General features: G+C 43.6%; 2 protein-coding genes across 3 annotated transcripts in view; both read right to left on the reverse strand.

Annotated features, from left to right (window-relative positions):
* TTI2 (TELO2 interacting protein 2) overlaps positions 1–1,561 on the reverse strand; it is a 17,475-nt gene extending 15,914 nt beyond the window's left edge. The window contains exon 1 of the mRNA XM_073622252.1: positions 811–1,561. Within this exon, the coding sequence (XP_073478353.1) occupies positions 811–1,511 (701 nt within the window). The 5' untranslated portion in view covers positions 1,512–1,561. The remainder of the gene's footprint in view (positions 1–810) is intronic.
* Positions 1,562–29,467: 27,906 nt separating this feature from the next.
* LOC141133109 (chromaffin granule amine transporter-like) lies at positions 29,468–117,717 on the reverse strand. Of its 2 annotated transcripts, XM_073622254.1 has the most exons (16): positions 117,653–117,717; positions 117,396–117,530; positions 106,130–106,262; positions 105,604–105,940; positions 105,446–105,504; positions 91,456–91,539; positions 85,917–86,009; positions 85,728–85,817; positions 79,504–79,547; positions 79,359–79,419; positions 77,307–77,402; positions 45,901–45,979; positions 45,759–45,810; positions 44,517–44,700; positions 30,129–30,262; positions 29,468–30,052 (listed from the first exon to the last, which is right to left on the reverse strand). In XM_073622254.1, the coding sequence occupies exons 2-16, from the start codon at positions 117,477–117,479 to the stop codon at positions 29,912–29,914; spliced, it is 1,671 nt and encodes a 556-aa protein (XP_073478355.1). In that variant the 5' UTR covers positions 117,480–117,530; positions 117,653–117,717; the 3' UTR covers positions 29,468–29,911. The 2 variants fall into 2 exon arrangements, with proteins under 2 accessions (XP_073478355.1, XP_073478354.1); XM_073622253.1 differs by lacking the exon at positions 117,653–117,717 and having other exon boundaries at positions 117,396–117,644.
* Positions 117,718–144,179: the final 26,462 nt, after the last annotated feature.

Here is a 144,179-nt window from a genome sequence, read left to right on the forward strand (position 1 = left end):
GCCGCTGCAACTAAAGGGGGTAATGATTCGGGGAGGGGGGGGGTTAGAAGGGGTCTTATCGTCCCCAACCGCTCGTTTGGATGATCTGTAAAGTAGTCTAATTTTTCATTATTGCAGTGTTCTGTCTATAGTACTTTGTCCCATCTGCCCATGTACTATAGAAGCCTATCTACATGGTTGGACAACAAGGTGCCCCCTCCATATCCCAAGGCTGTCCGACAACACAGCTAGCAAGGAGACACCTGTCTCTGTCTCCAAGCACTTTCCAGGACAAGCGCCGGCAAGAAGAATGAAGACAGGAGGAGGTCATGTCAGCCTCCCTTCCTCTGCATTCCTCCTACTAGTGCTTGTCTCAAAAAAGTGCTTGGAGACAGAGACAAGTGCTCTCCATCAGCCTAGGTTCACATCGATGCGATTTAGCATGCGATTGGACATGTCAAATCACACGGGGCACCTTGTCCAACCATGGAGCTAGCCTTCCATAGTACGTAGGAATACGGGACAAAGTACTACATACAGAACACTGCAAAAAAATAAAAATGGAGTAGGAAGAAATGAGACTCATTTAAATGTATCTAAAAGGCAAGATTTTTTTTTCAATGCAGTTGTCTCCTTGGCACTATGTTTTCGGTCAGCCATAGGGAAAGGTAAGCAAGCCTTGCAGCCCGTGTAGGAAGACGAAGCCAAGTCTATGGGGGACAGAACACTAATAAAAGAAGAAATGAGACTTCTTAAAGGTAAGGCCATTGGTCAGCAATATTAGGACCAGGCTTATGTTTAACAATGTCCATTACACAACGAAGGTCTCACTTTCGCAGACGTGGTCCAAGAAGCCCCAACGCCTCCCTGAAGATAACATAGTCTGGCTCCTGACGATTGGGTCCCTTCAGAAGGTCGTCTACAGACTCGCACTCGGACATCCTTAGTAGTGTCTGCAGCAACTGCTCTGCCAGACTCCGGGAACGTGAATCCGTCCATGGTTTCTTCTGAAGGTGCGCCCCACATAGCAGGAGGAGGGGAGCGGTGACACAGGTCAGGACACGACTCACGTCTACAGATCCAACCTCCGAGGAATCCAATGTACTCCCAGAGGAACTACAGGCTGTTTCTTTATTGGGTTTAGAAGCCACAGTCACTGGTGATTCGGGAACATTTCCTTTCCCACTCAGAAGCTGCACCTCCTTGTTCAGTAACAGGTCTCCAGGCATCTCCAATGGCGCTGACCCCGCCCCTGCGGTACTAGACGTAGTACGCTTGTCACGTGACGTGGCTTTCAAAGCATTCAGCACGCTGATAATCGCTTTTACGGCGGCACTTGCTCTGTCTGGTGTCTTCTGCTGACTGACCGGGTCCTCTCCGGGTGCTGTCCACACCACCACCGCCTGGAAGAGCTCCGCATAGCCGGCCGGGGTCCGGGGGATAAGGATAGAGCGCTCGAGGCAGGAGGACAGCTCGGACAGAGCCTGAGACACGACATGCCCCGGAGCCGGAGCCGGAGCCGCCTCCTCCATGGTGGAGGTAGAACGCAGCACACCCGGAAGAACAGAGGCACGTGGGCGGCCATTTTAACTGCTGGCAAGGGAGCTGCGGACGCCATTTTTGTGAATGGCAATCGGTGACCCGATCGTTGTGTTTTAGGCAAAAACATGTACAATAAATGAAGCAGTTTTAATCTGGAAACTATATTTTCAATATTGATGTAACAGCCCCTCGTGCATCAGAACTACTATTCATCTTACAACATTACATTGTAAGATGAATAGTAGTTCTGAAATGACTGCCAGTTACATGAGAAGAAAAGTGAATTATCATAGCAGGCTTCTGTCATTGGAACAACATGCCCCGCCCCTTTTCTGTTCTCCCTCTTCATGGTCGGATGTATATAAAATGCATTATTTATCTACAGCGGGTGTTATACTACCTTAAAGTGATTCTAAAGGTTGGAAAAAATAAACATGTTACACTTACCTGCTCTGGATAATGGTTTTGCACAGAGCTGCCCTGATCTCTTCTTTTTGGGTCCCTGACTGGCGGTCCTGGCTCCTCCCCCTTACCGATTGCCCCCAATAACAAGCTGGGGGGGGGGGCACTTGAGCAGGCTTACTCCCGAGCTGCACTCCTGTGAATGGACATTGTCCATACACACAGAGCATGGCTCAGCCTTGCCCCCCCCACTCTCTCTCTCTCAGCAGGAGTCAATGGCTCCCACTGCTGTGTGAACCAATGAGGAGGGAGAGACCCAGGAGAACTGCTGCTCTCATGCACATCGCTGGATCGATATGGGACTCAGGTAAGTACTTGGGTTGAGGGAGCTACACCCAGAAGGTTTTTTTACCTTAATGCATAGAATGCACATTTTGCCTTTAGAACTGCTTCAAAGCAGAACTCCCATGTCTCTCCACCCCCTGAGGGCGCCACCATTGCGGCCCATGCGCAGATGCACCCAAGGACTCTGCCCAGCCTACAGGTCTTGGCAAAGCCTGTCTGTGCATGCGCAGGGGATTTCCCGCATAAGTGCAAAGACAAGGTTTCAGACTACCCCGGTAGCAGTCTTTGCGCGTGCACAGGAAACCCAGGCCTAGGTGCGCATTACAGAAGTGCTGCCTTGCAGCTTAACCACTTCAATACCACATCATAGCCGAAAGACAGCTACAGCGCAGCTCTCTTGTTCTGAGAGGACGTCCTTCCAGAACACGCCTCCTGCGCGCCCTCTGTCCTTCAGATACAGCTGATCACAGATCGAGGTAAAGGACCAATCACAGCTGCCCTTTACCATGTGATCAGCTGTGTCCAATCACAGCTGATCACATGTAAACAACCTTATCGGTTATCGGAATTCCTTTCCTCACACGCTGTCACAGCATGAGGAAAGGAGAGCCAGTAACTGGCAAGTTTGACAGGGCACTTTTACACTGATAATCAGGGCACTGATCTCCTACCAACACTCCTGGCTACTCCCTCCCGCTGAGTGTGGGGGCACTTGTACATGTTCACTCCTGAGCCAGCTCTGTGTGTCTATTAACAAACACAGTACAGCTTGGCCTCTTCCCCACTGGCTATAAATGACAGCAGCAGGAGCCAGTGTCTATGGGCCTATGAGGAGGGAGAGAGCCAGTAGAGCCACTGCTCTCTTGCACATCGCTGGATCAAGATCGGGCTCAGGTAAGTAGATGGGGGGTTGCATCCAGAAGGTTTTTTACCATAGAATGCATTAAGGTAGAACACTTTGTACCTTTAGAACCACTTTAAAGCAGAATTAAACTCTCCAATATTCATCTCCCCACCAGTGAAACAACATTTTCCAGATCCCTTTCCTGTGCAGACAATTTTTCCCCAACTTTTTCTGGGTTCCAGATTTTTGGCCACTTTGATTGTACAGGCCAGGATGACGTAGCTCCCACGAGTACCTACAAGGGTTCATTCATCCTGACACTGAGATGTGCAAAAATATACATTGAGCTGTATGCTAAGGGTTAATAAAGTGATATTGACCCCTTCCCACTATGGTGCCACATATGTGTGTACCAGTGTTTGTGATAAGAGCGCTGCATAGCACTCTCCCAGTACAGGGACCGAACTGTCACCAACAGCTCCAGGTTTTGTACTAACGATTAGAAGTCAGGAGGACTGGCTACTGATCACATGATTGCTGTAATAGCCTGTGTTCAGTCACTGTATAGCACTGCCCTTGTGTTGTTTCTCCTCGTGAATGGAGAAAAAGATATGAAAATATGATACACTATATCTTTTTCTCCTTGCAAGAAGAGAAGATTGTAAACCAAAAAAAAAGTGTGCAGGGGGAAAAAAGCAAGATCAGGGTTCTATTTAGGTCAGGGTTAGGATCAATGGTCAGTATGTTTAGGGTAGGATTGAAAAAAAAGCAAAGTGTTCTCTATTGTTTCTTGGCCCTAGTACAGGTACAAACAACAAATAACATACACACATGTGGTATCGCTGTGATCTTCAGGAGCAGGATAATTATTTGGGGCTCTTTGGCAGCAGGTTATGGTAATACTGTAGCAAGAAAAATACAACTATATTTCAACATATGATTTTTTTACATTTTTTTGGCCAATTTTTCTTTGGTAATAAAAAACAAAATGGGATATATCCATTACTATTCACTGCCAAATGACTAAAAAGCAGGTTATATTCACCTGAATACACTAAGTAGTTGTGATGATGCGTACAGTTTTACTAACAAATGTCAAAGTTGCAAGTTATTCATTTTTTTTTTTGCTGGCTCCCACTGCCTTTTTGCAGGTGCAGTGGGGACACCCTATGGCTCTGCTGCCCTCAATGCCATCCTCTACAAGTCAGATATGGAGAAGGGGCACAGATCATGCTGGAGCTGTGGCAGTGATAAGAGACTGCAGGTAAGTGTTTGGGGATGGGTGCAAAGAAATGCAGAGAATGCATTACCTGCTTAATGACCCCATAACTCCTTAGCGTTCACACGGTACAGAAGACACGCCGCCTACTGGACATTAAAGCCCAGTTAAAAGGCCATTGGTTGGAGTGGCTTCTGTAACATGTGGCTACTGTGATTGGCTCTCATAGTGGTCACATGTTTGGGAGCCCATTCTGCTGGCTCCCGATCAGAAGCCATGATTGAGAGATATTTTTGATAGCTCAGTGAGTGTGTTGGGAGCATGCAGCGAGTGTGCTTTTAGTACACAACCTCAGGCCACCATAGACATGCATGTGCCTTTCTCGTCGCAACCATAGTTACCTACCATGGGGTACCATAGCTATGTGATATTTGCCTAGGCGAGGACTGAGGAAGTGGGAGCAAGTACCTGTTGAAAAAGGTACTTGCTACCCAGAAACAAAAATAGGGAGGAGGAAGGCCTGGACCACCAAAACCTCCTGGGTGTATGTAGGAGCAGGCCACAATGATCTTTATAAACCTTGCTGTAACTGGTTACAGATGAGATATACGTAATGAAGTATATATATATTTTTTTTTGATAAATGGTTAGAAGCAAGAATGTTGAATAGGAAACTTTTCAGGAAAAATCCTAATCAAACAGAAAAATCTACAATTTATCATGTCCACCTTAATCCCTTTAGCTATAATACCGGAAACGACAAATAAAGATGGTTCCTGGCGTAGGGAGAAGTACCCACCATCTCAAAAATTTACCCTTGCAGATAATCCATTCAAGTGTAACCAGATATAAATCTGTTTTCACCTTTAAGATTATTTCCATCTACTGATTTTTTTGGTATGATAGTAGTCACCACTACTACAGTGATTGCCTCCGATTTTCCAAGTCCTGTGACACAGGGGATTTCTTTCTTGGCAAAGGCACAAGAGCACACAGAACACTTTGTATTCTTCCCAATAAATTGAAAGTGTTCTCTGATTAGATTAGGTGGAGATTATGATGTCACCACCCACCTTTCCCAATCAAAAAATGCCTTGCCGTTATCGAGAAATACGCTAAGCGTTCTGTAAAGGGCGCCCATGCCAAGTAAGCAAGCTTTTGTGTTCACTATGTGGTAGGGCAGCCACTTGGCACAGGACCCCAATGATGGTTGCCCCCAAAAGGCCGGTTGTATCAGTAAGACTAGATGTCCAGAGCACACCACTCCCCTTACTTCAGATATCAAGAGCCCCCCCCCCCTCCCCCGCATCAAAAATCAGTCCTCCACCCTCTCTTACATCACAGTATACCCCCCTTGCCTTGTGCTGCTGCTAGGAGGAAACTGGGGGCGGAGCTGGGAAGCAGAAAGTGCAGGATCTAGAGGAGGACCAGAGGAAGGCTGGAGTTAGTTGCCTGAGTTTGCTGAATGCCTGGGCCTTTGGAGGAGGAGACAAGGGGGTGCTGCAGCTGCACAAAGAGGTGCAGGATCTGTAGAAGGAGTTCTGTCTTCCTCTCTGCTGCTGACTGCTGAGACGGGATATTTGGGGGAGTGCAGGGTCAGAGACGGGCCTCTCTGTGGCCATACAGAGAAGCACAGGATCTGGCAGAAGAGTTCTGTCCTCTCTGCTGCCAACTGCTAAGACAAGGTAGGGGCGTGGGGTGTGCTGCAGCTGCAGAAGAGGTGCAAGGGCCACATGAAATGCCCTGGTAGGCTGGATTCTGCTCAAGGACCTTGTGTTTGACACATGTGGATTAGGGCATCAGATAATACATTTTTCAATTACGAGGTTTCATTACATATGGAAGTTCCTCCAACATACCCAAGTGGTCCCATAGGAGTCCCACCTCAATCAGTAATGAGCTCTGTGTATAATAATGATAAGTGAGGGTTGTGAGCAGACAAACAAGTCTTGTGATGTTACTATTTGCCCCATCTATTCATCGGTGAAAGGTTTTGTCTGGTCACACAGATGTTATCAGCAGCAGAGCAGGTGATAAATAGCTGGAACAGCGACCTGCCGGCAACCAATCTGTCACACAGCTCTAAATCCAATATTTGGCCACTTATTGTACAGATTCAATAGAAAGAAAGCAAACAGCTGGGAGCATGGACTCGTTCACTGCCAGGCAGGATCTGTCACATTTACACTGATTGAAACAAATGTGGAGCACGAGGCTCAATAGACTGGACAATGTCACCTGAACTCCAGATGGGGTGGTGCTGTGTATATCTCCGGACTGGAAGGACAGATATACAAATCATTTACCAGTTAAATCAGCTTCTATATATGAATTTCATTTATGTATTTACCAATTTGCCTTGAGTTTCATTCATTATTATTGGCTTGCCAAGGCCAAAAAATGCACAGAATCCTTTTTTAGCAACACAGTGCACCACAATATGCAGTATGCCCTTTGTCATGTGTTTTACATTGCTCTCTACTATACAGTACATTGCAATGCCATTCACAATGAATGACACTACACATAGGGCAGGTTACCATTGCCATGTGTTGTAGCAATCTGTGCATTTTACCATGCATTATCTCAATGGACAAGCGTGAATAGGGCCTAAAACCTGTAAGCAGATGGATTTTTCAATGGATATTCAGAAGAATACTTTCCCATCAGAAGGCTTAAAATATCCCATTAACATGTTAGTCAAATGGCATTGCCTTTATGTAAGGAGAAGTATTTGATGACCCTTAACACATCTTGGGGTGGAAGAAAGCCACTCATTTACTCCAACCATATGTACAGATCTGCATTTCTCTTGGTGGCTGGGTAGTCTATAATTTTTCCTACCAACTAATCCAGGGATACGCAACCTAAAACATGTGTGCCAGACAGGCATGCAGTGTCATTTTCAGTGGCACCCAGAAGATTGTAATACGGTTGATGCACAGCCTCTGACTGGTTTACAAGAAGACCAGAGGACCCGCCAGTGGGCCCCTGCTCCCCTTGCATACTGCATTGCCATAGGCTGTAATTGACAGCTCTCTAGGCTGTTAATTACAAAGCTTGGCTTACTTACCTACGTTAGATACCCACCCACCACTGTCTGATCTGTGCATGTTCCAACTTGGTTCCCTGGTGTCCTCTTATAGCCATGGTTCTATCGTTCTATCTGGGCTGCTCAGTTTCAATTTTTTAGGACAAAAAAATTCTAAATAATAACTGGAGGTCAGTTCAGGGTCTGGAGCAATGCAGCAGGGAATTGTGGGGAGAAGATCTAGCTGCTGTGTTCCCCAAGAAAGCCATCAGGTATTGCCGACACCCAAGCCCACTATCATGTTTGGGCGGAATGACATTTTGCCTGTTGAAGCTATTCATTTCTGTTATCCTGGTATCTCAGATCGTTCATCTCCTGTCTGGATAAGCCTGCAGACACACAGAGAAAGAGACCGGATACGAGGAGGAAGCTGGGCATGCACCTGCCTTGTGCTTTGTGTTCTGAATAGAATGTGTAATTAAAAGATTACAATGGAATGGGACACACAACACTTTTGTTCTTTTTAATATCCTTGTGTTAGATTAAACACATGGTAAAATGTCAGTAATAAACTAACAATATTTAACGAGGGTGTGTGCATGGTAGACAGAACAAACGGGTTAAAGGTCCTCATTTTATGTTCTCCCTACAAGCTTAATTTAGCCAAAAGAAGGAACAGTCATGCTGATTCATACTAATTTTTGATGCATTTTGCAAGATTGCAGGGTAAATTTTTTAACATGGGTTCCTATGGTAACATGTTCACATCAATGCATTTTTGTGCCTCTGCGTTTTTGGAAAGGGTCGGGGACTTTTTTCCCGCAAAATTCAGCGTTTTGCTTGTAATAGAATTGAATTGACCTGCATCCAAAACGCAAGTACCGCGTTTTTACCGCAATTTGCGTTTTTTTTTTAATTTCTTTTTTTTACACTGTATATAGCTGGTTGCTAAGGAGGGGGCTGGGAAGCCGGCTGCCGCGTCCTTAACAACCGATGAGTCATCAGCTGTCAGCTGGCTTCCTGCAGAACGTAAAAAAAAAAAAAATGCCAGCTAAAAAAAAAAAAACGTGAAAAAAAACAGCGTGGGGTCCCCCGAATATCCATACCAGAACCTTATCTGAGCATGCAGCCCGGCAGGTCAGGAAAGGGATGGGACGACCGAGCGCCCCCCCCCCCCCCCCCGAACCATACCAGGCCGCATGCCCTCAACATGGGGGGATGGGTGCTTTGGGGCAGGGGGAGCTCTGCGCCCCCCCACCCCAAAGCACCTTGCCCCCATGTTGATAGGGACAAGGGCCTCTTCCTGACAACCCTTGCCCGGTGGTTGTTGTGGTTTGCGGGCGGGGGGCTTATCGTAATCTTGAAGCCCCCTTTAACAAGAGGGCCCCCAGATCCGGCCCCCCCATGTGAATGAGTATGGGGTACATTGTACCCCTACCCATTCACCTGGAAAAAAAAGCAGTGTAGTGTTAAAAAATACAGTAGACAGTTTTTGACAAGTCTTTTATTAAAAATCTTCTTCTCCGCTTCTTCCTCCATCTTTTTCCGCATCTTCATCCTCCGGACTTCTCCTTCTCCCCCTGCTTCTTCTTCCGCTCTTCTTCTGTCTTCTTTATCCGGTGTTCTTCTTCCTCTGGCGCCGACGAGCCTCCGCCGATGCTGCATCCCGCTGATCTGTCGGCGCTGATGTCCTGCATTTCTTAAATAACGATGAGGGCGTGGCAATCGGATTACGTCATCCGAAGGCCATGCCCCCTTGTGATGTCACGGACCCATCATGCCCCTGGCTGTGACATCATAAGGGGGAGGGGTCACCGGATGACATCATCAGGGACCCCTCCCCATGCCTATATGTCGTTGCGCACTGCGCACACGGCATTACAGCGGGAGAGAGCGTCGAGTCAACATCGGAAGAAGAGAAGAGGGAAGAAGATGATGAAGACCGGGCAAGAGCTAGCAAAAGAGCGGGCAAAAGAGCAGAAGAAGCCGGCAGAAGGCACCGGACAGCGGGAGAAGAACCGGAGAGCGCGGAGAAGAGAGTGGAGAAGTTGGAAGAGACTGTATTTTTTAACACTACACTACTTTTTTCCAGGTGAATGGCTATATACAGTTTAAAAAAAAAAACGCAAATCGCGGTAAAAACGTGTGTCAAAAAATGCGGCAAGCACCGCAAAAAGCACTGCAGAAATGCTCAAAAGCAACATGCATCGAGCCTTAGGCTGCATTCACACCTGAGCATCGCATTTTTGAGAGTTTTTTCAGGCGCTTGTATGGGCATTTATTGAGCGTTTTTGTACAGCGTTTTTAAAGCGTTTATGTGCTTTGGTGTGTTTTATTAGCCAATAGAGAAAATTATCATCTGTTTCATCATATGTTGCTATGCTTTTCATCCACTTTTATTTAATATTATTTGTTTATTAATTCATTTTTTTAAACTTTTCTTTGTAAGTGGTTAGGGTTTAAAGGTTATGGTTAGGGGTTTATTTATTTTATTTATTTACTTATTTATATTATTATTTATTTTGTTAGGTTAGGGGTTAGGATTAGGGGTAATATTAGGGTTAGGGATTAGAGTTAGAGGTTAATACTAGGGTTAGGGTATTTTTTTATGTATGATTATTATTTATTTATGTATTTTATTTATTATTTTTTTATTAGTTATTATTATTTATTTTTATTTAATTATTGTATTTGAGCAGAAAAATGCTCAGAGACGCACGTCAAAACGCACTAAAAACCTCAAAACCGCGTGAATCAAGTGTTTCCAGCCATTTCTATGGAACAAAATGATGCTGTTGGACAGTCCACTGCTGTAGCATGGGGGAAAGGAGGATCAGGTGAGTTAAAGTGATTCTCTTCTCCCTAAACAAATAGTTAACACCCGCAGTGTGGGCGCAGCCCCTCTTGCAAGGGATAGTTTTCAAATTTCCTGGCGCTGGGCTTTAAAGTGTATGTAAACCCTAACAATGACCTTCTCTATTTGGTAAGGCCCTATGTGCTATTAGCCCAGGTGTCACTGGCACATAATGAGGCGATTATTCAGTAGAACAGAGTTCAATTGGTGTTCGCGCTAGGTTTAGGGGTTGGACAAGCTTAGTGGTGGCATAAGGTTGAAAAGCTGAAAGTGTGGGAAAACTAAAAGTCCTTCCTAGCCGTAGGGCTGTGATCGCACTGCAAGTATTAACTGGTCATTTATGCCTAGGGGACTGGGTAAAGCAGTTTTATTTACACCATCTTCCACTCCCGCAGGCTCCTCTGCATTTCTAGACAAGCCCCTGCAGCCTTTTTTCCTCTGCACTCAGGCAGTCCTCTAACATTATCAAGGTCCTATAGCTGGGGAGCACCATTTGTCAGGGGAGAGGGAGGTTGGGTAAGTAAAAGTGTTTTTCCCATCCCTAGACAGAAACGGGCATCTAACCTTTGCAGTGTGGGTACAGTCCTAATGCACGGGAGGACTTTTAGTTTTTCCAAATTTGGGATTCAAGCAGTCTGTGGGGCTCAACAAAAGAAATCTAACAGGTTCATCCATCCACGTGTGGGGAGGTGCAGCGTGGTGCGGTTGCAGTAAACACAAAGGGGAGGATTTACTAAAACAGAGCAGACAGAATCTGGTGCAGCTGTGCATAATAAGTAGCCAGTCAGCTTCTAACTTCTAACTTAAGCTTGTTCAATTAAGCTTTGACAATAAAATCTAGAAGCTGATTGGTTGCAATGCACAGCTGCACCAGATTCTGTATGCTCCTGTTTTAGTAAACCCCCGACCCCCCCCACAGAGTCTAGTTGCAGATTACAGAACTTGTATTAGTGCAGAATCCAGTAGTTCACAGGCACCTGACCGGAAACAGTCATGGCATATAACGGCAATGTGTAGCAGAGGCGGTCTTGGATGTGCTGACAGAGTCTGTCTTAAAGTGATTGTAAAGTGTTGTAAAAAATAAAATAAGAAACATGTTATACTTACCTCGGTTTTGCACAGAGCAGCCTGGATCCTCCTCTTCTCGGGTCCCTCTTTGCTGCTCCTGGCCCCTCCCTCCTGTTGAGTGTCCCCACAGCAAACTTGCTGTGGGGGTACCCGAGCCGAGTCACAGCTCTGTGTGTCCATTCAGACACGGAGCCCAGGCCCCTCTCTCCCCTGATTGGCTAACTGACTTTGATTGACAGCCGGGGGTGCCAGTGGCACCGCTGCTGTGTCTCAACCAATCAAGAGGAGAGTCCTGGACGGCTAAGACACTTGTGGACAAATCCTGGAGAGAGATGGGGCTCAGGTAAGTATTAGGGGGGCAGGGGAGGCTGCTACACACAGAAGGCTTTTTATCTTAATGCGTAGAATGCATTGAGATAAAAAAACCTTCTGCCTTTACAACTCCTTTAAGGAGAGGAATGTGGCCTGGTCGCTCTGAGCCCAAATAGATAGGTCTGCAGCAGGAAGGCGTGCCCCTATCCTTTCCCTACTCGTCTGGAACCTCTCCCTGCCACTTATCACTGTCCCTGTCAGACCTGTGAATTGTCCCTACACTACCCACACACAAAATGCACGTCAAGCATGGGAGCCAGGGGCTTAAATAGGCTCTACCTGACTCAAGATGGCTGCTAGAGTCACAAGGGGTGGCAGCATCCAATCAGATAGCTTTCCCAGTGACCCTGGAAACCATAGAGGAACCATGTTCCTCCCTGCGGTTGAGTACCACCTGCAGTGGAGAAAGTAGACTGCACCTGTCTACACAAGCTAAACAGCATGAATGGATGAATCTTTTCTGCTCCAGGTATTAATTGGATGACGCTGTTCGGCTGACAATTTTTTACCCAGCTCCTTCATCAAAAGTCAATCGTTCGGTCGACTTTTGTCAAGCTGGGTGGTTTTGTCAGGGGCAAATTTTGGACGGTTTAGCATGACTGAAGTTTGAGCCATGTATGGCAGGCCTTAGGGTTAATTGTTTTAGCGGTTATAAACCTTGAAGCTTTCTCCACTACTCTAGGTGGAGTGCGTCACCAGAAATTAATTTAGCAAGCAAACATTTAAAATAGGCTCATAAGAGAATGGGGACTGGAGAGGAAGGAGAGAGATAACTAAAATTAAAGAGGAAGGAAGAACAAATATACTAATATCAAGGGAAAGAGAGAAGAGGAGGGGGTGGGGGGGAAGGTAAGGGAGATTGGGAAGATTGTTGTAAAAAATGTTTGAGGAATATGCTTTTATATTTTGGTAATAATAAGAGGAAAAATTGGGACTTTGAATGAAACACCTGGGAAATATATGTCTCCGTCCCTATCAATTGCATAGAGTGTGGGACTTTGAATGAGGCACATGAATGGAATACAATGGTTCACTCAAAAAATTGTTTTATTAAAAATACACATAACATGGCACATATACATAACAGATAATTGGTTTAATAGTCATCATAACCAATAGCCCAATATAGGGAAATTTAATCTGGGGGTATCAACATGTAAAAAAAAGTAATGTAAACATCCTTAGCCAATTGCTTCATATAGAAAAAAGATTAACATTGACATAGAGTAAATCACATCATATGTAGGAACATGTATGCATCATAAATAGCCTATTAGCTCGACGCGTTTCGGGGATCATACCGCCTCATCAGGAGCGAATGAATATGATCTGTAGAAAAAAAAATACTGTATATATAAGAGCCAATGTAATCTACTAGTAACCCCAATACTGGGAAATTGAACAAAAGAAAAGGAGCAAAGGGAGTCAGGAGGAAAGAAAGTATCCATCCCCTACTTACATGTTGGCGCACAATATGAACACGTGGTACTGAATAGATGGGGACCATCAATGTTTACATTACTTTTTTCCATGTTGATACCCTCATATTTTATTACCCTATATTGGGCTATTGACTATTGAACCAATTATCTGTTATGTACATGTGCTATGTCATGTGAATTTTTAATAAAACTATTTTTTGATTGATTCATTGTTTTCCATTCATGTGCCTCATTCAAAGTCCCAAACTCCCCCCCCCCTCTATGTTATATCTTGGTATATTGCAAATTCAATAAAAATATAATAATAACAAAATTTTAAAAACAGGTTCAAAAAAATACCTTTTATTTTTGTAACTGCTAAAGCTGGTCGATTGCTATAACTGGTTGGCCAGCGAGCTGAATCAAAAAAAAAAAGACTGGATTCCCCCATCCACACAAACTGAAAATGTTGCAGAGTTGTCAGCTCCTCATTGGTTGGATCCACACTAACGAGGTTGATAAAGGAATCCCTACCACTGGGACATTGTATTCTGACAGCTGAAACTCTCAGTGTCAGAGTATACTTTCCAACATTCCCATGTGACAGAATTAACTTCTGTCCAGCCGGGACAGCCACACATGGATTGAAATTCGGCTGGCGCCTGCTGAAACGGTGACATTTCCAATGATTTATGGCCATGGGTTGCAGGAAAGAAATTCGCTCAATTCCCCCATCAACACAGACAGTGTTGATGCGGAATCCTGCCTGCTGGGTCATTGACTTCTCCTGGAAAGGGTGTGGGGGAGGGCAGGGGAAGCTGTCCCCGCCGGGAGAAGACAGTGATTATCGCTATCGGATATTCGCAAGAGTATCCAGCAGGCTGGTTGTACCCAAGTTGATTGAAGGATCAACTTTGTGCATTCAGCCTGCCCAATAATGGTTCATATCTTGGCCGGTTCTGCCGGCCTTAGTTTCAAAGCTTTAAGAATCATGGTGACATTAGTCATACGTTCCCCCCCCTCTCCCAAGGCCATGCAGAATGCTGGAAAAAACAGCACAATGGCAATCAGGTGTTCTGGTCTTCCCCAGCAGGTGGTGCAGTATGTGACATAGGCAGCTGGGAGATCGAGGCCTGGTTCACACCGATGCATTTTTTAGTGCATTTTCAGTTTTGCAGAAACACACTACAGTCCATTTAACATGGTTTCCTATGGATGTAGTTCATATTCTTCGTTCTTCTAGCATTATAAAGAAGACAATTAATGCGCTGCATTCAACGATCACAGAATTTGCAGCGTGAGGAATGTGCTAGCTACAATACGAACACTAGTTTTACCAGACCGAGCACTTCCGTTTTGAACTTGCTTCTGAGCATGCGTCGTTTTTTTGTCCGTCGGACTAGCATACAGACGAGCGGATTTCTCGATAGGAACTGGGTCCGGCAGAGTTCCGGTGGAAAGATTTGAAGCATGTTCCAAATCTAAAGTCCGTCAGACTTTCGACAGAAAAAGTCCGCTGAAATTCTGATGAAGCCCACACACAGTCAGATTGTCCGCCGGATTCGGTCCGTCGGACCAGTCCAGTCAAAAAGTCCGCTCGTGTTTACACGGCATTACAGAAGCACTGCCTGAGTGTGTGTCATCGCACATTACTGCTCCAAGGAAAGGCACTCAAGGAGCTGCACTGCCGCTGTCAATGCAGGAGAAAAGACCACTCACCGCCACCATACAAAAAGAGAGAGGACCCATGATGTCACTGGACCGACCAGAAGTATGTATGCTTTTATTTTTATTTTAAAGTGCATGAGGGCTTTGGGGGAAAGTAGGAGTGATGGTGGTGTGTGCATGTGTGTGTGATTTGGGGGTGGTTGTAGGAATAATATGTTATAAACACAAGAGTCATGTGTATTCGTCCCTGAAGCGTGCTTTGTATATTTCTTCCAGATCTGTGCAGTAATCCAGTGTAAAATTTTACCTCTGTGGAGGAGCTTCCTGTAATAAAGACTGGTCACTGCTGCTCTTTCTCCTTGTGCAGGGTGACTGGTCTAGTCTCTGCCCCTTCCTGTCGTTTTCTGCAGACAGCCCGTAGTGGGTGGGGCCTGCTGGAGAGTTCCTCCCCCACTTGCCCAGAAGTCTACAGAGCTGGCATTGTAATGACAGAGCTGGCACTGTGATGGCAAGCCTTTTTTTTAGCTGGCAAATTAATATAAAGACACATAAGACACATTTCTGGAAATTTCACTAAACTAATCTGAGAATAAAAACAAAAATGTCTTTGAAAGAAAATACACTATGTCATATATTGTTTTATATTTTTTCCTGGAGCTATTATTTTTAATTGAGAGTCACATGCTCACAGACTGGTGGCTCCCAAGCTGCTGTTTGCACAAGGTGTAGGGCAGGGTAAGGTATGGTCTGTGCAAACAGCAGCTTGACAATATAGTACTAGTATAGTATAGTATAGTATATTATACTATAGTATAGTACTAGTGCAAATAAACATCAGACCATATTCATCTCCATCTTTTATGAATGTTCTCGTGACAATATTAGGATTATTGATTGTGCTAGAGAGGTGTGACTGACACAGCATGACCTGAGAAGCTTTAAGGAAGAGAAAGTTTGACAGACAGAATATGCAAGGAAAAGATGAAGTGTTGAGATAAATTAAATGCAAAGCTCAAACAAAAGTGTATTTCAGGCCTAAAAAAAAAAAAACATGCAGTACATCTTTGCAATGCATGTGCAAATGCAGTGATCATAAGTATCTAATTGAAATGGATACTGTAGCAATTAGCAATTTGTATCTGCAGTCAAATACATATTACAGCTCTGTTCATTTACTCTAATGTTCCCTGCACTAAATGTCAAGGTTATTGTTTTAGGCTCCATTCACACCAATGTGTTTTTTCATGCTTTTTTCAGAAATGCATTTCATTTTTTTAATATGGGTTCCTATGGAACATGTTCACATCAATGCCTCTGCATTTTTGAAAAGGGTTGGGGACTTTTTTTCCCGCCAAATGCAGCATTTGCATGTAATAAAATTCAATGAACCCACAATCAAAACGCAAGTACTGCGTTTTTACTGCAATTTTACTGTGATTTGCGATTTGTGTTTGTGTGGTTTTTTTTGTTTGGCTTTAGATTCACTGTATATAGCTGGCTGCTAAGGAGCAGGACAGGAAGCCGGCTGCCGCCTCCATAACAACTGATGAGTCATCAGCTGTCAGCAGGCTCTGCCCCCACCCCAAAGCACCTTGTCCCCATGTTGATGGGGTCTCCGAATGACGTCATCCAACCCATCGCAGCGTCGGAGGAGGTTCTTTTTTTAATTTTCAGCAGGTTGGTGGAGGAAGAAGTACACTGGAGAAAGAAAAAGAAGACCAGGGGATGAAGCGGGGGAAGAAGAAGACAGAGGAAGCAGCGGGGGGAAGAAGAAGATGGAGGAAGAAGCGGGGGAAGAAGATGGAAGAGGAAGGCCGGAGGAAGAAGTGGGGGAAAAGGAAGACCGAAGGAGGAAGAAGCGGGGGAAGAAGAAGACAGAGGAAGAAGCGAGGGAAGATGAAGATCGGAGAAAGAAGCGTGGGGAGGAAGAAGACATTTTTAATAAAGGACTTGTCAAAAACTGTCTATTGTCTTTTGTCACACTACACTACTTTTTTGGTAAATAGGTAGGGGTACATTGTACCCCATACTAATTCACATAGGGGGGGTCAGGATCTGGGGGCCCCCTTGTTAAAGGGGGCTTCCGGATTCGGATAAGCCCCACGCCCGCACACCCCCACAACCATCGGCCAGGGTTGTGGGGAAGATGCCCTTATCCCTATCAACATGGGGACAAGGTGCTTTGGGGTGTTGAGGGCATGCGGCCTAGTATGATTCAGCCGGGGAGTGGGCTCTCGCTCATCCCCTCCCTTTCCTGACCTGCCGGGCTGCATGCTCAGATAAAGGATTTTGGGGGGGACCCCACACCATTTTTAAAAAATGCCCTTTCTTTACAAATTATTATTGCCAGCATTTCTGCCGGCTGACAGCTGATGACTCATCGGTTGTTAAGGAAGCAGCAGCTGGCCTGCTTTTTAGCAACTGGCTATATACAGTGAATGTAAAAAAAAAAACACTGCAAAAACGCAGTAAAAACATAGTTTAAAAAACACAATAAAAAGCATTGCAGAAATGCTCAAACATGCATATATGTGGATCGTGCCTAAGTATTGCAGATTTTTGTCTTTAACACATTGGGGTTGATTTACTAAAGACAAAGAGACTGTTCAGATATAGAGTGATATTGTGGTATGGGTTAGTGACAAACTCAAAGGCGGCACCAACATCCCTGGGTAGAACATATATACAGGAAAGTTTTTTATGGGTTTAAGGGTGCCTGGTTGGAAGTACTGGGAGACCTTGTTGGTGATTATCCAAAAGAATCCCCCGAGGAAGCCCCTAGTGGTGAAACATGTCGGGATAGACACCACATCATCACCTCTCTTTTAAGGAAAAAAATCCTTTGTGACCTTTGTTTACTCTTTGTGTTAAAATTTTGATCATGTATGAATAAAATGTGTTTTTATATATAAACCCTTTGGTTCTATTGTGTTTACGACATCGTTAAAATCCCATAAAAAACGTTACTGTATAAAAGAGACTGTTCACTCTTTTTCTCTTCCATCAACCATGAGAATTTTCTCTTCCATCATCCATGTGCAAGCAAAATCCCTTTTTTTTTCTTTTATGTGTTTGGGTATCCTTTGCTGAGTGAATTTTCTCTACAATCACTAAGCTAAGGGAAAATGTATCTTTCAAAGTGAAAAAATCCCTTGCAAACCAAGCAGCCTAATTGCCTTTAGTAAATCAACCCTATTGCTTAAAGTGGAGCTTCACCCAAAGGGGAAGCTCCGCTTGTTTGCACCCTCCACTGCCACATTGGACACTTTTTAGTGGTAACATGTACCTGGATTTAACAGGCACCCGCTCCCACTTCCGGCTCTGATCGCTGTGGCAAACTGAGCTGGAAGTTTGGCCCCCCTCCTTTCCCCGCAGTCTTCTGAGACACTTAACAGGTCCCAGAAGGCCATTCACAAGGCATAGTGTGATTTGCACATGCGCAGTAGGAAACAGGCTGTGAAGCTTCACTTCCTGTTTGCCTTACTAGAGATTCCGGTGCCTGTACCCAAAGCCAATTGAAAAGTCGGCTCGGGTGAGGACATTGCATGATCCCAGGAAAGGTAAGTGTCCATATATTAAAAGTCAGCAGCTACAGTATTTGTAGCTGCTTTTATTTGTTTCTGAAGGAGCCTGGTGATTCTCTTTAAGATCCTTGTCTATATAGACATCTTCTGATGTTTAGTCAGCTATACTTTGTCATAATATGATATTGAAATGAATACTGAGTACTATGTTGTATGTTGAAGCTCTTTATTGTATACTTGTACAGACAAAATAAACTTTTTTCTAAGGTCTTTCTCTTTCTTCTAGCAATTTTTGATTGTGTCCGTACACTGCTTCTGACTCTCAGATTCTGAGAATGGAGCCACGTGCCAAGGATGATGTAACTTCTGTTTAGATGCGTAGGAACACCATCATCAGTGGCCGTCCAGTGGCTAAAGAGGATTGACAAGAGACCTGGAAGAAGCGATGAAGATAATGGCAGCGGTGGGGGATGGAGTAGCAATTGCAAGCCTGGCCCTGCCAATACTGGAGGAGAGCATACTAGTAGGTAACTGAGCATACTCACACATTATGGCAGAGCCCCCTCTCAACGCACCAAGTAGATTTTACATCCACTTTAACAAGCTTTTATCAGCATTTATTAAAAGCACTTATAGACCCTCAAAGTTCCAGACTGGGAATATTTGGTTCAGATTTTAGACAGTGATGGCAGTAGCATAAAACAAACTATTAGTGGGCATAAGGGGTTTTAGCAGCTTGAACACTGCCCAAAATAATCCTTGGCCTGCTGTAAAATGTAAATAAAGAGCTGACCCATCATTCCCCACTGCCCACTATTGATGAGCTGATCAGAATTTGTGGGAGGAGGCATGCCAGCCTCTGATTCCACCAGGAAGTGTCAAGATTTCCATGTTACAGCAGCGAAGAACTTTTGGCAACTAAGATGTTTGAGAAATTATCTAGAAACAAGTACACACCTCAATAGATCCTTACTTTGTAATGACAATACAATCATGGTACTGACAGGCTAACTTAAAGGGTTAGTTCACCATTTCAGAAACTATGAAAAGGTGAACTAACACAGTATACCCCCCCCCCCATCCCTCTGTCCCTGCTGTGCTTACTTCCCTGGGTGATGAGCTGTCAGTGCCCATGTAGCTGGGTGCCCAGTCTTGGGATTTTAAATCCCAAGACTGGGCCATCGGGGGATTGTTAAATCCCCGGATGGCTATACCAGCTGTGTGGGTACTGACAGCTCGTCACCCATGGAAGTAGAGCAGGGACCAAGGGGGGAGTTTGGAGGATGTATAGTAATTATTCACATTTTTATTTTTTTCTGAAAAGGTGAACTTATGCTATGGATATGAGAGGGGGGACATTTTGTAGTCCTATAACACTTTCTGGCTCAGAATGACAGTGCTGCTCCTCCATAGCACAGTACATTGAGTATTACCCCTCTATGGCAGGAAGTGTGTTATTGGCAGGATCGACAGATGAAAATAAAGAGATAAAAGCCTGAAAAATGGACCACTAAGCTGCAGTAAACTTTTGGTTTTGGTTTTGCACATTAAGATACAGTAATCCTGGGGTGGCAGGGGTGCTTTAAAGTGAACCTGTGCTTTTATGCACCATGCAGGGCAAAGCTATATGTTCAGTTAGGGCTCATTTAGATGGACGCTGACACCTGTCATGCATGCTGAGACGATTTTTTCTGCGTCTACATCTGCCTTGGAGTTATGTGAAGGCAGCCTATGGAAGTGTATGCAGACGCAGTGGCTACATGGACACAGCTGCGTGTCAAAATTTGACATGCGTGCATAAGCGGTGCATGGATCAGAATGCGGATAGTGTGTGTTTAGATCCATATACCTGCTCCTGCACACAACTCAAAAAGGACCCTTTATCACCCTCAGCCTCCTCTGGACCTCCAAATTCCATTTTTTTTTCTTTTTTTTTTGATGCTGTGATCCAACTTCCTGTTAGAGGGTGGCTATCTTTGTTCTCTGGCAGAAAAATAAAGGCGGAAATGATTTAATGAAAAATAGATTACAGGGTCATTAATAAGTGGATGTGTGTGGATTATTTTTGGAGAATAAGGATATTGTTTAGTGTCACTTTAGGAAGGCCTTCACTCAAGATATACTTTGCATAACCCTTGAAAGCCCACATTATGTCAACTCCTGTGGGGAATCATCTGACATAGGAATAGAGCTGTGGGAACTTGAGAACATTGGAACTGAATAGACACAGAAGCAATACTTGTACAAATGTATGTGTTCATGGCCATTAGCAAGTCTCTGACCACCAGTCTTCCTCTGAAAGTAAGTAGTAAGAGAGTAATGTTTTCACACCTCAGAACTGGAACATTCTCCATTTTTCCAACCAAAAACAAATTAAATAATATTAAAGTGTGACACATTAAAATGTAGTATAGCCAAATCGGGGTTTCTTTCCATTTTGGATGGAGTAGGGAAGGATTAAAATCCCTGCCGGGTTATTTTGTTGTCTGTGTCTCATCAAGTTAACTTTACTTCTTTTCCCAGAGACACAACAGGAAGTTAGAGGAAGTCTCCCAAAGTGAGGGTAATTCCCCTTTTGAACAGTTGTCCCCTTACCTTGTTATTAAGGACAGCTCTAAAATTTTGGATTTCCACCCAATTTTCTGTCTTGCTGAAGATGGTCATCAGTAACAGGAGGAGGGAGAATGTCCTCAACAGAGACACAGACTCCAATACAAATTTGAGAACCAACCTTCCTCAATCTGTCCATAACTAGGAAAAAGTTTTGCTAGAGACACATTTTTAAGTGCATCTAAAGAGATTTTTTCTAGTTTTGGATGGAGCTTATAAGGATTAGAACTTCTGTTAACTTTTTATTGATGTCTGTTTTCCTGTTGCAAACTTCCCTTCATATCCTTTCCAGTTAACAAGGTGTCCCCAGGACAGGAGGTGAGGAGGGCAGTAAAACCTGACGGGGGGGTCTAAACTTTCTTACTTCATCCCAAACTAAAAAAATAAGTTTTGCTCATAGATGTATATTACATTGTTTGTAACCACCCCTTGATCATCCTCTTAATGTTAAGCATTTATAGAAGAGCTCTAGGAAGTATAATTGGAAAGGACAATGAAAGGTAAGTGTAATGCATTAAATACACCTACACTATATTGTTAAAAGTATTAGGACACCTGCCTTTACATGCGCATGAACTTTAATGGCATTCCAGTCTTAGTCCCTAGTGTTCAATATTGAGTTGGCCCACCCATTGCAGCTATACCAGATTCAAGTCTTCTGGGAATCACAAATCATCCCAAAGGTGTTCTATTGGGTTGAGGGCAGGACTCTGTGCAAGCCAGTCAAGTTCCTCCACCCCAAACTCGCTCATCCGTGTCTTTATGGATCTTGTTTTGTGTACTGGTCCAAATCATTTGGCGGAGGTTGTTTTTCAGGGGTTGGCCTTGGCCCCTTAGTTCCAGTGAAGGGAATTCTTAAGGCATCAGCATACCAAGACATTTTGAACAATTTCATGCTCCCAACTTTGTGGGAACAGTTTGGGGATGGCCCCTTCCTTTTCCAACATGACTGCGCACCAGTGCACAAAGCAAAGTCCATAAAGATGGATGAGCAAGTTTGGGGTGGAGGAACTTGACTGGCCTGCACACTCAACCGGATAGAACACCTTTGGATGAATTAGAGTGGAGACTGCAAGCCAGGCCTTCTCGTCGAACATCAGTGCCTGACCTCAGAAATGCACTTCTAGAAGAATGGTCAAACATTCCCATAGACACACTTCTAAACCTTATGGACAGCCTTCTCAGAAGAGTTGAAGCTGTTACAGCTGCAAAGGGTGTGCCAACTCAATATTGATCTCTACGGACCAAGACTGGGATGCCATTAAAGTTCATATGCGTGTAAAGGCAGACGTCCCAATACTTTTGACAATATAGTGTACCTATGTGCAGTCCTTTCTGAGATACAGCTCTGAAACTATGACTATAGTGATAGCTCAATGCCTATAGCCCATAGACTTCCTAATTCCTCTTCTATTTTTTTATGGCATTATCAGGTTGGCATTGAGCTAATAATACCACTTCTCTCCAGGCACAATTTTAGGAGAGCTGGATCTCGGGGGGTAAATATAATTAAGACATTACATTACACTTACTTCCAACTACCTTTCCCATTGATATTTCATGAAGATCTCCTTTAAGACTTAAGCCTCGTACACACGATCAGATTTTAAGAAGACAAAGTGTCAGACTTTTGTCCAAAAGGCGTTGCCCTGGAACTTGTCTTGCATACAATCGGCACACAATTGTTGGCCAACAAACACGAAAGTAGTGAAGTACTACGTGGTTTTTCATCTCTTTAGCGCCACCCTTTAGGCACCTTCTGCTAATGTTGTGTTTGGTGAACATTGATTCCAAGCATGTGTGTTTATTCTTTGGACTTTTGTCTGACGGACTTATGTACACACGCTCGGAAAATCCGACAACACACCGTTGTCCGCAGAAAATTTATAAACCTGCCATCCAACATTTGTCCACGGAAAGTTGGCCAACAATTGTCTGATGGTGCATACAAACAGTCAGATTTTCTGCCAACAGCCACACAATTCCCGTCGGAAAATCCGATTGTCTGTATGAGGCTTTACTTGCTAGGACAGTAAAGTAAAGCCTCATACACGCGATCGGGTTGTTGGCCAACAAAACCGTGGAATTTTGCCTGAAGGGCATTGGCCCAAATTTGTCTTGCATACACACGGCCACCCAATTGTTGGCCAACAATTACGAACGTGACGTACTAGACGTACTACATGTTTTTTCATCTCTTTAGCGCCACCCTTTGGGCTCCTTCTGCTAATTTCATGTTAGTAGAAGTTTGGTTGAGTGTTGATTCGTGCTTTTCATTTCGCGCTTTTCAGTTCGTTTCTGAACAGCCGGTCGTCAACCAGACATGTTTGCGGAAACGGAGGAGGATAACGTGTTATTTATTATTGGCCTTGGAGTTATTGCTTTGACATTATTTTTTTGGTTGAATAATGATTTGATTTTGTATATTTTTGGATGCATAGAATGCACTTTTTGGTTAAGTTCTATTGGCAGATGGCATGTCTAATTTTATTTGTTTTCTTTTTTTAATGCAATACAATAAAAAAATTGTGGAGAATAATACTTACGTGTTTTATGTCAAATAACAGTTTGGGAGTAGGCAGTTACATTTAAAAAAATACAATGTAAAATTGACAAGAAACACCAACATAGTTGTATCTTTGATCGTAAAAACTACGGGATAATGGTGTTGTGGTAACTTGTCCAAAAAAAAAAAAAAAAAAAAAAGCATAATATTATTCTTGATATCACTAGAAAAAAAAAGCCTTTGAAAATTAGTTTGCAATAACTCCATCAGTATCACCAGCAAAGCAGTTTAATTATTATCCCATTAAAGAAGAAGAGAATTGTGCGCTGCATTTGGAGATTTCATAATTTGTCACGTCACGAATGTTAATTCTCCATTACGAACTCTAGTTTACAAGACTGGCCGCCTTCTGGCTCGTCTTTGCTTCCGAGCATGCGTGTTTGTACTTTTGGCCGACGGACTTGAGTACACACACTCGGAAAATCCGACAACACACATTTGTTCGCGTAAAATTTGAAAACCTGCTAGCCAACATTTGTCCACGGAAAGTTGGCCAACAATTGTCCGATGGAGCATACACACGGTCATTTCCCGCCAACAGCCTGACATCGAAGATTTCCTGTCGGAAAATCTGATCGTGTGTACGGGGCTTAGCAGTGCAGCATTAAAATTAACTGTGTACACTACTGAACTATTGAATAAACAGTGCAGAGACTGATTGCAGGGAATCAAAATTCAGCTTCTTTAACCACTTGACATCCGCGCTATGGCCGAATGACGGCCACAGCGCGGACCTGAATTCCCGGGAGACGGCCACTCCTGTGCACGCACCCTGCGCACGCCCTGCAGGGCGCGCGCCAAGCGCGCTGTGATCACCGAGTCACTGAGACTCGGCTGATCACCGATACGAGTAAGGGGCCGGTCCAGGCCCCTTACCATGTGATCACCTGTCAGCCAATGACAGCTGATCACATGATGTAAACAAAAGATCGGTAATCGTTTTTTTTTTTTCTACTCACGCTGATAGCGTGAGTAGAAAGAAAAGCCGATCACCGGCTCAGATGAAAGGGACAAAAGTCCCGAAGTGAAGAGGCACATCTGCCTCATCTTTGCCATCTAACAGTGCCACCTAACAGTGCACACAGTGCCACCTAACAGTGCCCACAAGTGCCACCTATCAATGCCCACAAGTGCCACCTATCAATGCCCACCAGTAGTGCCAATCAGTGCCACCTAGCAGTGCTGCCTATTAGTGTAACTGATCAGTGCCCATTATTGCCACCCATCAGTGCCCATCACTGCCGCCGATCAGTGCCCATCACTGCCGCAGAAAAATTACCTGTTTTAAAGTTTTTATAACAAAATATACATTTTTTTTTTTTTTAATTCAGTCTTTTTACATTTTTTTAACAAAATATAAAAACCGCAGAGGTGATCAAAACCACCAAAAGAATGCTCTATTTGTGGGGAAAAAATGATAAAAATTTCATTTGGGTACAGTGTTGTATGACCGCGCAATTGTCATTCAAAGTGCGTCAGCGCTGAAAGCTGAAAATTGGTCTGGATAGGAGGGGGGTTTAAGTGCCCAGTAAGCAAGTGGTTAAAGCAATATTCAACCCAAAAACAAAAAAATGTAACATATTGCAGCCTACCAATCCTGAAATGTGGTGGCTGCTTTCGTTTTCTTTTTTTTAGTCATTTTTACCTTTACTTTTACCTGGTGATCCAGCCAGTAACACATTTTTCTGCCAGAGGACCGATGGAAAACAAACAAAAAAAAAAAAGTTTCCTCCATCCACACATGCATGGTAGATGGGGGAATCCTCCCCTTTGTGCCACTCTATTCTGATAGCGGGTCTCCTGTGTTGTGAGAATACACTGATTAGTGGCTGCAGCTGGCTGCTCAACAGGAGTTTTTCAACATTCCTGTTTGACAAAATCATTAGACAAATGTGGAGCAGGTGGAATGGCCATAGATGGATCGAAATCCGGTTGGTCCTTGCTGAACCAGTTGAACTTTGATCCATCTATGGACAGCTTTAACCACCTCAGTACCAGGCACTTTCACCCCCGTCCGGCCCAGGCCAATTTTCAGCGATGTCGCAGTTTGAATGACAATTGCACGGCCATGCAAAATTGTACCCAAATGAATAGAGCTTTCTTTTGGTGGTATTTAATCACCGCTGGGTTTTTTATTTTTTGCTGAAAAAAACAAAAAAGACCGAAAATTTTGAAAAAGGAAAAAAGTTTTTCTTAGTTTCTGTCAGAAAATTTTGTAAACAAGTCATTTTTCTCCTTCACTGATGGGCACTGATGAGGCGACACTAATGGGCACTGATGAGGTGACACTAATCAGGAGGTACTAATATGCAGCACTGGTGGGCACTGATAGGTGGCACTAATATGCAGCACTGATAGGCAGCACTGATGAGCAATGATAGGCGGCATGGATGGGTGGCATTGATGGGCAGGCGCTGATGGGCACTGAAAGGCAGCACAGATTGGCCTCACTGATGGGCACTGTTGGGGCTGCGTTGTAATTAGAGCACTGATGATCAGTGCCCTGATTACCTATACAAGTCTCCCCTGTGAGGAGATGCCACTGATCAGCTCTCCTCTCCTCACACTCTGTCAGTGTGCAACGAGGAGAACCGATAAACGGCATCTCCTTGTTTACATGTGATCGGTGCGTGACGGGGTACCGTCATATGAAGGCTTTCCAGAAGGAGAGCTCCGCCGTCATTTGCTTATACGGCAGGCGGGAGGCGGTTAAAGAATAAGTTCACCTTTTAAAAAATAAATAAATAAATAGATGCACATCTTTTTGCAGATATAAAAATGCATTTGTTATTTTTTTTACTGGGAGTCTGTAAAGGATTGCACCCACGATTAGCAGATCATGGGTGCTATGCAGGGCTCTTGCAGACTCTGTGTGTAAGCTGTGTGCTCGTATCTTGTACAAGCATTCAGTTACACTCTGACAGGAACTTTCAACAAACTACCATAGTGCTCAACAGTGCCATGGTAGTTCATTGAGAACTACAACCTGACAGCGACAAAGGGGGCCGTGGGGGCCGGTGCTTTCATAACATGATACACCCTGAATATGGGTGTAACATGTAACATGTTATTAACCACTTGCCGACTGCCGCACACACATATACGCCGGCAGAATGGCACAGGCAGGCAAATGGGCGTACCTGTACATCCCTTTGAATTTGCCGTTTATCGGGCACGGGTGTGCTGCCGCAGGATTGTGCCCGCGGGTCCCATGAACTCGATTTTTGGCGGCGGCCCGTGATTGCAGCGAGGAGAGGCAGAATGGGGAGATGCCTATGTAAACAAGGCATTTCCCTGTTCTGCCTAGCAACATGACAGGGATCTACTGCTCCCTGTCATCGGAAGCAGTGATCTCTGTAATGTTGTAGTGAGCCCCTCCCCCCCACAGTTAGAATCACTCCCTAGGATACAGTTAACCCCTTGATCGCCCCCTAGTGTTTAACCCCTTCCCTGCCAGTGTCATTTACACAGTAATCAGTGGCTATTTGAAGCTCTGATCGCTGTATAAATGACAATAGTCCCAAAATAGTGTCAAAAGTGTCCGATGTGTCCGCCATAATGTCGCAGTCCTGATAAAAATCGCAGATCGCCGCCATTACTAGTAAAAAAAAAAAAACTAATAATAAAAATGGAATAAATCTATCCCCTATTTTGTAGACGCTATAACTTTTGCGCAAACCAATCAATATACACTTATTACGATTTTTTTTAACAAAAATATGTAGAAAAATACATATCAGCCTAAACTGTGGAAGAAATCTGTTTTTTTTATATATTTTTTGGGCATATTTATTATAGCAAACAGTAAAAACTTCTTGCTTTTTTTTTCAAAATTGTCGCTTATTTTTTGTTTATAGCGAAAAAAATAAAAACCACCAAAAGAAAGCTCTATTTCTGGGAAAAAAAGTAAGTTCATTTTGTTTGGGTACAACATCGCACGACCATGTAATTGTCAGATAAAGCGACGCAGTACAGAATCACAAAAAATGCTCTGGTCAGGAAGAGGGTAAATCCTTTTCCGGGGCTGAAGTGGTTAAAGGTGAACTTATCCATTAAGGGTTAGTTTACGTTCTCCCTTTTCTCCCTCTTCTCAATGCAGTGCTTTTAGGACAGGCCAGAGCAATTCATTGTAATGGCGCTGACCAATTAGAATAGCTCTGGTTGGTCCTGGAAGTGCTGAGCGAAGAAGAGGCATAAAAACGGGAAATTCCACTGACAGCTCATCATTGCTGGAGGTAAGTACAGCATGGGCCAGAGAGTTTGCACTGTTAGTTCACATTTATTTTTCTTCTGTAAAGGTGAACTATAACTTTAAATAATTAAAGCTGAACTCAGACTAATTTTAAGCAGTTACAGCAACAGTTTTTTTTACATAAAGCTTTTACATAAATTAATAAAAGCTGGACCAGTGTAAGCACCCCAGTGTTAAATGGTTTGTCACAACCCTCTAACTGGCTCGTTTGCTGGACAGCTTGGTCTGTTAAAAAATAACAAAGTTACTGGCAGATCAAAAGGTGAAAATTGATGAAAAAGCCAAAAAAAATCCATCCATCACATCTAAGGTTTGGTAAGCTGCAATATAATATAATATATATATATATAATTTTTTTTTTTTTTAAATTTTAGATAGAACAAGGGAGGATTATAACCCCTGTTAGATTTTTTTTCCGCCATCTATGTCCCGTTGTGGAGATTTCCCTTCACTTCCTGTCCCATAGCCAAACAGGAAGTGAGAGAAAATCTCTGCAAATTAAGCGAATTCCTTGGGGACCCCTAGGTCTCCAAAACTAGTGTCCCCATTGGAAGATTTCCCCTCTATTACTTTTCTGGGGTCAACCCAAAATGTGGGATTTTCTTTTACTTTCACTTTAAATGATAATGGTAAACAGGACAAATAGAGAGGGTGAATCTTCTTAACAGACACACGGACAGCAATAAAAATCTGACAGGTGTTCTAATCCCTCTCCACTCTATCCAAAACTGAAAAAAAAAGTTTTGCCTTTAGTTATACTTTAATAAAAAAAGAAAAATCTGTAAGGTGAACTTACTTACACAGGACCCCCATCTCGCCCCCCTCAGTCCCGCTGACCTGCATGGCAGCAATCGCCCCTTGTGAGCCCTGGTATAGCCGCCTCACGGCTCCGGCGCTTAGAAATGCAACAAAATGATGCAAAAAAAGGATAAAAACTTGAACTTAAACGTGAACTTAAAGAAGAGTTTCAGCCAGGTTTCCAAAAATTGAAAGTCAGCAGCTACAAAAACTGTAGCTGCTGACTTTTAATAAACAGACATTTCTCCTATCCAGGGATCCAGCGCCTCCTCACCTCCCCAGCTCACCTCCGCTAGTCTTCAGGTACCCAGAACCGGCATGTTGCCTGGTGGAAGCTGGCTGTCACTTTTTGTGCAAGCCACGCAGGTAGTGTGACCACATTCCCAAACTGCCATTCAGGGAGGTGGGTCACATTTTCAGCTCTGAGGGGTTCATGCTGGGACCTGTAGTCCTTCACTTTTGAGGGGTTCACATCCCCAAAAGCAAAGGACTACAAGTCCCAGCATGAATCCCTGATATCTAAGGATGTGACTCCCCCCCCAAAAAAATTGAAGGACTACACAAGTCTCAGCATGAACTCCTGATATCTAAGGATGTGACTCCCCCAAAAGTGATGGACTATAAGCCCCAGCATGAACCACTGAGATATAAGGATGTGACCCCCCCCCCCCCCCAAAATTGAAGGACCCCATAGAATTCATGGGTTTAATTCACTAGTTGTGGGGGGGGGGGGGGGGCAGAGGGTGTCACATCTTGATGGCGCCCATGTGAAAGGAACCTTAGGGAGCATGAATATTATTTCCTAAATCAACAGCTCATACATGATGGAATAGAACTGGGGCAGCAGAACTGGTAGAGTGGGATTTACACGGGAAATTACAAGAATTGGCAATGGACAGTTCATCTCTCTTCCTTCTGGTTGTCGATTGATGGACCATATATAGTCCATGTAGCATGAAGACTTCCATAACATACTGTAAACTGCTTTAATTTTAGTGGTTATTATTGTTGCTGCTATTAACTTTTATATAGTGTCATGATCTTTTATAGCTTCACAACATGGTAATAATCACATAACATGAGTGAGGAGAAAAGCCACAGAGTGTGCAGGAAATGGTGCCATCATTAACAAATGTCTACGATAGCATAAACCCTAAATGTGGATTGGTGTGGCCTGGCTGTACTGGCTGTAATCAAGGCAGGAGTGGATGGAGATACATAGAGGACTTCTGTCCGGGTGGTGCCAGGGAGGAAAGGATCTCTGTGATTGTTGCATTATATTCTTCAGGACATGACATAATATTCTAATATCCAATTTGTTTTTCCAAAGTGCTGACCAATGAGGATTGCTGTTGGAAAAGTAACAGTCTGCAGGTTTCTATATGCACTCCATTACCACTCTTGTTGTAAAACTGGTCAATGGGGTATCTTTCCGGTTCTGTTGCGGATAGCACCGTTTTCCTCGTCACTGCTGTGGTCAGAAAGTGGCAGATCTGGAGTATTACTCTGAGTCATGTAAGTCCTTGTCTGCATGGAGCATTCCTGGTTTATAATAGCCTACAGATTTGAGACAATTCATTAGAAGCAGTTTTGTAATAGACGATGTAAAACTAAAAATTGTGACTCTTCTTACCAGTTTCTCTTCTCTAGCTGGTGGATTGCGTAGAAAGAGACAGAGAGGCGCATAGATGATATTTAAAATTCCAATGATGACCATTAACCAGGTAAATCCTATGGCCTTTGCAATGGCTCCTCCAGTTGCAGGTCCTAAAATTGCAATTGTCTAAAGGTTATGGAAGCCTATTTAACGGTTGTATGAATTTCTAATCTTACATATATCAGTGCATGAGTTTATTCCATAAAATATAACACCTGCAGACAATGCATCAAGGTACATTTACATAAACAAGGTACTCATTTCTCAGTGGCTAGTTTTTTTAACATTTTTTTTTTAAACAAATTTTGTTTTGCAGCTAGCCCCAATTAGAGCTTCAAGATACATGAGGGCCATATTATATTCCTTTACAACAAATAGGATAGGGTGGACTCCAGACACAGAGCATTGCGCTCAGAGCCCACCCAGGTGTGTTAGAATAGTGAATAAATATCCACTATTCTCACACTGAATCGCCTCTCCACCAATCAGGAAGCACAGCTCTGAGATACGTATACCGATTGTCCAAAAGGAGAAGCGTTCTGATTGTCCGCCGAGGTGGAGGGAAGAGACGGAAGACGTCAGGCAGAGGAAGGATAAGCTGTTCGTGATGCCCGAGGCGGAGAGCTGGGGAAGCTGCCCGTGATTGTCCGCCAGGGATGACGTGAGTGCACCGATCAACCCGCCCCGACCGTGGGAGGAGGGGGGGTGGTTGGCGGTTTGCTGCCCAACCCCCTAAAAAAAAAAAAAATTACCACCAGCCGCCACTGGTCGCAGGAAAGAAAAAACGCTCAATTTCCCCATCAACACAGTGTTGATGGGGGAATCCCTTCCGAGGAGCCATTGTGTTCTCCCCTTGGGGATGGGGGGGGGATTTCGGGGAGCCGTCCCTACCAGGAGAACACAGTCATTATTGCTAGCAGCTATAGCCCCTGGCAATAATCCCATACCGAAAATCCAACATGCTGCTTGTACCGAAGTTGATTGATGGATTGACTTTGGTACAATCAGTCTGTCCATACATGGTTTGAATCTTGGCTGGTCCCTGCTTAACAGGCCGAAATTCAAATCATCTATGGCCAGCTTAACTGTTCTTAAAAATGTTCCCTTCCCCCCTGGCAGCTCTGGCTCCTCTATGTAAGGGAGCCCTCATTGGCTAAGAATTCGTGGTCATGATGCCACTCATAGGCTCCAATGGCCCAGTCGTTGGCAGTTCCTCTTCTCCAATGCAGCAGTCGCTCACTGGGGCAGGGGAGCTGGAGCTGCAGGATTACATGACCAGACCGGAATGGATTAAAAATACAGATCCTTTTTTTATACAGGGTAGATAGGAGGAGGGGGAAGGGAACTATTTTAATAATAGGTAGAGTTAGACTTTTCTTTCACTTTAAATGTCACACAAAACTAAAAACTGCCCTTAGTCCACTTATCATGTATTGGTGTCTTTGTCCCTGGTGAGTAGAATCACCCTCTTAGTCTAGGACTAAGGTAGGGGAAAAGTCAAACTGTGAGTTGTCTTTGGAACAGGAACAGAAGGGAAATCTTCCAGTTGGGATTTAAGATCTCCCATTTCAGTTTAGAGAATTTCTTATTAGTGCATGAGCAATGCAGCACATCATTAAAGTGTTTGTTAACCTAAAAAAAAAAAAAAATGATCCTGTTCCCTTAGAGCATGTTATACAGCACAGTGCTTGTGCTGTGTAATTGGGCTCCTTGTAACACCTGAAATACCTGGCTGATTATGCCTGACTATACCCTCCCCCTTGTAAACTGACCACGGTGTATCATGGCTGCTGAGCCCTGACACTGCAGTCAGTTTACGTGCCCATGTCATCCGCAGCCCTGCTCTCTGCTCTCCTGTGTGTCTCCTGTGTCATCCTCCCCCCTCCCCTCCCTGCCTGTCAGCTCGTACCAGTACCCCCCCCTCCTTCTGGTATCATAAGATATTATTGTTGCTACCATCCCCTCTGTTATAATAAATGCTGTGCCCCACTGTATGTGTTTTCCAAAAAAACGGCGGTTATATGACTGGCCGCCTCTCTCCTTCTTTCCTCTCCTCCAGGTTGACGTCAGCGGGGGGTTTCTCAGCTCCGCCCACTTTGCTGTCAGACCTGGAAAGGAGAGAGACGGCTGGTCACGTGACCGCCGATCAGCGCTATACAATTATATGCATAGTTGCCAACACTCTGAAATTTTTTTTTAGAGACACTTTTTTTTCTGTAGGCAAAGAATTATTTTAGTAAGGGGCGGGGCATTTATTTGTAGGTGTGGTCTAGCCAGAGGCAAAAATGCGGCGCTGCAAAAAAATGGGCGTGGTTTAAAATACGCTGAACGTTGGGCATGGCTTAAAGCAGAGGTGTCCAAACTATGGCCCTCCAGTTGTTCAGGAACTACAATTCCCATCATGCCTAGTAATGTCTGTGAATTTCAGAGTTTTACAATGCTTCATGGGAAGTGTAGTTCTGCAACAGCTGGAGGGCCGTAGTTTGGACACCCCTGGCTTAAAGGGTCTGTGGTTAAATAGAGTCTGAGACAACTTACATAGTGGAAAATGTGGTAATATATGGGGAATGTAAGTAGGGGTTGGGGGGGGGGGGTGGAGAAGAGGGGGGTGAGCAGTGTTGGGGTGGGGATGGAGAAGAAGGGGGTGAACAGAGTTGGGGGGAATGGAGAAGAGGGGGGTGAGCAGAACTGGGGGGGTGGGGAAGAAGGGGGTAAATAGGGTTGGTGAATGGGGGGTTATGAGCTGGGCTGTTCCGGCCGGCTGCTGGGACAGGACAGTGGGGGACAGGCCCACAAAAACTTCTGCACAGGACAGTCAGCAGACAGCTTTCTATAGGAGGACTCACCACGGCTGTAGCTTTTCTGGCGGCAGGCATGGGTACCTGCCTTGGGTGTCTCTCCCTGTTCACCACCATGCCCCCCCCCCCCTCTCTTCAATAAGCTAGAGATAAGCTGAGCAGAAAAAGGCAGTCCTGCAGCTTCATGAGGCACAGCAGACACCCAGCCCCTCCACAGCCGATCACACCAATCACAAGCTGAGCCGGGACAAGACTGCATACTGAAAGGAGTGTTGGGCGTGAGTCAGTATGACAGGGGGGCCACATGGGACCCCTGCAGCAATGCCATTGGTGTTGCCCAGGTGCGGTCCGCGCCATCATAGTGATGCCTGTGACAAAGCCTATTTTTCTGGATTTTGCCCGAGACATCGGTCTGATTTCTGTGAATGTCCCCGGCAAATCAGGACTGTTGGCAACTACTGTATGCACTTCTATGCTAAGCTAAATTAACTCAGCAGACCTAGCTTAACATGAGGTACCTACAATCACATCACTGATGAAATCCTCCCAGCTTACCTTTTCTGCACACACTCCACAGAACAGCTCACACCAGGTGCTCTCTTAGGTGAGTGGGGTGTATCTCCGAGGCTGGGGGGCCACACCATCCCACCCACAAAAGCAGCAAAGTAGCTAACAGAGAAAATTCTCTGACTCAGGGTTCTGCAATCTTATCAGCGGCGCGCTTGCAGGACGGGTAAAAAAGTCCTGCAAGCAGCATCTTTGGGGCGTTGCGGGAGCGGTGTATACACCGCTCCTAAAACGCCCCTGCCATTTAAATCAATGGCCAATGCTGCTGAAGCGCCCGCAAAGCGCTTCGGCAGCGGCGCTTTGTGGGCGTTTTTAACCCTTTTTCGGGCACTAGCGGGGGGGTTAAAAGCTCCACGTTAGCAACTGAAAAGCGCCGCTAAAAATAGCGGTGCTTTACTGCCGATTGACCCCCACCCCAGTATGAAAGTGCTCTAAGTTCACAGCATTAACCACTTGACCTCCGGAAGATTTACCCACCTATATGACCAGGCCATTTTTTGCGATACGGCACTGCATTACTTTAGCTGACAATTGCCCGGTTGTGCAACGCTGCACCCAAACAAAATTTGTGTCCTTTTTTTTCCACAAATAGTATTTTCATTTGGTGGCATTTGATCACCTCTGCGATTTTTATTTTTTGCGCTATAAACAGAAAAAGACCGACAATTTTGGAAAAAAAACCCAATATTTTTTACTTTCTGCTCTAAAACATATTCAATAAAAAATTTGAAAAAAATCTGATTTCTTCACCGATTTAGGCTAATGTGTGTTCTGCTACATATTTTTGGTAAAAAAAAAATCCCAATAAGTGAATATTGATTGGTTTGCGTGAAAGTTATAGCGTCTACAAACTATGGGAAGTTTTATTTTTTATTTTTACTAGCAATAGCAGTGATCAATGACTTATAGTGGGGTTGCGATATTGCAGTGGACAGTTGGGACACTGACACTTTTTGGGAACCAGTAACACTAATACAGTGATCAATGCTAAAAAATATGCACTGTCACTTTACTAATGACACTGGCTGGGAAGGGGTTAACTTTAAGGGCGATCAAAGGGTTAAATGTGTACCCAACATGTGCTTTACTATGGTGGGAGAGGTGCTTGTACTAGGAGAAGTCATGGGTTGGCGCCCCTGCTTAGCAGAGACACAGGATCCATGTCTTCTGTAGTGACAGAACGGTGATCTGCCCTCTTTACATAAGCAGATCACCATTCTGCCTGTGTTCCTTAAGCATCTGTGAGTGCCGACGGACACTGAGTTCTCTGTACCTGCCGATCAGCCCCCGCTGTGTCTAATCACAGTGGGAGCGCGCTGCCTTTGGCGCACACACCCCAGACCAGGAAGTGCAGGTTCATATACTAGGTACGTGATCCTGTGCAGGAGAGCCACCGTATCTACACAGTATACGGTCGGAAAGTGGTTAAAGTGGTTGTAAACCCTCACATATACCCATTGAAGTGAACAGCCTCAGATGGTACACAGAGATGAAACAAATCCTCCAACATAAGTTTTACTTGTATACCTGCAGTCTTCCCCTTTCTACACCCTTTGAAAAGTGCAGATTGTGTTAAAAATCTTTCAGCATTACACAGGGGTGGGTGGGAAGACTGCATTTACAATGTGTGAAAGCTGATTGGAGGAAAGGACATCCCCCTCCCCATAGGCAGAGGAACAAAGAAACATGCAGATCTATCCTCTGAATAGACAAGCTTGGTGCTTATCTCCCTCTAAGCTCCCTCCCTGACACAAATTTTTAGCTCATGTTATCTTGTGTCGGAGAACTTGTCAGAAGTTATTAGAAGTTATAATTTTCTTCCAAAAAAATTTGGTTCTTTAAATAAGTGGCATTTCCGCTCTTGCACTTCAGTGATTTGCACAAAGCAAACTACCTTACAAAACACCAGACTGCAGGTAACCTCATTTCCAAATCAACTCTCCTTCCTCTCTGAAACATGCACTCTTTACGTCTCCTTTTCACAGTTGCAGCCTCTCTCCTCGAACTCTCTTTTCTTCAACTCTTTTCTCCACCCCAAAATCTGTACATATCACCCTCACTTCTCCTCTCTCCCTATTACTGCACTCATCACCTCTTTCTAACGCTAATCCCACATGCTAACAAAACCCCTGGGATGCTGAAGCATGTCCCCTAAAATAAATCTCATATTACCTCCCTTACTCTTCTGCTTCTCCTGACCTCTGGAGACATATCCCCAAACCCTGAGCCTCCCTTATTTAACTGTACCCAAACCACCCATCACCCCACATCCTCTGGCAGTAGTCACAATCTACACAATTTAGTCTCCATTCCTCTTCTTCCCAAAACCAGCCTTCCCTTCTCCTGTACCCTCTGGAACACCCGCTCTGTCTGCAACAAAATCACCGCCGTTCATTACCTCTTTGTCACTAACTCCTTTAATTTGCTTGCTGTCACTGAAACCTGGCTCCATGAATCTGACACTCCTTCTCCTGCTTCCCTCTCCCACGGTGGCCTTCTGTGGACTCACTCCCCTAGATCTAATGGACGCAAGGGAGGTGGAGTGGGATTCCTCCTATCCCCACAGTGCACCTTTCAGGTTCTTCACTCTCCTCCCTCTCTGTCCCTCTCATCATTTGAAGCTCACTGTATATGTCTATTCTCTCCAACAATTGATATACCACCCCCCCCCCCCCCGGACCGTTATCAAATTTCCTTGAGGAGTTTTCGGCCTGGCTACCCTACTTTCTCTCTTCTGAAATTCCCACTAATATCTGATATTGCCTTCAATTTATTAAAGTTGAACTTTATAAGTTCCTGAGTTGTGTACGTTATGCTTTGAAACATGCCTGATTAACCAAAAAAAGCATCTTTACAATGTGAAAAAAAAAATACACCAAAGATGTTGGTTTGTTCAAAAAACATTTTCTAACGCACATATGAATTTGCACGGAGTAAAATGTTTTCTACTCAAGAATGTGTGGCTTCTTCTTTCAATGCTCAATAGCAATTTTTGTAGTAAGTTTGTTTTTACAGCCCAGTGAGGGTTCTTTACTAAAGGCAAATCCACTTTGCACTACAAGTGCACTTTCAGTGCAGTTTCAGTGCACTTTTAAGTGTTGGAGTGCAAAGTGTATTTGCCTTTAGGAAATAACTCCCACGGTGCTTTCTAATTTGCCACAATCACGCCATTTTCATGACTCCACAAAATTAATTCATGGTACTGAAATATTGAATATTTTTGTCAGTAATGCATTACATACGTTAGCAACAAAAACAAGGTGTGTGTAGCAGACCCACAACATAATAATAGTTTGCTGCAGAAGAGATTGTCACCTCATGTATCAAATAAATTACATTTGCACTATTGAAGAAAATGGCTACAAATAAAAGCCCATTGGAGAACCTAGGAGACAGCTAAAAGAAACCCAGGCAGTAAATCAAAGGAAATTTTCTTTCAGTTTAAGTACAAAAATTGTTGATAAAATGTTTCTTAAACCGTTTCTGGCATACCAATGGCTCCCCCACCCCCAAAATACTCCACATACCTCTGTCTTACTTCGCGGGCGCTTTGGGGGGGGCAAGCCAGGACATAGTTACATAGTAGGTGAGGTCGAAAAAAGACAAAAGTCCATCAAGTCCAACCTATGTGTGTGAGTATATGTCAGTATTACATTGTATATCCCTGTATGTTGTGGTCATTCAGGATGGCCAGCTTCAAGCGCTGTCAGGGTTTCTTCTTGAAGTCCAGCCTCAGGCCCAACTGAGGCCACATAGTTCATTGAATTTCTCATTAAATAGTTGTGGAAAATGCAGCATGCAAGGATTATATGGTTAGGTTTATATTCTGCCATGTTGATTGGCGAAAGGAATAGGCGGAACCAGCTGGCCACTATCCCGACGGTTATAAACCCTCTGGTCCGGGGTGAGGGTCCTCATGGCTTCAATATACTATATATACTATATTGATTGGTTTAATCCACCCCAAGTGTCTTGTTTCATATAAAGTCCCACTTCCCTTTTTTGCCCCCTTTCCCTCTTGTGCCAAATTATCGGGGATGGAGTCCTGTGTACCGGATGGTCACGGCTCATATAAAGTCCCACCCATATATATTTCCCATAAACTGATTAGGGATGGAAACATTGCACTTATCTATCATGTTTACCCCGTGGTCACTTGTGGGCTTATCATCCAGATTAGCCAGCTTAGGTCCATGCTTTTTTCTCTACAATCCTGTTTTTTAATGAGGCTATTTTTTTGCTACAAGGGGGGTGATTTCATCCACATCCGGGAGCTGCGACGCGCACCGCGGTTATCCCCCACCCCCCTGGCCGGCTGGTCATGTGGGGTGGCGGCTCGCCCTCGCTGCGCGTCGACGCCACGCCCACACGCCGTACGTCTGGCGTCATCCGTGATGCCACACGCTGACGTGTTTGTTTTCCAACGACGTCTAGCACGAGGGACGCCGGGTTCCTACATATGAGCGCAAGTCGCTCGGACGTGGGTGCTCTCTCCCTCTGAGCTGCGGACATCCAGCGTGACGTTGGTTACATCCTTGGCGGTGTTGCGGACCAAATTCACCACCCATCTCCCTTGGAGTGTTTTCAGTTCTTATACACCTTTCACGTTCACACTACACACTCCTATGTGTAGCTTCAGGTAACAATGACTTTTGCGTTGGGTCTCTTTTTCAATCCTATGGTGGATCATCACTCTGATTTCCAATTCTGGTTCACTCTCTGCACAATTTTCTTCACTTTTTCTTCACTTATAGACGTGTGTTTTGGTCTATTGTATCTCTCACCCACCTTTCTTCCTTTCTTTCATAATTTTGCCTACTCAGTTCTTCTTTCCCACACTCCACTAACACTATCTCAATATGTGTTTTTCACCAGCTTCTTGGATTCACTTCTACTATTTCATTCCGGGTAGAGTGAACCCCATCCACTATTTGTGATCCATTCCACCATTTGGTCTGCATGCCGGCTTTTGGCTGTCACCTCAGCTCCCGGGGGGATGTCAACTCCACCTCCCAGTGCCTTTTGATTTTTAGCATTACTACCATTACTTATATGTATACTAATTGCTACCCATAGGTAAGAGTTGCTAGGACCATTGTTTATGCTCCCTCTCTTCCCTTGTTACTATCAATTACCATTGATCTATATTTTATTACTTACTACAGGTACCCCCAATACATAGCTGATCCTGATGAGTGGAAATAATCCACGAAACGTGTCAAGATTTTTACTATTGGATGCTATGCCCCAATGACTAAATCATCAATTAAATTTATTGGTTATTACTGTATACATACTTCGGAATTTACTGCTAGGTTATTATTAATCATGTGTAACAATGCTACTGTATTATGAATTTTATTGTGTTATGTCATTATCATACCTTTTAATTCTGCTAATTACATATTGATTTACCATTAATTTATCTACTGTACTACCTCCCTCTGTGTTACCAATAAATTATTATTGTTATTTTACTATATTGATTGGTTTAATCCACCCCAAGTGTCTTGTTTCATATAAAGTCCCACTTCCCTTTTTTGCCCCCTTTCCCTCTTGTGCCAAATTATCGGGGATGGAGTCCTGTGTACCGGATGGTCATGGCTCATATAAAGTCCCACCCATATATATTTCCCATAGTTACATAGTAGGTGAGGTCGAAAAAAGACACAAGTCCATCAAGTCCAACCTATGTGTATGATTATATGTCAGTATTACATTGTATATCCCTGTATGTTGTGGTCATTCAGGACGGCCAGCTTCAAGCGCTGTCAGGGTTTCTTCTTGAAGTCCAGCCTCAGGCCCAACTGAAGCCACATAGTTCATTGAATTTCTCATTAAATAGTTGTGGAAAATGCAGCATGCAAGGATTATATGGTTAGGTTTATATTCTGCCATGTTGATTGGCGTAAGGAATAGGCGGAACCAGCTGGCCACTATCCCGACGGTAGTTATAAACCCTCTGGTCCGGGCTGAGGGTCCTCATGGCTTCAAAACGGTCGGCTAATCAGAACGAACTAACAGAAAGCACTGAAAAACAGAAAGGCCAGCACAAACTGAAGAGCAGTACCGATCAGGAAAGCAGGAGGCTGAAAAGCGCGAATCGTCTGTCACCAAACTTCTACTAACACGAGATTAGCGGAAGGAGGCCAAAGGGTGGCGCACTTGGTATTGAACTTCCTCTTTCTAGTGCCGTCGTACGTGTTGTACGTCACCGCGTTCTTGATGTTCGGAATTTCCGTCAACTTTGTGTGACCGTGTGTATGCAAGACAAGTTTGAGCCAACATCCGTCGGAAAAAAAACGATGGATTTTGATGTCCGAATGTCCGATCGTGTGTACAGGGCATTAGTCTGTCAAAGATTTTAATCAATACAAATCTGCCCTCCAAAAATACAATTCTTGCCTCCACACTGCCAAGGAGACCTATTTCACCACTCTCATTAACAACTTCTCATCCAGTCCCCGTAAACTATTCTCTGCCTTCAACTTTCCACTTCGTCCTCCACTGCCTCCCCCCACTAAATCACTCACTGCCCAGGAGATTGGTAATCACTTCAAAAATAAGATTGATACAATTCATGATGAAATCTCCACTCTACAGGTATCTCCCCCAGTTAACATCCCATGTCAACAGGTACAATTGACACTCCCTTTATTCAAACTTGCTACTATAGACGAAGTTGCTAAACTCCTTTCTAATGCCCACCTAACCACCTGTTCCCTGGACCCTATTCTCTCTCAAATACTCTGACTTTATCCTATACTCTCTAACCCACATCTTCAATCTCTCCTTCTCTTCTGGCATCTTTCCCAATACTCTAAAACATGCACTGGCACACCCATACTTAAAAAGCCATCCTTGGACTCTACCAATCTTAACAATCTACACCCTATCTCCTTGCTCCCCTTTTCCTCCAAACTCCTTGAACACCTGGTCTACAACCAACTGAGTGACCACCTCATAAAGGATAACCTTCTTGATCCCCTTCAGTCTGGATTTCGCCCTCAACACTCCACAGAAACTGCTTTTCTAAAACTCACAAATGACTTACTAACCGAAAAAACCAACAGACACTATTCTGTACTCCTACTTCTGGACCTTTCGGCTGCCTTTGATACGGCTGAACACCCCCCCCCCCCCTCCAAAAACTTTACTCCCTCGGTCTCCGTGACTGCACTCTTCAGTGGCTCTCATCCTACCTATCCCAGCACACCTTCAGTGTCACTTACAATTCTACTTCCTCCTCTCCTCTTCCCTTCTCTGTCGGAGTCCCCCCAGGTTATGTTCTTGGACCTCTCTTATTTTCAATCTACACCTCTGTCCTGGGTCAGCTGATATCATTTCAATATCATTTCTACGCTGACGAAAAACCCAAGTCTATCTCTCCACCCCTCAACTCACTCCATCGGTCTCCTTACGCATCACTAGCTTACTAACAGAAATATATGTCTGGATGTCACACCACTTCCTCAAACTCAACTTGTCCAAAACCGAGCTCATAATATTTCCTCCCTCATGTGCCTCTTCCCCTGACTTCTCTATCAAGAGCAATGGCACAACTATCCACCCATCCCCACATGCCAGGGTGCTAAGTGTTATCCTGGACTCTGAACTCTCCTTTTGGCCCTACATCCAATCCCTTTCTATAGCTTGCCGCCTCAACCTCCGCAACATCTCCAAACTACGTCTCTTCCTAACCAATGAAACCACAAAGCTCCTGATTCGCTCCCTGGTTATCTCTCGTCTCAACTGCTGCAACTCCCTCCTCATAGCCTTACCTTTAAAAGACTATCCCCCCTTCAGACCATTATGAATGCTGCTGCCAGACTAATCCACCTTACAAACCGCTCAGCGTCTGCTACCCCTCTCTGCCAATCCCTCCATTGGCTGCCACTCACCCACCAAATTAAATTCAAAATACTAACATTAAGTTACAAAGCCATCCACAACTCTGCCCCCAGCCACATCACTAACCTAATCGTCCTCTCCGTTCCTCCCAAGACCTCCTGCTCTCTAGCTCCCTCATCACCTCCTCCCATATTCGCTTCCAGAACTTCTCCCGAGCCTCTCCCATCCTTTGGAATACCGTACCCCAATCTGTCAGACTATCTCCAAATCTATCTACTTTTAGAGGATCCCTGAAAACTTTTCTCTTCAGAGAAGCCTACCCTGCCTCCGCCTAACAACTGCACTTTTATTTTCTTTATGTCACAGAAATAGGCGCATCCCTATGCACAATTGTCTCTACTAGACAGACGCACGGTGCCGCGATCAGTTGAATGCCCGTGCACAACAACGCCGCAATCGTGCGAACGCGCATACGCAGCGGCGCACCCACAACGTGACACAGGCGCCTTGTTTATTTAAACACTCCACTGACAGTGCCGCATCGCTGGATTATCATCAGCTCTCCCTGTATACCTGTGTTTGTGATTTCTGCTTACCTGATCTCCTGTGCACCGACCCGGCTTGTTTGACCTGCTCCTCCTGACCTCTTGGCTCTACCCACCGGCTTGCATCTGACTTCCTTCTGCCTGCTTCCTGCATCTGACCCTGGCCTGGCTAACGGACTCCGTATATTCCTGTCTCCTGCACCTGGACTTGTTGACCTCGATCTTGGACTGTCTTACCCTGTTTAACCCCTGGCCTGGCTTCTGATTTTGCTACTGGACTTCCATTGGTCCTCTCCTCTGGACCTCTGAAACATGTTTGCCTCCAGTGACTTTGCTCTACCAAGCTCCTGGCACCAGCTTCTACTACCAGGCAACCCGTGCTTCTGTGGGCACCGCATCCCTGTCATCTTCAGGGTTGTGCTGCACTCGGCCGCAAGGGGAGCCCTCCCGGCATCTCGGCCTCCTACCAAGTTCCTGACACTTTATTAGCTCATCCCCCACAGTTATTACCCTTTTGTATCATGGGACCCTCCTTCCTAGATTGTAAGCTCTAACGAGCAGGGCCCTCTGATTCTTCCTGTATTGAATTGTATTGTAATTGTACTGTCTGTCCTAATGTTGTAAAGCGCTGCGCAAACTGTCGGCGCTATATAAATCCTGCATAATAATAATAATATTAATAATAATTATGATGATAACAGAGGAACGAAACACCAGAGAGAAACAACACTTAGAGCTTTGGGGAGAGACAAGTAAACACTGCAGATATATGTGCTTAGTTCAAATTTCATGAATGGGGTTTACAATCACTTTAACCACTTCCCGCCCACCATATAGCAGAATGACGGCTGCAAAGTGGTTAAGTTATCCTGACTGGACGTCATATGACGTCCAGCAGTATAAGTCGCTCTGACACACCGCATCTCTGATCTTGGCAAAGAGCCTATGACGTAGGCTCTTTACCATGTGATCAGCTGTGTCCAATCACAGCTGGTCACATCGTAACCAGGAAGTGCCGATTATCGCCTTTTCCTCTATTCGCGCTGACAAGGTGCAGGAAGAGGAGAGCCGTTTAGCGGCTCTCCTGATGGGGGGGGGGTTGCCACATTGATCAGTGCAGACCCACCAGGGATGCCCATCCGTGCCCACCAGGGATGCAAATCAGTGCCCATCAAGGATGCCATTCAGTGCCCTTCAGTAATGACTGTCAGTGCCTCCTAATCAGTGCTGCCTATCAGTGCCATCTATCAGTGCCCATCCTTCCCCATCAGTGCCACCTATCAGTGCCACCCATTAAGTGCCCATCAGTGAGGCCTATCAGTGTCACCTATCAGTGCCCATCAGTGCCACCTATGAGTGCCCATCAGTGCTGCATATGAGTGCCCATCAGTGCTACATATTAGTGCCACCTCATCAGTGCTGCATATCAGTGGCCATCAGTGCCACCTATCAGTGCCCATCAGTGCCACCCATCAGAGCTGCATATCAGTGCCAATCAGTGCTAAAAAAACCCAGTGGTGCTCAAATACCATCAAAAGAAAGCTCTATTTGTGTGAAAAAAATGATAAAAATTTAATTTTTTATACAGTGTTGCATGACCATGCATTTGTCATTCAAAATGCAATAGCGCTGAAAGCTGAAAATTGGCCTGGACAGGAAGGGGGTATAAGTGCTCAGTACTATAGTGGTTAAGCTTCCATCACTAGGTCACAGTACCCGCAGCTGAGGGTCAGGGGGAACAAGGTGCTTCTGTATAGCAATCTTTCCCCATTGTCTCTTCTATAGCTTTGTCCGGGCAGGCACACTCCCATATGACCTACTAATTCCCAGGCTCCTAAAATTACTCACATCAGAGGACAATGTCCAGGCCTTCAAGGCCTCACACACCCCGCTACAGGAACTGCAGAAAAAGGTCAGGGGAGACAGGGAGACTATAGCTTTTCCTCCCATTCCTGTACCACCTTGCCTGGAAATTCTTTAGATCAGCTCTGCAGAAGAATACATCTTAGCAGTGGTGATGTCAGCTCCCATGCCCCGGACTCCAACTGGCTCCACCCACAGTTGGCATTTATGTGGGTATTGGCTCCACCCATGACATCACTAAAGAGGAACTTCTCAAAAAGGGGACCTAACACCTGATTACAACTTTTACTTTACCATAACATAATGACAATAATGCCATCTAGTAGCAGGCACGCTAGCTGCCCCTGCCAACATGCTTTATGTCAACACATAAACTGATTGGTCCTTTCACTATTTCTTCCTTTCACACTCTAGCCCTGGTCTATAGGGACTGCAGGAGGCTAATACCAGGTCAAATTTAGGTACTTACACTGCTTGGATTTAAAAAATATATACATTTAATGATGTATTAATAATTACAGAGCTGCATTAATTTGACTCTATATCTGCCTAGAGATCAGCCTGTTGATTGTTATTTGTCCCTACGTATCTTTTGCATATTGTATGTCATATTCAATTATATACAGGAAGATGATTGTGAACATTTGCATGATGGCAGACCTGTATGTGTCAACAGCAGACACTTTTATATACTGTAATATCAGGAGTTTTATATGGATTAAAAATAACCATTTTCTTACCCACTGCAAAGCCCAGGCACAGAGCAATATCGGAGATGGCATATATCCCACCATAGACGGAGGTGTGACGCAGATCAACTAAGTGTCCCATGATGGGCATAATAGATGCGTCTACCATTCCAAGGGCAATGCCAATTCCAGCATTGGGACCAATGAGGCCATAAATATTGACAGCGAGTGGAACCTGAAACATGGAAGAGCATCAGGATATAACAAGGCCTGGTACATAAAAGGATGAAGTTGAAAATCTTTGATGGCCTTTTAGTTTGTTAGATGTTGGAGTATTTGAGAATTATGTCTTATGGTAAAATGTAAAAAGTTAGACAATTAATTGGTTAAATTAAATTGTGGGATGTCTTTATACAGTATATGGATACAACCTACACGTTTGCTAAAGCAGCCTCCCCAAGCTAATCTAACCTAGAACCCCCTACCTTGGTGCATAATTACAATAAAGACCCTGGGAGTATGGCACCAATCAAGCCCGTGGGGAGTTACTGTGCAGGCATAGATGACACCTTAGGAGATTTCTGCATCCAGGCTGTAAACAACACAGGAGGCTGTTGCTGCCTTGAAGAGCTGACTATGCTCCAGGTTGGGAAGGTTCTAAGATATTTAGTTTGCTAAAGCACACACTGCTGTTTTCATTGTGTTTTTTTTTTTCATTTTTTGTTTGCATTTTGGTGTTTTTGATCTTCTCCATACTCTTTCAGCTACTTCTTATCTGCATGAACTCACTCTAGCGTCAGTCGCACAATATTTCTCTGTATCAGCTTCCTGATAATGGTAACCAACAATATTGAATATTTTGGATACAATTGTTATTTAGGCTCCATTCACACTTGTGCAGCTTGTCATGCAACTTTGGGCATCAACGTTGCATGACAAGTTGTTCCCCATGTTTTCCAATGACAACCATTCATATATGTGCGACTTAAAGTTGCAGAAACGTCAAAATAGTTCATGCCCTACTTTGGTCCAACTTTCATGCAACTTGAGGGCCATAGCCTTCAATGTTAACCTTCACAAGTTGCATGAAAGTTATATCTGAATGTTTTACGATGCAACAGTTTTCCATTATCACATTATCACATTATTAAGTGTGAATGGAGCCTTAGTGGTTTGTAAGGGCAAAATAGCTTTGCAAGGTCAAAGTCAATATAGCATTGGTGTAGCATTTCAATAATATATATGTTAAAAGTTCACCATCATTATTCTGCAAAATTACCAAATTGTACTCACACAAAGAAGGCTAACTCCAACCACAAGCATACCAACAAGTGTACACAGCCACCTAAAAAAGAATAAAAAAATAAAATAAAAGATTGTCACCTTATTCAGTCAAATAATAAGCTGGGGTTTCAGTAGAGTATGTTTGTCTCACCTTCCCATCTTATGAGACAGCGTCCCAAACAGGTTAGTACATAGTAGGTATGAAATGCTAGCAGGCAAGAAAGCCAGTCCTAGAAAAATATAAATAGTTAAAAATTATTTGATGTCTAGATTCCAAAGCAATAGCAAGCTGCAATAACTAAAATACAACTTTATATACAACTTTATAATTTAACTTTATACTAAAATACAACTTTATACTATAGGGAACATTTAGAAATGTTAATTGTGCCTTATCAGTCCCCTGAAAATGTACTGTTTGTCTTGAATGCTTCCTGAAAAATAGCAGTGTACTTCCTGGTATGTGAGTGTACCTAGGTACTCCTGTGCCTAGAGCCTCATAGCTGTATATCTGCAGTGTGAGATCTAAGGCACTGCTACCTATGTCTGCTATTTCCACTGATAAGTTAGTAATAGCCTGCAGAAGGATCATAGGTAATACTGGTGACTAGTCCTTTGCCCTCTACTTGCCTTTTTTGGATGCAGCTTCCACAGTTCAGTTCCTCTTTAAATATATCCTCTAGCCTTAAAACAAACATTTGCTTTGCTAATGCAGGACAAAGCAACAGGTTTTCATTAAACCCTTTCCTCCTCAGTAGCACTTATTCTTTTCTTCCCTCTTCCACGGCTGTTTTGGAAGTGTTGTGATCTAAGAAAATCCCTGATACCACTGCATAATGAAGAACATGGGATTCACTACTCGTGACAGCTCTGGGCTAGTCATCAAGTACCAGCGCTGCCACATGGGGAGACTCCCCAGCCTTGTGTAAACTGTTTTATGCACTCCCAAAACAATAGGCAGAGGAAAGGTGAGTATGGGCTGTTGGGGCATAGGTTAACTTTAAAGCATAACCCTAACATGCATAATTAATTATGTTTGTTAATAAGCCCTTAAGAAGTGCACATAGATCTCTAAAACATGTCAGCCTTCTTTCTGATCTTCAAAAAAAGTACTCTGTTCCCTATTTCTCTTTTGGAAAATGGCATTGCCACTCCTTGACAGAGTGTGAAACTGGCCATACACTCTTTTTTTCTCATTCAGGCACTTGACTAGGGATGGGCCGAACACACCCCCGGTTCGGTTCGCACCAGAACATGAGAACAGGCAGAAAATTTGTGCGAACACGCCAACCCTATTAAAGTATATGGAACATGAAAAATCAAATGTACTAATTTTAAAGGCTTATATGAGAGTTATTGCCATGAAAAGTGTATGGTGACCCGGGTACTGCCCCAGGGGACATGTATCAATGCAAAAAAAAAAAGTTTTTAAAACGGCTGTTTTTTCGGGAGCAGTGATTTTAATAATGCTTAAAGTGAAACAATAAAAATGAAATATTACTTTAAATATCGTGCCTGGGGGGGTCCCCTTAGTCTGCCTGTAAAGTGGCGCATCTGTCTGATGTGTTTTACAGTGCCGCAGCAAAATAATATTTAAAATTGCGCGCAGCTGTAATGTATTGATGGCTCCCGGTAATATAGATAAAAATCAATGAAAAAATAGGTGTGGGGGGGCGTGGCCTGGCTGCAGAAGAAGATGGCCGCATAATCACTGAGCTCCGCTCCTCCGCAGCTACTCTCAGCGCCATCCTGCAGCCCTTTTGTGAACTTTTCCCCCTGCGAAAGGGTGCCCCATACAGCGCAAGCCTCCAGATTATGTCCCGCAAGAGAAACCAGCATAGAGGATCGTGCCAGCTCCTGGATTACTACATGTGGCCTGGCCCACTCAGCCTCCAGCCCAAGATGGACTCAGCCTCAGACATTAATGAGACTCATGAGCAGCAGCTCCGCCCATACACGTCTCCCAAAGACAGAGGTAAGAAATCAGCCATATCTCCAGCTCACTCCCCCACCAAACCTCCTCCTGTGAAAAAACAACATGGCGCTGTGACCTGTAGTCCCACGGATGATGCTCTCTCTACACGATCACAACCTCTGACAATCCTGCTTCAGAACACTCTCTGAAAGCAATGTTGCGCTCCTTACAAGCTGACATGCAGAAAGAATTTAGAGCCTCCATTAATCGCTTGAATGCCAGGATTGATTTCCTGGAGGAACTTACAGATTACATTGAACAGCACTTATCAGAAGCCATCACAGCTCATAATACTGTAGTGGACATCCAAGATGAACACTCTGAAGCTACACAACAACTCTGGCTGAAAGTCACCGACCTGGAGAATCGCTTCAGACGAAACAATATAAAAATCAGGGGAGTCCCAGAAGCTATCACTCCTGCTGAGATAGTTCCGTATCTACACCAACTGTTCCACAAAATCATACCGTCACTCACAGCAGAGGATTTGCTGATTGACCGGACCCACCTCACTTGCCAGCTTCCCTCCCTAGGGAAATTCTAGACCGAGTCCATTTTTTTCAATCCAAGGAACACATTATGAGAGCTGCCAGATCCATGCATACTCTCCCGGTACCGTTTGCCAAAATCTCTCTATATATTGATATTTCTGCAGCCACCTCACAGGCGCGTAAAACATTTGCACCAGTTAGGGATGAGCTTGATGTTTGGGTCGAACATAAGTGCGACTTGAACATCGAGTGTACGCGAACATTATGGGGCGTTCGCAGAAAATCTGAGCGCCGTGGAACGCCCCATAATGGAGTGCGAGATCGCAGTACATTGCTGTATGATGATTGGCCAAAGCATGCACCTGACCTGCATACTTTGGCCAATCACAGCGCGCTCTGCTAAGAGAGCCATAATTGGCCAGAGGCAGGGTGCCTTTGGCCAATCATGGCTCAGGGGGACTAAGTCCATGCCTCACACTATATACATATACATATACATATATATATATACAGTGTCGGTCTAGTATATATACTGTACCTCACATTTTTGTAAATGTTTCATGTTACAACACTGAAGAAATTACACTTTGCTACAATGTAAAGTAGTGAGTGTACAGCTTGTATAACAGTGTAAATTTGCTGTCCCCTCAAAATAACTCAACACACAGCCATTAATGTCTAAACTGCTGGCAACAAAAGTGAGTACACCCCTAAGTGAAAATGTCCAAATTGGGCCCAATTAGCCATTTTCCCTCCCCAGTGTAATGTGACTCATTAGTGTTACAAGGTTTCAGGTGTGAATGGGGAGCAGATGTTTTAAATTTGGTGTTAACGCTCTCACTCTCTCATACTGCTCACTGGAAGTTCATCATGGCACCTCATGGCAAAGAACTCTCTAAGGATCTAAAAAAAAGAATTGTTTCTCTACATAAAGATGGCCTAGGCTATAAGAAGATTACCAAGACCCTGAAACTGAGCTGCAGCACGGTGGCCAAGACCATACAGTGGTTTAACCGCTTAAGCCCTGGACCATTTTGCTGGCCAAAGATCAGAGCACTTTTTGGCACTGCGTCGCTTTAACTGACAAATGCGCGGTCGTGCAACGTGGCTCCCAAACAAAATTGACGTCCTTTTTTTCCCACAAATAGAGCTTTCTTTTGGTGGTATTTGATCACCTCTGCGGTTTTTATCTTTTGCGCTATAAACAAAAAAAGAGCGACAATTTTGAAAAAAATGCGTTATTTTTTACTTTTTGCTATAATAAATATCCACAAAAATATATAAAAAAAAATTTTTTTGTGACACATTTTTGGGACCATTGGCATTAATACAGCGATCAATGCTAAAAAATTACATTGATTACTGTAAAAATGTCACTGGCAGTGAAGGGGTTAACCACTAGGTGGTGCTGTAGGGGTTAAGTGTGTCCTAGGGAGTGTTTCTAACTGTGGGGGGAGGGGCTGTGTGTCACACTACACTGATCGCCGCTCCCGATCACAGGGAGCAGAGATCAGTGACAGTGTCACTAGACAGAATGAGGAGATGCTTGTTTACATTAGCATCTCCCCGTTCTTGCTCACCGTGAGACGATCGCGGGTATCCTGTCTGCGGGATCCGCGATCACGGTCAAGAATCTCCCGGAGCGCGCACACCCGCAAGCCGCCGGCGGCGTTGCCTCTTCAAGGGCAACGTACAGGTACGTTAATCTACCTGTACATACCCTTCTGCCGCAGTATATCTGCGTAAGGCGGTCGGGAAGTGGTTAACAGGACAGGTTCCACTCAGAACTGGCCTCGCCATTGTTGACCAAAGAAGTTGAGTGCACGTGCTCAGCGTCATATCCAGAGGTTGTCTTTGGGAAATAGACGTATGAGTGCTGCAAAGCATTGCTGCAGAGGTTGAAGGGGTAGGGAGTCAGCCTGTCAGTGCTCAGACCATACGCCGCACATTGCAATAAATTGGTCTGCGTGGCTGTCGTCCCAGAAGGAACCCTCTTCTAAAGATGATGCACAAGAAAGCCCGCAGTTTGCTGAAGACAAACAGACTAAGGACCTGGATTACTGGAACCATGTCCTGTGGTCTAATGAGACCAAGATAAACTTATTTGGTTCAGATGGTGTCAAGCGTGTGTGGCTGCAACCAGGTGGGGAGTACAAGACAATTGTGTCTTGCCTACAGTCAAGCATGGTGGTGGGAGTGTCATGGTCTGGGGCTGCATAAGTGCTGCCGGCACTGGAGAGTTACAGTTCATTGAGGGATCCATGAATGCCAACATGTACTGTGACATACTGAAGCCAAGCATGATCACCTCCCTTCAGAGACTGGGCCGCAGGACAGTATTCCAACATGATAACGACCCCAAACATACCTCCAAGACGACCACTGCCTTGCTAAAGAAGCAGCGGGTAAAGGTGAGGGACTGGCCAAGCATGTCTCCAGACCTTAACCCTATTGAGCATCTGTGGGGCATCCTCAAATGGAAGGTGGAGGAGTGCAAGGTCTCTAACATCCACCAGCTCCGAGATGTCATCATGGAGGAGTGGAAGAGGACTCCAGTGGCAACCTGTGAAGCTCTGGTGAACTCCATGCCCAAGAGGGTTAAGGCAGTGCTGGAAAATAATGGTGGCCACACAAAATATTGACACTTTGGGCCCAATTTGGACATTTTCACTTAGGGGTGTACTCAATTTTGTTGTCAGAGGTTTAGACATTAATGACTGTGTGTTGAGTTATTTTGAGTGGGCAGCAAATTTACACTGTTATACAAGCTGTACACTCACTACTTTACATTGTAGCAAAGTGTCATTTCTTCAGTGTTGTCACATGAAAAGATATAATAAAATATTATCAAAAATGTGAGGGGTGTACTCACTTTTGTGAGATACTGTAACTGTACTTTAGTCTCGGTCTGATTTCATGGTTTCTGACATAAGGGTCAAATTACCACTGACTCATGGTCCAGCAGGCATGGGCAGGGACGTTACCTTTCCTTCATGGCGCACTGGGTAACTCTGCTGGCTGCTGGGAAGGATGCAGGACAGGGTTCAGTGTTGTTGGAGCTTGTTCCGCCACCACGCCTCAAAAATGCTAGTAGTGATTCTGCCACAGCTCTGTCCTCCACCCCCTCCTCCTCTTCTTCCTCTATGGCCTCTTCTGCAGATTTGTCCTCTGAACCAGCGTGCTCCGTAAGCGTTCAAGGGGCTACGCAAGCAGTCAGGCTAAAAGATGCCATGCGGTGCTTGAGTTGGTCTGCCTAGGGGACAGGAGCCACACTGGGGCAGAGATTTTGTCAGCTCTGCAGGAGCAGGCTCAGAGGTGATTGACACCACACCAGCTTCAGCCAGGAATGGTTGTATGCGACAATGGCACCAACCTATCTCTCCGCCCTCCAACAGGGACACTTAATCCATATTCCAAGTTTGACACACATCCTGAATTTGGTGGTGCAGCGGTTCTTGAGCAGGTACCCATGATCTCCTGAGGAAGGCCAGAAAAGTCTGTGGTCATTTCCGCTGGTCATACAATGCCAGTGCTCGGCTGGCTGACATTTAAAGGGTATGCAACCTGCCCACCAACCGCCTCATTTGTGACCTGCCCACTAGGTGGAACTCAACGTTTGCAATGCTGCAGCGGCTGCACACACAGCAGAGGGCCATCAATGAGTACCTGTGCGAGTATGGCACCAGGACAGGGTCAGGGGAGGTTGGCTTCTTTTCGCCACGCCAGTGGCTATTGATCAAGGATGCATGCACTGTCTTGTCACCATTTGAGGAGGCCACAAGGATGGTGAGCACCGACAATGCATGCATCAGTGATACTGTCCCTCTTGTCTTCCTGTTGGAGCATACGCTTTGTGGAATAATGGACAGGGCACTTGAGGCAGAACAGTGGGAGGAAGAGGAGGACTTCCTTAACCACTTTAGCCCCGGACCATTATGCTGCCTAAGGACCAGAGGACTTTTTCCAATTTGGCACTGTGTCGCTTTAACTGCTAATTGCGCGGTCATGCAATGCTGTACCCAAACGAAATTTGCGTCCTTTTCTTCCCAAAAATAGAGCTTTCTTTTCTATTTGATCACCTCTGCCGTTTTTATTTTTTGCGCTATAAACGGAAAAAGACCGAAAATGTTGAAAAAAAATGATATTTTCTACTTTTTGTTATAAAAAAAAATCCAATAAACTCAATTTTAGTCATACATTTAGGCCAAAATGTATTCGGCCACATGTCTTTGGTAAAAAAAATGTCAATAAGCGTATATTTATTGGTTTGGGCAAAAGGTATAGCGTCTACAAACTAGGGTACATTTTCTGGAATTTACACAGCTTTTAGTTTATGACTGCCTATGTCATTTCTTGAGGTGTTAAAATGGCAGGGCAGTACAAAACCCCCCCAAATGATCCCATTTTGGAAAGTAGACACCCCAAGGAAATTGCTGAGAGGCATGTTGAACCCATTGAATATTTATTTTTTTTTGTCCCAAGTGATTGAATAATGACGAAAAAAAAAATTTACAAAAAGTTGTCACTAAATGATATATTGCTCACACAGGCCATGGGCCTATGTGGAATTGCACCCCAAAATACATTCAGCTGCTTCTCCTGAGTACGGGCATACCACATGTGTGGGACTTTTTGGGAGCCTAGCCGTGTACGGGGCCCCGAAAACCAATCACCGCCTTCAGGATTTCTAAGGGCGTAAATTTTTGATTTCACTCCTCACTACCTATCACAGTTTTGAAGGCCATAAAATGCCCAGATGGCACAAACCCCCCCCAAATGACCCCATTTTGGAAAGTAGACACCCCAAGCTATTTGCTGAGAGGCATGTTGAGTCCATGGAATATTTTATATTTTGACACAAGTTGCGGGAATGTGACCCTTTTTTTTTTTTTTTTTTGCACAAAGTTGTCACTAAATGATATATTGCTCTCACAGGCCATGGGCATATGTGGAATTGCACCCCAAAATACATTTAGCTGCTTCTCCTGAGTATGGGGATACCACATGTGTGGAACTTTTTGGGAGCCTAGCCGCGTACGGGGCCCCAAAAACCAATCACCGCCTTCAGGATTTCTAAGGGTGTAAATTTTTGATTTCACTCTTCACTGCCTATCACAGTTTCGGAGGCCATGGAATGCCCAGGTGGCACAAAACCCCCCCAAATGACCCCATTTTGGAAAGTAGACACCCCAAGAGGCATTGTGAGTATTTTGCAGCTCTCATTTGTTTTTGAAAATGAAGAAAGACAAGAAAAAAACTTTTTTTTTTCTTTTTTCAATTTTCAAAACTTTGTGACAAAAAGTGAGGTCTGCAAAATACTCACTATACCTCTCAGCAAATAGCTTGGGGTGTCTACTTTCCAAAATGGGGTCATTTGGGGGGTTTTGTGCCACCTGGGCATTCCATGGCCTCCGAAACTGTGATAGTCAGTGAAGAGTGAAATCAAAAATTTACGCCCTTAGAAAGCCTGAAGGCAGTGCTTGGTTTTCGGGTTCCCGTACGCGGCTAGGCTCCCAAAAAGTCTCACACATGTGGTATCTCCGTACTCAGGAGAAGCAGCAGAATGTATTTTGGGGTGTAATTTCACATATTCCCATGGCATGTTTGAGCAATATATCATTTAGTGACAACTTGGTGCAAAAAAAAAAAAAAAAATGTGTCTCTTTCCGCAACTTGTGTCACAATATAAAATATTCCATGGACTCGACATGACTCGCAGCAAATCGCTTGGGGTGTCTACTTTCCAAAATGGGGTCATTTGGGGGGGTTTTGAACTGTTCTGGCATTTTATGCACAACATTTAGAAGCTTATGTCACACATCACCCACTCTTCTAACCACTTGAAGACAAAGCCCTTTCTGACACTTTTTGTTTACATGAAAAAATTTTTTTTTTTTTTGCAAGAAAATTACTTTGAACCCCCAAACATTATATATTTTTTTAAAGCAAATGCCCTACAGATTAAATGGCGGGTGTTTCAGTTTTTTTTTTTTTCACACAGTATTTGCACAGCGATTTTTCAAACGCATTTTTTGCGGAAAAAACACACTTTTTTAAATTTTAATGCACTAAAACACACTATATTGCCCAAATGTTTGATGTAATAAAAAAGATGATCTTAGGCCGAGTACATGGATACCAAACATGACATGCTTTACAATTGCGCACAAACGTGCAGTGGCAACAAAATAAATACATTTTTAAAAGCCTTTACAGGTTACCACTTTAGATTTACAGAGGAGGTCTACTGCTAAAAATACTGCCCTCGATCTGACCTTCGTGGTGATACCTCACATGCATGGTGCAATTGCTGTTTACGTTTGAGACAGACCGCCGCTTGCGTTCGCCTTAGCGCGAGAGCAGGGGGCGACAAGGGTGCTTTTTTTTTTTTCTTTATTATTTTTTTGCTTTTTTATCTTATTTTTAAACTGTTCCTTTCTTTTTTTTTTTTTTTTTTTTTCATTTTTATTGTTATCTCAGGGAATGTAAATATCCCCTATGATAGCAATAGGTAGTGACAGGTACTCTTTTTTGAAAAAATTCGGGTCTATTAGACCCTAGATCTCTCCTCTGCCCTCAAAGCATCTGACCACACCAAGATCGGTGTGATAAAATGCTTTCCCAATTTCCCAATGGCGCTGTTTACATCCGGCGAAATCTAAGTCATGAAATGCTCGTAGCTTTCGGTTTCTTAGGCCATAGAGATGTTTGGAGCCACTCTGGTCTCTGATCAGCTCTCTGGTCAGCTGGCTGCATTCTCAGGTTCCCTGTTGAGACAGTAGAACCAGAGAAAAACACGGAAGACGGTGGGGGGGGGCATTCCCTCCCACGGCTTGTAAAAGCAGTCTAGAGGCTAATTAGCCGCTAGGATTGCTTTTACATGAAAGCCGAACGCTGGCTGAAAAGAATGATACCAAGATGATACCTAAAACTGCAGGCATCATTCTAGTATAACCACTCAAAGTCGTGAATGGCGTACCTGAAGACAAATAAATGCTTAACAATAAAACACAGTAAACGGTAAAGTATAAAAAATTGCATACCTGAAAAGCAAACATGATAAAACATAATAACAATAAAACATTGCAGAATAGAATACAGTAAAAAAGAGCAGAACAATAGAGAGAGAGAATAGAGAGAGAGAGAACAATAAAACGACAACTATTTTTTTTAATTTTATATATTTTTTTTACACTTTTTTTGTAACTAACTTTTATAACTGTAACCGGTTCCAGGTTCGGGTCTCTCAAAATGCGATGGCATCTTGGGAGACTCTGTGAAAGTGTGCCTAGTCTGTGCAATGCTGTACCCTACGCTAATACTCAACTAGTGAATGGTAGCGTTCAAAACATTCACCAATGCAAAAACCAGGATCGTCAGGATAGGAGGGACAATAATAGCGGGTGTCACGCCTATATCCGCGCTTGCTGCAGACACAACATCTTTTTTAGGGGGGTTCGTTGGGTAGGGTTACTCGGGAGGACATAAAGAAATTGCCTCTCATGCAGCCGACTGCATTTGGTTGGGGATGTGAATGGGGGAAGTACGGGCGCTGCAGAAGTGGTGGGTTCCCAATTAGGATTGGCGAATGCAGCAGGAAGGGCACTATGGGCACAACGGGCCTGTTTGTCTTCTTCTTGGTGGCAGCGGGACACTACTTGTGTTTGCCACCTCACCAGCTTGAACTGCACTTATGGGACTCACCAAGTCACCAAGTGTTACTGCAGTGCTGGTTTGACTACGACCGGGGTGTACTAGGCCGCTGGCGCTTGCCAGTTCACCAAAACGCTACCAAAAAAACTGTTAGCGATCACAGGGATCAGGCCTGACTCTGCGAACGCTGCAGTTATGCATTTAGTGTTTTGTAAGTGACAGTGATCGATCAATACTGCACTTGGGTGGGCTGGGCTGGGCCGGGCGGAGGGGCAAAACGCAGGTGCTAGCAGGTATCTGGGCTGATCCCGCTAACACTGCGTTTTTGGGAACCCTAAACTGCTGGGGACGCTAGTATAGATCTGATCGGATCAGATATTGATCCGTTCAGATACTATACCACTAAGGGAGGTGTACGGTGCGTGCGTGGGTGTTAGCGGTACTGGCGCTAACCTGATGCTGCCTGGGGCTGGTGCTTGCCAGTTCACCAAAACGCTACCAAAAAAACTGTTAGCGATTGCAATGATCAGGCCTGACTCTGCGAACGCTGCAGTTATGTGTTTAGTGTTTTGTAAGTGACAGTGATCGATCGATACTGCACTTGGGTGGGCTGGGCTGGGCCGGGCAGAGGGGCAAAACGCAGGTGCTAGCAGGTATCTGGGCTGATCCCGCTAACACTGCATTTTTGGGAACCCTAAACTGCTGGGGACGCTAGTACAGATCTGATCGGATCAGATATTGATCCGTACAGATACTATACCACTAAGGGAGGCGTATGCTGCGTGCGTGGGTGTTAGCGGTACTGGCGCTAATCTGACGCTGCCTGGGGCGATGCATATCACTGCCGGGATCAGGGGGCTAAACCTTTATTCGGTAATAAATGGCGGGTGCCCTGACACTATAAAAAATAAACTAACTAACCAGCGTCACCCGTAACAGTTATACAGTGATCAGTGGTGAAAGGGTTAACTAGGGGGCAATCAAGGGGTTAAAACTTTTATTAGGAAGTATATGGGGGTCCCTGTCGCTATAAAAGGCTGACGGCGAACCTAAATATTTACCTCCCTAACTAGCGTCCCCAGCGACACTAATACAGCGATCAGAAAAATGATCGCTTAGCGACACTGGCGACGGGGGGTGATCAAGGGGTTAAAACTTTATTGGGGGGGTTAGGGGGGTATCCTAGACCTAAAGGGGGCTAACAGTAACTGTCCCACCACACTAACTGTCACAAACTGACACCATGCAGTAATCAGAAAAAAAAAAAACTGCTTGGTGTCAGTGTGACGGGGGGAGGGGTGATGGGGGGGGGGGGGTAATCGGGGGGGGGATCGGGGGTGTAATGTATGCCTGGCGTGTTCTACTGTATGTGTGTGTTTGTGTAACTCACATTCCAGTCTTCTCTCCTCGGCGCCGGAACGGAAAATGCCGAGCCGAGGAGAGATGACATCATTTCCTCTGCCTCTGTGTACAATACAGAGGCAGGGAAATGATCCCATTGGCCAGGAGCGACAGCGAGGGGGGGTCCACGAATGGATGGCCTCCCCCTCACCACCGATCGCCGGGGAGGATTTGCCGACCGCCGCAGGCACCGGGGGGGGGTCCGATCGGACCCTCCACCCACGGGAAGGCAAGGACGTACATGTACGCCCTTTTGCCTGCCCGTGCCGCTCTGCCGACGTATATCGTCGTGCGGCGGTCGTCAAGTGGTTAACTCTCAAGCCCACCAAACACACAGGAAGAAGAGGAGGAGGAGGATTGTGTCAGCATGGGTGTAGAGGATAACACTCAGCAGCAGTCTTCAAGGGATGGTTTTCATTTCCCAGAAACCCAAGGAGTTGTATGTGGCTGGGAGGAGGTTGTTACAGATCATGTGATCCTTAGTGACCCAGAGATGCCTCTGCAAACTTACGCTGCATGGCCTCCCTGATTCTGCAAAGCCTGTGAAAGAACCCTAGGATTCGTGGTATCAAGGAGAGGGATCCTTACTGCTTGGCAACCCTTCTTGATCCACGGTACAAGGGTAAGGTTGCAGAACTCATTCTGCCTTCGCAGAGGGCGCAGAGGATGAAACATCTTGAGGAGGCCTTGAAGAAAGGTTTGTGCAACGCATTTCCAGACCCTGGGAGGTTACAATTTCCTGGTGCTGGACAACGTGTTGCTGAGGCTTCGTTCAGTCAGAGGAAGAGCAGCGGAGAAGCGTCCGGCTGACCGATGCCTTTAAACATTTTTTTGCTGCTGGAGGGTTTGTAACAGATCAAAAACTGCGCCTGTCCACAGACTCTGTCGATAGGCTCACATACATATAAAAAATGAATCAGTCTTGGATCAGCAGCTATCAAGCACCTGATGCTGATGTAACTGATTGAATTTGCTATGGATGTGGGATCCCTTGAAGACTGCCTATGCTGACTATCCTATTCCTCCTCAATCTTGATGATGCTAGTTTCCAACAATATTTTTGGTTTCTTGCACCACCACAACCACCCAAGGCCCAATTTTTCTGCCCATTTAACAGGGGCGTGTAATTACAATTTTTGATATAATATTTCAACGCAGGGCCCGTTCCTGCGCCCAACGAGAGTAACTGTGAGGGCTTACAGTGTTGTGGCACCACCACCACCACCCAATTTTTCTGCCCCTGTTTAACAGGGGCAAGTAATTACAATTTTTGATATAATATTTCACAGCAGGGCCCATTCCTGCGCCCAAAAAGAGTATCCATGAGGGCTTACAGTGTTGTGGCACCACCACCACCAAAGGCCCAATTTTTCTGCCCCTGTTTAACAGGGGCATATAATTACCATTTTTTATATAATATTTCACAGCAGGGACCGTTCCTGAGTCCAACAAGAGTATCTGTGAGGGGTTACAGTGTTGTGGCACCACCACTCCAGGCCCAATTTTTTTGCCCCTGTTTAACAGGGGCATGTAATTACAATTTTTGATATAATATGTCACAGCAGGGTCCGTTCCTGTGCCCAACAAGAGTATCTGTGAGGGCTTACAGTGTTGTGGCACCACCACCACCAAAGGCCCAATTTTTCTGCCCCTGTTTAACAGGGGTATGTAATTGCAGTTTTTGATATAATATTTCACAGCAGGGCACGTTCCTGCGCCCAACAAGAGTATCTGTGAGGGGTTACAGTGTTGTGGCACCACCGCCCAAGGCCCAATTTTTCTGCCCCTGTTTAACAGGGGCATGCAATTACAATTTTTGATATATTTTACAGCAGGGCCCATTCCTGCACTCAACAAGAGTAACTGTGAGGGCTTACAGTGTTCTGGTACCACCAACACCTAAGGCCCAATTTTCTGCAGAGTATATAGGGCAGGCCGTATAGTATATATACTGCTATTCATAGTATATAGTGCCTGGGGGACCCCCACGCCATAAAAAAAAAAAAAAATGGGTGCGGAGTTCCCCTTAATATCCATACCAGACCTGAAGGGCCTGGTATGGATTTTGGGGGTGACATCCACGCCATTTTTGTTTTGGTATTTTTATCTATATTCGATATATATTTTATCTATCCGACAATACATGACAGCTGCAAGCAGTTTTACATTACATTTTTTCCTTTAGAAATGTCATTTTGCTGTGGCGCTGTTATAAACATGGGAAAGATGCGCTACTTTACAGGCATACTAAGGACACCCCCCCCCCGGGCACAATATTTAAAGGAATATTTCATTTTTATTGTTTCACTTTAAGCATTATTAAAATCACTGCTCCTGAAAAAACGTCTGTTTTTAAAACTTTTTTTTGCATTGATACATGTCCCCTGGGGCAGGACCCGGGTCCTCAAACACTTTTTATGGCAATAACTTGCATATAAGCCTTTAAAATTATCACTTTTGATTTTTCATGTTCGTGTCCAATGGACTTTAATGGTGTTCGAAAAATTTTTTTGCCTGTTTGCATGTTCTGCTGCGAACCGAACCGGGGGGGGGTGTTCCGCTCATCCCTAGCACCAGTCACCTCAACACTCCTCGAACACAAAATTGCATACAGATGGGGATTCCCCACAAAGCTACTGGTCACTTACCAGAACCAGCAAACCTCTTTCCTAACTCCCAAAGGGATTAAACATCTGCACAACTGGGGTATGATCCCTAACCCACCGCCAAAAACTCCCACCAACAAGCCATCCTCTAAAATCACCAATAACTGGGCCTCAAGGGATGCACCCTAATCCTCCAATTCTATTGCTGCCCATGAGCTACCCTCCATGGGCAATAAAAATTGTTGCTGGATGTTACATTTACAATTCTGTGGAGGAGCAGGAGCCACGTTGGTAATCTCTCCTCGCCCCACTACTATAGTGTGCAAAGCACATGGTATTTCTCAGGACTGTTCCTACATTTTTGCTATATTGCAACTGCATTGCTGTTTATATTTACGTGTTTGTTCACTTTGTGAAGTCCTTATGTACATTATGGACCTCATTCTTTGAACATTTTGATTATTTACAAGCATTGTACCTATAAACTTTGATCTTTTACATCGTATGGTGCACCCTTTAATTCTTTCAAGACCATATACCTTACCTGTGCCATTTTGCCAACTTCATACTCTCTAACTCTGTCCCTCAAAATGACATCCCTCAACGCCAAAGGCTTAAATAGTCCATGCAAATGTTCCTTCTTATGGCGGGAGGCTATTTCCCAACGCACGGACATACTATGTGTTCAAGAAACACATTTCTCCTTGAACAACTAGCTTCACTGCTCCCACAAGCTTTTCCCTCACATCTACCATTCCCAAGCCAATAAAAAAGCAAGAGGGGTTATGATTGCAGTCCTCAGTATCTTTTACCCTATCACATATATAACAAGACCCCTCTGGCAGGTTCTTAATACTTTCGGCTTCATTCAACAACAGGCCCTTGATAATAGTTAATATATAAGCGCCAAATACCCACCAAAAATCTTTCTACAAAACTATCATGCACAAAATACAACATTACCCCAAAGACCATATCATACTGTGCGGCGATTTCAATGAAGTAATTGATCCATCCTTGGACAATTCCAGTTCAAAGCGAAGGAGGTCCCTTTCCTCCATTCTTCTGATGGAAGAACTTTATGACCCCTGGAGATGTCAACATGGCACTGAGAGGGATTACTCTTTTTACTCTAATGCCGCGTACACACGGTCGGAATTTCCGACAACAAATGTTCGATGGGAGCTTGTTGTCGGAAATTCCGACCGTGTGTAGGCTCCATCGGACATTTTCCGCCGGAATTTCCAACAAACAAAATTTGAGATCTGGATCTCAAATTTTCCGACAACAAAATCCGTTCTCGTAAAATCCGAGCGTGTGTACACAATTCCGATGCACAAAATTCCAAATTCCAAATTCTGAATCAAGTACGAGACGGAGGTGCTTGGTTCGTAATGGAGATAGCACATTCGTCACGCTGCAAATTTTAAAATCTTTTAATGCAGCGCATTCTCTTCTTCTTTATAATGCTAGAATAATGAAGTTGTTTTGCTGCTGATATTCACACAGAGTCTTACACTGACTAACTGATTTCTTTATTATTTCTCGTGATCTCCTGAATAATATTATTTATTTTTTTCGTCAGATCTCCATAATAATGTTTTGTATTTATTTTTATAGTGAATTTTATTTATTTATTTTTATCAAGATCTCCTGTTTTTTTTTTTCTAGTGATCTCCATAATATTTTTTTTCGTTTTGTGTGTCAAGTCACCACAACACCATTATTATCTTGTATTTTTTTACCTCAAGATGGTTGGTTGGTGTCCCTTGTTAATTTGACATGTATTTAGGAAATGTACCTGCCTATTCACAAACAAACTGTCCTTTTTTAAGTAAAACACATAGGCAAGTATTTGGGAATCAAAAATAGCCATTTATCATGGGTCATAAGAAAATAAAGAGGAAGGCAACGCTGGAGAAACTGGTAAAATTGGCGAAGCCTTTGTACCCCAGGGCAGACATCAATTATTTTCCAGGCAAAATTGGTAGCCTGAGGAGTCCATATAATAGTGAGCACAATCCGGTCCAGGACTCCAAGAGATCAGGAACAGCAGCAGATGACATATGTCCCCAGGCTGTGGTCTTACAACAGCCTGCATCTTTTGTCAGACCAGACTGAACCCAGGCCATCACTCTCTTTTCTTCCTTCCACGCTTGCTTCTAGGCTGTGGCTGTGGTGTTGGAGTTGTGGCAGGAGATGGAGGAGGAGGAGGATGGTTGAACTCACACAGGTGGGTTTTGGTTGTAAGTTGGCCCCTCAACCTCTTATTTAGGGTCAGATACATAATTTCCTCACAGATGAGGCGTTGGCCCTCTTCCATTTCCTGCATTTTGCATGCAGCCATGGAGGCAAAGGCCTCTTGAAGAGTTGGGGTGGTTCTGAGAGCAGCATTAGCCTCCCGAATCAGCCCAAGCACTGTCTCCTCCACATTCCTCCCCTTCCTGGGCCTTTTGGTTGGAAGGCGGAGGGAGGGGACCTGGGATTCTGTCAAGCTACTGGGCCGTGCCACCTCATGGCTGTCACTTACCCCCGCCACCTCCTGGCTGCCACATTCCACAGCCTCCTCCTGGCTGCCACATTCCACGCCCTCTTCCTGGCTGAGGCTTTCCTGTGTATGAAAATGGGACATAGTTTTAGTTTTTTGTTCATCGATCATACACAGTTTTGAGCTCATGACTGTTGCAAATTGAATGTTAACAAATAGAAGACTATCATTCTGAGCCCAGCATTTTTCATTCTTGTCCCAATAACTTTTGGGCACTACTGTCTATTGATATGTAAAACACTTTATTAAATCAGCAATTAGTGATCAATAATAACATCTAGTTAACATCATTCATTTTATGACCAGAAATATGTAGAACAATGCTATACCTGGCTCAAGCTGGGCTCCTCCTCTTCTTCCTGGCTGGAAGGCCCAGGTTGGACGTCAGAAGCCTCAGCTGGGGTGGAAGGAAGCGTGGAAGGAAGAGTGGATAGTAGGGCTGGGAGTGATTGTCTGACTTCAGTCTGGTTTGACAGAAAACGCAGTCTGTCGTAGTATCACAGCCTGGGTACATAAATGTCATCTGCTGCTACTCCTGATCTCTGGGAATCCTGGACCTTAGCGCGCTCCCTATTATAAGTGCTCCTCCACCAATTTTGGCCTTCAAATAGGGGATGGTTGCTGTGGGGATCTGCGGCTTCACCTACTCCAGCAGTTTCTCCAGCGCTGCCTGCCTCTTTTGTTTATTATAATGCAGGCGTTTCACCTGCCACAGACAGGGCAGCTCCCTGTACTTGTCTATGAATAGGGGGAGGAAGTTGTGATCATTGAAGCCATCCATTTTCTCTGCAAGACACAACACAAGACAAACCCTAATGTCAGGCTAAACTCTCCTAATCTTGTCCCAATATAGGCCCCAATCTATAAGCAGTATAGGCCACTGATGCACCAAGTTAAAATTGTACCTTTGTTAGCACGATCGGCGCTTCTGCTACTCCTTCCTCCGCTCACAGATCGTACGTACGACGCACGCATGTTGCGCTTTATATACACTGCGCATGCGTGAAACTCTGTCCACCCCTGACCTTCTTTATAGTATATTCCCCGCCCCTTGTCTTTCAGCGCAGTGGGAGAGCACATGGCGGAGAAAGAGCAAGTGCATGATACTAGCAGCAACGACGAAAGCCTGGAGCCACGAACGTCCCGATCCCGGAGGAGATTTAAGGCCTCAAATATGTCCTTTGTAGAGATGGTGGAGATGGTGGACATCTTGAAGAGGGCCGACTATGATGGGAAGTATGGACCTTAACCCAACCCAAATGTGAGAAAGGCCAAGATCATGGCTAAAGTTGTGAAAAGTCTGCACAGGAATTTTGGGGTACGACGATCCAAGGATTAACTGAGGAAACATTGGTCAGACCTGAAATTGAGGAAGCAGGATCAGTACAGAAAGATCAAGAAGGTGCTTCTAAAAAGTAAGTATTTGTCCTGTGTTTCTATTATTATTATTACATTCGTGCTGCTCCATGTGCTTTTCTTTACTGTTATACAGTTTAAAATGGCAAGTTTCAGGTTCGTGGGCACAGTAATCGTTTGTAGTAAACATCGTTCGTTCGCCCACTAATACAATGTTTTTGGCAGATGCAGGTTAACTACATTTGTTCATGCCTATTTGTATTAATAGAAGTTTATTACATTGTTGTCTAGATGGGTTTGTAACTAGAATGAAATGCAAACTTGATTCAGTGTAAGGAGAGGACACTCAGCAGCTGTTTACACATCTGGACGCAGGAGCACTAGTGTGGGACACCAGAACAAACTTTTTAGGGTGTCCCACACAGGTGCTCCAGTGGATACTAGTGGTGTCTCCATCTGTGAAACTTTACCCAAAAAGGTAATTATTCCAGCTTTCTAAAGGCAAAAAAAACATGTTTTCAGCTTGGAACTCTGCCAAAACAGACAATTGTAAGACACTTCAAGCAATGTTTCATATTCCTATTTCTGGCCCCAAATATCTGTGTGCTAAGTATACCTATTTTTTAATTCACAGAAAAGACTCGGGAAGTCTGAGGTCACCAAGGACCCCCAACCTCCGAAAGAAGGGGAACTCACAATACCACAACCTGAGGATGTGGAGGAAGGAGAGGTTTATGAAGTGGGCGAAATAGTGACCACAACAGGTGAGTGTCTGAGGCCACAGCTTCAGGTAATAGATGTATGCCTGCATATTTTTAATACATGGTGTGTTTTTGAATTTTAGGTGATGTGGATGTTATAGAAGAAGAATCTTATTTTCTTATTTCACAAGTGCAAGTGCACACGTCCTCATCGGGGAGATCATAGTGTGCAATCGTGATTTACAGAAGATAAAGGAAGACATCAATGATGTGGAAAAAAGACTTCATTGATGTTTTAGGCAGAATCTAAAACACACCAAAATTCTTCAATCTGTTTATATTTTTAAGTTTTTAGAATCTTTTTTGAAGTATATTGAAAGCCAAATTTTGAAGATGCACACAGTGTGTCAACATGTGGTATCTGCCATCACGGGATATCAACGTACGCGTTTTGTGGGTGCAACCCCTTCCTCGAAACTCAAGTAGGTGAGAGGAAGGGGTTGAACTCCCGAAACACATCCATTGATCCCCCATGATGGGAGCTAGCACATGTTGACATTAATTATGGGATAAGGAGGGAAATCCCCATTTTGACTCTTAATTTGTGTGCATCTTCAAAATTTGGCTTTCACAGGGGTGACATCACCCCATTTGATGAAGGCAAGATCAACACAGTTTGGACATACTAATGTCTGATATTGCCTTCAAATTATCAAAGTTGAACTTTGTAAGTTCCTGAGTTGTGTATTGTTTTATGGTTTTAAACATGCCTGTTTAACACCAAAAAGGCTATTTGTACTGTCAAAACCAAAAATGTTATTACAAAAATATGTTGGTTTGTTCAAAAACCCTTTTCTAACGCACATATGAATGTGCACAGAGTAAAAAGTTTTCTACTCAACAATGTGTGGCTTCTTCTTTCAATGCTCAATAGCAGTTTTTAGACTAAATTGGTGTTTACAGTGGCAATGGGGGTTGTTTACTAAAGGCAAATCCACTTTGCACTACAAGTGCACTACAAGTGTACTTTTAGTGCACTTTCAGTGCAGTTTCAAGTGCACTTTTGCAGTGCACTTGGAGTGCAAAGTAGATTTTCCTTTAGTAAATAACTCCCACAGTGCTTTATAACTTGCCACAATCATGCCATTTTCGTGACTCACAAAAATTCATTCATGGTGCTGAAAGTGATGAATATTTTTATCAGTAATGCATTACATTAACAACAAAAACAAGGTGTGTGTGTAGCAGACCCACAACATAATAGTTTGCTGAAGAAGAGATTGTCACCTCATGTATCAAATAAATTACGTTTGCACTATTGAAGAAAATGGTCAAAAAGAAAAGCCCATTGGATAACAGGGGACAGCTAAAAGAAACACAAGCAGTAAATCAAAGGAAATCTTATTTCAGTTTAAATACAAAAATGATTTTATAAATATTTATTAAACATTTTCTGGCATATCAATGGCTCCCCTACCCGCAAAGTACTCCATATATTTGATACGGACCTCGCGGGCGCTTTGGGGAGGCAAGCCAGGACGGCCAGCTTCAAGCGCCGTCAGGGTTTCTTCTTGAAGTCCGGCCTCAGGCCCAACTGACAGAAAGCACTGAAAAACAGAAAGGCCTGAGAAGAGCGAGCTGAAAATCAGAAACGAGTGGACAAGAACGCATTGGAAAGCAAATACGTACTATAAAATACGCACTGAAAAACAAATGCGAACTGATTACACGCACTGAAAACCAGATACGAACCCACAAGCACAAACTGAAGAGCAGTAACGATCTGAAAAGCACGAGGCTGAAAAGCGCGAATCGTCTCTCACCAAACTTCTACTAACACGAGATAAACATGAGATTAGCAGAAGGAGCCCAAAGGGTGGCGCACTTGGTATTGAACTTCCCTTTTATAGTGCTGTCATACGTGTTGTACGTCACAGCGTTCTTGACCTTCGGAATTTTCAACAACATTTGTGTGACCATGTGTATGCAAGACAAGTTTGAGCCAACATCCATCGGAAAAAAACATGGATTTTGTTGTCGGAATGTGCGATCGTGTGTACGCGGCATAACTCTCAAAAGACCTATTCAAGGATTCCTAACCTCCAAAGTGCTGCTACAGCATGTCTCCACCTCCTCCATTGGAGTGATTCCTGTATCCATGTATGGAGTGACTCCTGTATCCATCACTCTCTTCTCTACTTCCCCCATTACACCACATAAATTGTGGCGATTGAATACCACCCTGCTTAGTGCTAAGGAGATTAGACAACAGATCGGATCCGCGATTAGTGACTAACCTCAATTCTGGCTCTGTTGCTAACTTTACCCCTCTCTGGAATGCCCACAAATGTCATTCGGGGGGGGGGGGGTACTATTGAAGTTGGGGGCCCAGGAGAAGAAAAAACGCCATGAAACTATTAGCACATTCGTGGACAATATAAAATCCTTAGAAGCCATAAGTTGGCCCCTTCAGATACTATGCTTACTGAACTCCATAAACTTCGGACCGAATTGAGCTCCTACTTACAAAACGGTTTTGATTTTTATCTGAAAAAAGTTAGACTTACATGGTACTCCCAGGATGACAAAGTGGGCAAAGTCCTAGCTCAACATTATAAGCGCAGGGCAGCACAGTCCAAAATCCAATATCTCCTAGACTCCCGATGCCATAGACTTACCAACCCAAAAGACATTGCTAACTGTTTCGGCACATTCTATTCCAAACTATACAACATACACCTCTCCCCTACAGAACCTAAACCTAGTCAATCATCAATACATGATTTCCTTTCTCTTCTGCACCTCCCTTCTCTGACTCACATGCAATTGGAAGCTCTGGTGCAACCCTTCTCACACCAGGAACTCCTAGCTGCTATTGGGGCACTCCCTTTGCATAAAGCCCCAGGACCGGACGGCTTCAGTAACGACTACAAAACATACACTTAGCAACTCGTACCCCATCTCTGTAACTCCCTCAACAGATTCTTAGCCACTGGCGATATCCCATCGGAATCTCTTGAAGCTGTCATCACCACCATTCATAAATCTGGCAAGTCCCCTCATGATCCAGCTAATTATCGCCCCATCTCTCTCCATAATACAGACCTTAAACTGTACGCCAAATTATTAGCAACTCGTCTTGCTCAGCACATGCCCCACCTGGTACACCCAGACCAGGTGGGATTTATTCCTCACCGTCAGGCCTCAGACGGAACCCAACGTTTTGTATACCTCATTCACTGGGTAGAGCATTTCCAAATGCCTTCTCTGCTCATTTCACTTGATGCAGAGGAGGCATTTGATAGGGTGCACTGGGAGTTCCTGGAGGCAGTACTAAAGAAATTTGGCATTGAGGGAAATTTTTTACAAGCCATACTGGGACTTTACTCCATCCCCATTTCCAGGGTTTGGACCACAGTCCTCCTCTCAGACTCATTCCCCATCACCAATGACACCCGTCAGGGGTGCCCACTCTCACCCCTGACCTTTGCCATGGTTATTGAGCCCCTAGTCCAAGCAATTCGCGCCAACCCTCTCATTTCTGGAATATTGGTAGTATATACTCCACACAAAATTGGCCTATATGCGGACAATATCATCATATCCCTTACAGACCCATTACACTCGATGCCCCCTTTATGTCAAGTCCTGGGCCCCACTCTCCATTGCCTTGTGGCTCCAAATTGAAGCTACAGCAAGTTCTCTACCCCCCCCCCCCCAATCTACTATTAGCAGTGATTTGGATGGACTTTCATACAGCCCGTTCCTTTTTACCCTCTGTCAATGCCACAGTCGCAACCTGGAAAGCTATACGACAAACCTATCAAGGGATCCACATAAATGCCCTGCAGACCTTTCCACCCCTCTCTCTCCAACTACTATCACCAAACTTACCACTATAGCATTGGTCTACAGCAGGGATTCATAAGATTGGAGACCGATACCACAAACTACACCTAAAGACCTCCAGAAACTCTCTGCCTCATATAACCTACCTAGTAAGGACTTCTACATTTACCTCAGAATTTATCATATTATTTCCCTAATATCCATTACTGATGGAACTGTATCTAAGGATTTGCTCTCCTTCTACACTCGACTAGCCACGAAAACCAAGGGGATATCCCACATTTATAATCTTCTTTCCCGGACGGCTTCCACATCCAGATCCTCAAGTATGGTATTTTGGGAATTTACAACTGTAGATCTCAATTCCCCCAGATGTATGGCATCGATCTCTCAGGCTGCCATCTATTTTCTCCAAAAACATCTTTCATTGGGAAACTCTCAGGAAAATATACCACAAATGGTATTATACGCCGGACAGACTGGCCCACTTCTACCCATCTCACTCCCCAAAATGCTGGAGAAATTGTGATGCAATAGGGGACATCTTTCATATTTGGTGGGATTGCCCTGTCATTGCTCCCTTCTGGGAAAAATGTATCTACACTGATTGCTGATATTACTCTTGTTTCACAGGTGCTGACTCCGCAAATGTCTCTCTTTGGTCTATACCCTTCTATCTGGCCTACTACATTCCTTCCCATTGTAACTCACATCTTAATAGCAGCACGTGTAACCCTAGCACGGGCTTGGAATTACCCACTTTCACCGACGCTATGCTCCCTCACCTCTAATATCAACGATCACTGTCGCATGGAATTTCTATTCGCCAAATCAAACATGACTGGAGATAAATTCCACCAGTACTGGTCTCCATGGCTAGCACACCCCAGAAGAATCACCCTTAGTGATTTGTAGTGATGTATCCCTTGACAGCCCCCACATGGGAGGACTCACACCTTTCTGGGTCTCAGACCAAACAGAGCCATAAGCAATATCTCCCCCCTCCCCATTATACCTTTAGGTATCTACAATACCTTCATAAGTCTACTACAGAACTTTCCTTTATCACTTTTACTCACCCTGCTTTGCTTGCCTCTTCTTCCCACCCTAGACTTGACTTCTTTCTTATCCAAGGACTGATGTTGTAGTCCCCCCTGCTTTAGAGTATGCACTTCATTGTATATAGATCTATGCTTCTTCAGATTCATAAGACATTGTTATAACACTGTACTTTTGTATACACCCATGTTTCGGGTGGATACCTCTACCTCCACTCTAACTTTGTAACCTGTGTTTTCCTGGATATTAGGGGAACTCCACGCCACAAAAAAAAAAAAAAACAGGGTGGAGTCCCCCCAAAATCCATACCAGGCCCTTCCGGTCTGGTATCAATTTTAAGGGGAACTCCACGCCAAAAAAACCCAACAAAAGCACCCTCCCCATGTTGAGGGCAAGCGGTTTGGTATGATTCAGAAGGGAGGGGGGTGCTCGCTCGTCTCCCCCTATCCTGGCCTGCCAGGTTGCTTGTTCGGATAAGGGTCTGGTATGGATTTTGGGGGGGACCCCACGCCATTTTTTTTATTCTGTCGTGGAGTTTCTCTTAAAATCTATGCCAGACCCAAAGAATTAAGAAAAAACGGCATGGGTGCCCCTCCCCCAGTCCATACCAGGCCCTTTGGGTCTGGTATAGCTTTTAAGCGGAACTCCATGCCAAAATTAAAAAAAAATGGCATGGGGTCCCCCCAAAATCCATACAAGGCCCTTTGGGTCTGGCATAGATTTCAAGAGGGGACCCCACGTCGTTTTTTTTTTTTTTTTGGGCTGGGGTTCCGCTTAAAATCTATACCAGACCCAAAGGGCCTGGTATGGACTGGGGGGGGGAACCCATGGCTTTTCTTTTCGCCGAATGGGCGAACATCCCTACACTTGACTTAACGCAAAAAAATCAAACAGAATCCTCCATCCACACTATACAGTATGGATGGATGAGTCTCCCACCACACCTACTGTGTATTGAATACTCGAACAATGACTGCATCTAATTGGATGCTGCTATTTGACCAACATTTTTTGGAGGTCGACAGCACAACTATGAGTAGCCGGTGCTAGGTGTGATCCTGAACTTTGACTTTTCGTTTCGGCCCAAAATCCAATAAGTGTCCAAATTTTGCAAAATTCATAACATTGACAAAATTTTCCCCTTCCTAACAAACAACACCACCAAGCTACTAATTCAGTTCCTTGTCTAGACTATTGCAATTTTCTTCTTGTTGGCCTACCTTTATATAGGCTATTCCAGAATGCTGCTGCCATTCTCATCCACCGTACCAACAGCTAAGTGTCTGCCACCTCTCCCAGTTCCTCCACTGATATTGACTGCCCAACAAATAAAATTCAAAATACTAACAACATCATACAAAACCACCCACAACTCTGCTGCAAACTACATCACCAACCTTGAATAAAAACAACCCCCAATCTGTTCTCTTCACTTTTCCCAAAATCTCCTGCTCTCTAGCCCCCTCATTACCTCCTACCATGTTCAACTTTAGGACTTCCTCAGAGTCTCTCCTGCCCTCTTTAACTCCCTACCCCAACCTATATGCCTATCTTCTTCTCTGTTCACCTTTAGACAATCCCTGAAAATCTCATCCCTCACATTTATTAGCTTTTGTATCACTTGCCTCCAAATTTAGATTGTAAGCACTCACGAGCAGGGCCCTCCTAACCCTATTGAATTGTATTATAACTGTATATTCTCTATTTTCTAAAGAGCTGTGAAAACTGTTGGCGCTATATAAATCCTGTATGATAATCACTTTACTCCTATGTCCTGCCTGGGCCCAACTGACAACAGATCCCATTTGCGCCATAGCAGCAGGCATCGAAAATATTACAAAAAAAGAACATAACTCCCTCCTAAACCACTACAGAAATATATGGAGACTGGCCTCTGTCAAACTAGACATACCTGTACATAACAACTACTCTCCCATCTGGCATAATAGAGCACTCCAAGAACTCTTGATTGTGCCAGATTCAGAGGCTTGGTGTAGAAGTGGAATTTTCTACCTCTCACACTTACTGTTGGCACATTAAAAACTTTCGATGCATTAAAACTAGAATTCACTCTCCCGAATCGCATGTTTTTCCGATTTCTCCAAGTCCGACATGCTATTCACTCCCAATTCCCAGAATCAATACCTGGTCCCGCCCACAGCCCTATAATGGATGTAGTCAAAAGTGAAGACCCCCAGAAATGAATATCAATATTCTATAACATGCTACATACTCCCTTGTCAACGAAAATAGCCTATAATATAAAAACATGATGGGAAGGAGGCCTAGGGAACCTAGAGGACAATAGCTGGAATGAGGCACTGGACACATGCAAAGCTGTCTCGCCCAAACTATCTGACGGATTAAGCCAAATATACATTCTACAACGTACATACCTCACACCTGTAAGAATGGCTACATTTAATCAGGGACAACCTTCCACATGTCTATTATGTAATCAAGAAACAGGCACATTCTACCACCTCCTGTGGTCCTGCCCATACATGAAGGGATTCTGGAAACAGGTGGTAGATTTCCTTCATGACAACATGGGGTTTCCGTTGACTCTAGACCCCAAACTGTGCCTACTGGGTATATTTCCAGACGCTGACAATGACAAATAAAAAAACATTTTTACGCATGAGACTCTATTTTCTGCCTAGAAAACAATCGCTAAACTTTGGATGAGGCAGGCTCCCCCCAGACTAACTGACTGGAAGACTGACGTAAACAACACATTGCTCTACAAAAAAATTAATCTACATGAATAGAGGGTGCCCTGCAAAATATAACAAAGTTTGGATCGCTGTCTTAATGCATCTGACACATGCATACAGTACTGCAGAACACGTCTCCCTCTGTCATGTGCCGCCCAGCTGGGCCAGAGTCATATATGCCACTCTCTTCAAGCATATATAATCAAAAAAGTATATTGATGCTCCAAAAAAACAAATGCGTTACTACATAGCAACAGTCTCTATAATTGATTAGGAACTTTATGTGTTACCTATATATGATATATGTGGAATGATTGTACTGAACAAAGAAAAATGTTTATGCATTGGAAAATTGTAGACTTTTGTGGGAAATAAAAACGTTTAATTAAAAAAATCCTTTATGATAATGATTATTATCAACGTGTTCCTTCTCCTTGCACTGTCTAGTCACAGGCAGGGGGAGGCACAAGACCAGTAAGTATTAACTGTAGCAGAGAATATATCTCTTGTCCTGCCAGACAGGACTGCGCTGTGTGCCAGGGCCTTGTAAAGCTCAGAAATGAATGGACAGGAATTTAAATCCTTTGGCAAATAAAACAGCTTCCCTATACTGCATTATTTACTTGTATATATAGCAGTTTGCCTGGAGTTTAGCTTTAGGTCAGTTGCATTTGAGGAAGCAGAATTTATTGTGCAGAGTATTGCAATTAAGCGCTGGAAGCTTTTTGGATGCAGAGAATACTTTACTGTCATGGAGAAATATCAGAACATGTCTTTATCATCATGGAACAGGAAGAGAACACAAACGAGTGCATTGAGCATAGGTGGACAACACATCCTGTTATATCACAGAATACAGTGGAACCTCGGTTTGCGAGTAACGCGGTTAACAAGCGTTTCGCAAAACGAGCATAGTATTTCTAAAAATCCTAACTTGGTTTGCAAGTGTTGTCTCGCAAAACGAGCAGGATTCAGGCCAAAAGCGGTGTGCAGTACCGCTTTTGGCCTGAGGTGGGGGCGCCGGAGCTGAGCAGAGCCGAAAGTCGCCGATCGTCGGCGTTCGGAAATGCACGGAAAGGCCCGAGGACAGTTCGGCTGACCTCGGCAAACCTCGGAAAGGCTCGTGGACGGAGTCTTTCCGAGGTTAGCCGAGGTCCGCTGAAGTGTGCTCGGGCCCTTTCGGCCGTTTCCGAGGCTCTCCGGCGCCCCCCGCCTCTGGCCGCATGCGGTATTGCATCCCATTGAAGTCAATGCGGAACAAATTATTTTCGTTTCCATTGACTTCAATGGGAAAACTCGCTTTGATATGGGAGTACTTTGTATTACGAGCATACTCCTGGAACGGATTATGCTCGTAATCCGAGGTTCCACTGTATAAGAACTATACACTATAATACTACAGCGCCACCTGCTGCATAGATAGGTATAATGCATACAGTATTATCAGTTTATTAACAACTTTACATTACATGCTGTTGTCCTTCCAACAGAATTAACATGCTGGACAAATTCTCGAAAGCTTTAAATATACGCAGTGCGCCTATATTTGAGATTAAATTTGGGGAAATAAATTAAAGCAAAGTATTTTCTTGTAAATTGTTCACCTGATATGATTTGGAAATTTTGTCATCTAGTAGATTCTCTACTAGATGACAAATCCATGACATGGATTTCTCTACTAGGTGACAAATCCATGACATGGATTTGAGATAAAAGATTTGGTTTAATAACATGTAATCATCCAGGAAAATGTTTGTTTGGACCACACTTCTGAATTTTTCCTGAATGAGGAAGTGAGGGGTAGAAAATTGAGTGAGAAAAGTTTTAAGTCATTTGCTAGCTGAATCCCAAAGTAACAGATGTAAGACAATGCCCATTTAAAAAGCAAATTTGGATTTGTAGTAAGGTACCAGAAAGTTTCAAACTGAGGGAATCTGATTTATGGTAGCTTGGAAATTTGACAAAGCCCTATATCATTTGAATCCACCATTCAAATTTGGGATGGTAATGTCTGATTGACTGATAAAGAAAATAAGAGATGTTTATCTCTGTCTTCTGGGTCTGAACATATTCGGTGGTATCTGATACATTCACAGCCAGGCCATCAGATACCATTGAATATGTTCAGACCCAGAAGACAGAGATAAACATCTCAGAAAAGTAGCAGACTCCTTCCATAAGAAAGGTTACACAGACAAAACCATCAACAACAGCATAAACACAGCCTTGAAAACCCAAAGAGAAAATCTCCTCCAATACACTGAGAGAAATACAAATAACCGAGTATCTCTAGTCACCGCATACAACCCAGCACTAGAAGGGACCAAAAAGATAATCAAAGATTTACAACCCATTATAACAGAGGATGAAACGCTGAAAGAAATATTTCAACAACCCCCAATATTGACTTTCAGCAGTGGCAGCTGGTGCTCAAAATTTTTGGGGGGCACAAAGAAACTGAAAAATTCTGAAAAAAAACCCCATCAATTGCAGCCTCACTGTACCATCAATTGCAACCACTGTGCCATCAAACGCAGCCACTGTGCCCTTCAATTGCCGCCACTGTACCATCAAACACAGCCACTGTGCCATCCATTGCCGCCACTGTGCCATCAAACACAGCCACTGTGCCATCCATTGCCGCCACTGTGCCATCAAACGCAGCCACTGTGCCATCAAATGCTGCCACTGTGCCCCATCAAATGCAGCCTCACTGTGCCCATCAAATACAGGCTCACTGTGCCCCATCAAATGCAGCCTCACCGTGCCCATTCAATTGCAGCCTCACTGTGCCCCATCAAATTCTCCCACTGTGCCCCATCAAACACAGCCACTGTGCCATATCAAATGCTGCCAGTGTGCCCCCCGCCCATCTTCTGTACTTACCCTGTCTCGGTGGCGGAGGGACAGCTCCTCAATGTCTTCTCCCGTCCTTTCTTCCCATCCTTTGCTATGATTGGACGCCTGATAGGAGTCCAATCACAGCACCTGACGTTTCATCCAATCGGGTGACGGGTAACAGATCCGAGCACCTGATTGGCAGAGAGGCGGTTTAGTGTTAGGAAAACAAATATTCATTCGTTTTTCTAACACAGCTGAGTGACCTGCGAGCGCCCAGCATGGCACTCGCAGGTCACCTTTTTTGACGCCTATCAGAGCCTATGGCTCTAATCAGGTGATTAAAAAAAAACCCTGCTGTAATTCAGGCGCCCGGCGCTCGAAAAGGGACCGGCGCCTGAATAGGGGGTTGCTGCGGTGGCCATAGATAGATTCATGCAATGCAGAGGTGCTAGAGGGGTGGCTAGAGAGAGGGGGCTGCACCCATGTGCCCTTATGGACCCACCACCACTGGCTTTCAGACAACCACCCAACCTCAGACATAAACTAATCACTAATCATTCTGATTATGAAGTCACAAATAATGGAAGCAAACCCTGCAATAAAAAACACTGCAAACTCTGCAATCAGATCTATTCAAAAGTGTCACACACACAAATGGGACCTTCAATATCATAGGATCATACAGCTGACCCTCCAGTAATGTTGTGTACCTCATCCAATGCAAATGGTGTAGCAAAGGGTCTTATGTTGGTGAAACAGGACAGAAGTTGCAAGCAAGGATGAATTTACACAGACATACCATCAAGGAACATAAAGAAGACAGTTTCTGCCCACCTGTGGGACATCACTTCTCACAACCGGACCACACTATAGAAGACCTCAATGTTTTAGTTCTTAAAGGGAATTTCTGAACTATCCAGGAAAGGAAAACGTTTGAACTAAGAATGATACTTCTTTTTGACACAAAAAATAATGGCCTAAAATTAGATATGGGTTTCCTTACCAATAATCCTACAGTTTTACGACCCCTCTGTCACTGACCCACCCAGTCTATAGCTCTCCCTCTGTCTTATCTCATTAAATATGCTAGTCTTATTACCATTGCCATGTACTTGTTTTTGTGTTTTTTTTCTTTCCCTCAGAGATTTGTGTTTTTAACATTCTGCTAAAACATTTGTGAATCAGTACTGCTGGGACCTTAAAGAAGGGGACATACTCCGAAAGCTTGTCTTGAAAAATTGTATGTTAGAGCAAATAAAAAAAGTATCACGGACAGTACTCAATTGTCTATGTATTTGTTAGAAAGGACGAAATACAAACAAATAAAAATAACTACTGTAAGGAAATGGTTAAATGCGTCAGTACTTTTATAACCATTCACGTGTTGTGTCATATTATTATACCAGGCTCACCCTGAGGAGAATTCTCTTTTAAGTAGTTAATGTCTCTCTAATAAGATTTACTAGACTGGATTTTGATTAAGTGGTTTGATTTCCAGAAGGACCTTAATGTGATACTGAACAGTCACTGTTCTACATCTGCACAACAGGATGAAACAGTCATATTTGCATGAGCCTTCTCGTCCTCCTGGCAATTCTGTTTGCTTGCTAAACTGTGACCCAAGACAATGAAAATTGTATATAAATATATAATTATTTCGGATAAAATGTAAAAATAATTTAAAAAATTATAAATAAACAGTATGACAAGGAAAAAGTAAAAAATGATATGCAATACATCTCTGTAATAACTGTACATTTGCCAAGCATCTGCAAGCAAATACATACCTATTAATATTCTAGAAATCTGGAGACCTAACTTACTGTTAGAAGTGACAACTCAAGGCCTCGCCTGTACTAAAATACCAAACAGTGTTGCCAGCCCTGTCCAGTTCTTTTCTACTGGACTACAGAACATCTCCCCCTCTCTTTATCTTCATATTATAAGAGGGGAAAGCAGGGCAGATAACACTGCTTGGGATTTCAGTGAAGTAGAGGCAGTATTGTCAGCTCAAACAGGATGTGAGGAACTCTCCAGATTTCTGGCAGAATCAACAGTTATTTTTCAGTATTTCCAGTGGTCTTAAAGAGACAAAACATGGGTAAATTTTCATGTATTGCACTCGTTCTGCACATTTGCACATTTTCTTTCCTATTTTGCCTAGCGCAATCTAGTTGTGTTCCAGTCAGGTAATGATTATGTTATGTCTACGGATTTGATTACCCTAACAACATTTCTTGAAGGTGTTACTTCTTGCCTGAACACTCCTTCAGATGGGATAATTTTAGAAACTGATAAGTATGTAGTTCTAAAAAAAGGAGTGTGCAGCATCACTCTGCAATTTGTTTCGGGACAGGTACCTAGTTGCCAGCTCGGGGAGCACATGGTTTCCATCATCCAAATAGGCAAGGTGGGCTCCAAAACTCCAACAGCCATATTTGCAATCCAGAGAGCCCCTGTGAAGAAAAATATAACACTGTGAGCTGTCTTTAGTTTGTTGGTAACACTTTATCTGCCAACACAACTGCTCTTTAGAAAACTTAATAGTGAAGTATTTCACCATTTTTTGGACTCCTCATTATAAGGCTGTGGGGGGGTGGAAGAGAGAGAGAGGTAGAGAAACAGAGGGTAATAAGTACAAGGAGAGAGAATAAAGGAGGCATAGAGAGAAGAGAGAGGAAAGTAAAAGGAATATGGTAGGTAAAGGATAAACAAGGGGCAGCAGAGCACCATGAAAATTAAAGGTGTCCACAGAAGGATCAAAATTCGCCAGGTTAAGCAGGGTCTGACCGAATTTCGATCCTTGTATAGCCATTCCCATTTGAGAAAAGTTGACCTATTGATCAAATCCTCCTTAATGTGACTGTTTGAAAATTTGTGCTCGATCAGCGCTGCAGCTAATATACAATACAGGCAGGAGGAGGATTCCTTCCTCCACCTCGAATATATGGATGGGGGAATCCTTTCCCATTTTTCTTTTTTATCAGCCAACTGGCTAATCAAAAAAAATGAATCATCTATGGCCAGTTTAAGAATTGGTTAGAAGACAAGAGGGGGAGTCTTAAGGGGGAAGGTAATATGAGGAAAGTGGTACAGAGAGGGTTAAATATTTCTGAGATAGATATGCACTGCAAACAACCTGTCATGAGTGTTATGAGTGGTATAAAGGTGTATCCATTTATTGAGTGTCCCCAAAAAATTGACAAGCACACTGGCAAATTATCACAAGAACCCAAAGTACCCCAATAAGGATACAGCTCATAGTTCGAATTAATAGATGGATTAACTCTCATCTTCCCATTAATAATATTTTGATCCTGTGATCCCATGAGGGATTAAACATATTCTCTCTGATCTTTGGAAAATGAGCAATGATCAAAGACAGTGTGTTTCCCCAATATGGAATGACCTCTCCCTCCATGCTGATTTGCAGTCACCAAGTCCGGAGAATTGAAAAGTGGGTTGTGACCTATCAGGTTCAAGCATTAGAGCCATGTCTTGCTGGGGACCAGCAGGGTGTGTGTTCAGGTGCGCATAGACCATATAATATAGGACAAAGTAGTTAATGCTTGGAATAGATTCCAGCAGGGGTAGTGAGTCAGTCAACAGTAAGTGGATTCAAACATGCTTGGGACAAACATAGATCTATACTCAGACAAACAAGTTAACAAAAAACAAACAAAAAAAGAAATGAAAAAATAAATAAATATATGAATCCAAGAAAAATAGCGACAGACTCGATGGAACACTTGATCCTTTTTCTCCTGTCACTTTTCTATTTTGAGCCCTAAGCAGTGGCACTGCAAAGAAAAGCCAGGAGGCTTCACGCCAATTATTTTCATTTTTGGAGCAATGGTGAAAACCCCTACGAGGGCAACAATTTGTTGCGTTGAACTTTATTTTCCTTTTTATTAAAAATGGGCCAACCAACCCTGAAACAGTATTCCCTGGCTGGTCTGAGCTCACTGGTGATGCAATACACTTGATAAATAGCCCCCCCCCCCCCCGCAATATCACAATATACAGCATAGCTCTCAACTGTCCCTGATTTCGAGGGACTGTCCCTGATTTGGAACAGAGTCCCTTTGTCCCTCTTTCCTCCTCATTTGTCCCGATCTATTTAGTTGTATATAAAATGCACTATTTATCTTTCAAAAAGTGTTTCCCAGTGCTAAACTTTCATCCAAATTCTAAATTGCTGCATTTGTAAATTTCAAAAGCCAGTATAATGGAATAGTAGTGGTAACAAAAAGCACTTAAATTCCCCTTTAAGGGGGCGTGACAGGGGGGTGTGTCCTATGCCAACATACTTTTGCTAATAGGTGTCCCTCGTTCCCATTTCAAAAAGTTGGGAGGTATGTACACAGTAAGCATTGCAATTTAAGTGCCATTATCTACACTATATAACTTACCAGCAGCAACCAAGATATAAGGGTCCTTGAGTAATAAAAGATATGAGGTTGGTGCAATGCTCTAAAGAATAAAACACAATATATTAGAAGCAGACATAGCAGTGAGTACCCATCTCTCTCCTTTTACTGACACACTGACACGTACCCCTGGAGAAAACTTAGAAGGCTTCAGAAAAAAAAGCTGAAGAGCTGTGGACAAAAAGGGAGACAAAAGAATAATCAGAAGGAAGGATAAGGTGGTAATGCATTCAATGTGGTGCAGTGCATCGTCATACTATTTTTCTTTTTAATTGCACCCCAATGCCTGCCTACAGTGGAGGGCAAGGCTTCCTTCCCCTTGGCAGTGCATGTTGAGAATGATGACAAATTAAAGCACAAAAAGCATCATTTAAACCCATTAGGGATTTTTCACCTCTTCATTTCTTCTTTTTTGCATATATTCCGTAGAGATTAGTGTGCATTTGTTGAAGGGTCAAAATTCATGTACTGAGTTTAAATATGGATGAAACATTTAGTGCAATATGAATATTATTTGGTACCGTATTAATCGGCGTATAACACACACTTTTTCCCCTTAAAATCAGGGGAAAATCGTGGGTGCGTGTTATACGCCGATCCCCGCAATTTTGTGATCTATCGGAGCGATCGCCGCCAACATTCACATAGCGTGTATTTTTAAATATGGCGCCGCGGAGTTCGGATGGCGCCGCTGAGAACACAGTGACTGGGTGGAGCCGAGATACACATAGCCGAGGGTTCTCGGCTCTTCTCGGCGCCGTTCACAGTCACGCCCAGTCCCGCCATTGGACCTGTGTTATGTCCATCATAGGGACTGGGCGTGACTGTGAACGGCGCCGAGAAGAGCCGAGAACCCTCGGCTATGTGTATCTCGGCTCCGCCCAGTCACTGTGTTCTCGGTGGCGCTCATTCAGCTCCGCCGAGTCCATCCGAACTCCGTGGCGCCATATTTAAAACTACACACTAAACTTGTGTATGTCGGCTGCACTGGGGCAAGGCTGCACTGGGGCAAAGCTGCACTGACAAGGCTGCACTGGGGCAAAGCTGCACTGACAATTCTGCACTGGGGCAAAGCTGCACTGACAAGGCTGCACTGGACACTGGGGCAAGGCTGCACTGACAAGGCTGCAGATGGACAGATAACGCTGCATTGATGGGCATTTAAATGTAAGTTTTTTTCCTTAAACTTCCCTCCTAAAAGTTCTTTTCCTTAAAATTCCCTCCTAAACCTAGGGTGCGTGTTATACGCCGGCGCGTGTTATACGCCGATAAATACGGTAGTTAAATACCATATATATCAGCGTATAACATGCACAGGCCTATACCACGCACCTTCATTTAAGAGGGAAGTTTCAGGAAAAAAACTTTAATTTTTCAATAAAGAACTTTGAAACAAAATAAGGGTCAGTGCCCATCAATGCAGCCTCACCAGTGCCCATATGCAGCCTCACCAGTGCCCATATGCAGCCTCACCAGTTCCCATATGCAGCCTCACTAGTGCTCATCAATGCAGCCTGATCAATGCCCATCTGCAGCCTCACGATTGCCCAGCTGCAGCCTGATCAATGCCTATCTGTAGCCTCACAATTGCTCATCAATTTAGCTTGATCAATGCCCATCTGCAGCCTCACAGTTTCCCATCAATGCAGTTTGATCAATGCCCATCTGCAGCCTCACAGTTTCCCATCAATGCAGTTTGATCAATGCCCATCTGCAGCCTCACAATTTCCCATCAATGCAGCTTGATCAGTGCCCATCTGCAGCCTCACAAGTGCCATCAATGCAGCCTGATCAATCCCCATCTGCAGCCTCACAATTTCCCGTCAATGCAGCTTGATCAATGCCCATCTGCAACCTCACAAGTGCCAGCAATGCAGCCTAATCAATGCCCATCTGCAGCCTTACCTCAGATTACTGCTGCCTCAGAGGGGACAGGGAGGGGGGCGGGACGAGCACCGTCAGATTACATACAACGACAATCTCTTGTTTACTCGGCGGCCTCTTTAATTGGACCTCTGGACCAACTTCTATGATAGGCAGAACACTGGTCCAATGCTGGCCCAGGAGATGGGACTTCCTATTACAGAGGCCTCTGAGTAAACAGGAGAGTCTCACTGTATGTAATCTGACGGCGCTCATCCCGTCCCCCTCCCTGTCCCCTCATGGGCAGCCCAAATTGACGCATCGGCGTATAACACGCACACACTATTTGCACGCGATTTCCAGGGTTAAAACTTTTATAAGCCAATAAATACTAGTACATCTAATTATACAGATTTCTACACCTACGCGAGGGATATTTTGGATGAATTGTAAGACACAGGGATTTGGTTCAAAAAATTATATATTTTTCATATACACTTTATCTTTATTGTAGTAGTGCCTTTAAAGTCCCACTTTAGGGGATTCCCCCTCTTCTCTTCCTTGGTTCCAAAAGAGGGACAGTCCCTCCAAATGAGGAACACTTAAGAGCTTTGACAGAGCAAAGTGGATACGTTTACGTGGTACAGTCCATACCTTTGAGTTTTGGCATGGTGCTTTTTTCAAACGTACTTCACATTGAAGTTTATCTCCTCGCAAATGAGTCTCCCTTTGGAATGAATGGCATTACATGTGTAATACAGTAAAACCTTGAATTGCGAGCATAATTTGTTCTGGAAACATGAAACATAAGAAATAATGGAAACTCAAATGTTTCGTTCCACAACATTTTATTCATACTGTAAGTCCTTCAGTTTATAGTCCACATAAAAAGATTATAGCAATGAGATTTGTGATGGTTGTGTAATCTTAAAATGTCCATCCACAAATGGAAGCCTTCACAAGGGGATTAGAAGCAAAATACAGCAGGAGCTACAGAGTATAAAAGAGAAAAGAGGCGCCTCTAAGTGTAGCAATATGGTTACAATTAATGAAGGTACAACATTTAGCAACTCACATGGTTGATGATTAAAACAGGCACATCTAAGTATGCAGGCATCCGGAGTAAAACTGTCCACATAGACCGTCCTCCGCACCGCCGGCGCTCACTGCTGTCAGTCTGCAATCGTGACTGGGAAGACTACCCTGCAGTACAGCGTTCTGAGCGTGGAAGGGATGACATCAATAGCGGTGAGGAGGATGGTCTATGTGGACAGCTTTACCCCAGATGCCTGCATACTTAGATGTGCCAGTTTTAATCATCAAGCATGCAAGTTGCTAAATGTTGCACCTGTCAGGGCTGGGCTCAGCCCTTTCTTCTCTGAGCTGGCCGTTCAGCTGACGGCTAATTGCCAGCTTCTATCTCTCCACAGTGACTCAACTATTGATGATATCCTTCTCGTCAGTCCTGCCTACTTAAGCCATCCAGTCCAGATGATCTCTGCCTTCCCTTGGTCACATCTCTAGAGACGCTCTCCTGTGTACCTGTTAAAGAATTGCTTGGTTGACATTCCTTCTGGCTCCAGATCCTGCTTGCTGTTCTACTACGCTGTTCTCTGGCTCCCTGACGTTTTGACTTGTCTGACTATCCGTTCCAGTTCCTGATGTTTACTCTGTTTACCTTTTTTTATTATTATTAAACAAGTGTTATTTAACTGTACTTCTGTCTCAGTCTGATTCATGGTTTCTGACAGTACCTTCATTAAATGTAACCATATTGCTACACTTAGAGGTGCCTCTCTTCTCTTTTATACTCAGTTATGACATGACGCTACTTGTATATCAAGACATCGCTTGTTTATCAAGTCAACATTTATAAAAAAATTCTGCTTGTCTTCCTAAACACTTTTAAACCAAGTTACTCTCAATCCAAGGTTTTACTGCATAGTGTAGTATAGGACAGGCTTGTGCATGACAAAAAAAAATGTTTTGTTTAGATTCGTTAATCTAGATATTTAGTTTAGTTAAAGTCTGTTGATTCATTCAAATTGTATTTGGGTTTCTTATTCGGAATTCGTTTTATTTCTTTTTTTTTTATTTACTGTCTTTTTTCGATTCGAATCGTTCGAAATATGTTTACAGTTAGAATTTGAATGGAATTCAATGTAAAATTAGATTCGAATTTCAATTTGAATTTCATAAATTCAACGAATTTCAATATATCCGAATCTCCGAATAAACAAAAGTTTATCCAAACATTAATTCGAAATGAACCGCACATGTCTAGTATCGGAGGGTATTAAGGCAAGTAGCTGCACATTTGCTTGTTTCTCTACATTTAAATGCACATGAACTACATGATAAAAACACATGAAGAAAATGCACTTCAATGCATCTAAAATGCAATTCACTGCAGAATAAAATGCATAATGCAACAAAGGCACTAAAATACTTGGGTTTTTCAATCATCCATGTGTGGATGGGACCTAAGGGAAAAAACACAGTCATTTGCAATAAACTACTGTATAGGATGAAGAGAGACCCCTTTATTACACTCTCAAGTCAGGTTTACAGGTCTGTGGTATGTAGAGGTTTAGACTCTTCATGGCAAAAATCACTGCTATGCCAATCTTGCCAGAAGAGGAGACCTAATGAAAGTCTAGGGAGCAAGGGATAAGGAGGTTCAGGGGTCAAATTTACAAAACAAGTCTTAGCAATTTTACCTAATATCTAAATGAACATTAGAAATATTGTGCAATCTCTTTTTTTTATGTCTGCTTGTAGAGCCCCGTTGAAGTTCAATGTTGAGGTCAAAGTTATCTTCCACTTTGTACCCTCTAGATGGACTAATTTCCCTTCCAGTTACAACTAAAAATAGTAAGGAATGGTGGAGTGAAAGGAGTGGAGAGTTGAGTAATGAATGGTTAGTGGGAGGAGAAGTGTGTACCTCAGCTATTGTGGGAGCTCTAGGACCTGCACAACGCAAAAAATGTGAAGAAACAGTTTTCCCCTTCAGGGGAATGCTGTCTATTCTTCCCCCAGTGGGTCCTGCCAGGAAAGCTGGAAAGCTCTATTGAGAGAAAACCCTGAAAGTGGGCAGAGAGCTGAATGCGACCAGCCATGATATATGGGACTGTACTGCACATGGACTGTAAATATATACGTTTAAATTGATTGTTCGTTGCATGTTTGAAAAGCGAAGAAAAGTTTCAGGAAGAAGTAGAATGGTACATGGTGGCCTATACCTGGGAAACAAGAAGTAAGTGTAAAGACTGGCTCAGTCAGGGGACTGGTGGTTGTCAAGAGAAGGAGGATTGGCCAGACAGGCTGGCTTTCGACAGGTCCCCCTTCTGGGCCATGCACCTTGTACCCTCAACCCTGGCTGAGTATTTAGCCCACCCTCTGACAGACCCAACCTGCAACCACATATTCGAGGCCCCCTCAACTCTGTTTTAACACAAAAGTGATGTTTCCTGATAGGTCCTATTGGCCAAAGAGTGTGGAGCTGGAGCTGTGTACTCAGATTTTCTGACCCAGCCCCGCTGGCTTATATTTGCTGTATGCCTGTAGTGGGAACTGACTAAACAAACCGCTGCCAGGTACTGCATGCTATTAAAGCTGTAAAATATTATTAGGGAAATTAATTTACAAGAATCAAATCTAATATTCTAGATATGTTATCTGCTATAGTTCTCCTCTATAATCTATGCATTACCATGCACCAAAGGAAGTGAATTGTGGGCTTTCTATGTCAGTGGTGACATACTTTCTAATAGCAAGGATTAGAACACAATTTCTAATACCCACACGGATTTCTGTCTTGTGTGTACAGAAAGCAAAGTTAGCCACAGTCATAAGAGTGTGGCTAGACAAGTAGGCACCATCTGACCTCCAGATCTTTTTTTAATTAATTGTGACATAAACATGCATGATTGGATCACCCTAGGGAGAACATGAATGGGCATACGCTGATTTATTTTAAATTAAAAAGATAGGGTTTAAGCAAAATGATCCAATATTTTTTCATCAGTGGCCCGAGGCCAGGCCAATGGGTAGGTATAAGGGACAGACACCTTGTGTGCTTTGCAGGAGAGGGGTTTAAACCGAGCAGGTCCTGCAACCATTGTTGCCGATCTAATTCACATCTCATGGGAGGCACACTTTGGCCTTTTCACCTTTGATGTTAAAGGATCTTGTCCCTGTACTGTGGATGTCTGGTGTCCCCAGACATGACAATCCAGACAATCAACAGGTATCCCTTGGCACCTGTAGAAAATCACTGAAATGAATTATGGCATCAGCTAGGAGAGATGAATATATGACAACAATGACAGAGACTGTAGTGGCTGTTTAAATGCAGCCAACAGTACCTTTATCCCTGTATCACTCTGCTAGTGTTCAGTAATTATTTAGTGATAGGGTAACTTCGTCAATATCAATATTCCAATATATCATAAAGAGTACAGTAGAAATAGAGACAAAGATTCTTACCACCATCCAGTAGAGCGAGAGCTGCCAGCACCAGAAACGGGGAAGACTTTCCAACAAACTCATACATGACAGAACCAAATGGAGCCCCGGCTGTAGAGATATTCAGAATGTGAGAAAGGAAATCTCAAAAGAAGATACAGAAACATCCACAGGACAGCACAAGGAGAGATAGGAAATATAGATACTTACTGAGAACACCCAACGCTAGACCTCCCAGTGCTATACCCATTGCTTTTCCTCTCTCATAGTCATCAGTGTACACATTTGCAAGCATCCCCAGACCTGAAGGAACATGTATAACAATACATGCATGAAAACAAAATCACATTTGATAAGAGTAGACAAGAAATGAAAGATTAGGATTAGGCAGCTTCATTCATATACAATAGTCCTCCTTCAGCCGTAGTAGTAAAACCTTCCCCTGACCACTTCTTTATTGTGCATCTCTTTGGAGTGAAAATCTGTCATGTCTCAATTGTTAATTGTGTCAACCTGTGCAAAGCTGTCTCCAATTTTGCTGCCTAGAGGTCACAAATATCCCCAAAAAACTTGTTGCATAGACTTTGCGAACTTAGAGGAAGCCTGATTTGCCTCTAAGTTTGTCACTACTGTGCTGAATACATGTCCCATATGGTCCTCAAAAAGATTATCTACAGGTCAATTTTTAAAGGGCAACACTAATATCAGCATAGTTCAAAGGTAGATCACCTTTGAACTATGCTGATATTAGTGTAACTCTGGGCTTACATTTGTTTTACATATTTCCATCATGTCAACAGCTGTAGGCAACAACCGGCCTAATTAATTTATACCTGGTCTTGAATACCTGTAGTGATTATTATTAACTCATCTACTTACACCAGCATAGATCAAACTAAGAACTATTGTAAACCCTATGGCAGTATGAGGCGTATAATCCCCCTCTGGACTTTTTGTCCACCATTTAACAAATGACAAATAAAATCAAATAAACCTGTCTATTAATGTAAACATACACATATATATAAAAATGTTAAGCCTGGGTTCACGCATGTGCGGTGCGAATTGAAGCTCAGGTTTCACTGGGAAGATAAAAATCAGTTTTTCAGAGGTTCATCTGCGTTTTAGCTGTGGATCAGTGAGCAGGGAGGGGGGGGGAGAGGGGGAGGTGTAGTGAGGAGAAGGAAAAAATCCATGTTCAGAACGCAATGCATCTGCGAATCAGATGCGTTCCCATAGCAGATAATGGGCTTGTAATTCGCATCGCTATGCCCAGAAAACGCACATGTTTTTTGTGCAATGCGCAGTGTGAATGCAACGCACATATGTGAACCAGATGCATTCATATGAATGTATTTTAAAATGTCCTACGAAATGGAAGTGGTGTAGGCCGCATCTAATTCGCATAGGTGTGAACGGGGGCTTAAAGTTAAGCCTCACTATCCCCAATGTATACATTATAATTGCACTTATGGGAGTTTATGTCATCATGATATGATGGCATAATCCAAAATCATGGGTATTTAGATGGTCATGTCTACAAAGCTATTATCCCCTTTTTTATTGAGATCTATGCAGGGTATATATCGAGCCATCTAAGTTCCCTATTCTCTGATAGAATTTAATAACAATTCATTAGTCAAATATGAAGCATTTACTGTTAGCATATATATATTTTTAAACCGTAGACTACTGTCACTATGTTTTTTTACGCTACTTTATTAAAGATTACATTTTATCTATTTCTGAGTGGGTGGTCTGTCAAAGTCCCAATTTAGGGGGTTATTTCTTTGTTCCTACTGTCACTATTCAATCCCTGGCAATTAACACGATCCAATATCCTTACTGACCAACCCTGTTGGATCTGACCTCCACCAGGAAGTTGCTGTGGGCGGTGCTTCTGACGGCTGATCTTTGCACAATGAGATGCCAAAATCATTCAATAAATCTTTTAAAACTACAAGCTAGGTGAGCACGTGCAATCAATATTACTCTGCCATGAATTTTCTTATTGTGCAAAATCTAATATTGATTAATTGTTATATTAATCACATGTTTTATGTAACCTAGATGAAACTATAAATGCATGCGGTGCCTTGAAGAAGCGAAACATGTCGAAACATGCTCCTCTGCATATCTGAGCATTTTGTTTCACATACTAAGTATTAATTCATGGTCTAAATGTTTTTTGACTATGTGAGGAATTTTTTATCTGTTATGTTATAAATAAATTTAGTATTTTCTTAAACCATACTCTGGTGTATATGTGCTCACCTTGATAACAGACGCTCATATCTCCAATTAAAATCCCATCATTTTTGAGGGAGCAGTGTCTCTCTCCTACTCTTCCTCCTTTTATCTAATACCTGGGATTTGGAGATACCTGTTTGTTTCTGGAAACTGTCCAACAACATATTCATATAACCTCTATAACACCATCAATGCAAGTTTGGGTTTGTTTAATTAAACAGTAAATTACTAGTAACTTGTATAAAACCAACATGCAAGCCAATATATATAGCTGTCTAAAATAAATAAAGTAAAATGAATAAAGAATATAAATATGCTTAGAAACTGAAATTAAAAAAATGTAAAAAGCACTGCACATTGGCAGAGCATAGTAAAAAATAATAATAATAAACTTGGTCCCTGATATTCAAGCTTCCGATGCTGGCAAGATAAGAAGTTGCCATGAGCTTGCCATGTACAGCAAACCCCATTAGGTGTGGACTCCAACATTTAGATAAGCTATTTTAACTATTTTATATTGTGAGTGCATTTTTACCAGAGTTTATGGTATAAAAATTTTTTGCTACGTGATCTCAGCATTTGGTGTTTTTACTTTATTTTACGTATTCCTGTGTACACTGGATTTTGTTCACATCAGAACTGCTTCTTTTCGAATACAAGTCAATAGGAACACAAACGTAGCTTGAACCAGGTTGATGCAGCTTAAAAGGAGACAGATGCAGGTCAGAACAAGTTCTAATGAGGAGATAACAACCAAATTGAGTGATGAGAACCATTGTGTGGGTATAAATGTTGTCTGCTAAGTTATTTCCTTAAAAACAAAAACAAAAAAAAAAAAAAACTCCTGCTGCTTGCCTAACTGATTTATCTTCTACTTGTGTCCACCACCATTTTCCTAGCACAAGTTCACTGTTCATTACAGCTTAGGTTTCTACATGATAATATAGTATATAGTTGACTTTCTCTTGAGGGGGCAGTGCATTGAAAGAAGTACTATGAAGTAGCAAAATAGTAAAAAAGCAACAGTTTAAAGCTGGCCATACATTATACAATGTTCTTATTTAAAGTAGTTGTTAACCTCTGATTGCAACTTTTACCTATAGGTAAGCCTAGAAGAAATATCTTCTAAACGTGCGCCGTTTAGGAGATATTTGCTGTACACTGTGCCGATGAGGTCATCAGTGCACGCGCTGTGAAGGAACGGCACTCCGTGCCGTTTCTTCACTCGCAAGTGCCATGACTGGCGGCTCCCGTGTGCATGCGCGGGAGTGACGTCACGCGGATCCAGCCAGTCACAGAGCCAGGAAGAGGGGTGAAGATGGATGCGGCCACCAGTGGGGACATTGTGGGCTTCGTTTGCAGGTAAGTGGCACATAATGGGCTAGTATGTGATGCATACTAGCCCATTATGCTTTTACTTTGCAGGGGGACAAAGAGGAAGTAAAACCCATCAGGGTTTACTTTCTCTTTAATTTCCTTTAGATTTACTATGCAGTGCAAGGGCCTTCTTGATTGCATACAAATTAAAAGTGTTTAGCTTTGACCTCATATTATATGGTTTTGGTAAATCTAAAGGAAAATTGTACAAGATAATTGTATAATGTATGGCCGGCCTTAAGGTTGTCATTGACATATGACTGTATTCAGTAATTCAGACATACAGTGATTGAACAGCCCAGGGGTAATGCCTTTGAGCTGCCCCTCCCAGAAAACATTCACATGACTTAAACAGACGGCTTGAGGCACCAGCATATATAAGGGAAGAAAACAAAGATTGGAAGTATTTCTTCCTAGTCAATGATTCTTAATTTAAAAACAGGGAATGCTACAGACATGGGATTTTCAAATGATTGACCAAATTAGACAGGCCATACACGGTTCGAATTGAACTGTGTATGAGCAGGCTGAATGTACCAAGTCGATCGATCAACTTGGGTACAACCAGCATGCCGGGTTTTACCTGCGATTATCGTTAGCAGCTGCTATAGCCACTAGCAATAATCACTGCCTTCTCCCAACAAGGACGGCTTCCCCCGCCCCCTGCTGGGAGAAGACACTGACCCAGCAGAAGGGATTTCTGCATCAACACTGTCTGTGTTGATGGGGGAATCGAGCAAGTTTCTTTCCGGCAACCTATGGTTGCCGGAAAGAAATTCACTCTGTGTATGGCTTGCCTTAGGGAACAATTATCTAACAACTATGACCAATTTAAAAGAGTTATGCCCCGTACACACGGTCGGACATTGATCGGACATTCCGACAACAAAATCCTAGGCTCAAACTTGTCTTGCATACACACGGTCACACAAAGTTGTCGGAAAATCCGATCGTTCTGAACGCGGTGATGTAAAATACGTATGTCGGGACTATAAATGGGGCAGTAGCCAATAACTTTCGTCTCTTAATTTATTCTGAGCATGCGTGGCACTTTGTGCGTCGGATTTGTCTACACACGATCGGAATTTCTGACAACGGATTTTGTTGTCGGAAAATTTTATAGCAAGCTCTCAGACTTTGTGTGTCGGAAATTCCTATGGAAAATGTGTGATGGAGCCTACACACGGTCGGAATTTCCGACAACAAGGTCCTATCACACATTTTCCATCGGAAAATCCGACCGTGTGTACAGGGCATTAGAGTATGAGGATATACAGTAGGTGGTTTGTATAAAGAGAAGTAGGGTGCATAACAGAGCTAGCAGACACGCCAAGAATGTATTGTGCAGTGGAGGGGCTTTAAAAGTATGAAAAACATCTCAAGTATAAATAACCTTACAATAAATGACAAAGGGGCAATAATACAGAATTGATTCAGCTGATAGCCAGCCAACTCTGTGAAAGATTGTGTCCATCAGGGCCATTTTAATAAAGAGGCAAAAAAAGAACATTTGTCCATGACCTGTGTAGAGGCCTACTCTAAAAGAGCTCATATCCCCTCCTTCACTACCAGTCTTAAAATTCACTGGAGAATATACCACATGAAAACAAAGTATTCTGATATAGTTTAACCATAATTCAGCACTACTTATGAGCCTAAATCAGCCTTAATAATTTTGTGAGTAACATAGCTTCCACCAAAACCATACCATAGCTTCCATGCCAAAAGTAATCAAAAAGCCCCTTGCTGGACCAATGCTTAGCACAGCAGAGCCTTGGTCAGATAGTTTGTATAGTTTGGTTCTTGTGGCCTGCCTCCCTATAACCTGTTGGGAAATATTTTCTTGTTGTTTTCTGAAAAAGCTGTGTGCAGTTGGCAATAAATTGCTCCACAGTATTTGGCTGCATCTGTGCTACACACCAGTGGTTCTGAATGTACAGTTAGCTGTTAAGGCAAACAGAAATGATTTGCATTGCTCTACCTACAATCTCGAAATAAGAAGTAATGTCCTTGTTTTTGGTGATGGATTATGTCCATGGATGGCTGAATATCTTCTTTTCGAGGAAGGCTCTACTGTGCTACGCCATGTTTACATGAAAAACCATAATTGCTATGTTCTTACCTGCCACAGTTGAAAATGACGATCCAACTCCCTGCAGTGATCTTGCCACAAAAAGTAATGTGTAAGTGCCAGAGAAGGCAAACACTAATGGAAAGAGACAGTCATTATTCATTATTCTAGATGCCTACATGCACAATAAAAAGACATATACAATTGTATTTAAAAAAATGGACATTCACTCTTCTTTTAATTATTTCCATCATATCATTGTCATAATTCCATCAGTGGTAACATAATAGTGTTGATAGGCTCTTCATTATAGCTGCACAGAGAAGTCAAAATTCGAGAAGTTCTCTATGCCTACAAAGTGTTTTCTGGTGTACTTTAAGATTTAGATGGAAAGCCCTTTTCAAAAAATGTTTATGTTCATATCAAGCTAAGTGTAAGATTCAAATTTCTTTCCTGCTCTAAAAATGTGTCAGGTTAATTGTGATTGGATATGAAGGGCAACACCACCACCTTCCACTGTAGATCAGTGTTGCCAACCTTCAGTATTTTTACTGGCAGCCAGTAAAAAACAGTCAATTTTTTTCCTGCCAGTAAATGCCAGTAAAAAGAAAAGGTTGCCAGTAAAAAATATGACTGTGACGCTCGGCCCGGAGCCAGCTGAGACCATACAAGTGCCTGCTACAGTGTGTTTGGGTGGCTCTGGTGGAGGCGGTGCCTGAGCATGTCGTGTGATGTCATGGTGCAAGGGAGCTAAGCAGAGCGGCCAGAGCCTTGTGTGTGGGTCTGCGGGATGGGAGCAAGGCAGGCCAGGAGCGGGACCATCAGTGCTGTTTGGACTGGAGGGACCACCTGGCTTGGAGAGAGACTGTCACTGTGACTCAGGAGGGGACGTGTCGTGTCGGTAATCTGTACTGCTGCACACTGCTGTCAGTATCACTGTGAGAGTCAATTTCATGTGTGTGCCACCCATTCTAATTTCTTGCCCTCCTGTCCCTGAGCTACCTACTTACCATATCAAAAATAAAATAATAAATATGTTTTTTCCCTTATTATCTATCTTAAATCACATTGCTAATTACATATTGTACTTGTTTGTAGCCTAAATAGTGAAATTTGTACTTAAAACTGTCATTTTGTAACTTTTGGAAATGCCAGTAAAAACTTGGCTGTGCCAGTAAATTTTGGGTGTCGTGTCAGTAAATTTCAATCTGTTAGGTTGGCAACACTGCTGTAGATATGTTAAATAAAGCCAAAAGCTAACCACAATGGCATTTGAAATCACATTTATTTTGATTGGACTTTTTTATGGCATGGTCTGTGTAATCAGACCCATTCTTATTGTGTAACACAACTGCAAAGTGTCAAATACAAGGACATAACTATAGTTGTAGCAGTTGATGCAGCTGCTATGGTGCCTTGAGGTCTGGGGGCCCAGCACTGTCTAGCTACACAGTTATTCGTACAGGTAGCGTAAAATTAGAATTTGGCAAATACATTAGTTATGATCCTCACTAATTGTGAGTTATTGGGTATATCTACTGTACACTGTTGACCCCGTCTGGTTCCAAAATATGAAGATCAACAATACCAACACGATTGACAGTCCAAACTGTTTTTTGATTAGCATTTTGTTAATCGGCTCTGGGACACTGTCATGTTTTTCATTTAATCCAACACTGATGGATCAAACAGTCATGAGCCCTGAGCATTGCTGCAGCCACAGTCATCCTGATCTTTTTTCAGATGTCTGATCAAATATCAAAGTTATATTTTTAACATTACTTTTAGAATTGGATTAAGTTCAATTTTATAGAAGAAAAAAAACAATATGTTTATTAATCCAAGTTTTTGCTTTTAATGAATCACACCTAATCAGTAGTGCCTAATGTGTCTAGTACCAAAATCTAGTAGACAAAATCAGAATTTTAACATAAATCCAAACCACAACTGAATGACATTTAGTTTGCAAAAACATTGTGCAGCATGAAAGATTTTTTTTTCTTTTTTCTTAGAAAATACTGTTTTCAATTTTTTTCATCCTTTCTGCTGATCTCCTCCAGCCTCTTTTAACCACTGTCAGTCTACATGCACTTGCTGAAGCATTGCTCTGGATTGGAAGTACATGTGATGGGGTGTAACATTCTGTAAAATCCATTCTACACAGGTAATGCAGGGACAAGGTCCCATTACTACCTCCAGCAACCAGAGGTTTACACAGGAAATAATGGCAAACATTTCAGAAGTGCATAATTCCTTCACCAAATGAAACACACATAATGATGAATTAACATTAACTAGAACTAGAAGCATCAACAGTAATTAAGCACTTAACCACTTGCCTACTGGGCACTTAAACCCCCTTCCTGCCCAGACCAATTTTCAGCTTTCAGCGCTGTCACTCTTTGAATGACAATTGTGCGGTCATGCTACAGTTTACCCAAATGAAATTTTTATCATTTTTTTCACACAGATAGAGCTTTCTTTTGGTGGTATTTAATTGCTGCTGGGTTTTTTATTTTTTGCTAAATAAAACAAAAAAAAACTGTTTCATAATTCGTTGTAAAATTTTGAAAACAGGTCATTTTTCTACTTCACTGATGTGCGCTGATTAGGCTGCACTGATGGGCACTGATAGGATGCGCTGATGGGCACTGATAGTCGGCACTGATAGGCACTGATAAGGCAGCACTAATGGGCACTGATAGGTGGCACTGATAAGCAATGATAAGGCAGCACTGATAGGTGGCACTGATGTTTGGCACTAATGGGTGGCACTGAAGGGCACTGATAGGTGGCACTGATAAGCAGCACTGATGGGCACTGATGGGCACTGGTAGGTGACACTGATAGGCAGCACTGACCTGTGGCACTGATTATTAGCCAATGATGGGCATTGATTGGCAGCACTGGTGGGCATTGATGGGTGGCACTGTGGGCACTGGTAGGTGGCACAGTGGGCACTGGGACTGATGTCCCTCTGACAGAAGCGGGTGATTGGCTTTTTTTTCCCCTCCCGCTGACAGCATGAGGAAAAAAAAATATCAATTACTGAGCTTCTGTTTACATCACGTGATCAGCCGTCATTGGCTGACAGCTGATCACGTGGTAAGGGGCCGGGATCGACCCCTTACACGGATCTGCGATCAGCCAAGTCTCATAGACTCCATGATCCCTGAGCGCGCTGCGTGCGACCCGCATCCCCGTTAATGACCAGGCAATTTCTTTGCGATACAGCACTGCGCCGCTTTAACTGACAATTGCGAGGTTGTGCGATGTTGTACCCAACAAAATTTATGTTCTTTTTCCCCACAAATAGAGCTTTCTTTTGGTGGTATTAGATCACATATGCGGTTTATATTTTTTGCGCTATTAACAAAAAAAGAGCTTCAATTTTAAAATAAACCTCAATATTTTTTACTTTTTGCTATAATAAATATCCAAAATAAATAGATACATTTTTTCATCAGTTTAGGCCAATATATATTCTTCTACATATTTTCTGGTAAAAAAAATTTGCAGTAAGCGTATATTGATTGGTTTGCGCAAAAGTTATAGCGTCTACAAAATAGGGGATAGATTTATGGCATTTTTAAAATGTATTTATTTATTTACTAGTAATGGCGGTGATCAGCGATTTTTAGTGGGACTGCAGCATTGCGGAGGACAGATCGGACACTTTTGACACTTTTTTGGGACCGGTGGCATTTATACAGCGATCAGAGCTAAAAATAGCCACTGATTACTGTATAAATGGCACTGACAAGGAAGGGGTTTACACTAGGGGGCAATCAAGGAGTTAAGTGTTCCCTAGAGAGGCGTTTCTAACTGTGGGGGCAGTGTACTGACTGGAGGAGGAGAGGGATCGCTGTTCCTGATCACTGGGAACAGCAGATCTCTGTTTGCTCCCCTGTCAGAACGTTTACACACACAGATCCTCAGTCTGGCTCTCTGTGGAGTGATTGCAGGTGGCTGGTGAACATCGTGGCCGCCGGCCACGTGCAGCAGCTCCGGCGTCACGTGCGCACGCCCCCTATCGCTCTTAAAGCGCCCGACGTACACCTATGGCGATTTGCGCAGCCATGCCAACCTGCCGCAGTATAATGAGGGCGGCTGGTCGGCAAGCGGTTAAAAAGTATCAAACAACTGGGGTTTAGGGCTACAAATGCTGGGGGGGGGGGGGTTTCAAAGTGATTTTGCAACAAAATAAAGCATGGAGATAATGATGGATGGGTGCAGGGCCGATCCTAGGGTCACAGACGCCTGGGTGCAGAAATATTTCTGGGGCCCCCACGTGGGCGTGGTCATCTTACCAACTCCTCCTCTTTACAAATGTTACTATGGCAACGACTCAAACATAAAGATGCTCCCCTAAGAAGTCTTCGTTACCCTAGGATCCTCCCATGATCTTTTAACAATAAAGAAAATAAAGGAAGAGCGTACACTAATGAGACCTGGAGGGGAGTCTCTCTGATGCACACAGAGAGGGCGTCTGTTAGAGAGTCTGTTAGAAAGAGCCCCCAGACATAGTACAGGAGATGGTCAGAGATAGTAGACATGATACAAGAGACGATCAGAGACTGCAATCATAGTACAGGAGATGGTCAGAGACTGCAGACATAATACAGAAGATGGTCAGAGACTGCAGACATGGTACAGGAGATGGTCAGAGACTGCAGACATACTACAGGAGATGGTCAGAGACTGCAGACATACTACATTAGATGGTCAGAGACTGCAGACATACTACATTAGATGGTCAGAGACTGCAGACATGATACAAGAGATGGTCAGAGACTGCAGACATGATACAAGAGATGGTCAAAGACTGCAGACATGATACAAGAGATGGTCAGAGAATGCGGACATATTACAGGAGATGGTCAGAGATTGCAGACATACTACAGGAGACGGTCAGAGACTGGAGATATAATACAGGAGATGGTCAGAGACTGCAGACATAGTACAGGAGACGGTCAGAGACTGCAGACATGATACAAGAGATGGTCAGAGACTGCAGACATGTTACAAGAGATGGTCAGAGACTGCAGACATTTTACAAGAGATGGTCAGAGACGGCAGACATAATACAGGAGATGGTCAGAGACTGCAGACATACTACAGGAGACGGTCAGAGACTGGAGATATAATACAGGAGATGGTCAGAGACTGCAGACATACTACAGGGGATGGTCAGAGACTGCAGAAATACTACAGGAGATGGTCAGAGACTGCAGACATACTACAGGAGATGGCCAGAGACTGCAGACATGTTACAAGAGATGGTCAGAGACTGCAGACATAGTACAGGAGATGGTCAGAGACTGCAGACATGTTACAAGAGATGGTCAGAGACTACAGTTCCTATGGATAGATAATGGCCGATCGGCCCTCTCACCTGACCCAGCGATACAGCAACAACGGTTCCTCTGATCAGGAGATTGCTCACTCTGAATTGCCCGTGGCGACTCCGCTGGGTAGCACCCAGATCTGTATTCTGGCAATGACTCCATTCCTTTCTCCGCCAGGGATGGCGCTAGGCTGTGTGGCTTTCCCTCTGGTGGCGCAGGGCAGCGGGATTCTCTCTCTGATGGTGTTCTCTCAGCACTGTCCTCTCCCTCTGGAGTGTACTTCCCTGAAAGCTTTCCCAGGCTCCTGGCTCTCTCTCTCTCTCTCTCTCCCATTCAGCTGAGCATGCTGTGTGGGCTGCAGTTTCCATGTTACAGTGGGGCTGCCAGTCCTCGGGACTACATATCCCACAATCCTCTTCTTTGCTCCATTTTTTTTTCTTCCCTGGCCGATATGAAGGCAGGGGAAGAAGCATAATGCGCCGCTCAATAGTACAGCAGCGCATGTGAAGAGGAGAGGGAGACGGGTGTCGCCCGGTGCAGTAAAACATGGTATCATCCCCCCTCCACCAACTATAGTTGCCCCTCAGTACAGACCCCCCCTCCACTAAGTATAGACCCCCCTCCGTCAGTGCAGACCCCCCACTAAGTATAAACCCCTCCCTCAGTACAGACCCCCCAGGACAAAACACCCCCCTCTATCAGTATAGGCCCCCCTCAGGACAAACCACCCCCCTCCATTAGTACAGAACCACCCCCCTCCATTAGTACAGACCCCCGCAGAACAAACCACCCCCTCTACATTAGTACAGAACCACCCCTCCCACATTAGTACAGACCCCCCTGAACAAACCACCCCCCTCCATTAGTACAGACCCCCCCTCAGGACAAACCACCCCCCCTCCATTAGTACAGACTCCCTCAGGACAAACCACCTCCCTCCATTAGTACAGAACCACCCCCAACTATTAGTACAGACCCCCCCAAAACAAACCACCTCCCTCCATTAGTACAGACCCCCCAGGACAAACCACCCCCCTCCATTAGTACAGACCCCCCCAGAACTAACCACTCCCCCTCCATTAGTACAGACCCCCAGAACAAACCACCCCCCTCCATTAGTACAGACCCCCAGAACAAACCACCCCCTCCATTAGTACAGACCCCCCAGGACAAACCATCCCCCCCTTCATTAGTACAGACCCCCCAGGACAAACCACCCCCTCCATTACTATAGACCCCCCAGGACAAACCACCCTCCTCCATTATTACAGACCCCCCAGGACAAATTACCCCCCCTTCATTAGTACAGGCCCCCCAGAACAAACCACCCCCCTCCATTAGCACAGACCCCCCTTAAAAACCACCCCCCTACATTAGTACAGACCCCACCAGAACAAACCACCCCCTTCATTAGTACAGCCCCCCCCAGAACAAGCCACCCCCCCACCATTAGTACAGACCCCCCAGGACAAACCACCCCCCCTCCATTAGTACAGACCCCTCCAGGACAAACCACCCCCCCTCCATTAGTACAGACCCCCCCAGGACAAACCACCCCCCTCCATTAGAACAGACCCCCCCAGGACAATCCACCCCCTCACCATTAGTACAGACCCCCCAGGACAAACCACCCCCCTCCATTAGTATAGACCCCCCTGGACAAACCACCCACCCCTTTATTAGTACCAACCCCCCAGGACTAACCACCCCCCCTCCATTAGTATAGACCCCCCAGAACAAACCACCCCCCCTCCATTAGTACAGACCCCCCCAGGACAAACCACCCCCCCTCCATTAGTATAGACCCCCCTGGACAAACCACCCACCCCTTCATTAGTACCGACCCCCCAGAACAAACCACCCCCCTCCATTAGTACAGACCCCCCCAGAACAAACAACCCCTCCCTCCATTAGTACGGACCCCCCAGGACAAACCCCCCCTCCATTAGTATACACCCCCCTCCATTAGTATAGACCCCCCCTAGGACAACCCCCCTCCACTAAGTATAGACCCCCCTCCGTCAGTGCAGACCCCCCACTAAGTATAAAACTCTTCCTCAGTACAGACCCCCCCAGGACAAAACACCCCCCTCTATCAGTATAGACCCCCCTCAGGACAAACCACCCCCCTCCATTAGTACAGAACCACCCCCTCCATTAGTACAGACACCCGCAGAACAAACCACCCCCTCTACATTAGTACAGAACCACCCCTCCTACATTAGTACAGACCCCCCCCTGAACAAACCACCCCCCTCCATTAGTACAGACCCCCCTCAGGACAAACCACCCCCCTCCATTAGTACAGACCCCCTCAGGACAAACCACCTCCCTCCATTAGTACAGAACCACCCCCCTCCATTAGTACAGACCCCCCCAAAACAAACCACCCCCTCCATTAGTACAGACCCCCCCAGGACAAACCACCCCCCTCCATTAGTACAGACCCCCCCCAGGACTAACCACTCCCCCTCCATTAGTACAGACCCCCCAGAACAAACCACCCCCCTCCATTAGTACAGACCCCCCTGGACAAACCACCCCTCTCCATTAGTACAGACCCCCCCAGGACAAACCACCCCCCTTCATTAGTACAGACCCCCCAGAACAAACCACCCCCCTCCATTAGTACAGACCCCCCTTAAAAACCACCCCCCCTACATTAGTACAGACCCCCAGGACAAACCACCCCCCCTCCATTAGTACAGACCCCCCAGAACAAACCACCCCCCTCCATTAGTACAGACCCCCAGAACAAACCACCCCCCATTAGTACAGACCCCCCCAGAACAAACCACCCCCCCACCATTAGTATAGACCCCCCAGGACAAACCACCCCCCTCCATTAGTATAGACCCCCCAGGACAAACCACCCTCCTCCATTCGTACAGACCCCCCAGGACAAACCACCCCCCCTTCATTAGTACAGACCCCCCAGAACAAACCACCCCCCTCCATTAGTACAGACCTCCCCTACAAAACCACCCCCTACATTAGTACAGACCCCCAGAACAGACCACCCGCCTTCATTAGTACAGACCCCCCCAGAACAAACCACCCCCCCATTAGTACAGACCCCCCAGAACAAACCACCCCCCACCATTAGTACAGACCCCCCAGGACAAACCACCCCCCCTCCATTAGTACAGACCCCTCCAGGACAAACCACCCCCCCTCCATTAGTACAGACCCCCCAGGACAAACCACCCCCCCTCTATTAGTACAGACCCCCCAGGACAAACCACCCCCTCACCATTAGTACAGACCCCCCAGGACAAACCACCCCCCTCCAATAGTATAGATCCCCCTGGACAAACCACCCACCCCTTCATTAGTACCAACCCCCAGGACTAACCACCCCCCCTCCATTAGTATAGACCCCCCAGAACAAACCACCCCCCCTCCATTAGTACAGACCCCCCAGGACAAATCACTCCCCTCCATTAGTACAGACCCCCCCAGGACAAACCACCCCCCCTCCATTAGTATAGACCCCCCTGGACAAACCACCCACCCCTTCATTAGTACCGACCCCCCAGAACAAACCACCCCCCTCCATTAGTACAGACCCCCCCAGAACAAACCACTCCTCCCTCCATTAGTACAGACCCCCCCCACGACAAACCCCCTACTCCATTAGTATAGACCCCCCCTCCATTAGTATAGACCCCCCTAGGACAACCCCCCTCCATTAGTATAGACTCCCCCAGGACAACCCCCCCTCCATTAGCATAGACCCCCCCAGGACAACCCCCCCTCCATTAGTATATACCCCCCCAGGACAACCCCCCCTCCATTAGTATAGACCCCCCAGGACAACCCCCTCTCCATTAGTACAGACCCCCCCAGGACACCCCCCCTCCATTAGTATAGACCCCCCCAGGACAGCCCCCCCTCCATTAGTATAGACCCCCCCAGGACAACCCCCCCTCCATTAGTATAGACCCCCGACAAACCCCCCCTCCATTGAGCTAATTAAAAAACACCCTGGAGAACAGAGCATGTCAGGCTTGGGCAGCAGGAGGGAGTTGCACACAGGATAAGGAGAACTGGAACACGGGCACGGACCGCCCCCCCCCCCCAGTGACGTCACTGCGTGGCTGGTCTCTCTGCACACAGAGACACAGCTGCTCCGATCTCCAGCTATCTCCGCTCTCCTCCTCTGACAGGAGGAGGGAGGGGGGATGGGCTTCGGCAAAAAACAAAGCGGCGGCGGCTGCGGTGACTGGCGGAGAGAGCCGCCTACTACGGACAAGGAGAGGAGGAGGAGGGAGGGGAGCACTCTGGCGCTGCAGCGCCCCCACCTCTGTGGTGCCCGGGTGCACTGCATCCGTCCAGGATCGGCCCTGGATGGGTGAGTTTGCTTTAAATATTAAAAATTAATAATACAGTGTTTCCAGTTTGTGGTGCTCAGATACAGTTTAGTTCTGCTTTAAGTTGGCATGTAGAGGCTGGTTCAGTTTAAGAGTAGGGCTGGGGAAAAAATCGATTTGAATCTTGAATCGAGTTGAGAGGTCAAATCAATTCAAATTTTCAGCAAATCGATTTTTTAGATTTTTTTTTTCACCAGGACCGGCGCTGACACTGCGAGGCCGGACACCGCGGACTAGGCCGAAGCCGGGGCTTCGCCTAAAAACTCCTGCTCGCAGCTCCTCAGGACCGACGCGGTGTCCATCAAAAAAAAAAAAAAACTAGATTTGAATCGTGAATCGAGTTTTTTTTTTTTAAATTGCAGATTTTTTTTTTGGAGAAAACTGCCCAGCTCTATTTAAGAGCATCTACCCATAACTGAAATGTCAGTTTTAGGTATATGAACCATTTAAGCTTATATGCTTTAGACTTCCTACAGCTGGCCCAAAGCTCTTAAAAAATGGATATTGGACATTTATCTTAACCCCAACATGCATGGTCAGTGGATTGGCATGATCTGGGAAGGAACTGTATTTGTAAGCACCCGTTTAGTCATCACTAGTTATAGGTAAATATGCCAAAACTTGATTATGCCATAAATGTAATCTGTGAAAGCACCAGGGATGGGGTTTGTATCAAAATTACAAATTTTAATGTAAAATCTACTTGAAAGTTACCACAAACCTTTGTAAATGTACAGTAACATATGCAAGAATCTAATTAGTTATGATGTCACATCTTTGGTACTCCTTTAGGATATGAACTATGTACCGTATATGCAGAGGCATTTTCACTGTAATGTTTAGTATGACTTGATCTAGCTACCACAAGGTGTCTGCTCTTTCCTTTGCCTTACTAAACAACCATCAAATTGCCAGGACTTTCAATATGGGGACCTACAGTGCCTTGAAAAAGTATTCATACCCCTTGAAATTTTCCACATTTTACCATATTACAACTAAAAGCGTAAATGTTTATTCAGATTTTATGTGATAGACCAACACAAAGTGGCACATAATTGTGACGTGGAAGTACAATAATAAATGGTTTTCAAATTTTTTTACAAATAAATATTTGAAAAGTGTGGCGTGCATTTGTATTCAACCCCCTTTACTCTAATACCCTTAACTAAAACTCATTGCCTTCAGAAGTCACCTAATTAGTAAATAGAGAACACCTGTGTATAATTTAATCTAAAGTATATATACAACTATTCTGTGAAGCTCTCATAGGTTTGTTAGAGATCCTTAGTGAACAAACAGCATCATGAAGGCCAATGAACACACCAGACAGGTCAGGGATAAAGTTGTGGTGAAGTTTAAAGCAGGGTTAGGTTATAAAAAAATATCCCAAGCTTTGAACATCTCACGGAGCATTGTTCAATCCATCATTCGAAAATGGAAAGAGTATGGCACAACTGCAAACCTACCAAGACATGGCTGTCCACCTAAACTGACAGGCCAGCCAAGGAGAGCATTATTCAGAGAAGCAGCCAAGAGACCCATGGTAACTCTGGAGGAGCTGCAGAGATCCACAGCTCAGGTGGGAGAATCTGTCCACAGGACAACTATTAGTTGTGCACTTCACAAATCTGGTCTTTATGGAAGAGTGGCAAGAAGAAAGCCATTGTTGAAAGAAAGCCATAAGAAGTTCCGTTTGCAGTTTGTGAGAAGCCATGTGGGGGACACAGAAAACATGTGGAAGAAGGTGCTCTGGTCAGATGAGACCAAAATTGAACTTTTTGGCCTAAAAGCAAAACGCTATGTGTGGCAGAAAACTAACACTGCACATCACCCTGAACACACCATCCTCACCATGAAATATGGTGGTGGCAGAATAATGTTGTAGGGATGCTTTTCTTCAGCAGGGACAGGAAAGCTGGTCAGAGTTGATGGGAAGATGGATGGAGCCAAATACAGCGCAATCTTAGAAGAAAACCTGTTAGAGTCTGCAAAAGACTTGAGACTGGGGTGGAGGTTCACCTTCCAGCAGGGCAATGACCCAAAACATACAGCCAGAGCTACAATGGAATGGTTTAGACCAAAGTATATTCAGGTGTTAGAATGGCCCAGTCAAAGTCCAGACCTAAATCCAATTGAGAATCTGTGGTAAGACTTGAAAATGAATTTATAAAAAATTTTGAAAACTATTTATCCTTTGCCTTCCACTTCACAATTATGTGCCAATTTGTGTTGGTCTATCACTTAAAATCCCAATAAAATACATTTTCGTTTTTGGTTGTAACATGACAAAATATAGAACATTTCAATGGGTCTGAATACTTTTTGAAGGCAATGTATGTTCAGCCTCTTTACCTCTTACAAATTACTTTTGTGTGTCTTAGCAGCTAATCTCCAAGCTGAGTATTGTCACAGTGGGAGGGTGGGGGAACTGCCTTAGCCGTGTGCTTTTCATTTGACAAAATTGAAACTTGAATTGGACTTGGGGTGCAGGAAGGAGGCCCTTCACAGTACCTAACAATGGGGATGTAAGTGGTGTTGCGCAATTTCTCAGTGAATATTATAGTGAAAATATACCAACAATCTGTGTGTTCAATAATAAACAATACAAATGTTCAAACAATCCAAAGGCAAACAATAGTGATATCACAAAAATATGTATGTATAATGTCCAATGAACTGATATATATCAAGTGCTAAATTTTATACGGTGCTCTGTTCTCCTTTAGAATAGTCCAAAATACTCTCTGTGCCTCCACCAACACCTCAGTGCTCACAGAATTCTCACTTCATAGCCGCATATAAAGAGCCTAAAGCCTCATACACACGCTTAGATCTTTGGACGGCCGAACGCCCGTTTTTTGTAGCATGCTAGTCTCGAAAGTGAAGAGGTTACTCACAATACGAAAATTTTCGTACGACAGAATACAACGTCAGTAGTGATGTAATGTGTTGAATAGTTTTGTATGTATTCTTTTGTTTCTGAGCATGCCTAGTCTTGCTCTTACGATTTTTTTCAGACGAAAACCGTACTAATGAAACGAAAATGGGACGCTGAGTAAAAAACGTATAACTTTTTTTATAGTCTGCACATCCAGCTTTTGTCTGAGGAAAGGGCTGTCGAAAGCCTCGTACTAACGATCTGAAAATCGGCAGACAGCTCGTCATACTAATTTTTCCATCCAATTTTCGTATCGTGTGTACGGGCCTTTAGACCCCATGCACACTATTAGATTTTCTGCAGATTTTTGTGTTCCGATTTACCAAAACAATGTAGTGCAAGGGCCTGCCTAAATGCATACAAATTGCAACTCTTATGCTGCGTACAGATGATCGGAGTTTCCAACAACCAAACCGTGGATTTTTTTCAGACGGATGTTGGCTCAAACTTGCCTTGCATACACACAGTCACACAAATGTTGTCGGAAATTCCAAATGTCAAGAACGCGGTGACGTACAACACGTACGATGAGACGAGAAAAATGAAGTTCAATAGCCAGTGGGGCTCTTCTGCTTGATTCCGAGCATGCGTGGAATTTTGTGTGTTGGAATTGTGTATACCCGCTTGGAATTTCCGACAACAAGTCTTGTTGTCGGAGAATTTGAGAACCAGCTCTGAAACAGTTGTTGTCGGAAATTCTGACAGCAAATGTCCGATGGAGCATACACGCGGTCGGAATTTCTGTCAACAAGCTCACATTGAACATTTGTTGTCGGAAATTCCGATCGTCTGTATGCGGCATTCAAGTTTGACCTCATATTACATGGTTTTGGTAAATCTCAAGACAAAGATCTGCAAAAAATTTAATAGTGTGTATGGGACTTAATTAAGATCAGGTTCCAGTAAGGGACTGGTGTTCCTCCCTCACAGTATCCTTCTTCTTAGCTCCTCCTTATGGGATCCCAGATCCAAGCTCCGAGGATCTCACTAATGACTCCAATTCCATATGTGCAAATGAAATAGACAATGGCCTCCCATAGTTTAAAAATGTGAACACATGTATCTGTGAACACATTAGGTATTGCAGTATTTCCTTTGAGTCACCTTTTCATTCATTTACTATTTATAGTTGTTTCTACTTTTATTTTTGCTTATTCAACACATTATAGCGCAGGGGACAACTAGTAATAACACTTTCACAGTACCTGCCTTTGCACGGGCAGATGTTTCTATTATTTTATCTGCTGACTGTCACATTTTTGTGTTTGCACTTCTAGCAAGAAAAAAAAAAACTCCCACCAGCACCCCTTTCACTAGTTATAAGATAATGAGCCACTTGAGACTTTTTTAATATGCACATGTAAGTCATGCAATTTACTCACTGATAGTAGACAGGAACATGATGACAAATCCACAGAATAAAGGCGTATCATATCCTACCCTATGAAAAACAAAAAATAATTAAATATTAAAGTGAGGCAAACATTTGTCTAGTCACAAACAGGCCTTTTTGTGTTAGACTGACCACATACAGCCATACCTGTTGGTTATCAGCCCTACTAAAGGGTTCACCAGGAGCTGTAATATTGCTTTGGAGGCAAACAGTAAACCAACTTGTACATTCTCATCCTCTAATACACTCTTTTCCCTTGTACAAGTCTCATTCTTTGGAGGTCCTTGGATCTTGTCATTGGTCCCTTGAGAATGAGGATTACGATGATGCTCTGGATCTCCACTGGATATGGAAGAATTGTCAAATAAAGAGTAAATGTATTCAAATGAAGAATTGGTAGCAGATTGAGAAGAAGTCAGCTGGACTATAGATGTATTTCCATTCACGTGTTCTTTTTCATACAAAAAGCTTGGGATGATGGGCACTAAAGAAAGAAATGTTACAGATGAGTAGATAAAAAAAAACTACTCATACTTTATTTATTGTTTTGAACCAGCAGTACTCACTGTAATTTTGTTAAAATGGTCACCTTTATTTATAACAAAGGAAATTGCAAATGCAATGTCTAATTCCATATTATTGATCAGAGGGTCAGCTGGATCTCCAAACATACCTACAACTGTGAACAGCATATTGTCCAGTAGTAGACCCACAGACACCACCACAAGGACCACCTCCCGGGACCCTCTCTTCTCTTTTAACCACTTGCAGAGATTACACTTCATCTTGGCAAGACGGAAAGCTCCCTGCAAAGGTAAAAATGAACAATTACATTTATAAAAATTAGGTCTTAGAAAGGATGATGTCAAATAGCAATGTGGCACAGATCCCTTTATTAACAGAAAAGCTTATTGGCACTATTACAGCATAGAAATGCATGGACATTACTATAGGAGAAAGCAATTATATTCCAAAAATACTGCATTAAGCATTTTTTTAAAGGGAATAAAAAGTAATTTTGTGCATATTTTCTTTGTTTATTATAGTCTGGACTAATAACGTTTTAAAAAAAGATATTTTTAATAGGATAGATAAAACAAAATGGCAAATTAATATTTGATATATACAACCAGCAGGTGGAGCTCTCAACTGATTTTCATTTATTTTGCAGCTTCTATTTACTTCCTGTTGTGAAAAGCATATTTAAAGTGCTTAATAGTCCAAGCTGACGTTTACACACAAATTAATCTGCCAAAGCAGTGACCCCCCCCCCCCACACTGCCCATCCCTCCATAGGGCTCTGTATGAATTCTGCAATAACAGATATAAAACAGATATAAAAGTATAAACTGGTATAAATCTTTGTAGCAGCTTAAATATGTCTTAATTCCTACTCACATGTAAAAATATACCCAAGAGGGTTAAAAAGGCCTAGTGTATTACCACCAAAACCATTTATTAAAAACACACAACAGTGTTATACTCACAAAACTGGAATAAAATCAAGCTTATCAAGTAAACAGCTGAAGCAGGTGAGACAGGTATCTCATTTGATGCCACATGGTGGAAAAGTTTACGCGTTTCGAGGGACAGTCCCCCTTCCTCAGAGCCAACCCAAGTAGTGAGCCACCATTTGAGTGTTTGCACTAGGCGTTTGTGAACTTGCATCACATTAGAAAACTAGGACTGCAAGTTGTCAAATCAACATTTCATGGAAAGGATATTCAGTCACATATACCATTCCGGTTTTCACAAGGTTTTTCAGTATACTATAGGGTGTATATGGGGAACAGGTATTTGTCAGAGAAGTGGAATAGATCCCAGTACAGCCACCCAGCCCTATGTTCCTTTAGATAACTTCATTTTGCTTTGCCAATACAGGCCTGAGCAACAAGGTCACTCTAATGATGACCCCCACATCAGTTTATACTTACACTCTCCTTGCTCTCCAATGAAGGAAACAATGTGACTTACCTGGTACTTCTGGATATGGTAGAACACATGATTCACTCCGCTACCTCCAAGGTGAAAGTACTGATGCTTTACCAGTGGATAATCAGGCACCCAGTGCTGTCCCATGGGGGAAAGCAGAGAGAGGCTTCTTTTCAAAGCTTCCATAGATGAAAGGAGTAGCTGTACAGATAAGACGCAGGTTCACTGGAATCATGGTAGAGCCATGTCAGTACTATTAGGGCTCGTTCACACGGGCGGCAGGGGGTGGTAAAAGCAAGAGGTTGAGCTATAGCTGCAGCAAAATTAAATGGCATGTTGCATTCGGTGCTGTGGGTCAGCATTCTGACCTGTCACCACCTGTTAAAAGCTCTCTGCAAAGCAATCCACCGTGGAGAGTTCTTTAAAGAAGCGGCAACTAAAGCCGCGTGTATGAACGAGTTCTTAAAGGCTTGTGTGCATGGGCACTTGTTTGATTTTCCTCCAAATGAAAATAAATATGAATGCAAAAGGAACTCAGAAGCAGCTTTGCTGAATCTCAAAAAGATCTCAGGACAAACTAAGTTCGGCACATGTACACATGTCCTAAATGAGTGGTTGTAAACTTAAAAGATATAGGTGACCCCAACTGCAGCCGTATCATTACATCATTACACGTACAGTAATGTTCAGCATATGTAATGCTATATGCAGGGCTTTTTTTCTCAGAAAATAGGTGCAGGAACTTAACCATGACCCCCCAAAGCCCCCTCCCCTTCACACACACACCCTCCATAGCTCATCAATTAGTGGCTGTGGTCAAATTTCACTAACAGTGGGAGGGTCTCAAGAGGCATTAAATACCAGGAGTGCATTACATACAAAGTGCAGAGTTTGGAGGGGGGGGGGGTGTGTGTTAACACAGAGAGTACAGAGTTCGGGGGTGCGCTATGTACAGAGTGCAGAGTTCAGCCTTCTTCCACAGCTGCTTACCTCTGCATCCCCCATCCACATTTCACTTTCACCCTTCTTCGGCTCTGACTTCTCTAATCAACCCTCAACCCCCCCTCCACTGCCTCTACCTTCTCCCCCGCTCCCTAAAAGCTCCACCATTGTCCACATGTTTTACTTTTGCTGCTGTATTAAGCTGAAGCACCCAGCCAGCTCTAGTACCCAGCCAGATGCCGACACTCCGGGGGGGAGTGTCGGCATCTGCACTGCACCCCAGGCACCTGCATCTCCCTTGTACCCATCCTGCACTCAGTGGGAGCCGCTCAGGAGATCAGATCTCTGGGAGCTGTTGGGAGACAAGCTGTCACTTATGTAGCGCCCACCTACTTAGGTGTGTGCTAAATTAGTCAGTTAGGAATAGTGTCAGGTAAAGTTGCCAGTGTTTTACCCCGTTGGTGTAAGCTGGTTGATTAATGTGGTTGGGAGATTTGTAAGAATAGAGGAAGGTGTGGTCACCTACACTCTGCCCTGTAAGATTTCCATCACTTTCTCTGAAATGTTCTGGAAAGTGGGTGGAATGAAGGAGAAGAGTGGCAGGTAGTTTTTGGAGACCCCTCTGAACCAATCGTTGTTTTGCTTGGGCAGAGGCGGGACTGTTATAAAAGCTAAGGTCACATGCTCCTAGGGAGGAGGTTGTTGGACATGAGAAGTTGATCCAGAGAAGAAGCAAGAATGTGACCCTCAGGGGTCCAGGCTTGAAGGCCTGGGGGTGTAATGCTCTCAGTGCTGGATAGCACAAGAACTTTAGCCGGAAGGCCTGAGGGTTCAGAGACCTCAGCGCTGGATGGTTCGTCCACAAGAAGTCACCTAAAGAAACTCCAGGAGTCATGGACCAAACATTACCGGCTGGGATGGTTCTGGACATGCGGAACAGGAAGTAGCTACTAAAGGGATGAAGTAGATCGGGGTGCACCCAGACTTTTCCTGAACTGGCCAGGGAGGATCGCAGGAGTCAACATAGGCAGGTGAGGCCTGGTACTTCTAGCATCCAATACCAAGTGTCTTTCAGAGAGGCATCGGTCAGTTCGCTAAGGGAAGAGGTTATAATTACTATTACAGGAACCAAAGATTTAGAGGCAGCTCATACTTCCTGGAGATACAGACTGTACATATTGCACATTCTTTCCTATCATGCTTAAAGGAAAAGAATAACGTTTAATGTTCAACTGTTCTGGACTGTCTCCTGATATGTTAATCGTGCGGGGGGAGGAGAACGGAACCACACCAACAGAAAGGAATGAACTACCAGCAGCTCCTACGGAGGTAGTGCGCTACACTTATAAACACAAAAGCCGGAATTCTGTGTTTACAAGTGTTAGTGGTAGGCAGGGAGCAGAGGGCCTGAGCCAGAGGTGGTGGAACTGAGTTCCACCAAGTTCCAACTGAAAAAATGCCCTGGCTATATGTGTTGTGACACTGCCACTGCCACTGCCACTGTGTAAATGGGCATAAAAGTGACACCGGATTCTCAAAGCTGCCATTTGAGAAGCTCTGACAGGTTGATTGTGAACTGAGAAAGCAGTGTTTTATGCTTTCTCCAGATTTGGTAGTTCTGGATTGAAGGTTCCAAAGAGTGTTGAGCTGGACAGAACCCTCAATCCGGTGTCTAAGCTTTGCTTGACTCTTGCAGCCTGTGTGAGTGCATAGGTGTGCAGGGTCATTATATGGCAGAATAGAGTATATCTCAGGGCAAGAGCAGGTGGAGCTGGAGGTGCAGTTGCTGCAGCCATGGAGGAGGTGTTTTCCTGTCTGGAGACCAAGGCAATATCCTCGAGACAGCACTCCATGTGGGAAAGGTTTCAGCAGTGGCGAAACTACCAGGGTCGCAGCAGTCGCACCTGCAACTAGGCCCTGGCATTCTGCCGATGTGGGGGCCCCCCGGCATCTCCCCCTGCACCTCTGGCTGTCACTTTAGTATGCAGTGGGGGGAGGTGGGAAGGGGCGATCGGCAGCTCTATGCTGGCCGCGGAATCTCCCTGGGGCTAGTAGTTGTCTTCCCGAGTGCAGTGTATACAGCGGAGAGGGGAGGGGCTTCTGACCCGGGCATGTATCAGTTTCACTGAGGATCTCTGAGGACCCTGATGTAATGAGGGGGGCTCTCTGGGGACCCTGATGTAAGAGGGGGAGACTCTCTGGGGACCCTGATGTAAGAGGGGGAGACTCTCTGGGGACCCTGGTGTAAGAGGGGGGACTCTCTGGGGAACCTGGTGTAAGAGGGGGGCTCTGGGGACCCTGATGTAATGAGGGGGGCACTGGGGACCCTGATGTAATGACAGGGGCTCTGGAGACCTTGATGTAAGGGGGGTCTCTGGGGACCATGATGTAAAAGGGGGTTTCTCTGGGGACCCTGATGTAAGAGGGGGGACTCTCTGGGGACCCTGGTGTAAGAAGGGGGGACTCTCTGGGGACCCTGGTATAAGAGGGGGGCTCTCTGGGGACCCTGATGTAAGGAGGGGGGCTCTGGAGACCCTGATGTAATGAGGGGGGCTCTGGGGACCTTGATGTAAGGGGGGGTCTCTGGGGACCCTGATGTAAGAGGGGGGGCTCTCTGGGGACCCTGATGTAAGAGGGGGTGACTCTCTGGGGACCCTGGTGTAAGAGGGGGGCTCTGGAGACCCTGATGTAAGGAGGGGGGCTCTGGGGACCCTGATGTAAGTGGAGGATCTCTTGGGACCCTGATGTAAGGGGGGATCCGCACTCAGATATGTAACGATATTTTATATACATATATATATATATATATATATATATATATATATATATATATATATATATATATGCCCGCCCAAGCGTATGACTCTCTTTACTTCGCCGCTATGGGCTCTAGACCCAGATCTTCTTGCACCGGGGCCCTGAAGATTCTAGTTACGCCTCTGGGTTCCAGACTATTGGATGAAGAGGGTTGGGCCAGCTGATAGTCTGGAAGATTGTGAGAGTCTGGGAGATTATTGAGGCAACTGGGGAAGAGTCCAGGGAAGCCAAAAGAATCTGTGAGTCTCAGAGGAGTGAGAGCACCTGGGGTGTCAGGAGAACCTCTATCTAGGGGCTAAGAGTGGGCACCTGCAGCAAGGTACTGCAATTAAAGTTGAGTGAGCATAAGAGACAGGTGGTTTGGCATTTTTCATTTGGTGTGAAGGTGAAACCCCTGTGTGATAAATTTGATGCTGTAAGGACTGTCTTTTCGGGTTCCCTAAATTAAAAAGTGGGCTACCAGGTCCTTAACTGTAGTCTCTCTCTGTCATAGACTCACTGTAAAAAGGGCATCAACCACAAGAGCTATCATCCCCCATATCAAAATATATGTAATGATGAGGGCAGACATACAAGGGGAAATAGTGGTTAGAGGCTGCTGACATACTTGAGGTTTGGCTGGAGGCTGCACAAGACAGTGAAAGACTGGGGGTTCCATGAGGCTAGTAGAGATCAATGTTGTTATACCTTTACAAACCAATGCTCCCACTCCACTGGAAACTGCTAGGGTCCAAGGGCCACACAACAAGTACCAGCGGGCCACAGGTTGGGCATCAGGGACCTAAATGCTGGACATACAGTTTAGATGCTCTAGACATGTTTCCTGTGTTCAGCTGCCAAATGTCAGCACATAAAAATACCAGATCTATAGCTCTTTATAACACAAGGACCTGTAAATACAAAGTAAAGCCCACTGCCTTCATACAACCAACCAACATGAAAAGAGATGTACAAAGACAACATGCATAAATGGGATATTGATTTTTCTAATTGACCATTATTGTTTTTTCGGAAGGCAGTGTAATATCTCCCCCAATTTCCTGAAGTAAAAATATGCAACTTCACCACAATTCAAACCTCCTCATGCACACAGACGTTTTTACAGCTGCTTTTTTGAGCTTTTTTGCAGCCTAAAAAGGCCTGTCTATGTTAGTCTATGGCTTCATGCCCACCTAGGCGTTTTTAAGCTGTAAAAAAAAACCCAGGACCAGTGGGTTCTGAAAGACGTTTTTCAGCTGTAAAAACGCTCAAAAACGTCATTCACCAACGTTTTTTAGCGTTTTTGATCCATTGAAAAATTTTGAAAAAAAAAAAACGCTCAAAAACGCTAACGCGGAAAAACGCTCAAAAACGCTAAAAAACGCTATTGCAAAAACGCTGAAAAAAGCTGAAAAAAGTTTTAAAAAAATCACTGCAAAGATACTGGCGTTTTCATAACGTTTTTTTAACAGCCTGTGTGCATGAGGGCGTATAGTTAGTTAGTTGGTGTGAATGAGGCCTTATGCTGAAATGTGGTAAATCTCAGAACTGGAAGGACAGAGATACAGGAAAAACAAGAGGAGCAGCAAGAGAAAACAGCTGAATACACCTAATTAATGCTGTATCTTGGCCTAGGCCGACAAGGCCCAGGCCTAGGGCAGCACTTTGCAGGGGGGCAGCACGGAAAAAGTCCCCGCCGGCTTGCACTGTTTATTTTTTACCATCCCTGTCCCATTGCAGAGATTTCCCTACACTTCCTGCCCCATAGCCAAACAGGAAGTGAGAGGAAATCTATGCAAATTAAGGGAATCCATTGCCCCCCCCCCCCCCCCCAGGCCCTCAGAACTAGTGTCCCCACTCGAAAATTTCAGGGCAGGTCTTAAACAGCAAGGGGTTTGGCCTTGACAGGAAGGGGTGGGTCATATTTAAATTAGGGGGTGCACGAGTTTAGTCAGGCCTAGGGCAGCACAAAACCTAAATACACTACTGCACCTAATGGATTAAGAATGTGGTATGAGTAGCTTTGGAGCAACTACCGGTGAATCATCGTGCTTTTCATTCCAGTTCATTCTCTGGACAGGCTATCTATTTATTAGGATCTTTGGATATTCCTGTTTAGTTTGGGGGTGTTATCAGGTCTCCTCATTGGTGCTGTTGATGTGTTTGTATGCCTCTGTATCTATTGTATCTATACAGTATATTGCACCAAGCACTGATAGGGTTATTATTATTATTTTAGTTTGTGTGTTTATAGAAGGTTGATTGTTGCGCACTATTATTTGTTACACATATTATCTTATCACGGTGCCAGAACACCATAGAATGGTTGCAGCTTAATCATTTGGTTATCTTTTATATATTATATATTTATTTATTCATAAATAAAGAGTGCGCTTTAGTATAACTTTAACATTGCTAAGAATGCTCTTTCAGACTTGATTATGCATGTGTGGCCCTTCCACTGTTTGTTGTTTAATGCATCAAGACCAGTAGATTTCTCCTCATTTAAAATTGTCTGTTGATTAAATAAAGATTGTTTTAGCCCCGTTCACATCGGCGGTAATTGACATTTGGTCGGAGCCTATTGTCGGCAATAGGAGCGTCCCAATCGGTGCAACGCCGACTTTGTGGCACCACACCGATTTTCAAAAGTAGTTCCTGCACTACTTTTGGCGACTTTAGGGGCCAATTTCAATAGAGATCTATGCATGAACCCGCACAGATGTCTTTCAAGTCACCACCAAAGTCGAACTGAAATGCGGCTTTGAAATTATGCGAGTTCAGATGAACTCACACAATTTCAAAGCTGTGCTCAGTGTGAACGAGGGCTACGTTTGCATTTACATTCATTATACAGTATGTTGTAGGCATTCAATAGTCACTACACTAAAGAGCTAACAGTCCACCCAGTACTTGCAAGATTTTTTTGAGCAGGATCCTGGGCAATAAAATTGTGTACACTCATTTAGTAATAAATCATATCTATTTGAATAGATAAGGCAGCAATTCTAAATGAGACATGAAGCATATACTGTACTATATATTGAACATTATCTATACAATCTACAATTCTGCTTGTTTGCAGATCAGAAAAAAAAGCCCTGCAAGATCTATTCATTCTATTTACAGTGCCTTGAAAAAGTATTCATACCACTTGAAATTTTCCAAATTTTGTCATGTTACAACCAAAAACGTAAATGTGTTTTATTGGGAATTTATGTGAGCTATATAGGGGACACAGCAAACATGTGGAAGAAGGTGCTCTGGTCAGATGGGACCAAAATTGAACTTTTTGGCCTAAAAGCAAAACGCTGTGTGTGGTGGAAAACTAACACTTCACATCACCCTGAACACACCATCCCCACTGTGAAACATGGTGGTGGCAGCATCATGTTGTAGGGATTCTTTTCTTCAGCAGAGACAGAGAAGCTGGTCAGAGTTGATGGGAAGGTTGATGGAACCAAATACAGGGCCATCTAATGCCGCGTACACACGACCGGTTTTTCCGTCGGAATTAACTCTGAAGGTTTTTCTGACGGAGTTCCGACGGAGTTCCGCTGAAACTGTCTTGCCTACACACGATCACACCAAAGTCCGACCATTTAGAACGCAATGACGTACAACACGTACGACAGGACTAGAAAAAGGAAGTTCAATAGCGAGTAGCCAATAGCGAGTAGCCAATAGCTGCGTCGCGTACTTGCTTCAGAGCATGCGTTGTTTTTGGTCTGTCGGAACAGCATACAGACGATAGGAACTGATTCCGTCAGAAAGATTTGAAACATGTTCTATTTCTAGGTCCGTCAGAATTAAAAAAAAAAAAAAAAGTCCGATGAGGCATACACACGATCGGAATGTCCGCTGAAATGATTCCGTCGGACTTTTCCTGCCAGAAAGTCCGACCGTGTGTACGCGGCATTAGAAGAAAATCTGTTAGTCTGCAAAAGACTTGAGACTGGGGTGGAGGTTCACCTTCCAGCAGGACAACCACCCTAAACATACAGCCAGAGCTACAATGAAATGGTTTAGATCAAAACATATTCATGTGTTAGAATGGCCCAGTCAAAGTCCAGACCTAAATCCAATTGAGAATCTGTGGCAACACTTGAAAATTGATGTTCACAGACGCTCTCCATCCAATCTGCCAGAACATGAGGGGGCTCAGGTGGGCTGAATACAAACGCACGCCACACTTTTCAGATATTTATTTGTAAAAGAATTTGAAAACCATTTATCATTTTCCTTCCACTTCATAAATGTGCTACTTTGTGTTGGTCTATCACATAAAATCCCAATAAAACACATTTACGTTTTTTGGTTGTAACATGACAAAATGTGGAAAATGTCAAGGGGTATGAATACTTTCTCAAGGCACTGTATACCATGAGCAAATGTAACAATAAACTAAAAATTCCTTTCTTCTTTGTTTGCAGTTACATTATTATGACATTGCCTTATCTGTTTTAACCATAGTTAACTATATATATATATATATATATATATATATATACACACACTATATTTTAATAAAATTTAAGTATATGAGGTATTATAAAGAACCAATAAGACTTTCATTTTTCTTTCATGCATGTCTGTTTGAAATTTACAGTTTCAATATAGATCTCCTAGGATACAAGACATCTCATAATTTGTCAATTTAACATTTTTGTTGTATCCCACCACCAAAAAGGAATCATCCTTCCCTATGTAATCTATTAAAATACTCAAAAACGCTTAATGTAGTATTAAAGCCAAAACTAATAATACATTATATTGCAGCTTACCAATCTTTAGATGTAGTAGCTGCATCCGTTTTCTTATCTTTAGCCTTTTCCCCCCCTCTGTTTTCACCTGGTGATCAGCAGCATTGTCAGTCTGGGGGGGGTGTTGGATGAACTAGCAGATTTAGATACAAATTGAAGCCAAATTCCAGCTCACTTTTTATAATTAGTTACGGCTAATTTTCTTTCCTTTTAGGAAAAAGGTTTTACATGAATAAATGAAAGCTTATCATTGTAAGCACCCCTGTCAGTGTTAAATGGTTTGTCTCATTCATGGAAACTGATACATTCTGCTGGAGAGCTTGTGCTTTTGAAAAACAACAGACTTGCTGGCTGGATCACCAGATGAAAATAGAAGAAAGAAAGCCTAAGAAAGAAAATGAATGCAGCCATCGTATCTAAGAATTGGTAACCTGCAATATGAAGAATATCTGCTTTTGGGTTTAATACTGCTTTAACACTGTCATTGGTGCTTGAAAAAAAACAAAAAAAAAAAAACGAGGCAAATCATTAAATGAAAATTAGATGGTGGAAAGTGTTTCTCTGTCTTATTTCAAAACATTTCAACAAGTGGGCAGTTCTGATTATTGTTTTATCAAAAAATCGAACAGCATAGAGTTTATAAAACATAAAGACATAAAACTATATACACATACATATATCCAAATCAATACCTTTTGTGATTAATGCAATGAATGAAGTACAGCCTACTTCTCAAACTTTAGAATTAAACACAAAAATACTCTGCACTTATATCCTAGTCTGCAGATGCAGGAACTCGAATAACATTAGATTCTATGTATACTCATGCACAGTTCTGTTTTGGCAGGCAGCAGCTCTTCTATAAATTCACACTGCACCCGGTAATATAAGCATGCAAATATCTGGTGTAGTGAGACTTTATAATAGAGCTGCTGGTTTAGGGGGAGGGGACTGTTTTTGGGGTATGCAATAAAGCTAGGGTTAATTAAATAGTTGCATTTGGAGGCTAAAGTATGAGTGCAAAGTATTTATATATATATATATATATATATATATATATATATATATATATATATATATATATTATACACAAAGCATATAGTACTCCAGGATTCATAGCATTCAGTGTTCACAATATTCACAAACCTAAAAATGCCTATAATGATGCCTTCTATAAAGTTGTCAATGGTATGTCTTTGCTAAAATGGAAAAAGTGTACTATAACATTATTTTCATACATTGTACATTCTTTCTTATCATCATTGTTATCTTATTTTATCATCAACTGACATCCACACAATACTAACCGAAGTCTGTATTTTATCAACAAACATGTACGTCCCAAACACATCATAATTTCTTATTGGGTGGTCCATGGCCAAATGAGACAATGTTGTACATAATAATAATAATAATACAATCTTTGATATCATTTTTCAAAAGCATAGTGTCCTTGATTTGAAATGAGTGGCAGCTAAGATTAGAAGAAGAGGAACATGGTCTTACCTTATGAGCTTTTCCTGTAATAATGCCCTTTACCAAGAGAGACTCTGGTCTGTGCCTTGTGTCAATCCAGATGAGAAGGACCATCCAATATCCATCTCAGTGAAAAGCTTCCAGGTTTTGCCCTGCAGTCAGTGCCTGCGTAATGGGAAGACAGGGTTAATAAGGCACTGTGCAGGCTGTTTTCTGTCAACTTTTATCACATCCATCTCTGTACAGTTCATCGTGAGGAGAGAGGTAGACAGAGGGCTGTGACTCACTGTATTTGCTTTCATCTACGTGCTTTCCTAAAGCAGCTGACAAACTCATCTCTTCCCTTTTTTTTAATGCCCGAGGGTGACAGAAGGGGACAGGAAATGTCCATATAGAAAAGGACAGATGGGAGACAGAAGTCTGTTACATATCTGGATGAATATATCAAATATACTCCCATGTCAAAAGATCTTTGGTGTATTTTGTTGGGAGACCCTAGTTGAAGAACTAAGTTGGTTACAGGGTATGCAACCGAAACTAAATATCACGTACTTGGTGACGACTGGAATGTTGTGGAGACCTCTCTTGCACCTCCTTCCCAACATTCCTGAAGGTGGAGACAGAGAGTGTGAGGGCACGGAGTGGCACAAGCAGGGCCGATCCCTGGCGGGTGCTTGGGGTGCAGTGCACCCAGGCACCAGAAAGGTGGGGGCGCTGAAGCGCCAGAGCGCTCCCCTCCCTCCTCCTCTCTGTGTCCAGAGGCGGCGCTCGCCGCAGGTTACCGCCGCCGCTGTGTTTTTCGCTGCTCAAGCCCGTCCCCCCTCCCTCCTCCTGTCAGAGAAGGAGAGTAGCCGCCGGAGATCGAAGCGGCTGGTCTCTGTGTGGAGAGAGACCAGCCGCGCAGTGACGTGGGGGGGGGGCGGTCCGTCTCCGTGCCTGACATGTTCTCCCCCTCTGTCTCTCACTCTCGCCCAAGCCTGTCTCCATCTGCTCTCCACCCAGGCTGCGCAGCTGCACACTGTTCTCTCCTCTCTAACTGCTGCCTGGGTGTTTTTATGTACCCTAATTGAGGGGGGGGGGATTGTCCTGGTTGGTCTCTACTAATAGAGGGGGGTTTGTTCTGGGGGGGTCTGTACTAATGGAGGGGGGTTTGTCCTGGGGGGGTCTGTACTAATGGAGGGGGGGGTTGTCCTGGGGGGGTTTGTCCTGGGGGGGTCTGTACTGATGGAGGGGGTTTGTCCTGGTGGGGGGTCTGTACTAATGAAGGGGGGGTTTGTCCTGGTGGGGGGTCTGTAATAATGAAGGGGGGGTCTATACTACTGAAGGGGGGGTTTGTCCTGGGGGGGTCTGTACTAATGAAGGGGGGGTTGTCCTGGGGGGGTCTGTACTAATGAAGGGGGGTTCTCCTGGGGGGTCTGTACTAATGGAGGGGGGGTTTGTCCTGGGGGGGTCTGTACTAATGGAGGGGGTTTGTCCTGGGGGGGTCTGTACTAATGGAGGGGGGTTGTCCTGGGGGGGATCTGTACTAATGGAGGAGGGGTTTGTCCTGGTGGGGGTCTGTACTAATGGAGGGAGGGTGATTTGTCCTGGGGGGGTCTATACTGATGAAGGGGGGTCTGTACTGAGGGAGGGGTTTATACTTAGTGGGGGGTCTGCACTGACGAAGGGGGTCTATACTTAGTGGAGGGGGGTCTGTACTGAGGGGTGACTATAGTTGGTGGAAGGGGGGATGACATCATGTTATACTGCACCTGGTGACACCAACCCTAGTGACGCCACTGCAGCTGCGGGCTCTTCTTTCCCTCCTCCCTCTCCCTCTCCCTCTTGCGTGCGCTGCTGTACTAGTGAGCGGCGCTGACCAGCGCAGCTGCCCACTATGTTTCTTCCCCCACCTTAATATCAGCCAGGGAAGAAAGAGAATAGAAAAAGGAGCAGAGAAGAGGATTGTGGGACATATAGTCCCGAGGACTGGCAGCCCTACTGTAACACGGAAACTACAGCCCACACAGCATGCTCAGCTGAATGGGAGAGAGAGAGAGAGAGAGAGAGAGAGACAGAAGCCCAGGAAAGCTTTCAGGGAAGTACACCCAGGACTCCAGAGGGAGAGGGCAGTGCTGAGAGAACGCCATCAGAGAGAGAACCCTGCTACCCTGTGCCACCAGAGGGAAAGCCACACAGCATAGCGCCATTCCTGGCGGAGAAAGGAATAGAGTCATTGCCAGAATACAGATCTGGGTGCTACCCATCGGAGTCGCCACGGGCAATTCAGAGTGAGATGACTCCTGATCAGAGGAACCGTTGCTGTATGGCTGGGTCAGTTGAGAGGGCCGATCGGCCATTATCTACTAACGTCCATAGGAACTGCAGTCTCTGACCATCTCCTGTATTATATCTGCAGTCTCTGACCATCTCTTGTATAATTTCTGCAGTCTCTGACCATCTCTTGTATAATGTCTGCAGTCTCTGACCATCTCTTGTATCATGTCTGCAGTCTCTGACCATCTCCTGTATTATGTCTGCAGTCTTTGACCATCTCCTGTACCATGTCTGCAGTCTAACCATCTCCTGTACCATGTCTGCAGTCTAACCATCTCCTGTACCATGTCTGCAGTCTAAACATCTCCTGTACCATGTCTGCATTTTCTGACCATCTCTTGTATCATGTCTGCAGTCTCTGACCATCTCCTGTATTATTTCTGCAGTTTCTGACCATCTCCTCTACTATGATTGCAGTCTCTGACCCGTCTCTTGTATCATGTCTACAGTCTTTGATGTCTCTTGTATCATGTCTACAGTCTCTGACCGTCTCTTGTATCATGTCTGCAGTCTCTGATCATCTCCTGTATTATGTCTGCAGTCTATGACCATCTCCTGTACCATGTCTGCAGTCTCTGACCATCTCTGTACCATGTCTGCAGTCTCTGTCCATCTCCTGTACCATGTCTGCAGTCTCTGACAATCTCCTGTACCATGTCTGCAGACTCTGACCATCTCTTGTATCATGTCTGCATTCTCTGACCATCTCCTGTATTATGTCTGCAGTCTCTGACCATCTCCTGTACTATGATTGCAGTCTCTGACCATCTCTTGTATCATGTCTACAGTCTCTGACTGTCTCTTGTATCATGTCTACAGTCTCTGACCATCTCCTGTATTATATCTGCAGTCTCTGACTGTCTCTTGTATCATGTCTGCAGTCTTTGACCGTATCCTGTATTATGTCTGGGGGCTCTTTCTAACAGACAGCCCTCTGTGTGTGCATCAGAGAGACTCCCCTCCAGGTCTCATTAGTGTACGCTCTTCCTGTATTTTCTTTATTGTTAAGAGATCATGGGAGGATCCCAAGGTAACAAAGACTTCTAAGAGGAGCATGTGTTTGAGTCGTTGCCATAGAAACATTTGTAAAGGGGAGGAGTTGGTAAGATGGCCATGCTCATGTGGGGGCGCCAGAAATATTTCTGCACCTAGGCGTCTGTGACCCTAGGATCGGCCCTGGGCACAAGTGCTGGAGTAGCTGGCTAGTAAAGTCCACTCTTTAGGTGGATGAAGCTGGGGGACACTTCAGTATCCTCAGGACAGGATGCTGATGCAGCTTGGCACCAGAGCAGGAGATGGTAGCAGAGCAGGCAAGGGACCAGTGGCAGACGACCGAGTCAGCAGGCAGAACAAGTGTAGGAAGCAAGAAAAAAAGCAACAAGCTCATGGAAGGTGAAATCTCCTAGATCGGTCTCCAACGTCTCTGGCGTGTCCTGTATGAGCAGAGTGTCCAGCTGCGGTAACCGCGATGTCCCTGGAGGAAGCCGGCTAATCCTCTCGGTGGCTGGAGGAGATGGAGGTATTCCGCTCTGTGAGCAAGCCCGTGAGCGCATGATGTCACCGGAGTATGGGAGAAACACAACGCGTTTCAGAGCATGCACGCTCCTTTCTCAAGTGTACAGGGAGAGGGAAGGAACAAACTTTAAATGCTCTGAAGTAAGAGGAAATCAATTGGCCGGTTAGTGTAATTTTAACCACTAGCTTGCTAATACACAAGTTGAACTATGAAATTAATGTCATTGATTGAAAGAATATATAAAATATATATGATTTGTAAGCTAATAATTGAGATAAATATATTCATAAGATCTATATAATATAATAACAGTTTTTTTTAAAAACATGGGGGCAAAGATATTAGGTTTATTTAATGAACACATGATTAATGATTAAAAAAGTGGGCTTATTTCAATATTGGTGGTACAAAATGGCAGGTAAATATGCCCATATATATTTGGAATTAGAGCGATGTCAGTGGAAAAAAAATCTGTAAAAATTTACAAAAATTGATAAAAATTGATAAAAATTATTTATCAATTATTACTTAATAATTAAGAGTTAATTGGTGAAGGACATGATGATGATTAATATAGAGCTGGGATATGCAATTAGCGGACCTCCAGCTGTTGCAGAACTACAAGTCCCATGAGGCATAGCAAGACTCTGACAGCCAGTTTAGTTTTGCAACAGCTGGAGGTTCGCTATTTGCATATCCCTGATATAGAGGATAATATAAAGAATTAATTTAATTAATATAATTGTAATGAGAAAATAATTTTATAATGTATCATCATCAGAATTATGTAAGAATGGCTATTACCCCGTAATAATAAAGAGGTATATAGCAAAATGATTACGTTTGCAAAATCTGGAGAAACGTTCGGCTTCAGACAATTACCTAGGTACAATATCGTAGTACTATCTTCTGCTGCTAATAACATTTCATCATTAATTCCGTCAGGATTACCTTCATCTAGTTCTCTCCATCTTGAACCACCCTCTACTACATCGATTGTACATACTACATCTACTATTCCTTCATCCTTATCCATTGCAGTCTCCCCTCCTGTGGTGGTTGAATGTACACCAACCTCTATGAGTCACCATCACTGACCTTCTCCTTGGTGACTTCCATAGTGGCGAAAAACCTTCACATTCCACATCCTTGACCTTCTCTTTTTTTAGAAGGGGGCCCACACCAAAACCAAACAACGATTAAAAAGAAAACATATAGACGAGGATGTAGGGGATGACGTAAAAAATCCAAAAACAAGCGCAAAACTACAGAAACTATAAAGCTGTTTAATTTATCCTTCTACATGTTGTCCCCCCCGAGGACGTCTCTCCCCCGAGGACCTTAATAAATTTATACGGAACCTTACCCTCAAAAGATTTTTCAATATCCAATCCATCAAAAACATGCCTATGGATGGGAATACCACGTCACCTATTTCAGTTCCTCTAGAAGCTACCTTAGAGGAATCCTCCGAAAGTTCCATCAGCATCTATGATCCCGACTTAGTTTTAGGTGAGATAGATTTCAATCCAGACCTGGAATTACTCACGCAACACCTTCAAACATCGCCCCCCGTCGTACACACACACAGTTACAACCAAAATCAGTTTTCTATCCTACGTCATCTGGGATGGCCCTCCGTCCACGATTGACGATTTTGTCGTACACTGCAATTCAAAAGACCTGGGGTCCTCCTTCACATCGGTATGCAATAAGGACAACCTATCCTTTTTAGATCTTGAACTCAATCATGAACATAACCACATTTTTGCCCGTAACTATACGAAACCCACTGCAGGGAACTCGTATCTTCATTTTGACAGCTGTCATCACCCCCAGTGGGCTAACAATATACCCAAAGGACAGTTTTGCAGATTAAGGCAAAACTGCACTAGAGATTGTGACTACATCTCTCAGAGCACACACCTCAAACAAAAATTCTTAGAAAAAGGATGCCCCAAAAAATTAGTAGATCAGCCATACACTACTTTCCTCCCAGGCAAAAAAACGAAAAGCGATAAACTGTCTGAAAGTGTAGCTCCCCAGTTTATTACCAGGTACCATTGCCAATACAAGAAGATGGAGTATATTCTCATATATACAAACACTGGAATATCCTAAAACAAGATCCCCATTTGAGCACTACTCTTAGGTTACCTACAGAAGGGCCCCTACACTAAAAAACAAAATAGCACCCAGTAAACTAAAAACTATTGAAAAAGATAATCCTTTATGCCCAATTCCCCTTTACGGGGATGTATAGATGCAATAAGCCTTTATGTAAGACCTGCGTCTTTGTTAGACACAGACAAAAAAGTTTCCAGTACAAAGATAAGATCTATCATCTAGACAAATTTTACAACTGTTCTACTGATTACGTTGTATATTGTCTCACTTGTCCCTGCAAGCTTTTATATGTTGGCCGTACCATCCGTCCACTGAGACAACGCTTCGGTAAACACCGTCGCTTTGTGGAGGTTGGCTGTGACCAACATAGTGTACCTCGCCACTTGTTAGAGCATCATAATCAGTCCACGACAGGCCTGCAGGTGTGGGTTATAGAATCCATAAAGTAAAAAGAAGAAAAAATCTTGCGCTAACCATACAAAATTCAAAAATCGGTGCAGCTGCTCGTGTTAGTCAAAAATACAAAAAAAGACCCAAAACAATTCATATAAAGTGACAAGCGCGCATCCAAACAAAGTATATAATAATACAATGTATGTGAACCCAAAAAGACGTGTTAATAACACTGTAAATGTGACAATAATTTATGTATGAAAAATTAATGAAAAATTGTGTGAAATATTGCTGTATCCAATCTCTAAATTATACCAACATGCCTCAAACACCGTTGTAAAAACAAGAATATACAAATATATCCCTATATATACTAAAAGTACCACCTGAAAATTGTGCTAATGGGACAAATCACAATGTTGCTATAAATAATGACCGGCAACAATGTAGCATCTACTCAACACATCAAACTCATGCTGAAAAAAGTGTATCAGTGACAATTTTTCTTATTAGTTAGCCTCTGTAAAACTTAAACAAGTCCACATTGAAATATATTATGTTGATGATGGATCACACATCTTCTAACTGGAATAAACCGATGATCTTCCTGCTCACAGATATGGTAAAATTAACCGCTTACCGGATCAGATGGATCTCCAGTCAAAGAGATCATATGTACTAACAAACACAAAATTTCTGCACTCACAGACAGAACCGATGTGCAGCCTCCCCTGGATCGCACCTCCTGAAGGGGGTGAGATAAGGTAACTAAGAAAAGGAAGGGTAGGGGTGTATGGCGCTCCCTATAAGGGGTATCCTGTAAAAGTGTATGTGCTCTAACCTTTAAAAATATACCTGATGAAAACCTCTTAAAAATTAATATACAAATCCATATAGGTGTGTGAAAATCTATGTAAAGTACATAAACCACTACCATATAAAGTGACTATACCATCTAATACCAGTAGGAGAGATTGTGACTAGGGATGAGCCGAACACCCCCCTGTTCGGTTCGCACCAGAACATGCGAACAGGAAAAAAGTTCGTTCGAACACGCGAACACCGTTAAAGTCTATGGAACATGAATAATCAAAAGTGCTAATTTTAAAGGCTTATATGCAAGTTATTGTCATAAAAAGTGTTTGGGGACCTGGGTCCTGCCCCAGGGGACATGGATCAATGCAAAAAAAAGTTTTAAAAACGGCCGTTTTTTCAGGAGCAGTGATTTTAATAATGCTTAAAGTCAAACAATAAAAGTGTAATATGCCTTTAAATTTCGTAGCTGGGGGGGTGTCTATAGTATGCCTGTAAAGGGGCGCATGTTTCCCATGTTTAGAACAGTCTGACAGCAAAATGACATTTCGAAGGAAAAAAGCCATTTAAAACTACTCGCGGCTATTGCATTGCCAGTCCAACAATACACATAGAAGTTCATTGATAAAAACGGCATGGGAATTCCCCACAGGGGAACCCCGAACCAAAATTTAAAAAAAAAATGACGTGGGGGTCCCCCTAAATTCCATAACAGGCCCTTCAGGTCTGGTATGGATATTAAGGGGAACCCTGGCCAAAATTAAAAAAAAAAAATGACACAATTGCTCCTGAAAAAACGGCCATTTTTTAAAACTTTTTTTTGCATTCATACATGTCCCCTGGGGCAGGACCCAGGTCCCCAAACACTTTTTATGACAATAACTTGCATATAAGCCTTTAAAATTTGCACTATTGATTTCTCCCATAGACTTTTAAAGGGTGTTCCGCGGCATTCGAATTTGCCGCGAACACACCAAATTGTTCGCTGTTCGGCGAACTTGCGAACAGCCAATGTTCGAGTTGAACATGAGTTCGACTCGAACTCGAAGCTCATCCCTAATTGTGACCATCAGAGTCTCCCCTAATGCCCCACAATAGATGACATAAAATATATATACCCTATAGGTGTCTATTTGAGTGGTAATATAAAGTGTCCAGCAAGTGAAACAAATTACTATCAAAATAATTGAAAATACATTGTGAACAACAGTCCCATAAGAAAAAATATAAAAATAAAAATAAAAAAATTGTGAAGCTCCAGAATGGCAACATTTTCTAATAAATTAGACTCTTGTGGTAAAAAATTATATCCGGTGACTTCCGTGCTCCCCCTCAAGGGTCCCCACTCACCAGCTCCTCATACCCCTGCAGGGGTAATAGGCATGTAGCAACAGAAAGTGAAGGGCTTCCCAGATGCAGTGCAGGCATCAACACGTGTCTCCCCTGTGACCCAGCTCCAAACAGTGGATGGTGCACCAACTTCTTTCATCTCGTCCTCATAGGAAATAACAGGGCTCCCATAGTGTAGTAGTTTTATAAAAAGGATTTTATTAAAAAAAGCTACCAATAAAATCAATCATGACTCCCCATGCAAGGGCAGCCAAAACCTCACACTGTAGGTGGGAGAAAAGCATAGAAAGAGGGAGCTAGGGATAAGGCATATCAGCCGAACGGCGTGCGCCTCAGCTGCGTTCCAAGCTCGCTCTGACTTCCGGGTGTGACGTAAGTGCGTAGCTCCGCCTCTAGGCAGGAGCACGTTGACACGTGTTGATGCCTGCACTGGATCTGGGAAGCCCTTCACTTTCTGTTGCTACATGCCTATTACCCCTGCAGGGGTATGAGGAGCTGGTGAGTGGGGACCCCTGAGGGGGAGCACGGAAGTCACCGGATATCATTTTTTACCACAAGAGTCTACTTTATTAGAACATTTTGCCATTCTGGAGCTTCACAATTTTTTTGTTTTATTTTTATATTTTTTCTTATGGGACTGTTGTTCACAATGTATTTTCAATTATTTTGATAGTAGTTTGTTTCACTTGCTGGACACTTTATATTACCACTCAAATAGACACCTATAGGGTATATATATTTTATGTCATCTATTGTGGGGCATTAGGGGAGACTCTGATGGTCACAATCTCTCCTACTGGTATTAGATGGTATAGTCACTTTATATGTATATATATATATATATATATATATATAGTGGTTTATGTACTTTATATAGATCTTCACACACCTATATGGATTTATATATTAATTTTTAAGAGGTTTTCATCAGGTATATTTTTAAAGGTTAGAGCACAGACACTTTTACAGGATACCCCTTATAGGGAGCCATACACCCCTACCCTTCCTTTTCAAAGAGATCATATGGGCTTGTTGCATTAGCCTGCCAGCTTCGATGATGGCCACCTGAATGTCAATCACGGGGGATATCCTCATCCACTTTACTCGATCGGCAAACAGGCACTTTTTATCTTATTTCAATCACTGGTTTCCACAACCACGGAGGGAAGGGTTAATTATCTCCCTTGGGTCATCCACAGAGAAACCGAACCCCTCAATAGAGACAAAACGAGGGAGACTCCATAGTGCAGATATGTAACATTAATTTATTTAAAAGTCATTTCCAAAATTGTTTAAAAAAACTCCACAGCAAATGGTCACAATAATGAACACAGCACACTAGGAACTGCAAATCAAAAACTCAAAAAATGCACACCAAGCAGGAACCAGATAAAAAATCAGCTAAAGGGCAGCAGACATGCAGCAGGGGAACAAACCAGCTGACTGCATGGGGAAAAAAGAAAAAACGTGATGGCGTCACAGCCTCTGGCTCCAACCGACACGTTTCCCCTCAACAGGCATCCACTGGGAACGGAAACATTATAGAATCCATACCTATGGACTTGTCTGAAGCCGAACGTTTCTCCAGATTATGCGAACGTGAAACGTTCTGGATATGTACTCTAGATACTCTTGCGCCCAATGGGTTGAATGAAGAACTGGAAGTAAGCACTATAATATAACATCACCCCCCCCCCCCCTTTTGGAAATTTCACACCTTTTCTTCCCCCACGTACACCTGTTATGTATATCTTCTAACCATTTTATGGACTCCCTGCTAATTATCTATTCATTATTATCAGTATCACCACATGTCATTTCATTAAGCGTAATCATTTTGCCATATACCTCTTTATTATTACGGGGTAATAGCCATTCTTACATAATTCTGATGATGATATATTATAAAATTATTTTCTCATTACAAATATATGAATTGAATTAATTCTCTACATTATCTTCTATATTAATCATCATCATGTCCTTCACCAATTAACTCCTAATTAGTAATCAATAATTGATAAATAATTTTAAATAATTTTTATCAAATTTTACAGATTTTTTAAACAAATTTTCCACTTACCACCCAAATTCTCTGTGTATACTGATATCGCTCTAATCCCAAGTATATATGGGCATATATTACCTGCCATTTTGTACCGCCAATATTGAAATAAGCCCACTTTTTTAATCATTAATCATGTGTTCATTAAATAAACCTAATATCTCCCCCCCCATGTTTTTTTTAAAAACTGTTATTATATTATATAGATCTTATGATAATATTTATGTCAATTATTAGCTTACAAATCATATATATTTTATATATTTTTTCAATCAATGAGATTAATTTCATAGTACAACTTGCCAATTGTATTGGCAAGCTAGTGGTTAAAATTATGCTAACTGGCCAATTGATTTCCTGTTACCTCAGAGCATTTAAAGTTTGTTCCTTCCCTCTCCCTGTACACTTGAGAAAGGAGTGCGCATGCTCTGAAACGCGTTGTTTTTCTCCCATACTCCGGTGACATCACACGCTCACGGGCTTGCTCACAGAGCTGAATACCTCCATCTCCTCCAGCCACCGAGGGAATTAGCCGGCTTCCTCCAGAGACATTGCGGTTACCGCAGCTGGACACTCCGCTCATACAGGACACGCCAGAGACGTTGGAGTCCAATCTAGGAGATTTCACCTTCCATGAGTTTGTCATCCCTTACTTCTATGTAAGTGTTGGATAATATATTATTGTACACATTAAACCTGGCACTTAGAGGCACTTTTCTGCTTTTTTTCTTGTCTTGTCTACCAGAGCTGGCTTCGCTCATGTGAAAACCTGTGCCCTCAGTGCTGGTCTTATCCCCGAGATGTTACAAACATCCACCTTTAAAGACAGATTGTCTCAAATCTACCTGGACTTTTCTTAAATCCCTATCCCTGGACTTATCTACTTTTACCCACTGTGCCCATTTTTAATTGTTTTTTTTTTTTTTACCGATTTCCTGAGCGCTAGCATATGTGTATATTTTCAGGTGTAGGAAGCAGGCCAGCGTAGGTAACAGCCAGGCAGCGCAGTACAAGATCAGCAGGCAAAGACGAGTCCAGTAAACAGGCCGAAGTCAGAGAGATCAGATGAACAAAGATAAGGCAGGAGCAAAGGCGGAGTCCAGGGGAAAGCCTGGTCATACACAGATAAGCAGGTTCAATAGATCGGGCCTCAAGAATGCAGATACAAGATGAAGACTATTCAGGAACTGCTTATGGTGACAGACCAGTTTAACCACTTCATTACCGGGCTATAGTCAAATGACGGCCACAGATGGGATCTCCCATCCTGGGATTCCCGGCTGTCTAGGGGCACACGCGCGCGATTGCCCGTTAACCGAGCAGGACTGTGGATCTGTGTGTGTAAACACACAGATCCACGCCCTGTCAGTCGAGAGGAGACCGATCTGTGTTCCCAGTACAGAGGAACACTGATCGGTCTCCTCCACTTGTGCGTCCCCTCCCCCTACAGTTAGAATCACTCCCTTAGGAAACATAATTAACCCCTTGTGTCCCCCTAGTGATTAACCCCTTCCCTGCCTGTCACATTTATACAGTAATCAATACAATTTTATAGCATTGATCGCTGTATAAATGTGAATGGTCCCAAAAATGTGTCAAAAGTGTCCGATGTGTCCGCCATAATGTCGCAGTCATGAAAAAAAATTGCAGATCGCCGCCATTACTAGTAAAAAAAATAAATAAATAAATTTTTTTTAAAAATGCCATGAATCTATCCTGTATTTTGTAGACGCTATGACTTTTGCGCAAACCAATCAATATACACTTATTGCGATTTTTTTTACCAAATATATGTAGAAGAATACATATCGGCCGAAACTGAGGAAAAAATCTGTTTTTTAAAAAAAAATTGGGATATTTATTATAGCAAAAAGTAAAAAATATTGTGTTTTTTTCAAAATTGTCGCTCTTCTTTTGTTTATAGCGCAAAAAATAAAAACCGCAGAGGTGACCAAATACCACCAAAAGAAAGCTCTATTTGTGGGGGAAAAAGGACGTCAATTTTGTTTGGGTACAACGTCGCACGACCGCGCAATTGTCGTTTAAAGTGCGACAGTGCTGAAAACTAAAAATTGGTCTGGGAAGGAAGGGGGTGAAAATGCCCTGTATTGAAGCGGTTAAATAGGCCTCTGGGCACCAAGTACGCATGCTAATTGGTATGCACACGAGGAACTGGAATAGTACGTCTAACATTGCTTCTTTGCCTAGAAGTATGAGCGTGTGAGCAATGCACACATGCCTGAGTATGAACATAAGCCCACACTGGTTTTCTGGTGCTGGGAATCTTGTTTACCTTACACTAAACCTGTGACATTTCTTTTTTCCTAGTAAATTGTAAGTCTTGAATAGGAAGTGTAGCTAAGATAGAAACTCGTTATGTTTATGGGGGTTATAAAGCTTTGAAGACACCCTGCCGCTTTGCAAAAGCAAAGTGATGGGTTCCTTTGAAAGGAAACCCCCATTGGGAATATTTTTTAGTGGGCTACCCCCTAACTCCTTTCCTTTGCCAGGATCATCAGAAAATACCTGGTGCTTCTATGTTTGGGGAAGCATGTGCAGTCAATCACCGGACCCAAAACTGTCACATGACAGAGGGTAAGAAGTAAAAACCCTTTGTAAGCTCCAACACCATCATACACAGAACTTACACAGGATTAGAGATGAATACTGGGGGGGCTGGGCGGATTTGACCATAAAAGGCTGGAGCACCACCTCCGAATTAACAGGCTCGTTTTTGTTTTTTTTTAAATAACAAACATGGTATACTTACCTCCTCTGCGTAGTTGGTTTTGCACAGAGCAGCCCGGATCCTCCTTTTCTTGGGTCCCTCTTTGCTGCTCCTAACCCCTCCCTCCTTTGAGTACCTCTCAGCCAGCAGCTTGCTACAGGGGGCACCCAAGCCAAGTCAGCGCTCCGTGTATGCATTCAGACATGGATCCCCGACCTGACCCGTCACCTCTCTCCCCTGATTGGCTGACTGATTTTGATTGACAGCCAATGGCGCCGCTGCTTTGTCTCAGCCAATCAGGAGGAGTGTCTTGGATGGCTGAGGGGATTGTGGACATCGCTGGAGAGAGAAGGGGCTCAGGTAGATAATTAGAGGGTGCTGGGGAGGCTGCTACACACAGAAGGTTTTTTATCTTAATGCATAGAATGCGGGGGGGGGGAGCATAAGAAACCCCAGGACTCTGTTGCTACACCAAACCTATGGAAAAGAACCATGTGATATCACAAAATAGTAAAAGACTGAACCTTAGTGAAAATCACTGAAATGTACTGAAATTACACTACATTTGGCCCAGGTAACATGTGATAGCTGTGGGCCAATCACAGCATAGGAAACACAGCTGTTATGAGTGAATTCATTCATAACAGCTTTGTTGACACTGTGATCATGTGATTGTATAGCGATCACATGATCACTATGCCGCGGGTCTCAGGATCAATGCCCCTAACCCGGAGAAGACTGTCTACATGTATATCGTCCAGCCTGGCCGTGCCAGCCGCCTGCAGTAAAAGTACTGGGGGGGTCGGCAAGTGGTTAAAATATGACCTTACTGTTCTCTTGAATTGTAAGCCTGTGGAGCTATTCAACCTCGAAATACAAGCGGTATTAAACCCAAAAGCAAACATTTATTTCTGCTTACCAATTCTTAGATGTGGTGACTGCATTCGTTTTAATTTTTTAGAATGTTTTCCTTTTATTTTCACCTGGTGATCCTGCTATGTTTCAACATTCATTTACAGACCAAGTTGTCCAGCAAAAGTGGCAGTTAGAGGGTAAAGACAAACCATTGAACACTGACAGGGGTACTTACAATCATCAGCTTATAATCATGTAGCGCTACCCCCATAGGGGCTGCTGGTAATAGCAGGTTCTTCCCAAGAAGTACAGAGGCTGCCCATCCCCATAAGCACCAGCCAACTCACACCAGCTCCAATAACTCAGTCCAGTGGATGTCTTTTTGTTATTTATGTCTTGAAGAACTTTTAAACAGGAGAGGGGTTAGGACAAGGGATACACCTAAACAATTGCACAGTAACAGAAGGACACTTTTCTCTCGGCTCACATTTTATGAGTCTACTGAGAACAGGGCAATGGCCAGTACTTTGAGACCCTCATAAAGCCATCTCAGTCCAAGCTACCTCTGATGCTTATTTCCCAAAAGCACACAGTCACACAGGGAATTTATCACCCCCCCCCCCCCCCCAGCCACCTTCTGGACACTCCTCTCCAGGGATTGGCAAAGGCATGACAAATATTCAAGCTGGTCAGTTGAATCTCCCTCCCTATGTTCTGGGAGCTTCTTCCAGAGGCAGGGGGAAGCAATCAAACTCCCAGCCTGTGAAACTCTGAACAGACCAGAACAATCACTGCTCCCTTGAATCCAGAAGGAGCCAAAAACTAAATTTGCCTGGCATCCTACACTAGGAGGGTGCTACATTCATCCATTACAGCTAAAAGGAAAGAATGGGTAAGTTTATGGTACAGAAAAGTAACGTATATACAAGGCTGGAATAAACAACGATTGCGTTTGTGATTTTAGATATGAATAAACACAGAGTCCTGATATTTTTATGAGTCTGACCTACTAAATCCACACATTATAGGAAGCAGGAATCGTAGTACTTTAATATCTACAGCAAACAGTAATAAACGTTAGCAGGAAATTGGAATTCACTTTAGGCTCCAGTATCATGTGAATCACCAGGGAAGCAGACAGCTCACAGATAAGGTGCTAGTGTCTCAATATGAATGCTGGTAATTGTGCTCACATTGTGCAGAGTACAAACCCCGTCATTACTATAATCTAATTAAGAAAGCTGTGTGTTCTGATCAGGTAAATGCTGTAGGTGTATTATGTAGAAACCAACAGCACATTTGTTTTTCTTGATCTAGGACCAGAGTCATACACACATAACATGATGTCACCATCATTGCTAGGAAGTGGATTTCATGTTGGATTAGGTTTTGTGACAAAGAGAACATCGCTATATTTGCAAATCTGTGTAATTAAAGCCTATGTTTCCTTAAAAAAATAAGCACAAGGGAATATACCTGTCATTGTGATGTGTCCCTTGTGCTGCTCTGTCCTGGTTTAGCAGAAATCTTCTTATCCCAATGTCGCCCCTCAACCTTGCATTCTTCCGGCGAGCTAAGGAAGCTCTAATGCCGCGTACACACGGTCGGACTTTTCGTCTACAAAAGTCCAACGGACGCTGACGGACTAAAGCTGGCTGGTAATCCGATCGTGTGTGGGCTTCTCCGGACTTTCAACGGACTTTTTTAGCCTAAAATCCGACGGACTTTAGATTTGAAGCATGCTTCAAATCTTTACGTCGTAAGTACGACGGACCCCGAAGTCCGCTCGTCTGTATGCTAGTCCGACGGACAAAAACCCATGCTAGGGCAGCTATTGGCTACCGGCTATGAACTTCCTTATTTTAGTCCGGTGTACGTCATCACGTACGAATCCGTCGGACTTTTGTGTGGTCGTGTGTAGGCAAGTCCGTTCGTTAGAAAGTCTGCTGCAAGTCCGCTGAAAGTCCGCCGGAAGTCTGTCGGACAGGCTGTCGGACTTTTGTAGACGAAAAGTCCGACCGTGTGTACGCGGCATAACAGGCACTCATCAAGCATGCCCGACTATGCTTGCCCTTTCTGCCCAGTTCCTCCATTCTTAGAAGCCAGTACTACAGCTTCTATAAATAAAACAGGATCTATGAATGGAGGACAGGGACATGATTGTTAGGTCCACCCCATCCATTTATAGATTGCGTTTCATTTAAAGAAGCTGTAGCAATGACTTCACTGAATGGAGGAGCTGGGCAGAAAGGGCAGGCATGTAGGCAGGTGCAGTTGGTCTTCCCACCTGTAGGTGGCCTAGTGTCATTTTTTGATTGAGAAAGAGAGTCCATAAAGACATTATTGAGTGAGTTTGGTGTGAGGGAACTTGACTGGCCTGCACAAAGTCCTGACCTCAACCCGACAGAACACCTTTGGGATGAATTAAAGCAGAGACTGCGAGCCAGGCCTTCTCGTCCACATCAGTGCCTGAACTCACAAATGCGTTTCTGGAAGAATGGTCAAACATTCCCATAGATGCAAGAAGTCTTACCCCTGCAATGCCCTTTGGTTATTTCGGTCTGAGATAGAGTGTTGCAAACAAACTTCCTCCATCATTCCCACTACACTCCCTATGTTGTTTTTCGGATGGGCAGGCTCGCATCTCCCAACTGCACCAAGTGTGCAGGGAATGTGGGGTAATTTTATCATATGGTCTGGGACTTTGGGCTTAATGGTTGGGTAATTGGGCCTACTGGTCCACAATCACTGACTTTGTTATCACTTTCCTCCAAGCTCCTAATATTTGTAATCCCTTACGTTGTTTATTAGGATATGTGGAGGAAGACACTCTTCCTGCAGGGAAGAAAATACTTCTACGGTTATTATTCTTTTATGCCAAAAAAGCTATACTTTTAACTTGGAAGTCATTGACTCCTCCCTCCCTTTTCTTTTGGCTGACTTTAATCAATAAGGCCCTTCCTATGTACAAATTAACTTACGAAGCAAGAGGCTGTCCTAAAATTTTTTATAAAATTGGGTCCCCTTGGCTAGACTCGCAGGCTACAGTTCCTCCAGAATAACCCTTGGTGTTATATCCCTGTGTATAAGTTGGTATTAACCATATGCTACATCGTGTTCAGTTCATTTTTCATTCCCTTTTATTTTTTATGATGTTTTGATATGATATGTGACCATTATAGTTTGTCCTACAGCACTGAGGTTACCTGGTATGTATAAACAAATAGATGTCTTTCTCCCTTCCTTTTGTCTATTTTTGACCAAAGCTGCATTTCGGTGCACTACTTTGGTTGATAAGCTTTGTCTTATTACTGCTTAAAAACATTTTTTGTCATTGTCATTTGCAGTCGTTGTGATATTTATAACAGTTTAATAAACATACCCTTTAACAAGAAAAAAAAAAATTCCCATAGACGCACTCCTAAACCTTGTGGACAGCCTTCCCAGCCTTGAAGCTGTTATAGCTGCAAAGTGTGGGCTAACTTACCCTGTTTCCCCGAAAATAAGACCTAGCGTGATTGGCGGTGATGGCTGCAATATAAGCCCTACCCCCCAAATAAGCCCTACCCTGTTTCCCCGAAAATAAGCCCTACCCCGAAAATAAGACCTACAAGGCTTATTTGGGGGGTAGGGCTTATATTGCAGCCATCACCGACAATCACGCTAGGTCTTATTTTCAGGGAAACAGGGTAATATTGAACCCTACAGACGAAGACTGGGATGCCACTAAAGTTCATGTGCGTGTAAAGGTAGGTGTCCCAATACTTTTGGTAATATAGTGTATATGTGTGTAGCAAAGTCCCAGTCCCCTTTAGGCCTAATGGTGACCTCCAGAGTCAGGGACAACTGACATTCTTCTGTGTAGAGTCGGTTTTTCAAGCTTAGTGGGTGTAATGCAAGATGAAACGGTGGGCGCCAGACACTTTTAGAATGCAAAGAGATTTATTGTCTCTTAAACAGAACTGGGAGAGAGAGAGGGTTAGGGCCAGGACACCCTTAAGTAGATGCAATGGTAATTGGCAGACTCCGAGACTTCTATAAGCAGACAGCTATACAGGTGAAGGCCTCCAGCCGAACACCAGTTCTGTATAGGTAGAATGCTGTGTCCAATGGCAACAGTCTTGTAGAAGTTTCTAGCTGTAATTGTATCCAACTATTTGCAACTCAAACAGTTCTCCGCTTACGCTTATGTGAGAACTGTCAAAACAGGCCTGGGGCTGAAGTGGGTAATGAAAAAGTCTTTGGAATTCTTAAGATTCTTCAAAGCCTGCTATTCCTGCTTAGTTATGTTAGAACCCCATGAATCACTGGTTTTGACAATTAAATTCAATTAACTCCTGCTTTAAAATTGTCTGAAAGGCATCCACAGCCATATTTCTGACATGAACAAGGTATAAAAAATGGATCCCCTTTATAAAAAGAGCTGTGTCAGACTCAGGGGTTGATTTACTAAAGGAAAATCCACTCTGCACTACAAGTGCACTGCAAGATCACTAGAAAGTGCACTTGGAAGTGCAGTCGCTGTAGATCTGAGGGGAAGATCTGAAATGAGGGGAAGCTCTGCTGATTTTATTATCCAATCATGTGCAAGCAAAAATGCTGTTTTTTTATTTTCCTTGCATGTCCCCCTCAGATCTACAGCGACTGCACTTCCAAGTGCACTTTCTAGTGATCTTGCAGTGCACTTGTAGTGCAAAGTGGATTTGCCTTTAGTAAATAAACCCCCCCCCCCCCGACCCACTGGTCAATTCAATGAACTTCTGCTCTACAAATATCTGAAAGGCACCCTCAGCTGACATTCACAGGGTAAAACAAATGATCACCTTTGTAAAAAGAGCTATGTTCAATGCCACGTAAACCAGTTTCTTTTTTGTATTCTAAAGCCGCGTACACACGATCGGAATTTCCGACGTGAAATGTTTGATGTGAGCTTGTTGTCGGAAAGTCCGACCATGTGTATGCTCCATCGAACATTTGCTGTCGGAATTTTCGCACACAAATGTTTGAGAGCAGGTTCTCAAATTTTCCGACAACTTCACTTGTTGTCAGAAAGTCCGATGGTGTGTACACAAGTCCGTCGCACAAAAGCTCACTCATGCTCGGAATCAAGCAGAAGGAGCCACACTGGCTATTGAACATCGTTTTTCTCGGCTTGTCGTACGTCTCGTACGTCACCGCGCTCACAAATTTCGGAATTCCTGACATTTGTGTGACTGTGTGTATGCAAGACAAGTTTGAGCCAACATCCTTCAGAAAAAAAATCCACGGTTTTGTTGTCGGAAAATCCGACCGTGTGTACGGGGCATAACTGTTCTAAACTGAGCTTAGCACACAAATCAGAAACGTACAAAATTGTTTAGCTCTCAGGCCACTGGAGAACAGTTCAGGATAAAACAATAGATTTATTGTGTTCGAGTTATGCCATGTACTTAACCCCATGTACTTAACCCCATGTACTTAACCCCATGTACTTAACCCCTTGTACTTAACCCCTTGTACTTAACCCCATGTACTTAACCCCATGTACTTAACCCCATGTACTTAACCCCTTGTACTTAACCCTTGATGCTGACAGTACACAGAAATGTGGCCTCACTGGACTGGGCTTTTTTGCGTGGGGCCACATATCTGTCTTTGTGCTGGGAGTGCGCTGCGCAGTGCATCCCCAGCACAGAGAGCGGGGTCTCCCCAAGAGCCCCGGGTCCCGTGCTAACAATTGGGACCCGGAAATCCAGGTCACCTGATCGCTGTGATAGCCTCTGATTGGCTATCACAGTGATCAGTCACTGTGAATTCTGCTCCTGTGTTTCTCTTTCTGTGAATGGAGAGGAAAGATACATTATATCTTTCTCCTTGCAGAGAGAGAAAAAACGTGTGCGTAAAATAAAAAGATAAAATAGTAATAGTATTAAAAAGTAAAATAAAAAATTAAGCAAAAATGCCTAGATCAGTGTTTAATCTAGGTCAGTCCCAGGGTTAGTGTTTGGGTCAAGTAAGGGTCAAAGGTCAGGGGCAAAGGTCATAGTCGGTATATTTTGGACAGGATTTAAAAAATTTAAAAAAAAAATTTTTAAATTAGTATCATTGTCAGTTAGTGTCAGTGTGTTTTAGGTAGGATTAAAAAAAAAAGCAAAATGCGCACTATTGTTTCTGGGCTGTACTACGGGTACAAACAACAACTAACATACACATATGTGGTATCACTGTGATCATTGGGAGCAGGAAAATGCATTTTGGGTTGTTCTTTGGGGTTAGATTAAAGTGGTAACAATAAATATACAGCTAAATTTAAAAAAAATGTGTATTTTTTTATTATTTTGGGCCAGTTTTCCTTTGATAATAAAAAAAAAATCAGGAGATATCCATTACCACTTATTAGGGTTGCACTGATACCGATACTAATATCGGTGCCGATACCGAGCATTTGCGTGAGTACTTGTTCTCGCGCAAATGCTCCCGATGCTTAATCCAATACCTGGAATGAAAAGACGGCGTTGTTCACAACCAGAGGTCAGTGGGCGGAGAGTGCGGAGTGGAGAGCGAGTCCTCAACAGGCTGGCAGCAGCGGAAGGTAAGTTGGCCAGGGCAGGGGTGCAGGGCGCAGAATCAGTGACTGGGCTGTCACATTCCGTAACAGAAGTGACGTTCTGTGTCTCCGTTAGAGGTTGAACATCCCGACGCCCATCTTGGTACACCCTGCACTCAGCCGCAGTAAGCAGCAGCAGACATCTTTTTACACTCAGCCCATATAGTTCGGGCTGGGTGTAACAAGATGTCCGCTGCTGCTTACTGCGGCCGAGTGCAGGGTGTACAAAGATGGGCGTCGCAGCATATAGCCTTGCAAAATCCTTCCTTTCCTCTCATCATTAATTTAATTTATTATGCCAGGCCAGCAATTGTCAATCAGTGCTGCATTTCAGCGTCCATAAGTGCCACCTATCAGTGCCAGCCATCAGTCAGTGCCATCTATCAGTGCCCTTCAGTCATTGCCACCTATCAGTGCCCATCAGTGCTGCATTATCAGTGTCACCTATCAGTGCCAGCCATCAGTCAGTGCCACATATCAGTGCCCATCAGTCATTGCCACCTATCACTGTTCATCAGTGCTGCATATCAGTGCCCATCAGTGCCACCTAATCCTATCAGTGCCCATCAGTGCTGCATATTAATGCCTCATCGGTGCCCCCCCATCAGTGCCACCTCATCAGTGCCCATAGGTGTGCGCAGTCCATTGTATTAGGGTGTGCACCCCAAAGCTCAAATACACATGCTTTTTTCTGCAGCCTCAGCTGCGCGGGACAGTGAATTAATCGAAAGTGCTCTGTGCTGAGCGGCTTCCTGTTCATTCACAAACTGAAGCATAGTAAACAGTTTACTATGCTTCGGTTATGAACGGACACAGTGAGGGAGTGTGTTCACAGTGTTCATTTAGAAAAGGAAGGGGCCAGTAAATTACATATCTACTAGCCCCTTCCTCCGCTCTCCAACCGAAAGCATACCCCACAGTGGTCGGGGGGGAGAGGAGGAAAGCCAGCAGCACTACAGCGTGGGGGGGAGCCTGGGTAGTAGGGGGAATCGGCAAAGCACGTAGGGGTTGATTTACTAAAGCTGGAGAGTACAAAATCTGGTGCAGCTCTGCATAGAAACCAATCAGCTTCCAGGTTTTTTTGCTTAAGCTTAACCAAAAAAGCCAGAGTTAGTAGCCGACTGGCTACCATGCACAGCTGCACCAGATTTTGCACTCTCTGGTTTTAGTAAATCAACCACATAGTGATTAGGGTGTGCACTCCTGGCACACCCCCTGCGCACGCCTATGTCAGTGCCCCCTCAGTGCAGCAAATCAGTGCCCCATCAGTGCAGCCTCAATAGTGCACATCAGTGAAGGCGAAAAGGTACTTATATACAAAATTTTCTGACAGAAACTAAGAAAGACATTTTAAAAAAGTATCGGTAATCGGTATTGGCAAGTACTTGAAAAAAGTATTGGTAGTTGGTGCTTGGTCTTAAAAAAGTGGTATTGGTGCAACCCTACCATTTACCACCAAATGAAAGCCGAATTTGTCCTGAAATAATACACCTGGATGCACAAAGCAGTTGTCTTGATATGTATGGTTTTACCAACACATGTCAAAGTTGTTCTTAGGAATTAAGATCTGATTTACCCTTAAGCGCAAACGCGTCAATTATGTGCACTTTATTCAATGTACAGTATGTAAGATATTGGAGGCACATCCCCGGGTGTCATGTGTGAACATCACTTTGCACGAATTGGCTCCATTTTTACATTTTATGAATTTCAACATTCCGCGATTATATTTAAAGATAAAACATGACACTGTTGAACTTTATTATATTTCAATGACTTTTAGGTTGCCACCCACTTCTCTTGTATATATCAATGTTTTTTTTTCACAGGGATCATTCTATGTGAAATTTCAGATGCTATATTTTTCTAGTCATCTTAAGGCCCCTTTCACACGGGACGGATCCGTGTTGATCCGCCCCGTGTTTATCCGCTGCTCAGCGGGGATCGCTCCGTTTTCCCCAGCTGAGCAGGCAGATGACAGGGCGGGACCTGCACACTGTGCAGGGACCGCCCTGTCAGATCTCCGCTCTCCCCTATGGGGGATCGGAGGAACACGGACCGTCTGTCCGTGTTCATCCGATCCGCTCTGCAGACGGATAGAAAAATTGGATTTTCTTCCGTCCGCAGAATCGGACGACAGCGGAGGCGGACAACATCGGGTGTTAGCGGATGTACATCCGCTGACACCCACTATCCCATAGGGATGCATGTATGTCCGTATTTCATCCGAAAACGGATGGATGAAATACGGACATACTGTCCGCATGTGTGAAAGGGGCCTTGGCAGTCTATTGTGTCTGTGTAGTGGTTTCATTGTGAATGTGTTTCTTTATTTCTAGGTTCATTTCTTCAAGTATATATGCTGCACATAGCATTTTGACCACATCACTTTGTATACTATCATCAGTTCGTTTCTGGGTTTATTCCTTGAATTTATATGTACTTAGCGCTTTATATAGCACTTTGTATAATTTGCACTTTATATTTTGCATTTTATCCCTGTACATCCATCTGGGGTACGCCCACTTCTTTAGCGCTGCATCCCCCTTGTCCTTTATATTTTATGCAATTAGTCTTATTGCTGATGCTGGCAGCTGTTGTATATCAGTAGCAAAATTTTTTCCTTCATTATTTTTTGATGTTATTTTTATTTGGATTTCGGTTTGCATCTAAGGGAGGATTGGTTTGAAAGGGGTTAATCGATCACCTCTGTTCCTCCCCTGATCAAAGTGCTGCTTGTCTATTTATTTTACTGTGTTTGTAGAGTAGTTTGTTATGACTGAAGCCCACCAAGTTTGAAATATATCAACACTGTGTGTGTGTGTGTGTGTGACTATGTAACTCAGTTGGATCGTAATAAGGCTCCATTCACATCTAGGAGTTCCGGATCGCTGCAATTCTGCCCGCAAACCCTAATCGCCGCAAAATGCTGGACAAACATACGATCCCCATTACTTTCAATGGTAGTTCAATCGCGCCACGATTTTCCCACGATTGTCAATCTGGAAGTCCTGGAGCTTCTTTTGGGCGACAGACGTCCCACGATTCTGTTTGCGTGATTCTACCGGGATTCGTCGGGCAACAATTGCGGCAAAATCGCACCACGATTGGGGTGCCATTGAAAGTTTTGCATCGATTTGGGATTGCAGGCAGAATTGCGGTGATTCCGCCCGTGATCCGGAACACCTAGGTGTGAATGGAGCTCATGAAGATTTTAAGAGCTACACACTATGATGTTGATTTTCTTGTTTGGATGTTATTTGACATCGTTGTGCGGCTGCAGTCTGGGCACATGTGAGCTCTTTTCTATGTCTTTTATGGATTTGGAGCATCACATTACATTTTTGTGGACACTGAACCCTAACATATACCCCAGAAAAACAATATGACACACTTGCAAAGGAAGTACGTCTTAAGCCTCGTACACACGATCGGATTTTCTGACTGGAATTGTGTGATGACAGGCTGTTCCGACCATTTGTACACTCCGTCGGATAATTGTTGTCGGATTTTCCGCGGACAAATGATGGATAGCAGGTTTTAAAATTTTCCACGGACAAATGTCTGTTGTCGGATTTTCCGATCGTGTGTACACAAGTCCGTTGGAACAAAAGTCCAAAGTACAAACATGCATGCTCGGAAGCAAGGACGAGCCAGAAGCGGTCGGTCTTGTAAACTAGCGTTCATAATGGAGAATTAACATTTGTGACGTACCAAATTATGAAATCTAGAAATGCAGCGCACAATTCTCTTCTTCTTTAATGGGGTAATAATGAAGCTGCTTTGCTGGTGATACTGATGGAGTTATGGCAAACATATTTTAAAAGGCTTTTATTTTCTAGTGATAGCAAGAATAATATTATTAGGCTTTTTTGGTCAAGTTACCAAAACACCATTATCCCCGAGTTTTTAAGATCAAGGATACAACTATGTTGGTGTTCCTTGTTAATTTTACATTGTATTTTTTAAAATGTAACTGCCTACTCCCAAACTGTCATTTGAAGTAAAACACATAGCCAAGTATTATTCTACACAATGTTTTTATTGTGTATTAAAAAAAGAAAACAAATAAAGTTAGACATGCTATCTGTCAACAGAACTTAACCAAAAAGTGCATTCTATGCATCCAAAAATATAGAAAATATACCAAATCAAATCATTATTCAACCAAAACATAAAATAAAAGCCTCATGCATGTGTCCTGCTTCTTAATATAGGGGGTCAACAATGCCAAGAGTTGGTGAAAGCAGGGGTCCGTCATCCGGAGACAATTCCAAAAATCATCTGGATTATTCTCCTGGAGCTCCCGCAGCAAAGGCATATGACATAAAGGGTCACCATTAATAAAGCAACCAATTTTTGGTCCAAGAAATCCTCCTCCTCCTGTTCCTGGACTGGACTTGGGTCAAAGCAATAACTCCAAGGCCAATAATAAATAACACGTTATCTCCTCCAATTCCGCAACAAGTCTGGTTGATGAACGGCCGTTCGGAAACTAACTGAAAAGCGAGAAATGAAAAGTGCAAACTGAAAAGTGCAAACTGAAAAGCGCTAACTGAAAAGCGCAAAATGGAAAGCGGGAATCAACTCTCACCAAACTTCTACTAACACGAATATAGCAGAAGGAGCCCAAAGGGTGGCGCTAAATAGCTGAAAAACCACGTAGTACGTCACTATATTCATGTTTGTTGGCCAACAATTCCTTGCCGTTTGTATGCAAGACAAAATCCAGGCACACGCCTTCGGACAAAAGTCCGAGGTTTTTGTCTGCGGAAACTCCGATCGTGTGTACGACGCTTTACACATCCCGACCCCTGCAGCAATCAACCAGAACATTTAAAGGCATATTCCACCAGAACCATAATAACACAGACAAACAAAAAAAATAGCAATATACAGTAGCACCTGCCTAGAACTACATCTAAGGGCTGCTAAGCTGCAATATAGTAAATTTCTGTTTTGGGTTTAGATATACTTTAGAGTTATATACACTTTAGGGTCTATGCATAAAAAGTTTGTTGAATGAATATGATACACACTTCCACTGCTGCAATGAAATTTGCAGGTCTCAGAACTATCTCGTATGATTGTTAGTGTGATCTAGTTGCAGTATTTATTTTAAAATACCTAAATCAATAAACAGAAGACTTATAATTACTGCATGTATTTGGAAATATTGGCAATGGACAACATGCACTGAGACATTTATGACGAGGATAAGGTGTGCTGGTTCTTCATGGAAGCATGGGCTGTGCTGCTTCCAGCAGCTATATGGGCAAGGCAATTGCATCTACCTTTATTTATGTCATTTCACTAAGCTAATTGTTTATGGTTATGCTGCTACTGTGTTGTCATTGTTTAACCACTTCAGCTCCTGAAGATTTTACTCCCCCCCCCCCCTTCATGACCAGGCCATTTTGCTATTCGGCACTGCGCTACTTTAACTGCCAATTGTGTGGCCATGCAACGCTGTACCCAAAAGAAATGTATATCATTTTTTTTCACACTAATAGAGCTTTCTTTTGGTGGTATTTGATCACCATTGATATAAACGAAAAAAGTCTGAAAATTAAAAAAAAAAAAAAAAACACACAATTTTTTTACTTTCTGCTCTAAAACATATCCAATAAAAAAATCCAATTTTTTCATAAATTTTGGCCAAAATGTATATTGCTACATGTTTTTGATAAAAAAAGAATCCTAATAAGTGTATATTGGTTGGCTTGCATGAAAGTTATGGCGCCTACAGACTATGGCATATATACACATATATACTGGAGGTTTTATTTTTTTAACACTACTACTGGGAGTGATCAATGACTTATAATGGGACTGTGATATTGCTGACACTAATGCCGTGTACACACGGTCAGACTTTTCAGCTACAAAAGTCCGACAGCCTGTCCGACAGACTTCCAACAGACTTTCGATGGACTTTTGGCGGACTTTCAACGGACTTTCTAACGACCGGACTTACACGATCACACCAAAGTCCGACGGATTCGTACGTGATGACGTACACCGGACCAAATTAGGAAGTTGATAGCCAGTAGCCAATAGCTGCC

This window comes from Aquarana catesbeiana, linkage group LG03 (genome assembly GCF_042186555.1).
Source record: "Aquarana catesbeiana isolate 2022-GZ linkage group LG03, ASM4218655v1, whole genome shotgun sequence".
NCBI classification, from domain to species: Eukaryota; Metazoa; Chordata; class Amphibia; order Anura; family Ranidae; genus Aquarana; species Aquarana catesbeiana.

Excerpts from the sequence above, each read along its gene's own strand:
- LOC141133109 (XM_073622254.1), bottom strand. The coding sequence starts at position 117,479 with ATGGTCCTTCTCATCTGGATTGACACAAGGCACAGACCAGAGTCTCTC. Across the intron at positions 79,548-85,727 it reads TCTCGCTCTACTGGATGGTG|CTCTTCAGCTTTTTTTTCTG; the intron begins GTAAGAATCTTT and ends TTTTGTCCACAG. Across the intron at positions 45,811-45,900 it reads CTGTCTCATAAGATGGGAAG|GTGGCTGTGTACACTTGTTG; the intron begins GTGAGACAAACA and ends ATTCTTTTTTAG.